Source organism: Solanum dulcamara, chromosome 11 (genome assembly GCF_947179165.1).
Source record: "Solanum dulcamara chromosome 11, daSolDulc1.2, whole genome shotgun sequence".
In the NCBI taxonomy this organism is placed as follows: Eukaryota; Viridiplantae; Streptophyta; class Magnoliopsida; order Solanales; family Solanaceae; genus Solanum; species Solanum dulcamara.
Genome location: NC_077247.1, coordinates 33,927,935 through 34,055,434, shown reverse-complemented (window position 1 = coordinate 34,055,434; position 127,500 = coordinate 33,927,935). Strand labels below are relative to the sequence as shown.

Here is a 127,500-nt window from a genome sequence, read left to right as displayed (position 1 = left end):
GCTTATTGGGATTTTGGAAGTGTGATCTCTTGTTGTACCTTTTTACTATTGTGGATGATTCTCTATGGTTGTTTTGGTAACTCTTGAGGCTTTTCTTTTGATTTCGAGTTGGAATGGCGGTGTCCTTTGGTGGATTTGGAATTTAGTTTCCATTGGAAACTTAAATGTTACTTAGGAGGTTCATTTACAGGATAAGGTCAAAGTAATTTGCGGAGTCTTTAATTTTGCTTGGTTTAGGATACGAGGTTTGCCTTTGTCATATTTGGTAGCTTGCGACATTCATCAGTGGAATTAGTGCCCCTGGACTATTACTAGTTTGTTGACAATGTGTATAATATGCATACCGGCCTGGTTTCCCTTGGAGTAGGTTTAGTTGTCTTAGACTTGCTAGGGAAGAATGATTACACACACATGGTGAGTTTTCAGAAGTTCCTTTGATAGAAGTAGGTCACAGGAGTGGATCTTAGTTAAACCTTATCATTCACAGGTTGATCATCCTTGGTAGTAAAGTGGTTAGTTTCATAAAGTGGTGTTTCAGCTTGAACTATTGGTTTTGGGAGTTGGAGTTGGATTTTGGGATTTGCCCTGAGCTAATTTCCTTGTTTTAGCAGTTGTCGTTCCTTGATGTTCAGATAGATATGTAATCCTTTTGAGGTTGGTGTTGTGGGGTCTTATAGGTTGGATTCAAATGGTGTTGGAGATGTTCGGGATAGCTAGGAACAAGCAAAATGCTTTTGGTGGCTAAAAGAAGTTGGATTTGAAGCATAAGTAGGGTATTTCGATTAAGGAGTTGACTTGCATCTATTGCTATGATATGGTAGCTCTTTTTAGTGGTTTCGGTGTGGTATTAGTTTTATCAAATAGTTTAGGTGCTTTTAGTCAAGTTCGGGTTAGTTGGGCGAGAGTTAGAGCCCAAAACGGAATTGGAGTTTTTTTGGGAGTTTTAAAATGAACTCGAGGATTTTCCAGTAAGCTGAGTTCTATTCTGGCGATGTTTTATTTGTAAGGGTTCCTTAGGGTCTGGCGAAGCATGTAGGCTCGATATCCTCATCTTTTCGAGCCTTCATATTGTAATTTTCCTTCTATTTTCACGGACGAATATCTATTTTAGTAGTGAATGTTGTAATAATCCTCCAAGTCATTTATTCCATTTTTAGACCTTTTCAGTATTTAAAGCTTTTTTATAGTGACTCAGAGTCATTTATGACTTGCATAATCTAACAATTCGGTCGCCTAGTCATTCATTTGGGTTTTATGCCTATTTTTGTGTTTTGGAGCTCTTCAAATTTCAATGATTGACTTCAATTAAAACTTCAAGAAAATGACCTTATATTGGAAATTCGATGGTTCTATCATTTTTGAAAGGGTCATTTTAGGCTAGTGACATGGTCGGCTTAGATACCGAGTTTTTCGATGCAACTTTGTTCCATCAGGCATTTTAGCTTTTAAGCCTTGGCCTAAGTTTGAATTCATTCAACATTCTATAAAACTTGCTTGGTAACATCAATTTTGGTCTAGAATGACTTTTTGTGTGGGTTTCAAACCTTCTGTTCTCATTTCGAGCCCCCTTGTGGAATTTGTCTTAAAGTGACATTTGGCATAGCACTAACTTTTCATTAAGATGACCTTTATTTGAAATTTTGACTTCGCTGTTGATTCCAAAATATTGAATTTAGTGGGGTAGCATTATTCGTTTGCACGCACGAGGTTCCAAACAAATGTCGAACACACCATTGGAAATTTGGGACTTGCCAACCAGCTGATATGCATCAGCCGGTGCAAGAAAGATTTTTCCTTTGCTTTCCTGGCCCTCTTGGCAATGTTCGTGAAGAGGAGGTTTGCAGGCCTTCACATTCGCATGGCTTGGTCAGAGTTCGTGAAGGTCAAGCTTGCTGACCATCTGCGTTCGTGATGGCCCTGCCACATTTGCATAGCTTTGTGGGACTAGTCTCCGCGTTCGATGGTAGTTAGTTGGATAGCATGCTTCAATAACTCGAATTTCCCAAAAATAGAGCCTAAGGCATGGTTTCTAAAAATTTAGCATGATCAACACCCAAATATCCACCAGTTTCACACAAATCATCATACAAATGCTAGAACATGCTCAGTTTAAGGAGGGAAAGTCATAGCCTACCTGTAGGATGACCGTGTGCGCTCCAAATCAAGTAACCAATGTTTTTTCCTTTCGTACAACCTCAAAATACAACCAGCTATCAAAAATAGAATCACAATGTCAATATAGTCATTTTAACACTAAAATTATCAAAATTAAAGACAAATCAATTTTGGAATCAAAATGGGAATATGGGACCCACTCCAGTAGTTGCGGAATTAACTTCGTGAAAAGGTCCTTAATTCCACCCAAATTTGTTTTCTAAAATGGAACACAATTCGAGGCTCGAATCAATGAAAAATGAAAGAAGGCATCAAAACCTCAATTTAAGCTAAAGAATCAATCAAGGACAACAGCTAAATATGCAAATGCACCTCAAACAATCAGTCTCCAACTCTTTTTGATGACACACAGGCGTTCTCCTCGCAATTCCCCACAAACCACCCTTCGAATCACTGAATTTGTAAAAGAATTAAGGAAGATATGAGCCTTTGAGTTTTTGGATTTATGATGGTTCACGTCTGGTTTTTATTTAAGAGACCAGACGCTTTTTCTCTTTGAAATCACGGAGCCTTAGGCTCGTGATTGCGGGCCTTTTAAATCCTCTGCTTCGCAATCACTGAGGGAGTCTTGCGATCGCGAAGAATCAATCAACCTGACCCTCACGATTGCAAAGGACCCCTTCTGAATGCGAAGGCTTTTGGGAAAAAGCTGCGTGAACGAGACTCTTAAGGCTCGTGAACGCGAAGGCCTTTGGTGGCCTACACCAGCAAAGTGTTGCAACAACACTTTTGGCCAAGTCTAAAGCTTAAATAGGGTGCTCGAAATTTTTTCAGAATCCCATGCACGCAAACGAGATATGCTACCTCATCAAATTTGATATTCCAAACTCAATGGCTTATTCAATATTTTAATATGAGGTCATTTTAATAAAAAGTGGGTCATATACCCAAGTGTCATATTTAGCCCATTTCCACAATGGGCCTCGAAATTAGACCAAAGCCTTGAGAAGAGAATGAAGGATCGTTCTAGACCAGACTCGACATTTTAGAACTAACCGATCTGATTAAATTTTCATCCAAGTGCATTTTCTAAGAATGTTGACCAAAGTCAACCTTAGACTAAATTTTAAAGGCTAAAGCATCAAAATGGCCTCAACTAGCATCAAATACCTCGATACTCATGACAACTATGATAATAGCCCAATTTGGCTATTTCAGAGCTGATGGAACCATTAAAATCCTGTTCTGAGGTCCTATACCTGAATTAATGACTGAAATCAATTTTTTAAGTTATCAAGCTTCCAAATAGGAAAACGGGTCTAAAATCTAAATGAACGAATAGGCAATCGAACAATTAGGCGATCGCTACAGAAATACTCTAAACGATGAAATGAATGCAAAAATTCAAAAATAACTTAGAGGGTCACTATAACAGTTGTGACCTAGAGTGGTACATTTGGAGTAAGGCTTCATTCCTAAAGTTATTTCTCCCCCTATTTGACCTTGAGCCATTTCTTGATTCCTTCGATGTATGTTTAGCAGTAGGTTTGTGATGCCTTATTGATTATTTTTATAGTGTTGGGCTCGAGGCCGTATTTTATGGTAGTTGGGTTCCATGTAGTTTCCTCTGCCTTGGTAGCGTTGTAGGATTGATATTGTATTTCTGATTGTGTGACCTTGTTTGGATGTTGGTGATGGCATGCGTTGCATTGGTTGAGCATTTTCAGCCATTTCCCAAGAATTGCAAAGTACGATAATGTCACGACCCAAGCCTAGGGCCTAGACGTGACATGGCAAATGAGGAATCCGAAAGTACCTCAAATAAGCCTCTTAGCATTCTTTTATCCTTTCATAGGTAATGAAAATAAATAAACAACCAAAAATCATAATAGTAAATCTTCAACTTACATATGTCCAATAATACCTCATAAGTTTTAGATTTAACGGGGCTAAGACAAGTCCCTACCTCACCCTTAAATCATAATAGAAAGAAATGTCATAGTAAGTGTCTAACGATCTCAACATATCACAAGCTAGAAAGATAAAGGAGTATTGTTCCCGGAATATGGGAACTCACCAAAAGTAGTCTTCAAAGGAAAATCTCAACTAGCCGCGTGGAGGATAACGAGGAGGAGCACTGGTCCCTACATGATGATATCATATAGGCAAAAGAGTATGCGTTAGTACTTTGAATGTACTAAGTATGTAAGCATGCATAAATATTGAGGAAATATTAAAATATTTATGTAATATGAAACATAATGCAATGCATGCATAATCAATCATATAGATATCCTTTAAAACATTCATTTTGTAGGAAAATGACCATAACCGACATTTAAGACCATGCAAGCTATTAAATGGAATCCAACATAACCCCCTACATTGGCCGGGGAGACTACTTGCAGGGTAGAACTCTGTCAACTTCAATCATTTCTTTAACTTTAACTTTAAGGGATTTCATGGATCTATTAGCCTAAGCCTACAAGGGCTCCTATGTTGGCACATAGTTAATGAGACAAGGGGATGCTACTAGGATTCCCTTACCGAATCTCACCTTAATTCCCCATTCAGTACTAAGTCAATCCCACGGAATAGTTTAACACTTCAAAATAGTCATAGTATATAACTTGAGAATTCAAAACATCACATTCGGTAGAATAGCTCATTAAAATCTTTGGTAATTCAAATATGCAAGAATTGCCCTTATTGCATAAAGAATCCATCATTCATATCATTTTATCATTCTTTCATTTCATAAGACTCCCTTTTGATTATAGATATTGCTTTCATAAACATTCATTTGGAGTCAAAGATTTCATGACAAACTTCATTGAAAACATAATAAAACTAGGTGGGTTCAAATCACGTCAACTTTCAAACATGCATGTAAATGAAATTATACATAAATACTTTGACATCCATCAATTAAAAATCATGTTTTAAACAACCCACCATGAATTTCAAGACCTTTAAAGAACTAAATAGATAAAATGCTTGCAAACTATCAATTCATACATATGAAATCATTTTGCATCAAAATAGACCAATAGTCATTAGTTTAACCATGATTCATGCTATTAAGTAGAAATAAGAATTACCCATAAAAAAATCTTAGTTGAAATCAAGAGATTTAGTTGAAAGAGTTTTGAAATACATGGATGAAAGAATCCATTGATAAACACCCACATAACTTAGAGTAAAGCTGAAGGAAAATAAATATAATTTATCATATAATCAAAATACTTTAGGCATGAGAGTGGAAGGAATACTCTCATTGAAGCGTTACATACCTGGAATTCGAAGCGTTACTTAGAATCGAAGGACTTAATAAAGACTCTTGAATACTACCATTTTCTCCTCGCCGGAGAGTTTTGTGTACTACCCGAAGTATATGGATCATAGGAATAGTATTTCTATACTACTAAGAACTAAAACTATATTTTGAGAATGAGTAAAGGAGTGTATATAGAGAAGAGTTACTTGAGAAATATTGATGAACAAAATGATGAAATAAGGTGGGTATTTATAAGTGTGAATGAGGGACCTAACAATAATTAAAATAATTATAAAGAAAAATCTAAAAATTTAATGGAAGATTGTGATGTGATGGGTGATTTGAAATGGAGGACTATTGATGTCATGGGTGATGTCAAATGGATTTAGATCTTTCCATGGTTGGTGAGATGAACCTTCTTTTCACAGAATACGCTTTTCGGAGCTGGGTTTGAAAAAGATAACCTCCTCATTAGGATGTTGTGTCTTAATATGAATTGTTTCTATAGAAGTCTACTTTCATGTTATTTAAGAATCAACTAATTTGGAGCATCCTACAGTGAGACATAATTTTCATTTTACAAATACTCCATCTCGTCACAACACCATATCTTGAAATAATTAATATATTTGACCTACTTAATCTCCAAAACTTAAAATATGATCTTCACAAAAATTGTAGGTAATGATGTTCGGGTTATTCAAAATTTTTAATCACCTAATTTGGATCATTCTATTAAAAGTTATGCTCAAAAAACAAAAGAGACATCATTTTCATCGAAAATTGGAACATCATCTACAACGTTTTTAGGGGGTGTTACAGATAAGTTGAGCTAGAGAGGTCTAAATTGGGTGATTCATAGGCCGACTTGCAGGGAATTGTCAGGGGAGAATATTGGAGTCTTTGGAAAGTGTCTGAAAATCTTCGTTTGAGGTATATTTTTCTATTTAGATGCTTTCATAGGTTGATTTTCTTAGATTTAATGGTGAAAACTACATGCCATATTTTTGGGCTGTTTCGACCCCGAATTTTGTTTTGTTTTGGAACATAAATTTGGGAACCAATTAGAACCTTTTTACGGAGTCAATTTCAATATTTCTGGCATGGCTTCCACATTTCCATTTTTGACTTTGAAATTGGTGATCCGTCTTTGTTTTATGTGATTTTAGTGTCTAAACGACCATATAAATGTTGTGATACTATTTTTTATTGTGTGGCAGCACTCTAAGGCCATACAAAAAGGAAAAGTTTCAACAACTTGACTTAGAGAACGCGCGATCAGCCTAAAGGTATGTTATGGCTTCCCTCTCCTTAGATTGAGCATGATGTCACGACTCGATTTCTCAGGTCATAATGGCACTTACTATAATCCACCAGCAGGTAAGCCAATCCGGAACAACTAGTAATGAGTTTTAAGGGTAGAGACTAAACAAGAATAAGCAATTCTAACATAAATAGCATCAATAAGCGAAAGACAAACCAAAATACATGTATACAACTGATCCCTCCCAGAGCCATGAAGCCACTAGTACAGAGCTAACTAAACAAAAGAGTACAAGTCCCAAAAGAGTACAAGTCCCAAAAGTGAACCCTGGCTATAAGACCTGCATCAAAAAGCAAAATACTAGTCCATATAAATATGGAGACCAAAATAGTACAAAATCCTAAGTGCTCACCCCCGTCTCCTGATCAGACTACTCCAAGCTCAAATTAGTATTGGTCGTTGGTGCTTGAACCTGTATCACAAAAATAGATGCAGAGTATAGTATGAGTACCAAAACAGTACGTACCTAGTACACATCATAGGACAACTGAGCATAAAAAGTAAAAGAAATATGAAAAGGAGGAATAGGACAAAAAAAGGTCAAGAGTGTAAGTCTAAAGTAAAGTAATGTGATGCACTCGATTATAGAAATATCTAACTAAAGTAATCTGCAGCTAAACTACACCTAATTAGACCCCTATAAGCCCAGAAGGTACACTCGTGCGCAAGTTGAAATAAAAACTCGATTGGACCCCCATAAGCCCAATGAGTACACAAAATAGCTATAATTACTAAGAACTGAAACTGAGAACCCAAGATCGGAGAACATTCTATAGAAACAAAACCTTAACCCAACCTAGTAGAATCTGATAGTACGGAGGCCGGACCTCTAACCGGATGCTCATCAGAAGTATCCAAGTAACCGATCAACTATCAAGTAACTAAAGTCGTACATCTAATCAGATGTTCTTTATAAGGATCCGAATGTTCGAGGCTAGACCTCTAACTGGATGCTTGTCAAAACTGTCAATACGGTCGATGTCAGAGCTTAAATTTAGATGCCCCACAAAAGTGCCTAATATAGCTACTGCAAGTGCTCCAAAAGATCAATAATTGCCAATCTTTGTGGATTCCCCCCCCCACCACCTTCTCAATCAATTAAACCATCTAAGTTGAACCCCCAAACCATTCTTCAATCGGAAAATGAAACTTAGTGTCGCCACCAAAATGCTTAGAGCCACAAAATCAGGAGGTAAGGATAGAATGTCATTGAAGCAAGCATACCACCTAGCTAAGGCAAAGACTATTAGACTTAAGTCTGCTACACTAGTCTACACGTATCTACGCCAGCCAAAATGATGTTGGGGCAAAACTAAGGCCTATCGGGTCCGAATCATGCATTTCTAAGGCAAGCTCTAGTCTAACCCAGTGTAAGGCCAAACATTCTTCAAATAGAAAAAAAAACAAGTACGCAAATACACCACAAGGCATGGATGATCAACAAGACATGTAACATGCTCACAAGTACCCGAAAAAAGACTTAAAATATGATTTCTAAATGTTTAAGCATGATTCAATACTACCCAATCCCAAATTCCAATAATCAACACGTATTTACATTCTCAAGCTCAATCTAAAGAAGGGGAAACTGTAGCCTACCTATAGGCCGATCACGCTCGCTCCAAAATTACTAGAATGGATCATTCCCATTTCGAATGGCCTTCGAATGCTACCACGCTATCAAATATAGATACACAACATTAATACAATCGTTTTGACATTAAAATTACTAAATTTAGAGATGGACTAATTCCAGAGTCAAAAATGACAATGTGGGACCCGTAACAGAAATTCTAATTTTTTAAAAAGGTCCTGAACACTACCCCAAACTTGTGTACCAAAATGGAACACAATTCAGGGCTCGAAACTGTCCTAAATGTGATCATACAAAAATTCACAATTTAAAGCTTTGAACTCAACAATAGCAGTAGAGAGTAAAGCTTTTTCACCTCAAATGATGGGTCTCCTAAAATTCCCAATCACTAAGACATGTAACCTCGACAAATACAAACCTATATAACTTTAAATGACCAAATTTGGACTAGTAGAGATCTCAAAATAGAGTTCCAAAATGTCAAGAAAATGTTGAGTTTGTCCTTGGTCTTTTAATTAATGACCAGGGATTTTAGGCTTCGTGAACATGGACTAAGTGGCTCGTGATCACGGAAGGAAATGTTCTAGACCTCCATGAACATGGAGGGAAAGGACATAAAACCCCACGAATGCGGAAGCTTACCCAGCTGACCTCCGCGAACGCGGAAAGAGTCCTTCGAAAATGGAGACCAGTTTACCTGGCCTCCACAAATGCAACCCTTTTCCCTCGAATACAAAGGGTCAAATACCCTTTCACCAGTAAGGTGCCGCATCAGATATTTTGGCAAAGTCTAATTTTCCGATGGGGTGCTCAGAATTCGTTCGGAATCCCATGCGCGTAAACAACATATGATACCCCACAAAATTCAATATTTTGAATTCAATGGCGCATTTGAAATTTTCATACGAGCTCAGTTTAATGAAAAGTGGGTCCCACATATAAGTTCCATATTTAACCCATTTCCACAACAAGCCTCGAGATTAGACTAGAAGCCTCAGAAAGTAAATGAAGAGTCATTCTAGACCAAATTTGATATTTCAAAATTAATCATGCATTTTTCGAGAATGTTGACCAAAGTAAACCTTAGGCTAAATTTCAAAGGCTAAACCACCAAATGGCCTCAAACTCATATCGATTACCTCGATACTCGTATTGACCATACTACTAGCCTAATTTAGTCATTCCACAGCTGATAGAACCATCAAAATTCTATTATGAAGTCGTTTACCTGATGCTATGATCGAAGTTAACTTTTCAAGTTATAAAAGCTTCAAAATAGGGAAATGGGCTGAAAACTCAAACGAACGACCAGGTGACCGAATAATTAGTGCTAGTAAGTCTTAAATGACTTGGGATCTCAACAGAAATGCTCTAAATGATCTGGAGGTTCATTACACATGATTATGTAAATGTATATTCATTTGTGTGAATTTAGGGGTAAATTCATAGTGGATCATGTTTAGTTCATAAAATCCATGTGTTAGGCTATTCTTAGGTATTTCGAGCAATGAAAGCATGTTAGTTGTGTTAGCTGATCATTTATACCTTGTGGTATGACTTATTTGTGGCTTGTGTGTATTATTGGAAACATGTTTGGCCTTAGTCTAGGCTTAGACTAGTGATTGTCATATACTTGCGTAATTTCACAGCAATTAGACCTTAGAAACTTATCGATGTTGCTTCGGATGACTTAGCTCCCTATAGACATGTATAGAAGTCTTTATTGTGATAGTCTGGGCCTTAGATAGGTAGTAACAAAGCTCTTGAAACCTTATATCCATAATTCCCTTATTTCATCGATCCTAGTCTACTTAGTTCTTGGTTCGGAAGTCGCTCATTAGTTTTGCTTGGATTTTATTCATGGTTGGAGTGATTTATTGATGACACTCGATTTGGGGTACTCCCCATGATGCTCAGTTTGCGGCTAATATAAATCTAACTGATTCGCCTTCATTTGTGGTTCAAGTCACTAATTCATTGCACCGAGTACGGTTCAAGTACATACCTTGGTATTTTAGCCTCTGCTTGAGTCTTGGGTCTTCTTAAGTCATGGTTAGGGTCCACTACTATTTGCACTCGTGGTTAGAGCCCACCACTATCTACAACTTTGGTTCAAGTCAATTGCTATCTTCAGCCTTGGTTCGAGTCCTTGGCGATTCCAATCTCGGTTAAATTACTTGACTTCTTCTTCGCTTCGGTTTAAGTCCTTAGCCCCTATTTAGCTATGAATAAAGCTTTAGGCACTTAGTTGGTTTGGTTCAAGTTTGTGGAAGGTTGTAGTAATCTTGGAAACATTGTCAGGTTCTTTCTATTGATATCAACTCTTCTATGTACCTGTTGAATGTATGGAGGTCTGTTCAGGTTTTACTTTAACTTGCGCATGAGTGTACCTGAAGGGATTATGGCGACCCAATTGGAATCAGTTAGCTATTTTCCCTTAATTTGTGTTTTTAGTTAAGTGGCGTACATCACATTTAGGTAATCTGGTCAAATAGATCATCAATATGAGGTCGTAATGTCCCAATTCTCGAGAAATTACTTTTTAGTGAAAAATACCCATTTTTCCTTTTCCATAGTGTTTTCATACTTTGTTTTTGATATGGGGATGGTTGATACAATTTATGATGTGATCGGGTGGGATTTTAGCGAATTGAAGCCTTGAGTGGGAAATATCATTGATAGAGTTGACTTTGGTCAACATATTGAGCTTCAACTGTTGGATAGGAATATTGTTAGTTTTGTTGCGTTCGAAACATTAAGTTTGGTCTTGTTGAGTATTGACTTTGAGCCCCTCTACCTTAGTTTTCATTTTGAAAAATAGGCTAAAAGTTGAGTTTTAGGCCTAAAAGGGGTTTGTGAGTGTAATTTTGTGTATTTAGATTCAAGCATTTCATATTACTTTTATTGTTCCTGCTCAGTCGGCCTATGATGCTTTCTGGGTACCTGGTATTTTGGAACTCATACTACACTCAACATATGTTTTCATGATGCAGCTCTAAGAACTAGCTATCAGCATTGATATCGAGTCTGCAGTAGTCAGACCCAGAGACGAGGGTGGGACATGGATCCCTAGATTTACCGGTCTCATTCTGTATACATTATGACTAGTCTTTTACTTTTTGAGATAGGTCTTGTTTCTGTGGTCCACTTTTGAGACTTATATTCGTTTAGCTCTTTACTTGTGACTTCTAGGTTCTAGGAGGGATCTTTATTATATATGTGTATATATATATATATATATATGTTTGCTTCCGCTCTTTCAGTTGTAATTTCTGTTATATGTTAAAAAAAATTAGTTTCTACCCTTAATCCCATTACTTACAGTTTCAGAATATGGGACGACTGACATATTGGTGGATTATAATAGGTGTCATCATAACTCGAGAAATTGGGTCGTGACATAATCAAATAAACTTCTTTAATTGCAAAAAAAAATATGATGAAAAAATACATCTTAAAATATTGGTCAAAGTCAATGAAGTTTGACTTTTGAAATAGTAGTCAATTCTCAAGAAACATCTAATAAATAAGAATAGCTTAGTAAACTATACCCTTTATTTATAATTTTTCTTTATGGCCATTAAATAAGCTAAAACATCACTTATTTTAGGACAAAGAGAGATTTAGAGTTCCTTCAAATTATATGCACAATAATTAGCTCCTAGTTGACCATAGATTTTGAAGTTGAATCTTGAAAATTTGAGTTTCTGAGTTGTGATTTTTGGGACTTAAAGTTATGTTTGGTGATACATTTTACTTAGAAAAAAATTAAAACTTTGTGAGAAAATGAAATTTCTGCCAAATGTTTTTTTGAAGTTGAAAATATTTGAATATTAAATTATAAAAATCTGATTCAAAGTTTATGATCAAAAGCTAGCTTAGGATCTTCTCATTCAATTATTTGTTGCACTATGTGTAAATTAGATTATTGACATGATATTCCTCTCCTATCTACTATTATACTACTCCCTCCATTTATTTTACTTGTCTATGTTTGGCTTGAGAAATCTCTTAAAAAATAATAAATAAATACTTTTAACATATCAACCCTATTTATTGTAAGTGATCTAAATATTTTCAAGTTCGTACTAAAAACCTCTTTCATGATTAATCATGTACATTAATTAGTCAATGTAATTATCAATCTGTAATTTCATCTATGAAAAGGCATAGCCACACAAAGTGGAAATCATCAAATCAATAAACTTAGAGAGAGAGAACGTATTAAAAACTTGAAGTAGTTGAAACATGGCCAGTGAGAAGGAAACGATTAAGGTGGTAAGTGATAAATATAGGGGATTCCTACAAGAAGGTCATGTTGCAGCTGCAGGAACTATCCAATGGAGACATGGTGTTCCTCCAATTTATGACAATCTTAATAAACTTTTTGAACAAGGAAGGACCAAGGTTTCTATCTGTACTCCTTCCCTCCTAAATTATGTGATATTTTTTCTATTTCAAAAGTCAAACGAATATTTATTTAATTGCAATATTTAATATCTTATATTTTTTTGAGTTGTCAGTTATTTTGATTTGTACTCCATCTTGTCCGTTTACTTGTGTCAAATAATCCTTATTTATTGATCTCAATTTATTATTATTTTCTTTTTCATCACATTATAATGTCTCTATGCATTTTTTAATTAGGTGTAAATTATGAAAATTAAGAATTAATAATATCTTTATTATCTAAAATGACAAAATTTTGGATCTTCTACTTTTAACAAGCACGGGAACTAAAATGGATTGGAGGGAGTACTACTTTTTGCCTAATTTATAAAATAATTTTTTTTATTTTAAATGATTTTAAAAAATTATTTTCATTCACGGTTAAAATTAAGAAATTTAAATTTTAAAATTTGAACACTATCACATAATTGTAGTAATATTACATCTTTCTTGTCAATACGATTTGTTTTATTTTGTTTCATGGTTAAATTAGGTATTGTCACGACCCAAGCATAGGGCCTAGACGTCACGTGGCGAATGAGGAACCCGAAAGTACCTCAAACAAGCCTCTTAGCATTCTTTTAGCCTTTCATAGGTAATGACAATAAATAAACAACCAGAAATCATAATAGTAAATCTTCAACTTACATATGTCCAACAATACCTCTAACTTTTAGATTTACCGGGGGCTAATACAAATACCTAGCTCACTCTCAATCAAAATAGAATGAATTTCCATAGTAAGTATTTAGAGGTCTCAATATATCATAAGCTAGAAAGCCAAAGGAGTATTGTTCCTGAAACATGGGAACTCACCAAAAGTAGTCTTCAAACGAAATTTCAACTAGCCACGTGGAGGAGAACGAGGCGGAGCACCGATTCCTACATGGTGATATTATGTAGGCAAAAGAGTATGCATTAGTACTTTGAATGTACTAAGTATGTAAGCATGCATGAACATTGAGGAAACATTAAAACATTTATGTAATATGAAACATAATGCAATGTATGCATAATCAATCATATAGATATCCTTTAAAATATTCATTTTGTAGAAAAATGACCATAACCGACATTTAAAACTATGCGATCTATTAAATGGAATTCAACATAACCCCCTACGTTGGCCGGGGAGACTACTTACCGGGTAGAATTCCGTTAACTACATTTATTTCTTTAACTTTAACTTTAAGGGATTTCATGGATCCATTAGCCTAAGCCTACAAGGGCTCCTATGTTGGTACATAGTTAATGAGACAAGGGGATGCTACTAGGATTCCCTTACCGAATGTCACATCAATGACTCATTCGGTGCTAAGTCAATCCCATGGAATAGTTTAATACATCAAAATAGTTATAGCATATAGCTTGAGAATTCAAAAATCATATTTGGTAGAATTAAAACCTTTGGTAATTCAAATATGCAAGAATTGTCCTTATTGCATAAAGAATCCATCATTCATATCATTTTATCATTCTTTCATTTAATAAGACTCCCTTTTGATCATAGATATTGTTTTCATAAACATTCATTTGGAGTCAAAGCTTTCAAGTCAAACTTCATTGAAAACATAGTAAAACTAGGTGGGATCAAATCACTTCAACTTTCAAACATGCATGTAAATGTAATTATACATAAATACTTTGAAATCCATCAATTAAAAATCATGTTTTAAACAACCCACCAGGAATTTCAATAAACTTTAAAGAGCTAAATAGAGAAAATACTTGCAAAATATCAATTCATACATATGAAATCATTTTGCATCAAAATAGACCAATAGTCATTAATTTAATCATGATTCATGCTATTAAGTAGAAATAAGAATTACCCATAAGAAAATCTTACTTTAAATCAAAAGATTTAGTTGAAAGAGTTATGAACTATATGGGTGGAAGAACCCATGGATAAACACCCACATAATTTAGAGTAAAACTTAAAAAAATAAACATAATTTATCATATAATCAAAATACTTTAGGCATGAGAGTGGAAGGAATACTCTCATTGAAACCTTACATACGCATAAGATAGGTAATTAAACTTAAAATACTTAATAATCTATGCATTTGGAATCATAATATGAAAATCCATAAAGTTTTATACTTGAATTAAATAGAAGACTTTGATAATTTATTTGGGCTTCATGGATGAAAAAATCCATTAATCAATACCCACAGACCTTACAGTAAAGTTTAAAGAAAATAAACATAATTTATCATATAATAAAAATACTTTAGACATGAGAGTGGAAGGAATAATCTCATTGAAGCCTTACATACCTGGAATCCAAAGCTTTACTCATAATTGAAGGACTTAATGAACACTCTTGAGTCCTAACCTTTTCTCCTCGTTGGAACATTTTGTGTAGTACCCGAAGTATATGAATTACCAGAATAGTATTTCTATACTACTAAAAACTAAAACTATATTTTGAGAATGAGTAAAGAAGTGTATAGAGAGAATAGTTGCTTGATAAAGCTTGATGAACAAAATGATGAAATAAGGTGGGTATTTATAGGTGTGAAGGAGGGACCTAACAATAATTAAAATAATTATAAAAAAAATCTAAAAATTTAATAGAGGATTGTGATGCCATGGGTGATGTCAAATGGAGGACTATTGATGTCATGAGTGATGTCAAATGGATCTAGATCTTTCCATTGTTGGTGAGATGAACCTTCTTTTAACGAAATACCCTTTTTTGGAGCTGCGTTTAAACAAGATAACTTCCTCATTAGGATTTGGTGTCTCATATGAATTATTGCTCTAGAAGTCTACTTTCATGTTATTCAAGAATAAACTGATTTGGAGCATCCTACGGTGAGATATGATCTTTCTTCTATAAATACTCTATTTCGTCACAACACTATATCTTGCAACAATTAATTTATTTGACCTACTTAACCTCCGAAACTTAAAATATGGTCTTCAAAAAAGTTGTAGGTAATGATGTTAGGGTTATTTAGAAATTTGAATCACCTAATTTGCATTATCCTATATGCCCAAAATACAGAAGCGATATCATTTTCATCGAGAATTGGAACATCATATACAATATTTTTAGGGGGTATTACAGGTATGGTCAGAAGGGTCTCGTGAAGAAACAGTACAAAATTCTATAAAGACATGGGAAATGGAGCTTAAAAACAAGACTCGCGTAAAGGACTTTAGTACAATTAACCCTGAAAAATTCAATCTCATTGTTAATGGTACGGCTTACAAAAAACAAGGTCATTTTTTATATCTTAATTTGAATTATTCCGATTTTTTTTTTAAAAATGTAATATAAATCTCAATTCATCAAGTATATTTTGTTTTAGTAATAAAAATGAAGGACATATGTATAGTGGAAACTGGGGCAAGGCAATACAAGGATAAATAAAATACGGCAGGACTGTTAGAAAACAGAAGAATAAAAAAAGATACGTAAGAGGTGAAGAGAATAATGGCTAGAAAACTGATGCTTTCATTCAAAGGTTTAAGCCTAATATATAGGCATATATGTAACAGAACATACCAAAAAATAGCACCCATATCTGTCCATGATATGCATAAAGCAAAATAAACTCCTAAAAAACAAAACACGTTACTCCACTTATCCCTAAAGATCATAACAACCTGGACTGATTCAAACAAAAAAGACATAATTAATTCCTAAAGACTAGGTCAACTAGTAGAAGAAAAGAAAACAAACTAATATTTCAACAGTCCCCCCTTAAACTGATGTTTGTTAACAGTCAGTTTACATCTTTAATTGTGCAGACACCTAGCAGCCTTCTAAATTTCATGAATGACTCCATATTCAAGGCCTTGGTGAAAATATCTGCAACCTGATCTTCACTCCTGCAATAGATCAATTCAATTGTTTCATTATTGCTAAGATCTCTTAAGAAATAAAATTTCACATTAATGTGCTTGCTTCTTCCATGTAGCAATGGATTCTTGGATAGTTGGATTGCTGAATTGTTGTCACAAAAGATCTTGGTAGATCCTAGTTGCTTGAATTTCAACTCCTCTAGAAGCCCCCTCAAACAAATAGCTTGACAAGCACAAGCAGTCGCAGCAACAAACTCGACTTCCGTACTAGACAACATGAAAATTGGTTGCTTTTTATCTAACCATAAAATAACACTAGACCCAAACATAAAATCATAACTTGTAGTGCTTTTTCTATCATCTTGATCACCAGCATAGTCGTTGTCAGCATAATCGAGCAACTTGAATTTTTCATTCTTCTTATAAAATATCCCAAAGTCTCTCGTTCCTTGCAAGTAACGAAGAATTTTCTTCACTGCCGACAAGTGCATTTCTGTGGGATTCTCCATATACCTATTAATTAAACTCACAGAGTACATTATGTCGAGCCTTGTTGCACTGAGATACATCAAACTGCCCACAACCTGTTTGTAAAGTGTGCTGTCAACTTTCTTCCTAGTAGGATCTTTGTGTGGCTTCAAACCAAGCTCTGTAGGAGTGTTAACAGGATTACAATCCCTCATTTGAAATCTATCTAGAATTTCTCCTATATATTTCTTCTAAGAAATGAAGATCCCATCATCAGATTGCACTACTTCTATGACAAGAAAGTAATGCATTAATATGAGATCGGATATTTCAAACTCATCCATCATTGACCTCTTGAATTCTTCAATCATCACACCACAGTTTCTAGTAAATATAAGATCATCAACATACAAAAAAATAATGAGTATTTTTCCTTGATCCCTAATCTTAACAAAAAGTGTATGCTCATAAGGACATTTCGAAAAACCAACTTTTAGAAAATACCCCTCAATGCGACTATACCAAGCTCGGGGAGCCTGTTTTAGTCCATAAAGGGCCTTTTTCAATTTGTAAACCTTATGCTCATTTCCAATTTTAACATAACATGGGGGTTGTTCAACAAATACCTGTTCGTCTAAGTACCCAAGAATGCCGACTTGACGTTTAACTGGAAAAAAGGCCAAGATTTCTTAGCTGCCAACACAATTACCAATCTAATTGTATCATGCCTCGCAACGGGAGAAAATACTTTTGTATAATCGATCCCGTATTCTTGTTTGTACCCCTTAGCCACTAAACGTGCCTTGTACTTGTCAACTTCACCGTTTTCCTTCAATTTTGTTTTGAAGACCCATTTTACTCTAATACTTTTCTGTCCATTTGGAAGATCAGACAGCTCCCAAGTATCATTTCATTCAATGGAATTAATTTCATCATCCATTGCTTTTCTCCATTTTTCTTCCTTCACAACACTCCCAAAAGATGTAGGATCACAATATAAAAATAAAGCAAAGTGAGTAATTGGATCTTCAATTCCAGTTACCTCATAATCTTTCATCCAAGCAGGCCTACTTCTAGTACGCCCAACATACTGAGTTGTTTCTTCATTTTCTACAGCAACTGTTGTTGAAGTTGCTGAATGTTTCGGTGTGCAAGCTGCTAAATATTTCTCTGGTTCAACGTCACTATCATAGAGTACTTGGGTAAGCTGCTGTCCATTCCAATCCCAAGTATTCTCCTCATCAAAAACAACATCCCTACTGATAACAATCTTCCTTGTTAATGGATTAAACAATTTATATGCTTTGGAAAATTCACTCACACCAAGAAAAACACATTTTTCAGTCTTGTCATCAAGTTTCTTCCTCTTCTGGTCTGCAACATGAGCATATGCAATGCATCCAAAAATTCTAAAATGATCTACTGTTGGTTTTCTCTCATTCCATGCCTCCTCCGATGTCATATTTTGAACATAAAAAGTTGGGCTTTTGTTTAAAATATGAATACTCCAATTTACTACCTCGGGCCAGAAAGTTTTTGGAACGCTTCCTCTTGCCAACAAACTTCTCACCATGTTGAGGATGTAACTATTTTTTCTCTCTGATACACCATTCTGCTGTGGTGTATACACAGCTGTAAGCTCACTCTGAATGCCATGATCTATACAAAAACCTTCAAATTCTTTCAAACAATATTCGCCACCATGATCTGTTCTAAAAGTCTTGATATTTTTTTCTGCTTTATTTTCCACACGAACTTTGAAGCTTTTAAATGTTGAAAAAACTTCAGATGTCTCTTGCAAAAAAAAACCTAAGTTTTCCTTGAAAAATCATCGGTAAAAGTGATTAAATATCTTTTACCTCCATTGGATGTTGGGTTTATTGGACTACAAAGACCTGAATGCACAAGATCCAACACATCCTTTGCTCTCCATGACTTTCCTTTAGTAAATTGAGAGCGAGGTTGTTTGCTAACAACATATTCTTCACAGATTTTGGAACTAGCAGTAATTTGAGGAAGCCCTGTGACCATGTTTTTCTGGTGGAGTGTCTTCAATCCTCCAAAACTCAAATGACCATAACGAAAATGCCAAAACTATGAGGAATCCTTGACTTCAACCATCAAACAAGATTGAATGTCATCAATCTTTAGCGGAAATAATCTGTTGGAGCTCATTTGTACTACTACAATAGCTCCTCTCATAGGATCATAAATTTCATACTCTCTTTCTTAATAGTGATGATATAACCCTTCTCTTGAAACTGACCAGCATAAGTAAGTTGCTTTTCAAGTCGGGAACATACAACACATTAGAGATTGTTTTAACAAAACCATTCTTGGTTTTAATCTTGATATCACCTTTCTCCATCACTTCAATAGTAGAACAATCACCAAATGCCACAGTAGAATGGAAATTTTCATTTAGAGATGAAAAAGAAAATTTACTTCCACACATGTGGTTACTACATTCGGTATTTATATACCAAATATCCGATTCATGTTTTATTCCATCTTAGACAGCCATTAACAAAGTTTCTACTTCCTTATTTTCGACAAAGTTAGCACTTCCTTTTCTTTATCATTAGGCAGTCTAGTATAACAATCTGATGCATAATGACCAAATTTGTGATATCTATAGCATTCTACCTTGGATTTGTCATAGTCTCGACCTCTGCCTTTGCCTTGAAATTGATCAGTGTTGGCTTTGAAATTTCTGCTGAAATATCTGCCTCCACGTTCTACTCTTCCTCTTGCTCGACCTCTACCTCTACCCTTTCCTCTATAATTATTGAAATGATATTAGTAGAAGCCTTCAATGCTTTCTCTTGTACCGTGGAATCTTTGTTCATCTTCTGTTCATGAACCAGTAAAGAACTTTGCAATTCATCAAGAGATAGTGCATCTATATCTTTTGACTATTCAATTGAGCAGACCACATAATTATATTTTGGTGTCAGCGAGCGCAAAATCTTCTCCACAATGGAAACATCGTCTATCTTCTCACCGTAGAAATGCATTTTGTTGGTGATTTCCATTGTTCTAGTACAATAATTGGTGATAGATTCTCCTTCCTTCATCTCTAGTGTTTCAAAATCCTTTCTCAAAGCTTGAAGTTGTGCACGATTCACCCTTGTAGATTCTTGATACTTCTTCTTCATGGAATCCCAAATATCTTTGGAAGTTTCTTTGCCAAGAATTGTTTTCAAGATGGGACGATCAATTGCCTAAAAGAGATAGTTCTTTGCTTTCAGGTCTTTTAGCTTTCTAGCTTCGAGTTCTTCTTTTTGTGAATCTGTCAAAGTTGTGCCAGTTTTTGGCTGCTGAATTCCATTTTTGATGACCTGCCAATACTTCTTGGACCGCATGAAATTATCCATTAACATGCTCCAATGATCATAGTAACCATCAAAGCGTGGAATAACTACTTGCACAAAATTATTTTCTATGGCCATTGGTTAAATGTAAAAGGAGATGAAAGAAACTTTGGCTGCCTCACTTATTTTCCCTCTCAGGATAACCTGGCTCGGATACCAGTGTTAGAAAACAGAAGAATAAAAAAAGATACGTAAGGGCTGCAGAGAATAATGGCTAGAAAACTGATACTTTCATTCAAAGGTTCAAACCTAATATATAGACATATATGTAACAGAACATACCAAAAAAATAGTACCCATATCTGTCCATGATATGCATAAAGCAAACAAACTCCTAAAAAAACAAAACACGTTACTCCACTTATCCCTAAAGATCATAAGAACCTGGATTGATTCAAACAAAAAAAACATAATTAATTCCTAAAGACTAGGTCAACTAGTAGAAGAAAAGAAATCAAACTAATATTTCAACAAGGACAAAAACATACCAGGAGAAGACTCAATTACTCCCCGCCCGCCTGCCCCATTATCCATACCTCCGTTCCATCACCCCTATACAACATATTTACCAATACCCCAACCCATCATAGGCTTCATTTTTGCCACCCACACTCCCACCCATTATCATCATCTTTTATAGTGTTAATTGTGTAGATTATATTGAACTATTTCGAAATAATATATTCTTTCTTATAGATCAAACACATACAAATAATTTATATTACAGAAAATTATTTTTTGTTGAAAGCCTTTTATTTTTAATTTTGTGCCAAATATTTTTCATTATTTTATATCGACAACTGAATGAATGAACAGGAAGAGAGGAATTGTCAGCAGAAAAGACTCTAAAAATAGGGGGTTAAAATGCGCTATTGAATAGTTTAATGCCTGATGAGTTCATATACCATAAAGCAGATAAATAGACCTTCGAATCATCTCACAATGCTTATTGATCATCTTTTCCAAGAAGATTCGCGTGGGAAGTGATCAACGTGTATTCTGGCCCTCCTATTATGACATACAAATTCAGGCATTGGGGTTTCTTTGAAGGACCATTTAAAGGACATGCCCCTACTGGTGAGATGGTGCAGTTCTATGGTATTGGTATTATGAAGGTGTCTTTCTCTCCCTCTTATATACAATATTCATTTTAATTTATGTGACAATTTTTAACTAGGCACAAAGCTAATTAAAACAAGACTTTAAAAATTGTGATTCAAAACAAAACTTAGGTATTAATATGGCTGTAAATTATTTTATTGTGGGTAAAACGAGAACTTTAACGTTGCATTATTTCTAATTATAAAAAGAAAATATGTCACATAAATTAATACAATAGGAGTACATCATTTTCATTTTATTTCATTATTATCTAAAAAAAATAGGAATTAGAGATGAATAAATTATGTAGCTTGAGATTAAATTTGTCATTGTGTCTATTTACTGACTAATTATAAAATCTAAAAAAAATGTTAACTGCGAGCAATTTAACGATGAATTGGTGACGACTTTCAAAGCTAATTTTAATTTAAACAAATTGATGAAAGTGTAAATATTTTTCCTGTAGTATCATTCAATTGTTAGGTAATTATCGTAGTAACTAGAATTTGACTGTGAAAACCGTAGTAGCTAGAATTTGATTGTGAAAATAAGAAAAATAACTTTTTACAACAAGTTAAATTATTGGAGAGGGCTTTCAATAGAGTCTAATTCATTAAAAAAATTATATTATGTAACTAAAATAAAAATATTAAGTTTATTAAGTTTATTATATAATTTGGGTTTCAATTCTTATTGCGGTACTCTTGTATTTTTTTAATTTAATCCTCCTAGACATAATTTCTAGGTCTGGAAAATAAGAAAATAATGTTTAAAACTAAAAAAAATAATATAAAAACGCACTTTTAACATATTGGAAAGACAAGCATGTCATAACAATAAAGCTAAGGTTTTGTTTGATACATGTATTCAATGCTTAATTGGTCAAAAAAATTGAAAGCATTGTCAAACACCAAAGAATAAATAAAAAAACTTACTTATTTTTATAATTTACAAAAGATATTTGTGTCCATACCAAACAATATTTAGTGGCATCCACTTGGTCAGCCATGATATTTAATGTACAGTAGATGATGAGATCTTTGACCAAAAAAGTTATGTATATGGATGGACATGTAAGATAATGACTATGATTTGGGCATTGTATAAAAAGTACAACACTAACCTACTCATCTCGATATATATCTGACTTGTACCAAACATATTTAAATTATGACACCATTAATGCTCTAAATCACGTACCCAACCTTGGATTCAATTAAATTTCAATATTTCCAACTCCGCCGCACCTAAGGCACATGATCTCTCTTACACAAGAATGATAAGTATTTCCTCAATTTTATTTTACGTAATTTACTCTCTTTTTATTTTTTTTAAAAAGAAAATCTCATTTTTATATATAGTATTTTTCAGTTTCATTTTATTTGCTCATGTTGACTTGATACTCCCTTTTAAAAAAGTATTTATTAAGGCTTTATTTTATAATTATCTTTATTAATTATATTTTAGAAACCTAAATCTGACTACTAATACTACTTCAAAAGGGTGCCATTAATTTTTAAGGCAACTTCATGTCATTCAAAGTGTTCACTTAAGTTTAGCCCCTTGAGGTTTTAGTTCAGTCATAAAAAGGTAGAATGTTGTAAATTTTAACTATGTCTATGCCAAAGCCTACAATATTTAAGTTTAGGTAAAAGGTAGAGGGATGTGCCCATACTTCTTAGATTCAAATTTGCAGACCAAATAACCTTGGAAATGGTTGATATTGAAGGTTTGACCCTATGTTACTATCCAATTTCTTAGGTCGTGATGGCATATGCTAACACCCACCAGCAGGTAAGCCTAACCCTTAATCCTTAGCTCATAACCAAAGGAAACGAACTATCAAACGGAAGATGAATAAATAAAGTGGAAAATAAGTGATAATGAGAAGAAGAGAAAAAAACTGAAACAACACAAGAAATCACCCCAAGACCTGGCATCCGTCGGTAATGGAACATCTAAATCAAAACAGGAGTACAAGACTTCTATAAATACATTAGAGTACAGACATTATTCGAAAGAAAGAAAAGACTAGTCTTAATTTAGCATGGACGAAAATTGACAACTCCGAATGCTAGGAGCTCACCAAATCTCCAAATCAGAAGCTGCTCCTCACCAATCCAAATCAACCTCGATAACCCGTATTATGATCTGCAGGGATAGAAATGTAGTATGAGTACTAAATGAATGGTACTCAGTAGGCATAGGCCGACTAAGCTCCACAGATAAAGCAAGTATAATTCACAAGTAATCAGGCAAATATAGAACAAGTAAACAATTAAGATCTAACACAAAGTGAGGTAGGAAATGAGAGTAAAGAGGTAGGATATATATATATATATATATATATATATATATATATAGAAGATAGAGCCAAAGAACGCACCTACACATACAAGACACAACCTATTTACAGAAAGGAGCACTAAAGGAGCCAACTTAACACGGACGGAAACACTGTCTGTCACAGCTAATCACATATAACTTAAGAACCAAACCAACTGAGTCTAACAGGAAAACCCCAACAACAACAACCCAGACTAAGACACCTGTAACCCAACTACAAGTATAAGAAAAGGTCAAATTAGATAATAACCGACCAGATGCCCATACTCCGGAAGGTACAAAAAATAACAAACATACCCCCAGCCCCTATAAAACCGAAGGACCATACCATACAAGTATGTTGGTGATAGGTAATGGTAATGAATACAACTCTGTAGTTAAAATTAGTGACATCATCGGTGGCACTCAGAGATCAACAATAACAAGTGTATAGACCCACCCCGTCCCTCGGCTTGCCAGGTGAAATCCATGCGACTCCCTCATCCAGTTCAGTGGTGCACTAGTCAGAGGGGTCCATAGGGGATACAAAAAGTCTGTATACACTGCCTGGGCCCAAACCAGGTCTTACATAGACATATAGAATCTCTGTAGTGGTATCGAAGAAAAAGCAGCCAAGCCAATGTAGAAAGGGTGATGCCACATTGGATAATTAAGTACAGGTTAAGGTATCCTGGATACAGCCAATATATAAAAAGGCAACGCTATGCCAGACAATCAATAAAATTGAGTGCATCCTCGATGCCTCTAAAACTGTCAGTATAACGGAGCACATCCTCAACGTCTCATAGATCTCAAAACTAGTATCCAATATCCTAGGTGGTATGACTCCCCTTTAAAACCAGTTTAAAAGTAGTAAAAGTGTGAGAAATCCTTCTAAAAAATAGTAGTTAAAAACCAATGAAATACCAGGATTGTACCACAAGATGAGTGAATATGCTCAATCAATGCAAATATGCTATCACCAGCATCCAAACATGAAACACACAATACAAATAGTAACATCGAGCTAAACCACACTATCACAGAAAAAAGGGACTAACCTAGGATCCAATCACTCCTCGAATGCGACCTTGGTGCCCAATCAAAAGATAATAGACAAAGAGGCATCCTAAGCCTACCGCTAAACAGAAGCGAACAATCGAGACATGGCTCAAAATCAACAAGGGGAGAAATATCCCTAGGGCCGACGCCTTATCCCAAAATATGTGACCTCAGCTCCCAACAAGCACAGATAAGCCAAAACTACGGCTACGATGAGCCCAGAGGTATCAGGCACTAGCATAAAAGGTATCCTATCTATAATAAGCCCTGCCAAAAGCTACTCTTAGCTAAGAGGGAAATAAACACCTGATAAAGCACCTAAGGTTAAAACCTAGCCTAAGGCCATTAATATCAACTCTAAAAAAGATAATAATGCTAATTCAATACCACAACGAAGACCTAGTACCTAATCTAAGGATACTATGGGACTATTCTAGCTTAAAGCTCACCTGGGAATAAGAAAATGGAATCGGATGAAGAGAATGCTAATCTCAGAAAATACACACCTAAGTCACATGTAAAATATATGACACAATATCTAATAGAGTTTAGTCAAAAGGAGGAGACCGTAGCCTACCTCAAATCTGAACACGCGTGCTCCAAGTCCATTTTTCGATAGCGTTTTGGTCCAAAAATGACTCCAAATACTTCCACTCTATCAAAATATGAATCATCTTGTTAATACAAATGTTTCGACAGTAAAATTGCATTTTTGGAGACTGACCCAAAATTGGATCAAAAATGAAATTGTGGGACCCATGATAGAAATCCCAAAAACGACTTCTTGAAAAGGTGCATTTGAGCTTAGTAAACTTGTTTTTCAAATTACAACACATTCTGATTCTCAAAATCAAGGAAAAAAGCCCTTGCATAATTTTAACCATTAATGGAAAATTCAAGAAAGAGGGCAGTCTTATAGGTATGGAATTTACCTCGAACGACACTTGAACGGAAAAAACTACTCACACCACAATGTTCCTTGTGAAAAACCCCACAACTTAGCCCTAAGAATCACTGAAAACGAAGTTAAAATGACCACAAAATTGAATTTCTAATTTCATGGGAAATTTGGCTCAAAAATGAGAAGAACGGCGGATAAATTTAAGATTTTACCTTACACAAAACCCTCCCCTCAAGATTCCGAGCTCACCAATGGACTTTTACAAAAATATCTTGAATATAGACTCTTGAATCACCAAATTTGGACATGAAAAACTCAAGAAATCGTGGTTCAAAGTTGAGAGAAAAGTTGGAAAAAAAATCTACACTATGCAACAACTTTTCTGTTTTCTTTGCTATATTTAAAGTCTTTGAACGGACCCTCGAAATTCGTTCAGAAACCAATAAAAATAAATCATATATGCTGCCCCACTAAATTCGATGTTTTGAACTCAATGGTGCATTCAAAATTCCCATACAAGGTCATTTTAATGAAAAGTGGATCCCACACCTAAGTACCATTTTAAGCTAAATTTCTACAACGAGCATCAAGCTTAGATCAAAAGCCTCAGGAAGCAAACCAAAGGTTTTTTAGACCAAACTCGATATTCAAGAACTAACCATGCTATCAGAATTTTCATCCAAGCGCGTTTTCCAAAAATTTTGTTCAAAGTCAATCATAAACTAACTTTTAAAGTCAAAAGGGCCAAATGACCTCAAACTCGTATCGATTGCCTCGATACTCGTGATAACAATGCTACTAGCCTAATTTATCTATTTCAAAACTGATGGAATGATCCAAATTTGAATTTGAGGTCTTCTTAACCCAAAACTCGAAAGGTCGCAACGAAACCAACTTAGGCCTTCAAAATACCAAAATGGGCCCGGGACCTCTAATAATTTAACCAACACTTCTTCTAGACCAAAAAGCATCCCCCAAATCCAACGAAGTCATTAGAATTCAATATCGAGCATCAAAACTCCAAAAGTTGACCAAACTCAAACCTTGGCCTAAAATTTCTCAAATTTCCAACTCAAGACCTCAAATCTTTGTTACAATTCCAAAACTGATTACGTAAACTCTCTAGATCAATTTCCATATTTGGGAGCTGCTAGAATTGGCGGAATTCCATTCTGAGACACGTAGCTTCTGTTGGTCCCAAATAACACTTTGAACACAAAGCCTTTTAAACTCAAAACTTTTCAAAACTCATATTTTTCATAAAATTCCCCAAAACCCACACCCAATACCAATAAAAGCGATACGAGGTAATTATAGAGAGGGGTAAAATGGTTATTTCACAAAAATTATAAAAAATGACTTTTAGGGTCATTACACCATACCTGCCTCTAAACAAACCTTTAGGATCAAAACTCAAATATATTGCCCTTGGGACAAATTTTTAATGAAATTTGATATTTTATCCATGAGACAAGCGGGATCAAAAGTCCAATACCACCTATTTGCTAGGTCATTTTTATAAATCACCCAGGTTAAAATCTAATCGAGTCACTGAGAATTTTTTCAATATCAAGAAGAAGAAAAGATGTTCACATATGTTAATATAAAACTTATAGGTTTAACTAACTAGATGTTTTTGTATATGGGCAGGTAGATAAATCTCTAAGAATAGAGGAATTGGAGTTATACCTTGATCCAGCAGAACTTTTTGGTGGACTACTCATGAGACCAACAATTTTCGAATCTAACATTGAGCATCAGGGCCATGATGATAATACCACCACTTAACATTGCCCATACAGCCACAACTAATTATGTTTAAATTTCAATTCTTCAATAAATTTTTGGTACTTTCCAAATAATCATGTTTTAATAAATTTTATGCAACTTTACTTTCCAAATAGTCATGTTTTAATAAATTTTATGCAATTCTTTATGTTTTTTCAGTCATCAGATATTCTCTATCTACATTTTTTTTTATATGATGATTGTCTTCCAATCTTCTTGTATACATTAAGATATACTTACTCTTCTCAAGCCATAATGATTATCGACAATTAAAAAAGGTGAACTTAAATTGGGTTACCGAGAATATCCGTTTGATTCAGATAAATCGGGTTAACAAGAAAGCCTTACTTGCATCTTTGATATTTCTATCAAACAAATAATTAGATTTCCTCAAACAAAGAGAAAAAAAGAATACAAAATAACTAAATGGACATTTGTAGATGCATAACATTGTATTACCCATTACCCCCATCCTTTCGCAATCCAAATGGTCGTGAGTGGCATCTACACTACCCGTTTGATCAGAGAACTAACTAACCCAAGCCTTAGTGAAATTTATTAACCACTCAAGACAAAGAAAAATTAAATTCAACAAAATTTATAGTATTTTTGAAAACAAAAAATGTGTAGTTTAATGCGAAAAATAATTAATCACCAAATAAAATTTCCATGACCTTAAAGTCATTGCACAAGAAAATCTAAGCGAACCATGTCTAACAAAATTGTGAAAAAACTAAAAAAAAGATAGTGTCTTATTGTCTGAAAGATGGACAAGAACTATTATGATGATGCACGATAGCCTAGAAATAGAGTGCTCACCCTTGATCGGGACTGTACTCACACGCTACAAATAAGGTTTCAAAAGAACCTCAAGAACACATTCTGAACGCAGAAAAAGAAGAGTATAGAGTAATATCAGTAAACGTCACTATGTATTGGTAGACATCATAGGACGACTCAAATTAGAAGCATGGAACAGATAATTCAAACAACATGTAGACCAGACATTCAACACATAACAATAATTCATTATAATAACCCTTTACGTCATTTCTCTATTTTCGATATTATTGGTGTTTAGAGATTTTCATAGAGACCTCAAGTCATTTATGATTTTAGGGACTAACAATTTTGTCACCTGGGTCATTCGCTTGGTTTTTATGCAAGTTTTTGTATTTTTGAGCTTCTGAAGATTAAGTGATTGACTTCAGTCAAAACATAGGTGATTGATCTCAGTTTGCAATTCTGATAGTTTCATTAGCTCAAGAACATTGAGCATGCTCTAGAGGACTCTTTGTTTGGATCTCAAAGCTTCTGAACTCATTTTGAGATACCCTATGGATTTTAGCTAAAACAGAGTCTTGGGTGTGGGACACACTTTTTGTCGAGAAAACCTTCTATGGAATATTTTTGGCATCTTTGTTGAGTCTAGAATATTGAATTTTATGGGATAGCATATTTCATTTGTGTGCACAGGTTTTTGAAACAATTTCGAGCACCCGAGCGGAGTTTGTTGGGACTTTGAAAGTTTGGCTAGAGTCTGTGTTGGTGATGTTATATATATATATATATATATATATATATATATATATATATATATATATATATATATATATATATATATATATATATTATTTGCCTCATATTTAAGTTTTTCATTATCATTTTTAGCATAAATTTTATGAATTATTCTTATATTGTATATTTTATTTGTAGGATTAAAGTGGTGTGAAGATGAAGAAATTTTGGAGGACAAACGAATCTATACTATATTAAAAGCACAAAGGTAATTAAGAATGTTGTGTGAACGTTTTACTCTTCATTAAAAAATTTATCTTTAGATAAAATCGTCTTTTCACAATTTTCCTTAAATAAGATTCAAATAATAAATATTAATTTAAGTTTCAGAATTCTTCTATAATGACCTTTTTTGTGTTATTCTAAATTATTAATGAAAGTTCTAAAGGAGGAGGCTTTAACATGAAACAATAGCTGATAAAAAATTAGCACGACACTTAAACTATCTTTTTATTAACTTAATTTACATTTTTAATATTACTAGTTTAGTTTACGTGCTATGCACGTGTATATTACGTCAATTCATAAAAAAATATATGCAAAATGAATAGATTATTACGTGTGTAATCATATCATTGAGTACAAAACTTTTGAAAATAAAGTAAATATTACTAACTCATATCATCAAGTTTATAAATATGTCATTTTTCAATCCAATCCCTTTGTGCAAAATACTAATTAACTATCACGACCCGATTTCTTAGGTCATGATTCCACCTACTATATCTCACCAGTAGGTAAGCCAACCTATAAACCCGAAACGACAAGTAATGGATTTGAGGGAAGAAACTAATCAAGAATGGAAAATGCCAAAATAACAAAATAAATAAGCGGAAGCAAAACCTAAACCTGACATATATAACTAAAACTCCCTCCCAGAACCTCGAAGTCACAAGTACAAAGCAACTATAAAATAAAATGAGAGTACAAGTCCCAAAAATGGATCGAAAATATACACAACAACTGGATTGTCTCAAAAAGATAAAAGACAAACCATCTATACTGAAGGAGACAGAAATAATCTCAAAATGTCAAGTGCTCACCGTGGTCTCCGAAACTGATCGCAACAAGCTCGATCTATCCACGATGGTAGCTAGTGCTCGGTCCTACATCACGAAAGGAGATGCAGAGTGTAATATGAGTACCAATGTAATAGGTACTCAGTAGGCATTGTAGGCCGATTGAGCAGAAAAGGTAAAAACAATATGAAAAAAAGGAAAACGCCTAAATAGGAGTCAACATAAGTATCTAAAGAGAAAGGAGTACTATCTAAGAGAATCAAAGCTAACTACACCCAACCGAGACCCCAGAAGCTCAGCCAGGAAACTCGTGCGCAAGTTAAATAAAACTCGGATGAACCCCCAAGTACACAAAATAGCTACAACTACCAAGGCTAGGAACCAAGAATTTGTGATTCCAAGAACTGAAGAACCGTGTCATTTTTGAACCCAGAATCTCCAAGAATCGATAAATCATGAATGCCTTAAGGATCGAGGCCAGGACTGGGGATCAGATGCTCGCTCGAATATTCAATATGGACAAGGTCGGGATTGGGTACCCCGATGCTTGCCATAATAAATCGGTACAGTCAAGGCCGGTGCTGGGTACTTGGATGCTCGCCGTAACATATTGGTACGATCGAGGCCAGGGCTGGGTACCTTAAGTCTCTTCATTCTAGCAAGCCGCAGAGGCTGAGGCTGGGTACCCGGATGCTCCTCAATGGAAATTCAGAATGGATATACCACCAAAGCTTGAATCGATATCGAAACAGAATGATCACAAAGTCTAGTATCACCGATGCACCTCTAAAGTCGCAATCATGCCGATTTATGGATAGGGGTGATCCTAAGAGCAAGGTTGTCGCTTAGCTAAGGCCAAAATACTAGGCACTAGCCTGTTGCATCATTTTACAAGAATCTATGTTCATCGGAGTGACACTAGGGCATATAAAGCAAGTGTACAACCTATACTAAGGCCAATATACTCCACCATGACAACATAATAAACATTCAACTCCTCTTACAATACTAGGAACACATGCTTCCAAAACCCTGAAAAACCCAATAAAGCCTAAAACATATTTTCTAACACCTAAAATATAAAAATAAGCTACCCAACCTAAATTCCATTTATTTAAACATGCTTTACACATTCCAACTCAATCTAAAGAAAAGAAATACATAGCCTACCTGTAGGCTAAATATGCGCGCTCCAAATCACTATGATGGAGCTTTTCTCTTTCGAACGACTTTGGAATGCTGCCACACTATCAAAAATAGAATCACAACGTTGTTATGGTCATTTAGACACTAATTTTATAATTTTTGGAGACAGATCAATTTCAGGGTCTATAACAAGAAAAGTGGGACTCACATTCAAAATTTCGGAATTGACCCCAAAAATAGGTTCTAAACAGCACCTTCCAAAATTCCAAAATTGTTCCCAAAATAGGTTTTAAACAGTACCCTCAGCTCAAGGATTGAATTACAACACAATTCGGGGTAGAAAAACAACGCAAGACGATCATGCAACAAGATTCTCATAATTCGAACAAAAGAGGTGAAAATGGCAGCCTCTTTGATCAGAAATTTCTCATAAACGAAACCCCCACAATCCAAAATGAGCATACTAAGATGTTTCTTGCGAAAAATTCCACAACTTAGCCTCAAAAATTACTAAAAACGAAGCTCAAATGATCAAGATACAATCCTCCAAAGTTCAACCGAATTTTAATCCAAAAATGACTAAGATCAATAGCTAGATTCATAAATTTAACTCACACGAAGCCTCCTCGCAAGAATCTGAGCTTAACAACGGATTCCCCACAAATTCTCTTGAGCCTTTTAATGGCCAAATATGAGCTTGTATTGAAAGAGAAATCAAGGTTTGAAATCATGAAGTGAAGCTGAAATTCATTCTTGGTCTTTTAGTTTTGGCCTTCGTGAACACGGCCTAGTAGCTCACGAATGTGTAGGTCAGCAACCTTGGCCTTCGTGATCACGGCTAGAGACCTACGAATGCGGAGGCAAAAGCCTCACACCTTCGCGAATGTGGCCAAGACCCCGCGAATACGCAGGCAAAACACACATACCTCCTCGAACGCGGCCATGGTACAACGAAAGTGGAGACAAGGACCTTAGTCTTCATGAACGTGGCTAGGGACCCGTGATTGAGGAGAAAAAATTCTCCTGCACCAGATATCATCTAAAAAGCTAATTTTTTTCTCAAGTTCAAATATTTCGATGGGGTGCTCGAAATTTGTTCGGAATCCCGTGCATGCAAATGAGATATGCTAACCCTCCAAATTCGATATTATGGACTCAATGATGCAGACTAAATTTGCATACGAGGTCGTTACGAATGAATATGAGCCCACACCCAAGGGCTATTTTGAGTCAAATTCCACAACAAGCCTCGGGATTAGACCGGAAGCCTCGGGAAGAGAACTAAGGATCGTTCTAGAACAAACTCGACATTTCAAAGCTAACCACGCTGTCAGAATTTTTATCCAAGTGCTTTCTCCAAGAATGTTGACCAAAGTCAGCCGTTGACCAAATTTCAAAAGAAAAAGCACCAAATGGCCTTAAACTTATATCAGTTGCCTCGGTACTCATGCCAACCATGCTACTAGCCTAATTTGGCCATTCCAAAGCTGATGGAACTGTCAAAATTTTCGTCTTAGGTCGTTTACTAGAAGTGATGACCGAAGTCAATATTTTAAGTTATAAAAGCTCTAAAATAGGGAAACAGGTCTAAAACCCAAATAAACGAACATGCGACCGAGCTACCGATGCCAACAGGTCATAAATGACTTGAGAATGATATAGGAATGATCTAAATGATGAAACAGAAGCAGTATTAGGAAAATAACCTATTGGGTCACTACAACATACAATACAAAAAGAACTTTCATCCACGAAAGTAAAGACAAGGATATACCTGGAGGCTTAAATAAGCTTGAGAACTGCTCCCGCATCTCCTGCTCGGTCTCCTAGTAGCCTTCTTAATCAGACGGTGGCGCCTCTGGACCTTAACCACAAGGATGGACCTAGAATGAAGCTGGCGAATATCTCTGTCTAAAGTAGCAACCGGCTCCTCAACAAAAGTCAGGCGATCATCCAACTTAACTGAATTATACCAGAGTTCATGGGACTCATCTGGGATGTACTAGCGCAACATAAAAACATGAAAAACAGGGTGTATGGCTGAAAATGTTGGAGGCAAAGACAGCTCATAAGAAACGTCTCCAACTCTTCACAGAATCTCAAAATGACCGATATACATGGGGCTAAGCTTACCCCGCCTGACGAATATCATCACTCCCTTCAAGGGTGACACTCATAAGAACACCCGATCTCCAACCTCAAAGTGCAAGGGTCGGCGCCTGCAATCATCATAACTCTAGTGCCTACTCTGAGTTATCCTTAGCCTATCCTAAATAACCCGAACCCTGACTACAGTATCCTGAAGTAAATAGGTACTGTGCGGCCCAAGCTTTAAAGACTCAAAATAACCAATCGGAGTGCGATAACGCCTACCATATAAGGCCTCAAACAGGGTCATCTGAATACTAGAGTGGTAGCTGTTTTTGTACGCAAACTCTACCAAAGGCAAGTACTGGTCTTAATAACCCTCAAACTCTAATACACAAGCTCATAGCATATCCTATAGAACTTGAATAGTATGCTCTAACTAGCCATCGGTTTGTGGATGAAATGCTAAGCTAAGATAAACCTAGGTACCTAACTCTCTCTAAAAGACTCTACAGAAACTGAAAGTAAATTGAGACCCTCTATCTGATATAATAGACACCGGTACCCCATGAAGGTGGGCCACTTCTTGAATATAGATCTGACCTAGACGTTCTACAGTGAAAGTAGATCGCACTTATAGAAAGTGCGCTGACTTAGTCAATAGATCAATAATAACCCAAATACCATTATTACCTCAGGGTGTGTGAGGCAATCCTATCACGAAGTCCATGGTGATACACTTTCAGGACGCTAATACTCGGTCTTAACTTGCTGGAAACTCAAGCAACACGCTACATACTCATCTATATCTCTCTTCATACCATACCACCAGTAATGTTGCCTCAAATCCTGATACATCTTCGTATTTCTCAAATAAATAGAGTACTTGGAATCGTGGGCCTCTCGAAGGATCAACTGAATAAAGTCTCCAACTCTGAGAACACAAAGGCAACCATCAAACTATAGTACCCCATTTAAATCTATAGAAGCCTAGCCACCCTCACCTCATAATACTAACTCCCAAATCTCTACCAATGCTCCATCCTCAAATTTCAGCCACGAATCTGATCCAACAGAGATGCCCGAGCCCCCATAAAATCCAAAATTGATCCAGAATATGAGATGTCCAACCTGACCATCTTATTAGCCAAATATTGGATATCTAAGTCTAAGGGTCGCTCCATAGCAGGAAAGTAAGCTAGACTAGCCCTACTCCCCATCTTTCGGCTTAAGGCATTCGGTACTACATTCGCCTTGCCCGGATGGTAGAGGATAGAGATGTCATAATCTGGTAATAGCTTAATCCAGTGTTGCTGTCTAGAATTAAGGTCCCTCTAACTCATGATGTACTGTAGACTACAGTGATCCGTATATATCTCATAGTGGACCCTATAAAGGTAGTGTCTTTATATCTTGAGTGCAAAAACTACCATCGTCAACTCTAAGTCATGAGTGGGGTAGTTGCACTCGTGAGCTCTCAATTTTCTAAAAGCATAAGAAATAACTCGGCCTTACTACATCAAAACACACCCAAGACCCACACCCAAAACATCACAATATACTAAAAAATGCTTGCCCTGAACTAGAAGAGTCAAAATGGGGGCAGTGGTAAGAAACTCCTTCATCTTTCAAAAGCTCGACTCACACTCTTCAAACTACACAAAGGGTATATCGTGAAAGGTTAAACAGGACAATGGGGCTACAATGGTGGAGAAATCCTCGATGAAGTACTTGTAATAACCAGCTAATTCGATGAAGCTCTGAATATCTGTAACAGATGTAGGTCTAGCCCAACAAGGAATAGCCTCAATCTTCTCCAGATCTACCATGATACCCTCCTTGGACACCACATGTCCCAGAAATGCCACAGACTCCAACCAAAACTTACACTTTGAGAATTTAGCATAAAACTGTTGATCTCTCAAAGTCTGGAGCACAACCCTCAAATGTTGCGTGTGCTTCTATCTACTTTGCAAGTACACCAATATATCATCGATTAATATAATCATAAAAAAGTCACGATAAGGCCTGAATACTCAAGTTATAAGGTCTATAAAAGTTGTAGGGGGATTAGTAAGCCTAAAAGAAATCACAGGGAACTCATAATGGCCATAACAAGTCCAAAAAGCAGTCTTAGGAATGTCGGTAGCTCTAATCCTCAACTGGTAGTGGTCGGACCTCAATCCAATCTTAGAAAACAAGGCCAAACCCTAAAGCTGGTCAAATATATCATCTATATGAGGCATGGCATATTAATTTTTCACCATCACCTTGTTCAGTTGCCTGTAATCAACACACATCCGCATAGTCTAATCTTTCTTCTTAATAAACAGGATGGGTGTACCCTATGGAGACACACTTAGGTGAATAAAACCCTTACCTAGGAGATCCTCAAGCTGCACACTGAGCTCCTTGAGCTCTCCAAGGGCTATATGGTAAGGTGGTATATAAATGGGCTTAGTGTCAATCTCCAAATCTATAGCAAAGTCAATATCTCTCTCTAGAGGTAGGCCAAGTAGGTTAGTAGGTATGACATCAATAAACTCCCATACCATAGGAACTGAATAGACAGAAGGGGCCTTCTTAGACACGTCATAGACATATTTTAAGTATGCCAAACATTCGGATGAAACTAGCCATTGGGCTCGCATAAAGAATATGATCCCAGTCTATGAGTGACTATAAACACCCTACCACAAGACCGAGGGAATGCCAGGCATGGCTAATGTAATGATCTTGGCATAACAATCCAAAATTGCATGATGAAGGGATAGTCAATCCATGCGCAAAATAACATCAAAGTCCAAGATATCAAGTAAAATAAGATATGCCCGGGTCTTATGCCTCTAAATAGTCACCACACAGGATCTACAAATGTGATCCACTACTAAAGAATCCCTTACTGGGTAGAAACATGCAATGATACCTCAAGTGACTCATAAATAATACCCAAATAGGGAGAAAAATATATAGACACATAGGAATAAGTGGAACCTGGATAGAATAAAGTTGAAATAGTCTGCTGATAAATACTGATTGTACCTATGATGACACCATCTGATGCTCGGCCTCTGGCCTCACTAGAGCAGTATAGAAATGTCTCTATCGGCCTCCCTCTCGACCATCTACCCTGCCATCTGACCTACCTCCTTAGGGACCTCCCCGAACACCTTACTAGCCATCGCTGTGGCCCTGACCATGATCTACACCTCCAGGCGAAGGTGGTATTGTTGATAATGGTCTAGCCCGATCGGGGCACTCTTTAGCCCAATGCTCCAGTGAGCCTCAATCAAAACAAACTGAAGCTGAGCGACCCGTGATAACTCATACGCAATAGGAAAGAAGCGGACCTAATCCCCTTGAGCTATACCCTATGGTGGAACTCCCCAAATGGGGCTGACTACTCTTAACTAATAGTAAGGCGGCTTGAAATGGTCTGTTGGACTGACCCTACTAATACCTATCCTGATAGAATCGTTGGCAGGGCCGGTCATAACTATCATGGCCCCTAGACTGGGACCCACTATAGCTTACCTGATGCCCGCGTCTCTTAGCGCTACCCTCTTAGGCCTGGAGATGAATGATCTCTATGGTGCAGGCATGATCTACTACATCTCGAAAAGAGAGACCTGCATAAACTAAGTTCTCGGTCCCTAACCTCATGTAGGGACTCAACTCATGCATAAAATATCATACATATTCCTCCTCAGTGGGTAAAAGCATAGAAGCATATTGGGATAGCTGGAGGAATCTACCCTCGTACTCGATGATCATCATCTGACCCTACTCCAATCGAGTAAACTGATCCCAAAGTCGGTCCCTGATGCTCCTAGAGATATACCTTATCAAGAAGGCCTTCGAGAACTGAACCCAATCAACAATAGTGATCCAGCTGGCCCAGTTTGCAAGTAATAATGCCACTACTTCCTAGATGACCCTCAGAACTGGTGAGTGATAAAGTCGGCACCTCTGGACTTCACAAGACCTAAGGAGTGGAGATGCTCTTGACAGATAGTCAAAAATTCCATGGCATCCACATCAATGGCTCTAGAAAATATCAAGGGTGAGAGCCTCTGAAAGGCCTCCAACATTTTCTACTCTTATAGTGACATGACACCCTCCAGAACTGTGGGTAGGGGGTGCGACAGCTGGTAGAGGTGGCTGATCCTCAAATACTAGTGGAGCAGTTAGATCCCGCGATATTGGTATGTTTTCCGCTGGAGCTGGGGCCTGTGTTATAACCCCGATATGTTTGAGGAGCTGGGAAATCACTGCTTGTAGTAATGGATTCATAATCGATGCGGCTGGAGGTTGTGCTGCTGGTGGTGGCCCCTCCGATTGAGGAGGGATAAGGGCGTCCTGATGCTCCTCTACATGCTTTGGAACTATCACTAGGTCGGAGGCTAGTGCTTCTCCCCTACCTATGGCACGGGTCTGGCCTCTAGGCCTGCCCATCTCAGGTGGGTCATCACCTCTGGTGGTACCGCGCGTACGAACCATCCCTGCGAAAAAGTGGAATAAATGAGATTTTAGGAAACCAATAAGACACAAAACTGCACGAAATGATATAACATAGAGAACGTTTCTAATGACATCCTGTAGCCTCCCAAAGATAAGTTACAGATGTCTTTGCACCCATCTATGAGACTCTACTAGACGTTAGCTTAGTACAAGTAAGACTAATAAACCTGGGGCTCTAATACCAACTTGTCATGACCTAATTTCTCATGTCATGATTACACCTACTATATACCACAATTAGGTAAGCTAATCTGTACACCCGAAGCGACAAGTAATGGTTTGAGGGAAGAAACTAATTAAGAATGGAAAATACCAAAATAACCATAATAAATAAGCAAAACCAAAACCAAAACCTGATATATACAACTAAATATCCCTCCTAGAACCTATAGGTCACAAGTACAAATCTACAATAAAATAAAATACGAGTACAAGTCCCAAAAGTGGACCAAAATTATATACACCAACTGGCTAGTCTCAAAAAGGAAAAAGATGGGCTATACATACTGAAAGAGATAGAAATAATCCTGAAACATCAAGTGCTCATCCTGGTCTCTGAAGCTGACTGCAACATGCTCGATCTATCCGCGATGGTAGCTAGTGCTTGGTCCTGCATCACGAAAGAAGATGCAGAGTGTAATATGAGTACCAAGACAATAAGTACCCAGTAGGCATTATAGGCTGATTGAGTTGAAAAGGTAAAAATAATATTAAAAAGAGGAATATACCTAAATAGGAGTCATCATAAGTATTTAAAGAGAAATGAGTACTATCTAATAGAATCACAACTAATTACACCCAACTGGGCCCCCATAAGCCCAGGCAAGACACTTATGCGCAAGTTAAATAAAACCCGGATCGACCCCCATAATCCCGTCGAGTATGCAGAATAACTACAACTATCAAGGCTAGGAATCAAGGACCTAGGATGCTATGAATCGAAGAACCATATCATTTCCGAATCTAAAATCTATAAGAATTTATGAACCAGGAATGCTTTAGGGGTCGAGGTTGGGACTGGTACCTAGATGCTCACCCGAATATTCAATGTGGACAAGGGTGGGACTGCATACCTGGATGCTTGTCATAATACATCAGTACGGTCAAGGCTGGGGATGGGTACCCGAATGGTTGCCATAATACATCGGTACGATCGAGACTGGGCTGGGTACCCAAAAGACTCATCATACTAGCAAGCCAGCAAAGGTCGAGGCTAGCTACCCAGATGCTCCCTAATGGAAATTCAGAACAGAGTTCAGGGATGGATACCCCGATGCTCATAGATAATTTATCTCGTGGTGCCAAATATTCTCTTTTCCAACTGGACGCTAATAGTTTCAAGAGTCACCTTTCGAATGAATCAACTGATATACCACTGAGGTGTCGAAATAGAATGATCACAAATTCTAGTATCGCTGGCGCATCTCAAAAGAAATAATCATACTGGATTATGGATGGGGTGATCCTAAGAGTACGATTATCGCCTAGCTAAGGCCAAACTCCTAGGCACTAGCTTACTTTACCATTCTATAAGGATCTAAGCCCACTGGAACAACACCGAGGTGTATAAAGAAATTTTACAACCTACACTAAGGCCAACATACTCCACCATGAAAACATCATAAAAATTTAACTCCTCTAACAATACTAATAAATAACGGAAAGGAATACATGCTTCCAATTACCCAAAAACCCAATAAAAGCCTAAAGTATGTTTTCTACCACTTAAGATATAAAAATAAGCTACCCAACCCAAATTCTGTCTATTTTAACATCCTTTCACACATTCCAGAAAAGGCGTAGCCTACCTGTAGGCTAAACACGCACGCTCCAAATCATTGTGCTGGAGCTTCTCCCTTTCGAATGGCTTCGCAATACTGCCATGCTGTCAAAAATTAAATCATGTCAACAGATTCATCCTTAGTTACTATCCTCAAAGCAACTCAAATACCATTCTTAAGTCTTTCAAATGGTTGCTCCTCTTTCTTGACTTCACCACCAAATCATCAACATAACATTCGACATTTTTGTGGAGCAACTCATCAAATATATTTTGCATAACCCTTTGATATGTGGCACCAGCATTCTTTAAATCAAAAGGCATCACATTGTAGCAATAAATACCTTTAGGCATGCAAAATGTGGTGAGTTCTTCATATTTTTGGTGCCATACGGATTTGGTTGTATCTGGATGAACCATCCATGAAAGACATTGCATCGTAGACAGTTGTAGCATCAATCATCAACTCTGGAATGAGAAGCGGAAACTCATCCCTAGTACATGCATTATTAAGATCTCTAAAATCAACACAAACTCGAATTTGGCAATTGTTCTTCCTTGCAGGAACAATACTTGAAATCCCTGTAGGTTATTTGACTTCACTAATAAAGCCTGCTTCAATGAATTTGTTAACTTTATTCTCTATCAATGGAACCAAGTCTGGCCTAAACCGTCTTTGAGCTTGCTTAACAGGGCGAGCACCATTCTTGACTGCCAATTGATGGACTGCTACTTTAGAATTCAAGCCAGGCATTTCTTTATAAGTCCAAGTGAAGACATCCCTATATTCTCTAAGTATATCCATATAATCAATTTCTTCATCAGCTTCCAAAAAGGCACTCAGGTAAGTTGGCCTCGAATCTTTATCAGTGCCAAGGTTAACTTCCCTTAAGGGAACTACTATGGTCTTCATTTCTTCTTCTAATTCTGGTGGAGCATCTCTAGCATCTTCCTCTTCTTGAGGATTATTTTCATTAACAGATATGTTATAGCACCAGGCAATATCTCCCAACTTTTCATCAATCTTCATTTGAGGTGAGATATCGTGCTCACTCAGGGTTGTCACATGATATGAGGAGCCTACACTTTCTTCATATTCCTCGCACTCCTTGGTGTAAACTACAGTGTGAGTCTTCGCCTTCAGCATTTCTTTACATAAGACAATAAGTCTCATTTGTCTCCTCATTCTAGAAGCAATTAAACTTTTGAAATCCTTTTGGATCATAGGTGAAGCACGCGTTGTCACCCTCAGGTAATATTTTTGGTGCTTGTTATTCTTTTTCTTCAATGGACCTAACCTCTCAAACACATAAGTTCTTGTGGTTGATTTCCCAAGTCGATCAAAGATGGAAGGCCTTTGGTTTGAAGCGACAGACTCATTTTCTATAGTGATATAGTTATTGCTTGCTTTTCTTATGGAGATGTGAACCGGTGGCGATTGGCTATAACCTAAGCCTTCACGTGCTTTCTTGGTTGTATCTTTCGATGGGAGTTTACCTAACCTTGACATCTTATTAGGGTTATATCCGGCCTTTATGAATAACTTGTAAGCATTTGGGTCAAAGCCTTCTCGTGTACGTCTTATAGGAAGTACCACATCTTGTGATGGATTTTGGGCAATTAACTTCCCTGGTAGCTTCAAATATAAGTTTATTGCATCAATCTATTTGATAGGAAGGGTTAGTCATTTAGGTACATTACCTTGGGTACAATATGATTGACCTTCTACTTTCTTTACCTTTAGAACATAGCGGAGTATAGAAGCCGACTTCTTTTTCGAGGACATGCTCTTTCTTTCATTCAGAATGGAACAAGGCTCCTTAATATCACCTTGACTTTCCCAACAGTCACATCAACTCTTTTACCTGTAAGCTTATTACACTTGGTTGATTTGATGTCGTCGAGTTTTGCCTCCTTCATGACGTAACTCTTTAGATAGAATTTTACATTGGCAAAGTGTGATTCGACTTCAGTGAAAGGATTATCATCATCAACTATTTTCCTTTCATTTCCATCATCAAGGTATTTCAAGCATTGATAGTAAGAAAAAGAGATAATTTTGTTCTCATGTATCCAAGGCCTGCCAAGAAATATGTTATATGAAGTCTTTGCATCGATCACATACATTCATACGCTTGATCACAAATCTTCCATGTGGATTTCTAACTTGATTGAGCCTATGGACCTCTTACCTCTCTGATTGAATCCTTGTATCAGCAAATGACCTTCATTAAGTTCTTCGGTTGTGATAACAAGTTCCTTCAAAGTGTGGATGGACAGAATGTTAACTCTAGATCCTTCATCTATCAGGATTTTGTTTATCTTCTTCTCTAGCACATGACCCACCATATACAAAGGATGATTATGTAGTGTTTCACCAAATAAAAGATCGTCATCTCTAAATGTGATTTTTGTATCACATGCATGTACTTCTCGAGAAGAAGGTTCAACAGGATTTTTAGAAGGTGAAGGAGATACCTTTGATAAGATTTCATATGTTGCTTTTTCTTTGATAGAAGAATACGCCTTTGGTGAGGTTTCACTCACTGTCTCTTCTTTATCGATATTGAAACATGACGCCTTGATTCCATCTTAAGTATCCTTTGCATAGAACCAACTTGGTAAGAATTCCTCTAGAATCACAGAACGTCGAGGTTTCTGGTGGTGATGCACTTCAACCTTTGCCCTCTTCAGATGCTTGATTGGTTTATTCTTTTTCAGTATCCTCACCATCTTTCTTTTGATTGGTTGTTCGAACGATTCTTTTTGTAAACTTTTCTTGTTGCGTCTTCGCCTAGTCACAAGAATCCAACCTTCTTCATCATCTACATCAACTTGGGATTTGTCTTGCTCCAATGACTCTTCTTCATACTTTTCAGAGATATATATTTGGACTGGATCAAGTGAGCCGAATATGATAGAGATTTGGTTAGAACTGCTTTCTCATCATCAAAGACAATCGTCTTTTCGTTAGCCAATCACATAACTTCATCCTTGAAGACAAAGCATTTTTTTAAGAGGGTGACTTACAAGTCTATGATACTTGCAATAATTTGGTTCATTAGTTTTTCCAGCTTCATTAGGTCGCTTCATCTATGGCAACTCAATGAGTTTTAGTTCGAGCAACTCATCAAAAATTTCAGAGACGTCAGAATCTAGGAATGGGTATTCCTTTTCTTGCATATCCCTCAAGGTTGACTTTCAATTTGGATGCTCTTGAAAAGTCGTCTTCACACTTTGCCTTTTTCTTTCCTTTGTGGTAAACTTCACATGCGACACATTAATATTCATGGATTCTTTATCTTTCTTGAGCATAAATTTTGTCCACTTTTAGGTTCATGTTTGACCTTTCCTTTATGAGGATCATGAACAAACATCACATCTTTTCCTCCAGAAGACATACTCAACTCCATATCGTGAGCACGAGTAGCTAGATCTTCGAAAGACTTCAACTTTATTCTCTATAAGATGTACAAAATCTCCTAGTGCATTCCTTGGATACACATTTCGTTGGCAGAAGCTTCACTGAGTCTACCTTTGCAATTTAGGCTTGCATTTCTCCACCGATTTAAGAAGTCTATGACTGGTTCATCCTTTCTTTGATGAGTATTTGTGAGTTCTACCATGCTCACAGTGCGCCTTGTGCTTAGAAGCAATTGAGAAACTCATGCTCTAGTTGCTCCCAACTATTAATAGAATTGGGCTCGAGATCAGTGTACCAATCAAAGGCATTTTCTTTTAGAGAGAAGAAGAACTATTTCACAAGATAGTCTCCATAGGTCCCAGTATTATTGCATGTCTCCACAAAGCATGCAATATGTTGCTTTGGGTTTCCTTTTCCCTCAAACTGCTGAAATTCGGGAGGTTGATAACCGACAGACATTTTAAAGCTATCAATTCTTGCAGTGTACAACTTGGCATACATATGGGAAGACTTAGTGGAGACATCATATTTATCTTTGATAGTCTATTCGATGAACTCCTTCAATCGATTGAGTGAGATCATCACTTCAGAAGAGACTGGCATATCCTTGACAAGCGGTGCCTACTTTCTAAGATCTTCAATCTCTTGAACTTCTATACCTTTTCCAGGTGTATGACTGGCATCTCTATCTAAGAGACCCTCCATCCTATCCATCAACTTATCAATTCGAGAATCTTAATGGTATACATGATTCATCAATCCGTCAACTAACTTTGTTAGGTTTGCAAGTTATTCCTCTATGGATGAAGCGTCAATTACCATTGCTTGCATGATCATTCGGGTTGTAGGAGAATATCATGGATTATCGCATAAGTTGATCTTCAATGGAATCACATTACGCAGTGCATGTGAAGAGGATATACTAGTTGCATCATGATTCCCATCTGTGGTAGAGTCTTTTAAGCTAGAGCGCTCGAGTAGAGCTAAAGTCTTCTTGAACTTTTCAGCAACACTGCTTCCTCCTTCTGAAGCATTACTGGAAGACTTTGATCCTTTTAGAGTTGAGGACCCAAAAACAGAAGTTGATGTGGGCGACACTTGACATGTTTGTTGTCCCAACATAGTGTCCTTTCTCCTCGTGACAGCTCCAAAGCTTCCGAAGGTAACACCAAAGATTCCTTATACATCAGCAAAGAACTTGGAGTCAACAATCTTGGAGGGAGTTGATTATGAGTTGATCTTCTTAGAAGTCATTTTAATATTCTCTAATGCTTGAAAAGTTGAGATGAGAGGTAGAGATTGTCCTACTGGGCGTGCCAGAATTTATAGACAATAAAATTTGCATCGAGAAAATAATAATCAAGAATGAAAAATATCTCAACAATCGTAGTATTTGATTTTTGAATATGAGTTTTACAATCTTTATGTATCCTCTGATTCGTCTTTTCGAATATAAATTCAAGGACTCTTGAGCTTGATCTTGAATTTGGTTGAACTTAATGGATTTAATCTTGACTTGTTACTTCTATTCAAGGGCTTTTGGGAGTGATCTTGAATTTTGTGGTCATGATCTTGATTTGTTGATTTGATGATCTGGAACTTCACTTGTTCTCGAACCTGACGATCTTGATCTTCACTTGTTCTTAAACTTGATCTTCACTTGTACTTAAATTCAAGGGCTTTTGGGCTTGTTCTTGAATCTGGTGGTCTTGATCTTGAGTTGTTTTTGAACTTGATGAACTTGATCTTGAATTTTTGAACTTATAGCTTGTAGTGAAATCTGGGGCGTTTGATCCACTAGCTCTCTCTGCCTTCTTGTTAGAATTCTGGTGTCTTTTTTGAGTTATGAGGACCCCTATTTATAGTTGTGGAATAGAGGAGTTGTGATAAGAACAGGCTTCCCTTCGGCCAATCAGATTTGAGTGACATGGCGGAGTAGCAGGCTTTCTTAGGCCCATCAGGTTTAAGTGACATGGCAATATTTGATTGGTCGGAATACATAGCTTGTACATGTGGCACATTTTTATTGGCCTTTGATTTGACTAGGCATGCCACGCCATTTTAACAAATGTCATGATTCTATTGGCTTCTTCGTTTGACTTGGCATGCCACATGGCACCAAACTGGCCTCTAGGATGAGATGACATTGGGCTTAGCAAAGTGGGCTCATCATTTGTAGCCCAAATCAATGGACTATACCAATGGATAGGGCTGTACAGGGCAAACCGATAAATCGTACCAAACCAACAAATCGAACCAAATCGGAAAAAAACCCGACTAGTGATTTGGTTTGACTTGGTTTGGTGTTTGGAAAAAAAATCCGACCATTATAGGGTTGATTTGGTTTTAACTAAAAAAAGTCAAACTGAACTCAAACCGACCCGATTATAGATATACTACTTTTAAATTATGTTATACATAAAAATATTTATTAAAATAGAATTTACAAATATATTTTTAAAATTTTTCATAATTTTTATTTTCTTTCTTACATTTAGATTTGGACTTGAGAAGCCCATCTAAATAATATACAAAAAAAGTCCATCTTATAAAGTTATATTATAAAGTTAAAACTTCAAACAGTGTTCTGCCTCTATCTTATATGTTGATATTTTGTACTATAACTCTTTTTAAGAAGCACTGCTCTGTGCTTTTTATTAGATACTATGAAAAATTTAAGAAACTCAAAAAAACCCGAAAACCCCAAAAAAATCCGGAAAAACCCGAGAAAATTGATATAAAAAACCTGACTTTTATTGGTTTGGTTTGGTTTATAGATTTAATAACCCGACAAAAATGGTTTGGTTTGATTTGTAAAAAATCTGAACCAACCCGGTCCATGTACACCCCTACCAATGGAGCTGAGACTTTAATTAGATCCTTATTTATTGGATTAAATAATTAGTCAAATTATATTAATCCATAATGTTTATTGAACAAATATATTCATGAATTTAATTTAGCAGAATCATTTTATAACTTTATTTTTAATAAATTTTAACTAATTAGAGATACTTCTTCAGACTATATCTTGACACTACCATCGGTGTTTAATCTATTCTTTCCTGCACCACGAGGGAAACCAAGTAATTAATTTGGCTTGTTTGGAATAAGAAACTTGAGTTGAAACAAATTTAACAATTTCCTTAACATAATTGGTAATTATTGCATATAATTAAAGTTGATAAATAAACACTTCTTTTCAATTGTATTTCTATTACACTCTTTTCGTACGTACCACATAATGAAACTTGTAAGTGTGATTCTATATAGGAGATACGAGACAATGTCTATAGTATCATCAAGCCATGCAAATAACATTAATTTCACTCTATGAAATAAAGTTGTTCCATTTTGCCCCTTTAGTCAAAATAGGTTTAGGTTTCAGAATACTTCTCCCAAAGTTTGATGCATTATACTTGGCAAGACAATTTGATAGAGTGTGATCATGAAAGTATTTGGTTTACATCACGTTAATGATCAAAAATCTAAAAGGCCATTAGAGTCCGCTTTCAGTTTGAAATCATATTTTGCGAACATTTTTTGGTAACAACTGTGAACGTATTATTATCAGTAATCAATAACATGTCGTAACTTAAAGTACCTAACCACATGACCACCTCCCAAGAAGGTTGCCACGAGGATTAGGTCTCAGCTAAAGAAAAAAAATTGAACCTGTTAATTCTGCAATCTATACAATACAGATTTTCAGACAATTTTCACTATCTAAATAATTCCCCAATTAACAAAGATATTACTATTTACTCGAGAGGAAATAAGAGCAACACCTAAATACTTATCCAAACCATTAATTTGAGAGACACATACGCAATAACTAATTAGGGTAAGAGCATAATTTATGTACATAAGTAATTTAGATTTGGAGAAGTTAATAAATTGTATTGACGTTGTGTACAACATGCACTATCTCTTATCTAGAGTTCTCATGATTATCATGTTTGATCATCTTTCCATGCATAACAAAAATAATAATTTTAAGTCAAGTATGAATTACTTACATAAATAAGAAAGAGTTGCTCAAATGATAATCATTCTTCATTTTTAACATTAAGATTGTGAGTTCGAGTTACCAAGGGAGCAAAAATGTTAAAGTTCCTGGAGGAGGGGTAAAAAAAGCAGTTGGTAAAAAAAGAATTACCTTACGTAAAATTCTCTACTTGAGGAGAAGTATGTATATGAAACAAAAATCTGATTTTTTCCAAATTTTAAGTGAGAAATTCTTTATAAAAATTTCCCATTGCTTGGAAACCTCAAAAGCCTCTGAGTGAAATGACAAATCGACCCCTAACACCTACTTTTATTCCTATTTTAGCTGAAACATTAAATAAATAATTGTTTTTGAAAAAAAACAATATTACAGGTGAGTCGCGCACTGAGTCAACTCGCCGCGATGCTCGACCACCAACGAAACAGCAAAACCGATCGTTTCCTCCTCGATTACAACGCCTATTAACTCCAAATCGCCGGTGAGTTTCTATCTAATTTGTTCCCCTTTCTCTCCCGGGACTTCTGCAACAGCTGTACGCATACGCTTCCCCGTCGTATCCGATCCCTCGGACGTGGTACTCTCTCTATTTCTATCTTTTAATTTACTTTCTGCATTAATATTTATGGAATTTGCACTTGTTTACTGATAAACACAATGTGCATTCATTTCCCAGCTTTTGGGTTTATCATAATTTTTCTGTTTTTTTTTTACGGCTGTATCCAGCCAACTTGGGCTTGTTACCACCCATAAGCTTGAGTAGATAAGCTTACGCTGAATGCTGTAGTTAGGATTAAACACACTCCTAGTCCAGGACTAGATTTAATTTAGAGCATGTTTGGATCGATTTATTTTAGGCGCATTTAAACCAAAATAGGTTTGGGTGAAATAATAAAATGCTTTTAAGTACTTAAGGTGTGACCTAGTTGTCAATGAAGTGGTTAAGCACCATAAGGTCTTAGGTTCAATTTCCAACAGAGACACCAGGTGACTTCTTTCATATGCTCTAGCCTCGACAAACAGAGTTATCTAGTACCTGAGGTGACGGGTATCCCAGATGCCACGATTATCAAAAAAAAACTATGACTTTTGACTTATAAGCCTAGCTGTCCTAATAAGTATCTTTGTAGCCCTAGAGTTTTTTAGTCAATGGGTGAAGTGGTTCAATATCTTTATAAATTCATCTCAATGTCTTTATATACCAATGTGAGACATGATGATATAGTATACTACACTTCTTTCTTGTAAGGGACATATATTATAATGCTTTCTTGCATGTGTATCCCTCTTTCAATTATGGAACATTAATCTTTATATACTAATGTTCACTATGATCTATATGTAAAAGTCAAAAAAAAGGGGGCAAAAGTTGCTGTGAATGTAAAAGTCAAAAAAAGGGGGCAAGGTTGGCAGCAACTTTGTTTGACAAAGTTGGCAGCAATTTTGTTTGACAAGGTAAGAAAACGCGTATACGCGTTTTCTTTCTCCTATAAATAGAGGGCCTCTTGCCCTCATTTAAATCATCCCAAAAGAGAGAGTAAGAATACAAAGAGAGTTATACACCAAGATAAATATTGTAGTCTTGAGTGTCCTCTTTAGTAGTTGTTCCTTTTACAAGAGAGAAGTGTTAATTGTTGTTTTCTCCTTGTATTTGAGAGCTGTGTACTCCATATTAAAATAGTGAGATCCTTCTATCCCTTGGTTTTTCCCTTCTATCATTTAGAGGGGTTTCCACGTAAAATTCTCGTGTCCAATTTATTTTCATTATTTTCATCATATCAAACTTTAGTTGTGGTGCTTCCTCCCCCCAACAGTGGTATCAGAGCCCTCGGTTATTCTGTCTATTTTATGCGAAGGTACTATCTGTGAATAGTAACTTTTCGTGAATAGTAAAATTCAGTGAATAGTACTATTCACGTGAATAGTAAATTTCGGTGACGGTACAGTTTGTCACGATTGTTCGCAAAAATATTCAGAAACGATCTAGAAGGGTGTGAAGCAAATAACAATGTCGAGTACAACAAAGTTTGATGTTGAGAAATTCAATGGGACTAATTTCTCATTGTGGAAAATGAAAATAAAAGCAATACTGAGAAAAGACAATTGCTTAGCTGCAATTGAAGGCAGGCCCACAGACTTTGTTGATGACAGCAAGTGGAACGATATAGACAGCAACGCAGTTGCTGATCTACACTTGGCACTAGCTGATCAAGTGTTGTCTAGTGTGGCGGAAAAGCGGACGGCGAAGGAAATATGGGATACCCTTACAGGGTTGTATGAGGCCAAGTCTTTGCATAATAAAATCTTCTTAAAAAGAAGATTGTATACTCTTCGAATAGCAGAGTCCATGTCAGTTACTGAACACATCAGTACTTTGAATACTCTATTTTCGCAACTTACAACAATGGATTGCAAAATAGAGGGTACTGAACGTGCGGAGCTTCTACTTCAAAGTCTGCCTGACTCGTATGATCAACTCATCATCAATCTGACGAACAATACAGACAGTCTAGTTTTCGATGAAATTGCAGCCGCTGTCTTGGAAGAAGAAAATAGGCGCAAAAATAAGGAAGACAGACAAGCAAGTTCGCAGCAAGCTGAAGCTTTGATGATGGTGAGAGGAAGACCAACGGAACGTGGCCCCAGTGGGAGTCACAATCATGACAGATCTCAATCAAGAAGTAAGAAGAATATCAAGTGCTACAACTGTGGGAGTCACAATCATGGCAGATCTCAATCAAGAAGTAAGAAGAATATCAAGTGCTACAACTGTGGCAAAAAAGGGCACTTCAAGAAAGATTGTCGGTTCAAGAAGAAGAGTGAAAACCCTGAGCCATCAAATGCTCAAGGGAATGTTGCATGTACCTCGGATGATGACGATATTTTATGTAGTGAGGCAATATCAAATAATAAAGGCAGAAAACGTTTCGCTGATGTCTGGATCATGGACACAGGAGCAACATGGCACATGACTTCCATGAGAGAATGGTTTCATCAATATAATCCTATCTCAGGAGGGTCTGTGTTCATGGGAAACGATCATGCTTTGGATGTTATTGGTATTGGGTCCATCAAAATAAAGATGTATGATGGCACGGTTCGCACCATCCAGGAGGTACGACATGTAAAAGACTTGAAGAAGAATCTATTGTCTTTAGGACAACTAGATGATAATGGATGTTCATATAAGACTCATGGTGGAGTCATGAGAATATCCAAAGGAGCGTTTGTAGTGATGAAAGCGGAAAAACTTGTGGCAAACTTATATGTGCTTAAAGGTGAAACACACCGAGAAGGAGAAGCATCAACCGCGTCAGCAAGTTCATTTGAAGAATCAACGATGATGTGACATCGTAAACTTGGTCATATGTTGGAACGAGGTTTGAAGATTCTTGCCGAGCAAAAACTTCTTACAGGGTTCAAAAAGGTTTCACTACCCTTTTGTGAGCATTGTGTTACCAGTAAGCAAAATAAACTGAAGTTTAGCAGTTTCTCTGCTAAAAGCAAGGAAATACTAGATCTGGTTCACTCTGATGTCTGGCAAGCACCGGTGGAGTCTCTAGGAGGAGCGAAATATTTTGTGTCATTTATCGACAATTACTTCAGGAGAAGTTGGGTGTATCCAATCAAGAGGAAGACAGATGTTTTTTCAGTTTTCAAAGAATTCAAAGCGCGGGTGGAACTTGAATCCGAGAAAAAGATCAAGTGTTTGAGGACAGATAATGGGGGAGAATACACTGGTGATGAATTTAATAACTTCTGTAAACAAGAAGGTATTAAACGACAGTTCACGATGGCATATACTCCACAACAAAATGGAGTAGCAGAGCGGATGAACAGAACCTTGTTGGAACGGACAAGAGCTATGTTGGCAACTGCAGGGTTGGAAAAACCATTCTGGGCAGAAGCAGTCAAAACCGCTTGTTATGTGATCAATCGGTCACCATCAACCGCAATTGATCTGAAAACACCAATGGAGATGTGGACAGGAAAACCAGCTGATTATTCTCGCTTACATATATTCGGAAGTCCTGCTTATGTTATGTACAACACCCAAGAAAAATCGAAGTTGGATCCAAAATCCAGAGAATGCATTTTCTTAGGGTATGCTGATGGAGTCAAGGGGTATCACTTGTGGGATCCCACAGCCCGCAAGGTGGTAATCAGCAGGGATGTTGTATTTGTTGAAAACAAGATACAAGCAAAAGAAGGTAGCACTTCAAAAGAAAAATCAGAGACTACTACAGTTGAAGTTGAAGAAATAGAAGAAGTTCCAGTTTCTTCTGAAGCAGCACCAGAGCACGAAGAACAAGAGCAAGCTGAGATCGAAACTCCATAAGTTCGACGGTCAACTAGGGAGAGAAGAGAACCAGCTTGGCACTCAGATTATTCTATGGAGAGTAATATTGCATACTGTCTATTAACAGAAGATGGAGAGCCTTCAACCTTTCAAGAAGTTATGAAAGGCCAAGAATCATCTCTGTGGGTGACAGCAATGCAAGAAGAAATTGAAGCTCTTCATAAAAATAAAACATGAGATCTTGTTCAATTACCACAAGGAAGAAAGGCCATTGGAAACAAATGGGTCTACAAGATCAAACGCAATGGTAATGATCAAGTGGAGAAGTATCGTGCAAGATTGGTGGTGAAAGGATTCGCTCAGAAAGAAGGCATAGACTTCAATGAGATATTTTCTCCGGTGGTTCGACTCACAACAATTCGAGTGGTCCTGGCGATGTGTGCTACATTTGACTTGTACTTGGAGCAGTTAGATGTCAAAACTGTATTTCTTCATGGAGAACTTGAAGAAGAAATTTATATGCTTCAACCAGAAGGTTTTGAAGAACAGGGAAAAGAGAACTTGGTTTGCAGGTTGAACAAATCTCTATACGGTCTCAAACAGGCGCCGAGATGTTGGTATAAGAGATTTGATTCCTTCATTATAAGCCTTGGATACAACAGACATAGTTCAGATCCTTGTGTTTATTACAAGAGATTTGGTGATGAAGATTTTGTTTATTTTGCTGTTGTATGTTGACGACATGTTGATAGCAGGCCCCAACAAAGATCGTCTCACAAATTTAAAGGCACAGTTGGCTAGGGAGTTTGAAATGAAGGACTTGGGACCAGCAAACAAGATTCTAGGGATGCAAATTCACCGAGATAGAAATAATAGAAAGATTTGGCTTTCTCAAAAGAACTACTTGAAGAAAATCTTGAGACGCTTCAAGATGCAAGACTGTAAGTCAATTTCTACCCCACTTCCTATTAATTTCAAGTTATCCTCAAGTATGTGTCCTAGCAATAAAGCAGAGAGGATGGAGATGTCTCGAGTACCGTATGCATCAGCAGTGGGAAGTTTAATGTTTGCTATGGTATGTACAAGACCTGACATTGCACAAGCAGTGGGAGTGGTTAGTCTATACATGGCTAATCCTGGTAGAGAGCATTGGAATACTGTTAAGAGGATCCTGAGATACATCAAGGGTACCTCAGATGTTACAATGTGCTATAGAGGATCTGACTTTACTGTTAAAGGTTATGTTGATTCAGATTATGCAGGTGATCTTGATAAAAGCAAGTCCACCACAGGTTATGTGTTTACTCTTGATGGAGGAGCTGTAAGCTGGGTTTCAAAACTGCAGTCTATCGTGGCTACATCTACGACGGAAGCAGAATATGTAGCAGCTACACAAGCTAGCAAAGAGGCAATATGGATGCAAATGTTATTGGAGGAGCTCGGGCACAAACAAGAGAAGATTGCTCTATTTTGTGACAGTCAGAGCGCTTTGCATCTTGCAAAGAATCCGGCATTTCATTCAAGGACAAAGCACATACGAGTTCAGTATCACTTTGTCCGTGAGAAGGTGGAAGAAGGCAGTGTGGATATTCAGAAAATTCACATTAATGACAACCTAGCAAATATGTTTACGAAGCCGATCAACAGTGACAAGTTCATATGGTGTCGATCTTCTATTGGCCTAGCAGAAACGTAACATCGCAGTAATTGGGTAGAAAGGATGGTGTGAAGACTTAATTGATTCTCAATTAAATCTTCAAGTGGGAGAATGTAAAAGTCAAAAAAAAGGGGGCAAAAGTTGCTGTGAATGTAAAAGTCAAAAAAAGGGGGCAAGGTTGGCAGCAACTTTGTTTGACAAAGTTGGCAGCAATTTTGTTTGACACGGTAAGAAAACGCGTATACGAGTTTTCTTTCTCCTATAAATAGAGGGCCTCTTGCCCTCATTTAAATCATCCCAAAAGAGAGAGTAAGAATACAAAGAGAGTTATACACCAAGATAAATATTGTAGTCTTGAGTGTCCTCTTTAGTAGTGTTTCCTTTTACAAGAGGGAAGTGTTAATTGTTGTTTTCTCCTTGTATTTGAGAGCTGTGTACTCCATATTAAAATAGTGAGATCCTTCTACCCCGTGGTTTTTCCCTTCTATCATTTAGAGGGGTTTCCACGTAAAATTCTCGTGTCCAATTTATTTTCATTATTTTCATCATATCAAACTTTAGTTGTGGTGCTTCCTCCCCCCAACACTATATGGAAGAACGTGAACATATAATTGAAGAACTTAACCCAACATGTGGAGTAACCTGAGACTTTTTACATACCAATTTGGAAGTCCATGTGGGAAATTATATGACTCAGAATGTTGGTTCAGCATAGTAATACGTATAATTTGTCGGTGAGTTGTGAAAGCTAGAAGTTTCATGGGTGGATAATGATGTGGCGTAGCAAATTGATTTTTATCTACATTCTTATGTTGTGGATTATGATAAAGAAGCAACTATAGATTCAGCGAGTTCTCTGATCAGAGTTTGTTGTTATGACTGCAGAAGCTGTTGGTGATGCAGAACGATTGAAGCAGCTAGAGAATTTCACAGTTTGGACTCCAGAACTTCCTGATTCTAATGGCTGTAACGCAAATCTTGACAATTGTTACAACAATTCACTTAGGAGTTGGCAAGCTTGTGCTGACTTAAAATGGTACTGCAGATACAAACTCATTGGGTAGTTGGAAAGATGGTGCAGATGTGCTAGGGCCTTTTGATGAGGCATTGGCGCCGAGGAACAAATCAGATAGTTGTGTAGGTGGTGCAGATTGCTCACTTGGGAGTTGGGATGATTGTGCCGGCTTAAATGATACTGCAGATACAAACTCATTGGGTAGTTGGAAAGACGGTGCAGATGTGCAAAAGCCTTTTGATGAGGCATTGGCGCCCAGGAAGAAATCAGATAATTATGTAGGGGGTGCAGATTGCTCGCTTGGGAGTTCGAAAGATTATGCCGACTTAAATGATACTGCTGATACAAGCTCATTGGGTAGTTGGAAAGAAAGTGCAGATGTGCAAGAGCCTTTTGATGAGGCATTGGCGCCCAGGAACAAACCAGATAGTTATGTAGGTGGTGCAGATTGCTCACTTGGGAGTTGGAAAGGTTATCCCGACTTAAATGATACTGCAGATACAAACTCATTGGGTAGTTGGATAGACGGTGCAGATGTGCAAGAGACTTTTGATGAGGCATTGGCGCCCAGGAAGAAATCAGATAATTATGTAGGTGGTGCACATCGCTCATCAAGACCTGTTGAAGAGGCATCGATAAGTAAAACTTTCCAATCATCCCGACCTGCAGCAATATGGAGGATGAAAATGCCATGGGCAGATATGTCTCAGGAGGATGAGCTTGATGCTGAAGAGATTAGTGAGTCAAGTAGCCAGTTAGGTAATGGGAATGGTGTGAACAACGAGGGAACTTCTGTACAGCAGATTAACCCAAAAATGGAGTTGTCAAGGGAGCATAAAAAGCACATTCGGTTTTTTAATGTAAAGAGAAAAAAAGATTTCATTTGTTTGGAGAGGGTTAATGGCGAGATTGTGAATATACTCGATGGCTTGGAGCTACATACTGGTGTCTTCAGTGTGGCTGAACAAAATAGGATAGTTAAATTTGTGGAGAAACTGGAGGAGATGGGGAGGATTGGACAATTAAAAGGTTAGTATTTCCTGATTAATTATGCAAATCATTTTTCTTTTTGCTTCATCAAAAAAAATCATTATTCTTTTTGTTCTTTCAGATAAATGTTACTGTCGTATTCATGAACTTTTTGATGAACCAGGAAAACCTTGCTCATGCTTCTTTCAACTTGAGGTAGATATGAATATGACGTAGTCGTTTTTCTTGTCAAACCTTAGAAAGTGTTCCTGATTGAAAAGATACCAGATAAGGTAATCCAGAATGTCGTTGAGCATGAGATATGGGAATCGAAGTCAATAAAATTTGAGGCATAAATTTTAGTTAGACTTCAACTGTGTGGTCACTTTGTGAATGATCGTGAATTTGCATAAATGATTTATGCTATGTCTCAAGTTTCAGTTCTGAGTGTTAATCCACTTGTGGTGGTTTATCATTATGATTTAAGTATTTTTTCCCTCTTCAATTAGTTTGATGAGGTTTTTCTTTTTCCTTGATGGTTGTGGAAAGTAAATTTTCTTTCTACTGCCTCCTTATGTTTCCATACCCATCTGTACTTCATTTATTAACCTTATGCACTAGCATGCTCTAACCTGCCTGTTTTGATTCTTTTAGAGAAAACGTATACAGCGCCACAGAAATGAATGAGGGGCAAGGGATGTGTGACAATCCAATTTGGTTGTTGTTACAACTATGCAACAGTAAGTCTTTGACATTCTTGAAATTATCCTAATCTCTTTCTTCCCAGCCCCAAGTGGGAGGAGGAGATGGAAGAGAAAAAAGGATAGGCTCAGAATCATAGGCTATATGCTTTAGATTTTAGACCATCTCTGGAGAAAACCTTTTTCCCTCTATTTCTGACCTTATCAAATAAGGCTGTGACAGATGAGTGAATCACTTATTATAAAGGGAATGTAGATATGTGACGACAATTGATTTTTTTTTTACGGCAGGATAAAAAAGGCAACCCCCCAGGGATTCTCAGAAGTGAAACTGTTGACCCATTGCCTGATCTTCTTATGAACATGATAAGAAGGCTTGTAAGATGGCATGTCTTGCCTCCTGATTGTGTTCCAGACAGCTGTATTGTCAATATTTATGAAGAGGGAGATTGCATACCACCTCATATCGACAGTCATGTTTTTTTTTGTCCATTTTGTACCATTTCTTTCCTCAGCGAGTGCAATATAGTGTTTGGATCAAACTTGAAAGCCATAGGTCCAGGTGACTTTGCCGGTGCAATTGCAATTCCCTTGCCAATGGGGTAAGTCTTCCGAGTTTAACCTTTGGCTTTGCAAGATTTTGAAGACTATTAATTGTGATAACCTTCCTCCAGGTCTGTACTTGTCTTGAATGGGAATGGAGCTGATGTGGCTAAACACTGTGTGCCAGCTGTTCCTACTAAAAGGTATATACTGAAAGTGTGGAACTTTAATTTCTAATCCTTGGTTAATCTTCTGTCAACTATTTTCTTAAAGTCGCCAACATCTCATTAACCTTTTACAATGCACGGAATATCAATTACATTTAGGAGAATGGATGAATCTAGAAGACCAATTGGATGTGCTCCTGAGCAGGATTAACTAGGTCTTCAGCCTTTATTCCATGAAGCTGATAGATATGAGAAATCAAGCACCTCTAAACCATGGCATTCTACAAGAAAACAGTTAGAAAGAAGAGAAGAGAATAAGGAAATAGTAAAGATATCTATTGAGAGGAATTCAAAGCCCCATTACATGGATCGAAATCGACAAGGACCTGTAAATAGGAGAAGAGTCAGGGTTTATACAGATAATTAGACGCATGTCGTGACTATGCAGGTTTGTCCATCATCTTCTGCAGTTATGGAAGCTGTTGGTATTAGTGTGTTCTCATTTTTTCCTCGAGTTTCTGCTGCCTATTTTCCACCTAGAAAGAAGCTGCTAGAAACCATGTGTTGAGTTTGAATGGATGTCAGATTAAGTTGTGGGTTGCAAAGACTGATTTTTTAAATCTGGAGATGGATGGATGGATGGATCTGATTAAGGCTTGATGTGTTTCTGTGTTAATCTGCAGCTCGGAGAAACATTGCAACTTGTGTGAGAAAAGGTCAATCTTTATTACTTGATTGTGTATTGGTGAGGCATTTCAATTCATATGATGTAATTCTATTAGCAGGAATGAGAGTTATACGCCTATACCAAAGAGAAGGATTCTTAGTGAAATGCACAAATGATAACTTTGAGTTAATATTTCAGTTCTTTGAGATGTCTACTTTTGAGACGGTTTTTCGAATATATCCTGTACCCTCCCTAGATCCCCATTTTATGGAATTCCAGTGGATATGTTGTTTGAATGATGGAAAATCTTGGTGAAGAGACGAAACACATTACTGCTTTTAAAATGAATCACCGCAAAAGCTGGAAGACTAATTGGAATAATTTGTTAAAAATAGAGACTTTGATTTTCTTCAAGTTGTTAGTCATTATAATTATATCTCCCTTTCCTAAAATGAAACGTATTTCAATTTTCAGGTAACATTCCTTGTCATATGCTGATACATTAATGAAGTACCGAATCTTCCTATTGAATTACTCAATAATATTCAAATTTAGTTGCATTTAAGACACTTTGCGCAAAGCATTTTTTTTTTCTTTCTCTAACACTGTAATTTTGTTGAAGCAGTTTCTGGAAGATACGACAAACATGGAATTTGAGAAAGATATTCTGGAAAGATGAATTATTTGACTTGACAACAAATTCTCAATGGTCCAAATGAAATATGAACCAAAACTTACAGAATCAATGAGAACACCTCAGCTCTTGGTGTCTTCACAGAAAGTACAAGAGCAAAAACAAAGAAGTTTTCATTCGCAAGCAGTGCTTTCCTTTAGGATTCAGGCAATCCTTTCTGCAAATTCCTCCTCAACTCCTACAAATTCATCGTCACTATTGTACACAAACTTGGCAGAAAACTTTTGTCCTCCTCCATTAACATTCATATTGTCAATTGCTTCACATAGTTCATCAACTGATGATTCTGACTTGTCACAAAAATCCAGCAGTAGAGATCTTGTAACACTCATCTCAGATTCAACACTCTCTTGCTTCTTCTTCCCCTCATACACAGGCTTGTCTTCCATCAGCAATTCATTGGTAGATAGATCCATAAGAGGTGTATTTGCAGGAGTTGGGACCCCAACATGAAAGAAATTAGTCCTTTCCCCGAATAAAGACGTGATTTCAACTTCTTCTTCTTCTTGAACCATTTTCAATAAATTCTTCACTTGACCTCTCAACAATGCTTCCCCAGAGCCTGGAGTAGTACAACATTTTCTTCCTTCACAACTCGGGGTTTTCAAAATCCCAGTAGCTAGGCCAACAATAGGTGACCCATTTGTGATATCAAAAAGAGCTGATTTCTTAGTCATTTCCTTCTTTTCAGATTCTTTAATTGTTGATGATGGAGTCTCCATTGTTGATTGATTATTGTGGAAAGTTAACTATATTTTTCTATTTTTATAAGAGAAAAGGGGCAAAATATAGGACCGTTACACCAATGCTACAAAACTAGCCGTTGGGACAGGAAGTGGGAATTTCGGTCAGCGTCTACAAGCTCTTTAGGTCCAAGTTGTTATGTGGGCTAATTTACAAAATGGGCTTGTTATGTAACCGTACAAACCCAATAAAATTGTCGTAATTATGATGTACCCAATTATGCATATAGGTTGTTTCTATATATAGTAACAAGTCATCTGAGCTGAATTCTACGTACGTCTAAGATTTCTCTCAGAAAAACTCTCATATACTAGAAAATAGGTCTATGGCAACAATTGCCATAGTTGATCTGTTGCCACGGTCGCATAAGTTTATTCGACCTATTAAGACACTTTATTATCTAAACAGTTGCTGTTTGTTGCTATAGGGTCTCCTATTAGGACGGTTTTGTGTTTCGTCGCAGTAAAGTGACCTATTGGGACGGTTTGAAGTTTTAAAAAAATACACTACTGGGACGGTTTTTCCCTCCTTAATTACCAATAATCCGAAAATAATTATTATATCACAATTAATAATTTTGTCTTTTTTACCTTTTCTTCTTGAAACTTATGTTGCTTGTAGTAGCTTGATGAAAACTTGTGTACTCTTGCATCATGAGGTCAAATAATTTGCTAAACAAGATCATGGATATTACAGTGTCTTCCTAAAATTGCATGAATATATGCTGCAAACAAGTGAAACATTTGTTGGTCAAGTTTAGAAGCGAACCAGTTTCTCAAAGTATTTATGCAAAGTTATACTATATTTTCTAGTAATGTGAATCTTGCTACATATCCTTACTGAAGCTCTTTTCAGTTCTGTTGAATAGGTTTCAGTGATTATTTTAGTAATAATAATTAAAAAACAAACAAACAGTGTGGTTTATTTTTAATTTAAAATTTTACTAAAGATTAAATCGATAAGCAAACAGTTAACGAATAAACAATAATAATAACCAAAATTTTAGTGGTTCTATAACAAGTTTACATATCTACAAATTAAATCGATAACCGATAAGTTGGAATAATGACATTCATAATCAAGTTGAACCACCCAATAAGCACCCCTATGGTGCTGAATTGTATACATTACAGAGGACATGATTGTCACTCTTCGAGTCTAAACTCTAGGCATGGCCGGCCAAAAATCATTATTGATCCCAATTGAACCCTTGGTCTGACTGACTACTTAGCTGAAGACTTAACTTAATAGCAGAAGCTAAATAAGATTGGCATGTAAGGCATAAAATAACACTCTCAATAATAGTCTGGAAAATGTTCTGAATATATAAAAGGGAATCAATATTTAAACATAAATACTGAAATGACTCACTATTCTGTCTATGAAGCCTCGAAATAACTATGAATAGGTGTAGGGACAAGCCCACGACCACCTCAAATGAACTGCTAGAAATGAAACAAATAAATTGTAAATAAGTCCTTCGAAAGCAAGGTCTCACCAAAAGCTGACAAAGTGCGATCTTCAACGAAGCGCCTGTTGATGATATCTAACACCTATATCTACATCTTAAAATGATGCAGCGTCGAAAGACGTCTGTACATGAAATATACGGTATGTAAGATGGTTGAATAGATAAATAACTGAACTGGATACTCACAAAAAGAAATACTGAAAATAACTTGACTGAAGTAATGCATTAAGTATAAGGAGATATCAAGGCTTTACAGTAAAATAATAAGAAAATGAATGCAACTCAAATAAAAGTAGTATTTTTCTCTTTTATAGAATTTCTTTAACCGACAATCATCACTATGAGCCTCATGATGCTACAACATACTGCTCACGTTGCCAGAGCCATCCATTACCTTGTCAGGATAAGGGACGCAAATTCAACTCATGGATCCATATTAAAGTCCTTATCAGGAACTGAATTGAGGAGCCGCCCGAACCAATGATACGATCCTATCCTACGCTGGCTACATAGTTTATGAGGTTTGAGTTGTCTAAACTCTTATCGAAATCAGTGGTCAATACTATTCCCAAAAACTTGCAATAATGCTCATATTTTAATTGAACCTAACTTTGTCTGGCTCAACTCTTTCTCAAATTCATTATACTTCTCTTTTATTATAAACGTACTTTCTCAATCTCTGTAAATGTTTTTTAAAGTCACTCATTTTTCTCAAACTCATTCTCAAAATGAATTAATGCATAACATTTTAGTTTACTCAAATTCTGAAAATCATGCATAATATAAAGCAAAGTAACAACTTTAACTTCTCAACTAGGGAGGGCTCATGTGAGAGATAATCATGAACTATAATCCAAGAAAAATTAGAATTCCATATAAAGAAATATATACTCAATAATAATACTCAAAATTCAATATAACGAATACAATTTCAATTCAATAATTCAAGAGAACTTGTGTTAGAACCCTATATTAATCTTCTACTGACTGAATTTAGATGTAGAGCATGAAGACGAACTTAATCTGAGTAGCCTTACATACCTGGAAGAATAAAGTTCTTGAGAAACCTGAAGAACTTGATGAATTCTCTTGAAATCCTAACTTTTCTCCTCTTGAAACTTCGTTATAAGTCTGAGAAGTAATTATGAGGAGGGAAGGGTTGAATGATACCGATAAGGGGGTTGTTTTGGTCCCCAAACGTGAAGGCTTGGGCTGGAAAAGGCTAAGAAAAGACCAAAATACCCTTCATTAAATCTGACAGTAGCTGTCTACGGATGACATCTACAGTCCGTAGGTAGAACCCATCTCGTAGAAGGTGCATTAAAATCTGAGGGTTTCTAATGTTTGGGTCTACGGTACCTTTTACGATTCGTAGACCCACCTACAAGTCATCTTGCACACTCGTACGAAAAGTATTAAGGGGTTACTTTTTGAAATTGGGTCTACCAAACTTTCTACGGTTTGTATACCCCTCTACGAATCATAGGGTCAATTTGTCCTTCACTCTTAGAGTTTTGGGTCTCATGACTTGGCTACGAGTCAGGTCTATGATCCATAGAAGCTTTTAGGTCCTTAGACTTAGTTCGTATACTTCACCCTCATGAAATAGTAGCCAAGGTTCAATCCACGAGCCCTCCTACTATCCATGGAAGCTTCTACGGGCCATAGGTAGGACCTATAGGAAGTCACCTGGTGCAAAACATAATACTTTCTCTGGGCTTTTGGACTGATTTAAATTAGAATATTTTGGAGGTGTTACAATGATCTTAAATAGAAGAGTGTAGAGGAAACGAATTAGGGTAGTAGGTTAGTAGGTGGTGGTGCAATATCTTATTGTCCATTTATATTAGTAGTCATAGTATTGCTCCTTCAGTTTCATGAGTATAATTCATGATTACTGATATTTTTGTAAAAGAAAAAAGTAAAATGTGTTTTCAAAAACTATGGTGAAACGCATATTTAAAATTCAATTCAAATTTAATTTTAAAATATATTTTAAAATCTATGGTCAAACGATAGCTAAGTGAGAATTATGAGTGACAACTAGGTGGGTTGAATTATATTTGGGCAGATCAAAACGTGTAAAGACAACAAACGGGTCAAGACTCAACCCGGCCAAAATTTATCTGGATCAAATCGGGTTGGGTCAAAATAGGTTAGGTGATGAGGCAAGCCCAATCCATTCGACTTTTACTACGTTTTAATTATTTTATTTGTTCTTTTACAAATTTTTAATACTTAATAGGCATTTAATTTGGATATGAGATTTCATCTTATGATTTGGCATCTCATAATTTTAAATCATGAGATGAAATCACAAATTCTCTAAGTAGATTGATTTGAAAATTTCATATTATGATATCACATTTTTTAAATACAAAATCTACCAACAAGTTTATATTTTATAAAAAAAAGGTCATCATTTTATATCTACATATTATTTTGCGATAATACCAAAGAAGTTATGAAATATTCACGGAATATGAAAATGATGATATAGTTACTAATGATATTGACCATGTTCAATTTTATTAAAGACTAGTACACTACAACTCATATTCGTATTTACTTTTTTATTGAACTCGATCAATAAATATTATATTTGTTTTTAGAATAGCGAAGAAGATAGCGTATGCGAAGCTGATAGAAAGCAAGGATGAGGTGGAGAAGTGGACGAATAGGGAGCTTTATAAGATAGCGAGGAAGGAGTCAAAGTCTGCGGTTTCGACGGCAAAAATGATAGCTTTTGAACGCATTTATGCTGAACTAGAAGAAAAAGGCGGGGATAGGAAATTGTTCAAGCTAGCCAAAATGCGGGAGCGAAGGGCACGTGATGTGGATCAAGTGAAGTGCATTAAGGACGAGCATGGAAAAGTATTGGTAGAAGAGACCCTCATTAAACAGAGATGGCAATCATACTTCCATAAACTCTTGAACGAAGAAGGAGACAGAGAGATTGTGTTGGGAGATTTGGAACATACAGGGAGGCTTCACGTTGGTGAGTGTTGCAGGAGTATTTCGGTCGAAGAGGTTAAGGGTGTTGTGTGTAGGATGCGCTGGGGAAGAGCGACCGGACCTGACGAGATCCCTAGTGAATTTTAGAAGAGCACGAGCTCGATAGGTTTGGAGTGGCTGACTAGGTTATTTAATGTCATCTTTAGGAAAACAACGATGCCCGAAGAATGGAGGTCGAGCGTACTGATCCCTCTATATAAAAACAAGGGTGATATCCAGAGTTGCAACAACTATAGAGGTATCAAGCTTCTAAGTCATACTATGAAAGTGTGGGAAAGAGTGGTGGAGATGAGGGTTAGGAGTGACGTGTCTATTTCAGAGAACCAGTTTGGATTTATGCCGGGACACTCAACTACTGAAGCTATCCATCTTATGAGGAGACTGGTGGAGCAGTATAGGGAGAGAAAGAGGGACTTGCATATGGTATTCATCGATCTAGAAAAGGCTTACGATAAAGTTCCACGAGAAATACTATGGAGATGTTTGGAGGCTAAAGGTGTACTGGTGGCGTACATTAGAGTGATCAAGGACATGTATGAGGGTGCCAAAACTAGGGTAAGGATAGTAGGAGGGGACTCAGAGCACTTTCGAGTTGTGATGGGGTTACATCAAGGATCAGCCCTTAGTCCGTTTTTATTTGCCTTGGTGATGGATGGATTGACGCGACAAATTCAAGGTGAGGTGCCATGGTGTATGCTTTTTGCGGATGACATAGTCCTGATCGATGAGACTCGTAACGGATTTAACGCTAAGCTGGAGGATTGGAGACACACCCTAGAGTCTAAAGGGTTTAAGCTGAGTAGGACCAAGACAGAGTACTTAGAGTGCAAGTTCAGTGAGACACCTCAGGAGGTTGGCGCGAAAGTTATGCTTGGTGACCAGTCCATCCAAAAGAAAGGTAGTTTCAAGTACCTTGGGTCTATCATGCAAGGTAGCGGGGAGATTGACGATGATGTCACACATCGTATTGGGGCAGGGTGGATGAAATAGAGGCTCGCTTCCGGGGTGCTCTGTCACAAGAAGGTGCCACCACAACTTAAGGGCAAGTTCTACAAAATGGTTGTTAGACCGGCTATGTTATATGGGGCGGAGTGTTGGCCAATTAAGGTCTCCCACGTTTAAAAGATGAAAGTAGCCGAGATGAGAATGTTGAGATAGATGTGTGGGCATACTAGGAGCGACAAGATTAGAAATAAGGCTATTCGGGACAAGGTTGGAGTTGCCTCAGTGGAAGACAAGATGCGGGAAATGCGACTTAGGTGGTTTGGGCATGTGAAGAGGAGAGACACAGATGCTCCAGTGAGGAGGTGTGAGAGGTTGGCCATGGATGGTTTTAGAAGAGGTAGGGGTAGGCCGAAGAAATATTGGGGAGAGGTGATTAGACAAGACATGGCGCAGTTACAGCTTACCAAGGACATGACCTTAGATAGGAGTGTGTGGAGGACCTGCATTAGGGTAGAAGGCTAGTACATAGTTGCGTTATCCTACCCTATTAGTAGGCGCATTAGTGCACTATAATTTCCTTTGTGGAGGACTCAGATTAGGATAAAAGGCTAGGTGATTCATCCTTTGCACCATAGTAGGTGTAGTTCTGCCCATTGTTTATTGTCTTTTGATTGCTGCATTGTATTGCTGTTTATAGTTCTGGCGCCGTTGTACTTTAACTGTCTTATCTATCTTATCTTATCTTATTTATTTATAGTAGTTAATGCCTCTTTCTTCCCGTACCACTCTACCACGACTTTCTTTTTTTGCTATTCGTGTTTTCATCTTGTTCTCTATATGCTTGCCCCTATCTGACCTTTTATCTTGTCCTCTCTTAAAGCCGAGGGTCTTTCGGAAATAGTCGCCCTACCTTTCAAGGTGTGGGTTAGGTCTGCGTACACTCTACCCTCCCCAGACCCCACATTGTGGGATTATACTGGGTCTGTTGTTGTTGTTGTTTTTAGAATAGCTTTGGGATAGTGTAGTATAGTTTTGTTATGAACTTTTGCTTATTTGGTAAGATTGTATAAAAGAAAATTTGGGGCAATAATTTTAATAGTTTTCACAATTTATAGGATTTTTATGTTTATTAGCAAAACATACTACATAAAAATTCAATTTGTATGTCCAAGCAAAACTTTAACTTCATCTCATATGATTTTATATCATGATTTCATCTCACACTGCTAAATGGGCCCTTGATAAAATTATTATTTTTCTTTATTATGTTTATATAGAACATATTTTTTTTAAATATATTATATTTTAATAAAATTTATCATGAATCAATTTAAATTATATATCATTTTTATTATTAATAAACTAAAATAAATTAGATTAAAGTAAATTACACTAATAAATAACTAGTTAATAACTCGTTCAAACTTAAAAAAAATTAAACAAAAATATGTGCATAAAGCGTAAGAGAATCATATGTTGTAAATTAAGCGATGATGGGTACCGACACAAGTTCAAAACTCAATCTAAGAGAATGAAAGAAGACAAACAAGTTGGATAAGCATTCCTTACACGCATTTATAAACAAAATATCCAAATGTCCCTCCCCACTCCGACCTCCTTTTCTTAATCCTTTCCTCACCAAAGGTAGGTAGGTCCACTCGGTCCAACTCTTTAATCATTTTTTTTGGGGGGGGGGGGGGTTGGGGGGGGGTTGGGGGTTGGAGGGGGGTTCTTTATCTGGCGTTCAATATTTATATTGAAGTTCGATTGTAATGATTCTGAAGATCTTTTTGGGTAATTTCTGTAAAAATAATGGTTTCACCCCTTTTGATAGTTGTCTCGAGTCATATTTGATCAGTATTCGAATTCGATTTTGTGACATTCTGTGAAAAAATGGGATTTTTGGAAAAGTTGAGTTTTAGAAGCTTAAGTTACTTAAAGTAGTATTTGGGGTCATTTGGAGTTTTGAGTCTTGGAATGGAATTCCATCAATTCCATCAGCTCAAAATGTGTAATTTGGTCTAGGACTGTTGACCAAATCAATTTCGGGGTTATATCGAGGATTTGAAGTCCTAAGTTGGAAATGATTGAGTTTTTGAGTTTAGAGTTAACTTTAGTCAACATTCAGAGTTCGGGTGCTCGGAATTAAATTTCGACGACTTCTTAGATTTGGAGGGTGATTTTAGGTATAGGAGGAGTTCCTCTGTATTTTACGAAAGCTCTAAGGGTTTTTGGTATTTTTGAGGCTTAGAATTAGTTTGGTTGTGACTTATTGGATTTTGGGTCAATGAGATTTCGAATTTGAATTTCGACAATTCCATTGAGCCCGGAACATTGAATTTAGTATGGTAGCATATATGTTTTGTATGCATGAAATTCCGAACGAATCTCGAGGGTCTATTCGAAGTTTGAAAAGCGAGAATTTTAGAGACTGTTGTAATCTGGTGCAGGCATCGCAATCACGATAGAGGGTTCGCTTTAGCAATGGCCATTCCACTTTCGCGAAGCCTGCAATTTTTGTGAGGGTCACTTTCACGACTAGGCTTTGTTTTTGTGAGGGTCGCGATAGCGAGCCTGGGGTCACGATCGCGACTCCTGAAAGGTTTATGGTCGGATTTTAGTCTTTTTCTCCATTTTCAAACTTGGGGAACTCGATTAGGCGATTGGAGTGATGTTTTTTGGCTAATTGATTGGATAAATGTTCTTAACCTAAAATTTACATACCTATTCATTATATCATGATTTTAACTTCGAATTAAGGATTTTGGACCCCAAATTTTGGGAATTTCTTCAAGAACTTTGAACTTCTTAAAATGGTGATTATGGACTGTTTTGTATTCTTTTTTTTTTGAAATGGTTTTCTCTAATTGATTCTTATTACTTTGAGGATCATTTTCATCCACAAATTCCTAAATTTAAACCTTATTTTCAGAATCAAATTTTTGAGCCATTGCGATCCTTTTACCCGAATTTCATGATTTTTGTGTTGTTAGCTTCGTAATTTGATGTGAATAACTATTTGGATAGATTGTGGAATTTCAGATTCGATTCGGAAAGGAAAGGCTCAAGTTAGTGATTGACTGAGTATTGATTAAGGTAAGTGAACTTCTAAAACCCCGTAAATCTTGTAGATTACTTGAACTTGCTTTCGAATATGTGTTGGGATGACATAAGAATAAGGTTTGGGATGATAATCATATGAATTGTACCTAATGAAATATCGGGGTAGTAAAAAGACTACGTGTGCTATGATGTTGATCGGAAACGTGAACTCCTTGACTTAAAATTGACAAGAACTTGATGAAATGCTATTATAGCCTAAATGTGATTATGAATTGATGAAATTGTCAGTTACTCATTATCGATTATGAAAATTGACATGGATATAATTGCTCACGATTAATCCTAAATGTGATAAAGGGTTATTGAAATTGAGACTAGATGACTTATATGATGTAAATGATGTACTTGTTGATGTTGATATCTTATTAATAGTGTGACATGAATTGCATTGATATGAATTGTGTTGTGACTGTGAACACTATTATTCTCTCATTATTTGTGTGAACATGCTTATTTACATTGGTTCTGGAACACTGTAATGAGACTAGATTAATATTTACGTCGATAGAAAATGATTTCGGAGGATTGATACTTATGTTGATGGGAAATGGCTCCGACGGATTCATTTTGAGAGGAAATAGGGATCGAGCCACACGTCCATGGCAAAGTTTCCCGTGAGAGAGATGAGATCGGGCCACACGTCCTGGCAGATACATGGTCCTTGTGAGGCCTCTATGGGTTCCGATCTGTTATACTGTGGATACGTATCATTAAGACAGACAGGGGCGGACTCACATAGGGTCAAGTGGTTTCACATAAACCCACTTCGTTTGAAAATTTTGTTTTTTTATAGGTTAAATTGTAGAGATAGCGTTTATATACCTTTTTGAATCCACTATGAACCAAGAAAATTCTTTAGCTATATGGTTTAGTGGGTTCAAAAGTTTCTAGTTGAAGGTCAAAAGTTCAAATCTTGCTAGCAACAAATGCTTTATATTTTTTTCACTTGGTGCTCTGTGCACCTTTTTTTCTTATTTTATTTTTTTCTTCCTTTTGTTTACAAAAATTACTTTGTTTTTATTTGATTTTATATTTAATCTATTTACTAAAATTTCATTGCATAATTCTACTAGAATTTCACTTCAAAATCTCAAAAGTTTCTAAAAAGAGAAATCTTATATTATATTTAATCTAAAATATGCAAGAGCAGTCATTGAAAACCTTTAATTAATTTGCTAGTTTATCTTAAATTAATTTATATGAAATTATTTATTGAAATTGTTAGTTTACTTTATAAGCCATAAATTATTTATTGAAATTGTTAGTTTACTTTATAAGCTGGCTTCTTTTACAACTTATACTCCTTATTAGTTTAGTTTTAAGTCATATATCTCCTTATTTTTGTTCTTTTATTTGTATCTATATTCTTTAATAATAAGAAAAAAAGATTTTAATTTTTTTCAAATTTGTTGGAGTTTGATAAAAGTTTATTTCGGCATTTTTTTTAAGTTTAACAAATTGTAAAATTCGTTGAAATAGTGTTTCTAAATTACACAATTTTTTAACATTTAGTTAACGCAATAGGTGTTTTTTATTAAATGTTTTAAATTTTTCTTCAATTTTTTGAGGAAAAAAAGAAAAAAGATGTATCTTGATTTTAAAAATTATTGATTTGTTTATAACTCTCACCACCAAACAAAAAAAGTGTCTTGGACAAATTTCACTTATCGGTAGCATTTTTATTATCGATTAAAGTTATTTTTTTGTTGAACCCACTAACGTAAAATCCTAGGTCCGTCACTGAAGACAGACATGCATCATTCTACGTGACATCACATTTCATTGCATTGTATCTTATCTGTCATCGTGAAATTGTATATATGCCCCTTCTGTCTGGGATTGTTCTATTTGAGACTGATATGACTTATTCGGTGATGTTGATGAGATATTGTTGATCTTTGTGCTATATGTATTTTGTAGAGTAGATTGAGATGATTTCTGTGCAGGTTGTAGTTGAGGAGGTTCGGTTGGGAGAAAAGGAGTTTTAGTATCTGTTATATTTACCTGGTTTATCTTAGTTGGTTTGTTGAGTACAGTGTTGTTTGGTATTCACTCCTTGCTATCTACACATGTGTAGGCCCGAGCCCGGACAGTGATTTTGCTTCCATTTCTTTCATACGAGGCATGTTAGAGGAGACTGAGAGGTAGTTGTTCGTCACCGGCGATCTCCTTGGTTCTTTTTATTATACTTTGTTCTATTCGAGTGACAAAGATATTGAGACTTGTATTTATTTTCATTTATGTTATATTTACATGTAAAAACCAGTCCTTTTAGGGTGTTTTAATTGACTAAGACTTCCACTTTTGTTTATTTATCTATATACTCAAACTATTTCCGCTTTATTTTCTGTAAATATTGAGTTTTAGGCTGACTTGTCTAGTGAAAAAACATAAGCTCCATCACACCTGAATTCGAATTGTGCATCGACTAATTTTATAAGTGACATTCTATATTTATTGCATTCTCCTACTGTTATGTGTCGAAAAGACGATTTCAAAATTGATTTAGGAATAAATCAATTTAAAAGAAGTTGCCACTTAATTTTTTAAAGGAAATTAAGAAAACTTTGATTTAAAAGACTTTAATAGAAATAAGTCTTAAAAATTTAGAAAAAAAAGGATACGAGGTTCATATTACTATTTTAAGAAGATTTTAACACTGAAAATAGCCGCTAACATGCGGTTGTCCAACGATATAAATCATTTGACTATTTAGAAAATATTTTAAAAAAAAGACACTTAAGTTTGTTTGACAAAATTTAGTTATTTGAAAATACTTTGAAATATTTTGTAAGGAGGATTTTTGGTCAAAAATGATCAAGAAAAGAAAAATAATATATATATAACGACCGAGCCTGTCGTTACCTAAAAATATCTGTAGTAAAGGTATATGAATCTCATTCATCATAAGGTTCGGATCAATATCCTTGTATATGAGTGCATTACTTGTGAATTAAGGTCGTGCTATGCTCATATCTCAAAGTTGAGCTGAAAGTGCTCTTCTGATTTAGTTTTGAACTTGAGTTTAAGCTAAGGTCTACTTAAAACGACCATATCTCTCCTCCTATAATAAATTAGGTGTCCCATAACCCATCAAATTAAAGTTCTTTGAGTCTTCTTTCTAACGCCACTGAATTTGCCTCATTTGGAGTCCGAAGTAAAAAATTATGCCCATTTTACTGGACACTGTTCGGGTCAGGCCGCTAGAGTGAGATTGAGGCTGCTGTAGCGGGATCCGATGGGCTAGAACTTAAAAGTGGCGTATTGTTATTATCTCCTTTTTTTCCTAAGTGCCAAAATAGATGAGGGTTACCCTAAAAACCCCCCAAGAAGCTATTCTAGTCTTGGAGAGAAGGGGAGAAGAAATTTCTAACACTAGGAAGTCTATAACCCATGGATTCAGGCCTGTTTCCATAGATTCTCCTTCCAAAAGTCAAGGATCATGCTATAATCCTCCTACAATTGCTTGGCGCCTAGGTAGGCTAGGTTTCTCTAATTGATTAGTTATAAATCTATTCCCATGCATTCTATATTGTAGTTGACAGGAGATTTCATACCTAGGCCTTCGGGCACGGAGTTTGGATGGCTAAATGTATTGTTATTGTTGTTTAGGATAGGAATGTACCATGTGGTTATGATTATCCTATGACTAGTGATGATAGTCTAGTTCTTGGTTAATAATTGTATTACTGCTTGTTGATATGATTGATGGTTCTTGTAAAGATTAAGGTGAAGAAAATTGTCGGGTTAGAGTGATATCTTAATGCTTGTGATAATCAAGGAGGGTCCATAGCAATATAGAGGATATATACATATATTTATATGCGTAAGTTCATATTGATGGTTCTATGTGAACTATCTGAGTAATGTAAATTATTAAGTAAGGGGAGGAGGTAATTGATTTAATATTGATAAATCTCTTGAATGAACCTATTAATTATCTGTTGTTATAGGTTATGGTTAGTCTATATCATAGAGAGACTCTCAATAGTAATTGAATAAGGTTATGACGTCTTCTATGTATTTAATTGTTATGTTTGAATGGTTGATATGTTGTTATAATGGGTCTACAATCCCAGGACTGTGAATTGTCAGCGGACCAACTAGAAAGGATGAAAATTAGGCTTGAACAACTCTAATGAGATTAATGAGAATAATAAGAGTTTTGCATAAGGTTTGGCGATGAATCTTTTAAGAGCATGTTTTCTTCTTGTCGATTTCTTTATATTATGCGGTGTGTATCGGGTTGACCGATGATGCCTACCAGTACGTGTTTTTTGCACTGATACTACTCTTGCTATGCCACTTGGCATAGTCTGGTTATAGGGTTAGTGATATTTCATAGGTGAAGACGAAGATGAGTCTCCAACAACTTCTTCTCTTTATTCCTTATGGTGGGACCTGTGTCTTGCTGTTATTTATACTCTGTATCTTTAGAAACTCTTGTACCTGTTTAGACTAGTATCCTTGGGGGTGTGAAAGTGTTTTTCATGTAATCAAACTTGGAGTTTTAAAATTTTCATTTTCGGTGTTTTCACTACTCTTTTTGGCTATTAATGACTTTTTGGTCAACTTTTGCATGTTATTTCTATAGGAGTTGTCCTGTCTAGGTGTTAGAGTAGGTGCCTGCACGGCCTTGTGGATTGAATCGTGACAATATCATTTAGGTAAAATCATTTTAATAGGATAAATTAGTCATAAGAGAAAATTATTTCTCTTTTAGAGAAATTTAAGAAGTTAAACCTAACTACAATCAACATCTAAGCAAATATAAATGACGTAAATAAATAAATAAATTATTACAATTCGAATTAAATATAAATGAATAAAAGTATGAAAACTTGGCCCAACACTTAGTTTCTGTACGCTTGAACTAAGCTGTTGGGTCACCTGTATTTTGGACCTTAGACCTAATTTCCCTGTATATTAGACCGTATATCGCGTGTACACGATCCATTTTAGCCTCTGCAACCTATATTATAGCTTCCATTTCCTCTCCTTGGATCGATAGAGGGATGACTCAAGAAACAATGAGTTTTAAACCAACTTGAAAATGTAGGTGTGGAGTCCAAATGACTCGAACGAGGGGAGGTTCATGCAAATAAAAAAAGAAAAGGATAATGGTTAATAAATAAATCAACGACGGGCTGATTTAAACACAATTATCAATTAGCTTAAGTAAAAAAAAACTCAAACATTTTATTGCACATCAAATAGCAGCCCATGTTCACACTAAGAACTAAAGAAATCATAACCCCAACACATATGTTTGAAGACAAAAGACTACACTAATCCTGGATATATTAGAATTAAATTAAATCTTATATAGAACTAAAGAATCGCCTAGTTTTAAATGCAAATGGAAACTAACCACTACATCCATTATTTAAGTTAACATGTTGCAACTTAAAGTAAAAAACAAGATTAAAGTGCCATGAATGTAACATAAGCAGTAATTGCAAAACAGAATGTTACACTTGACAATGAACTAGATTATTATTATTATTATTTTAAAAAATCAAATCCAAACTTTGATTTCAAACTCATCGCTCAAGTTCTCAATAACTAAGATGTCATTTCACGTATATCAAACCATCAAAAATCCTAAATCACTGACCACCTCAAAGGAACAAAAATTTAAGCATAGCGAAATGTCGGAATTTAGACAGATACAAAAAAAATGAATTTAAACAACACATGATTTTAATAAAATAACAAATGTTATGCCCTATTTTTAGAGAGGTTAGATAAAGAACAACTTACAGACTCTAAAGGGATTAATTATTGTATAGAGTTGCCACCTAATTTATTAAGGAAAATAAGGAAAACCTATTTGATGCATGACCTGTATAAGTCACGTTTCGACCTACAAAAAACCAGTTTAGATTCTAGGTAAGGATTTACATTATTCCAAAGAAAAGGTGTTAGACATCCTTCGAAATCCACAAAATGTGGTACCCAACTAGAATTAATTTATCAAAAAGGAAGGGGATAAAATTATTATTTGCAAGTATAACACACATATATATATATAAACAAATATGTACTAAAATTGTATAAAAATATATGTATAAAGGAGTATGTATCTAGTAAGTAATGTATATTATCGTCAACTATGTGTATGAAAAATATGAGAAAGACGATATAAATGTATATAAAAAAAGTTAGTTTTTATGTAATATTAAAAGAATTGACCTTTATTAATATAAAAAAAGAAACTCTTTTACCATATAAAAAAAATCTTTTGTGATGTGTGAAGAGAAAAATATTTCTTTTATAGAAGAAAAAATATATTCTCAAATAACATTTTTAACTTACAATATCAATCAGAGGATAAATTATCAAAAACTATTTTAAAGAATTTTTTTTATTTAATATTATCTAAAAATGTGAATTAACTGATTAAATAGTTAAATCAATTAAATTTCTTTATGTAACTATTTACGGCCTAAGTTTGCCTAATGTTAATAATATACACAATAATAAATTAAAAATAATATTCGAACTTCATTAAATTTGAATAGCTTCCTCAGAAAGCAACTCTGGTTGGGTTCTTGTAAAAACACTTAGTAAAAGTATTAGTAATAATATTTATTGGAAGACTAAATTTATTGATGGACTTCCACCATTATTTGCAGAAAGAGTTAGGAAACCCCTTAGAGGAACTCATTCAGCTATTCCTTATGATGTTTATACTTATGGTCAATTAATTGGCACATACACTCAAGAAGGGTTAAATCTGTGCAATGAGCTTAAATTAGCTCAACAATTAAAAGCTAATAGCAAAGGGGGGAAATCCCAATTAGGAAATTTTTGTACTCAATTAGCTGTAGAAGGCCCTTCTCATAAAACGGATAAACAATCTAAAAAATATAGTCACTCTAGGGAAGATAGACCCTATCGAAAATATTGTCGCTCTCGTAGGAGTAAAGACAAGCGTGAAGCAAAAAAGGCTCATCGAAATCTACTAGATTTATCAAAAATTATTCAAAAAAAGATCTTAGCAAAATAAAGTGTTATGAATGTGGTCAATATGGGCATATTGCTCTCAATTGTAAATTGCAAAAACTTAAAAGTTTAAAACTTGATAAAGATGTTCATGATAAAGTCTATGATTTATTATACACTTCGGGTTCCGAATCAGATTATTACTCTGAGTTCGAATCTCGATCTGAAAAATCTGAAAGTGAAATTGAACTTATTGATTTTTCCGATAATGAAAATGATATTTCATCTAATTGTGGCATTAACTGCACAGGTAATAACTGTCTATGCAAAATTGATGAATTTTATAAACTTCAGTCTCAATTTCAAGATTTGAATGTCCATATCATTACTTCTGAGAATGTTATTGAACTATTAAAAAAACATTCTGATGAAGAAACTAGGAGCAAAATTATTAATATGGCTTCGGCAACAAGCTCCAATCTAATAAATCTAAATCTTTTAAGAAAAAGATTGATATTGATTCAAAACCTTATTATTTAACGGAAGTCCTTGCTCGTCTTGATACAAAGACTGATACTATAATAAGGGATACTTCTTTAGATAATCTAAAATTGGAAGTAGAAAAACTCAAAAAAGAGATCAAAGCTCTTAGACAAAATCAGATGATTCAAGATCATAGGATCTCTCAATTAGAAACTAGTGATAATGAAGATGATTCTGAATCATCACTCCCCTCTGATAAAGGGAAAGGTAAGATTGACGTTCTAACCCAAGAAGAAGAAATTGGTGAAAATAATGAACCTTGTTCTAAACAAAATTCTTTTTTAGGAATGTTACAAATTTTAACTTCTCATCGTTGGTATATTAAATGTACCATTTTAATTAATAATGAATTTACCACTACTAACACTGTCATGATTGATAGTAGAGCAGATATATATTCTTTATTCCTAATTGCTGTTTTTCGAAAAATACTGGAAAGACCTTTGTCCTATTTGCTTCTTCCTCTTCCCAGGAATGAAGAATTTTTCGGAAAAAAAAAAGATTTCCGTGCCAATTGACATCCCACAGCGTCGGCAGATCGTTTAGCCCCGTTCATCTTCGGCGCAAGAGCGTTCGATCAATGAGCTATTATGCACTCTTTCAAGGGTGGCTGTGGGACTCCTGCAGGTAATAAAAAGCTTTAAAAATGAAGCCCATTTATTCAAGAAGGATTAATTCCTTCAAGATATTTTGAAAAAACTATTCATGCTATTAAATCTGCATCTGGACATACTTTAGATATAAAGTATAAGTTATCTAACACTCATATTTACCAGAATAAAATTTGCATTCCTCATTTCTTTTTATTAGTAAAAGATCAAATGCATCCTCCAATTATACTTGGAACCCCTTTTATTAATACAATATATCCTTCTTCAAAAATAGATGCGAAAGGATTCACTGTCAATTATAAAAATAAAAAATATATATTTTTCGTTTATAACTGAACCAGTCACTAGAGATATAAATGCTTTAATCCTATGAAACAAAAGCATGTAGACTCTTTACAGTTGGAAATATACAGTTTAAATATTTATGATGCATTTAAGTCTGCTAAAGTACAAGAAAAATTTAAATTAATCTCTGAACAACTGACCATTGATATTTGTGCCGATCATCCTAGTGCTTTTTGGATTAGAAAAAAGCATATTGTAACTTTCCATATGAAGATGATTTCTCAGAAGAAAAAATATTCCCACTAAGTCAAGTCCTTGTCAAATGAATACTGAATTAGTGAAATTTTGTAAAAAAAGAGATTGATGATTTTTTACGAAAAAGTTTGATAAAGCCATCAAAATCGTCATAATTTTGTACTGTCTTTTATGTTAATAATGTAGTAGAAAAGGAACATGGTGTACCCAAGGTAGTAATAAATTACAAACCACTAAATAAATTCTTAAATGGATTAGGTATCATATTCCAAACAAAAGAGATCTATTATCAAGATTATATGATGCCAATATATTATCAAAATTTGATTTAAAATCAGGTTATTGGCAAATTCAAATTTTTAAAGAGCATACTTATAGAACTGTTTTTAATGTCCCCTTTGGGCAATACAAATGGAAAGTAATGCCTTTAGAATTAAAAAATGCCCCCTCTGAAGTTCAAAAAATTATGAATGATATCTTTAATCCTTATTTGAATTTTGTCATTGTTTATATTGATGATATATTAGTCTACTCAGACTTTTGAAACTCATATCAAACATCTTGATATTTTTTAAAAAATAGTTATACAAAATGGTTTGGTTATATCTAAACCAAAAATGAGTTTATTCCAAACAAAGGTTAGATTCCTTGGCCATAATATCTGTCAAGGTAAAATTACGTCTATTCAAAGATCAATTGACTTTGCTTCAAAATTTCCTGATATTATAACAGATAGAACTATGCTTCAAAGATTTTTGGAAAGTTTAAATTATATTTCTCTTTTTTATAAAAATCTATCTCGAGATTTATCCCCATTATATGAACGATTGAAAAAGAATCATAAATCTCCTTGGACTGATAGTCTAACTGAATTAGTAAAATTAGTTAAACAACGTGTTAAATCTTTACATTGTTTAACATTTGCTAACCCAGCTTGGCCAAAAATAATTGAAACAGATGCTTCCAATATTGGTTATGGAGAAATACTTAAACAAGTAAATCCTAATGATCAACATGAATATCTTATAGGATTTCTTCAGATAAATGGACAGAGGCCCAACGAAAATATGCAACTGTGGCCCATGAAATGTTATGTATTGTTAAATGTGTTTTGAAATTTCAGGATGACTTATATAATCAACGATTCATAATCAAAACAGATGCCCAATCAGTCAAATATATGGCAGGTGGCAGGCTCAATTGGCCCCATTCGATTTTGATATTCGATTTTGATATTCAATATAAAAAGAGAATTGATAATTCCTTACCTGACTTCCTATCTAGGGAATACTTAACCAGTTAAAATGCATTATTGTACAACCTTCTTTGATGATAAAACCCTTGAAACAATTCTAAAGGCAATTCCTTTAGGCCATGATATTGAGAAAAAAAAATTTGATCAGATAATTGCAGATATTATCAGAGAAGAAATGGAACCATTTTATTTCTCTATTCATTCTTATGAAGATGATGATGATCCCTATTATCTTGATGTAGATGATTTCTTTGAATTCCACTAATACCTTATGTTTGCAGATATGGCATACCCACCGTGGTCTATAATCAGAGGCCGCAATAACAACAGAGCTAGAGGTAGAAAAATATCTGCCCCTTCACAAAGACCATCATATGGTTCTTCATCTAGCAACTTTCCTGTTTTAAGAATGGGAAACAGGAGTTCGATAAATTCCAAAGTAGGTGAAGCATCTTCATCCACTCCCAAGGAAGATATTCCTTCAATTAATCTGGAAGATATTCCAGAAGTTAGTCCATTATATGGACAACTCAAGGCATACTTAGAATCCAAAAAGCAAAAAGATACTTTTGCTGCCATGGTCAAAGAAACAGATGATGACAAAAATTATGAAGAAGCGTCTACAAAAAAAATTATATTTCTTTGAAAAAACTTTGATATTCAGCGACAAGACAAACCATGGAAGATTTTCCAAAGATATTTAGTACGGGGATTATATTTTTCAGGTGAGTCATATAAAACTCGCACATATTATGAAACAATATTAATCAAAACTGAAAGTGCTGACTTTCAACACTTCACCACAAAAGAGAACATTTATAACTTCTCAAAGGTAATTATTAAACAAATTATATCTGTTGAAAAGTGGAGAATCTCCACAATGAATGAACGACAGGTTTGTGTTAATAATATGAACATTAACCTAACATATTGGGATTATATCCAGGCTTTTCACAAAGTCTTTTATTATAACAATGATAAACACAAGCACATTTAGTTTATTAAAATTTGTGCGAAGATATTCGAAGGAACAATTCCTAACTGATTTATTAGATGGTGGACATTCTACAGACCTACGGTAAAGATTTTGCCGTACGAATACCTTAACTTACACAAAGAATGGGCAAAAATTTCTCCATTTCTCACGGAATTATACCTTTCCGATCATGTATGTAACCTTGATAAAATTGATCAAATGTACTTTTTATTGAGTTTTCAATACCATGGATCCATAAATGGCTTCCTGAGGTGAGATATACCCCAGAAGAAAAAAATTCATACTTATACCGGATATTTTATAATAATTTTTGGGATAAATTAACCTGAAAGGATCCTAAAACCAAACAGCCCTATGGCCAAGAACTCGTAGATGGTATACGAGCAAAGATACAGGAATATACCGAGCTACCCTAAAAAAAATTGATAGCTGATAACTCGATTAAACATATTGCACGAAGAATTTCAATACAACAGGGCGACAAACAAGAAATGATTAATGAATATCTGGAAGAATTCAAAAGAAACTTGCTTCATACTTTGACTCAATATGATAAATCTGATACTTCAATGAAAAGTGAAGTCAGCGATGATATTGCTGATGCCCAGTCAGACGGACCCAGGCCTGTATTATCTGAAAGTGAGCTTGAAAAGGTGGAAGAATTCCTAGAGTCCTTACACGACAAGGAAGATTTTCTTAGGATAGTTGTCAAGGGAAAAGGAAAGGCAGAATGAGACGTCCACTAAAAACTCTTAAACAGTTAAAAGAATGGCGGGCCATGCGAGGATATATCCCTAGTAATCTCAAAGTAAAAAGGATCATTTTCATCTCTACAGTAGAAACACTGTATATGTATGGTAGATATACTATTTTAGGGACCCACATAAGGGACCCATTGGACTCATTTTTATTCCTGTTGTTCCCTTAGCCCTTGTATATAAAGGGTGTTTGTTTTCGTTTCTTAGGCAGAAGTTTTAGCTCTCCCTTCTCTCTTCTTTCTCTCTCTAAATATTCTCCTGTAATATAAATATCTGAAGAAATAAAGTTTGAAGTTTGATCATAGCCTTCGGTGGAAGATATCTTTCTGTCTTTACCTATTATTTTTAATTTTTTTTATTTTTTCATAGCTGTGACTATGTCCGGCTAAAAATCTCATATCTATGCTAGATATTTAAGATAAATAATATATATATCATGAAGGAGCCAGACTCAGTTAAAATATAAGATTTTATCATAGTTTTATGACTTGATTCTAAGATGGTGGTACAGTCGATTTTGACACTACTTTATTAATCAAGTCTAGCAATCAGTGGTGGTGTAAGTCCCCGTTAAAAGAAGATAAAAAGGGACAATATTTCCCACTGTTAGAACTGCTATTTGCCGGATTAATAATAGTATGTATCAGAATATGTATCAGAATTTGACAGGCCCTTGCTCAGGTGAAAGAATCCATACAGCCATAAACAAAATAAAATCATTCATATTTGATTTTAGCCTTGTTAACAAGGTTGAGGATATAATTTCTTAAGTAAGATTTGGATGGCCGCGCGGACTACCGCCAACCTTGTAGATCCTAATTGCGATAGTATCAAAGCCTAAGTACTTTCATGATACATATGTTATAGATCTAACATATTTGGCATAGATATGATTTCTCTTCACATGGATCTTGGAGAAACTAGTATTAAAAGTATTAGATTAGAAGAGGTAGATGTATCTCAAAATCTTGATTTATTAAACAAATAGACTATTCAAAAAATTGATACAAAAACCATATATAATTATGGATGTGTAACACCCCTCAATTTTTCCCTAAGATTCAGACCTTTCTTGTACACGTGTAAGGTCGAACTCGAGTATTGTGAAGCAATTGCATGAGTAAGATGAGTCTTTGAGAAATTGAGCAGTGTTAGAGGTGATGTGGGGTCATGAAGGACCCCTAGGACCAAGCTAAGTCCAAAAGATCCGTCGTGGCTAAGCTTTAGGATGAGTTCGTAAAAGGGATTGACTTCTAATGACCCTATCTTTTGAAAGACGACAATCTGGGTGGCCCACGACCTATCAAATTAAAGGTCATCGAGTCTTCTTTCCAACGCCACCAAGAATGTAATTTCTAGAGTTCGGAGTCGAAAGATATGATGATCCTAAGATGAACTAGCACAACAGAGTTTTCAAGCCTGGGTTGCAATTGCTGGAAAACTGGGTTGGCGCCGCAGTGGCGCGATGCGCCACTATTGCGCCAGAAACATGCCTCAGTAGTTTGGGCTCTAGCGCGGTGCGCCACTAAAAGGTGTGTAGGGTTTTTCAAGCCAAATTTCCAAGACCCAGGAACAATGGCCTTGGCGCTGTAAGGGCGCGACGCGCTACTATCGCGCTAGAAACATGCCTCAGTAGTTTGGTCTCTGGCGCGGCGTGCCACTACGAGGTGTGCAAGTTTTTAGGCAAAATTAGCCTGGCGCTGCAATGGCGCGACGCGCCACTATTGCGCCAGGAGCAGTTTAGCCTATTTTTAGAACTTTTGAGGAGGGGCAATTTGGGAACTTACCTAAATTATATATGTATTACCCTTGGTCTTTTGGGAACACATTTTACAGCCTCACTCTCTCTCTAAAAGCCCTAGGAGCTTCTCTCTCTCTCTCTCTTCTTCTTCTTCTTCTCCATTTCCAATAAGAAGAGTTTCAAGAGCTTCAAGAATTCAAGTTTTCCATTGAAAACCTAACATCAAGGTTTCTTCAAAGTCTTCAAACAAGGTATGTAAGGCTAACCTAAAATATGTATTGAGTTCCTCCATATGCCCATAGATATGTTGGTTAGGAGTTGTGAAAGAGTTGCACCTTCTAGGAAGGTCTTCTTGAAAGTTTTCCCTGAACTATGAAATGTTTTTAGATACTATTGGTTGATTGATGATTTTAATGACTTGAGTTACTAAATAGTTAATTTTCATATTATTGACTACAAATGTATCTTTGTAATAGATTTATAGGTATTGACGATATTCTTGAGTTGAGTTTTGTTAAGAGTATGGATTCATGTTTCATTCACATAAACCCAAGATGAGATTTCTTTGTCATAAATGTCTTGAGGTTGAGATGGATAGTTGTGTGTATATATGCATTGATTGGAATGAAAAGAATGAATTGGTTAGTTAAGAATGTCCCTTTGCTTCTATAAAATAAACATAGGACTAAAATAAGGATTTTGGAGTAGATATTTGATGATTGATTTGATGATGATACTTGACAATGATATGATGATAATGTTTAATGATGATGTAAATGATAATATATGATGATGATGTGATGATGATGTTTTGATGACGATGTGAGTGATGACGTGAATGGTGCTTATTTAATATGTGTAGAATGATTGATGAAGAGGTATGTTGATGAGGATGTTATGTGATGAAGCGAATTGGAGTCTAATGTGATTATGTGATATGTGATTTGCATAATCTGAGTTGATTGGAGTCTTATGAGTATTTTGAAAATAAAAGATCTTTTGAGAAGGAGTTTTAAATAAATGATTTATGAGCATTTTTGCATAAACTATTTATACACTATTTTTTAGTTTAAGAAATGATTATTTTCATCTATGATTTAAAAAAAGTTTAAGCATGAGTTGAATATGGGGAGACTTTAAATGAGTTGAGTATTTTTACATTAAAGTATCTATTTTGAGATTGAGTTGAGGTTGCATAAATTTTAAAGGAAGAGTTTGATGATTTGAGATGAGTCGATTTGAAAGAAGGTCCAATGAGGCCAGATTTTAGTTGAGTTTTGAAAAGAGTCCAATGAGACTAAATGAGTATTTTTGAGTATCTTACTCACCTGATAGATATGAGCATATTGAGTCTTGGGAGGAGTATCGAGCACCGAATTGGGTAAGAGTAAAGTCCATACTCGAACCCAATAACTACGTCGCCAAACGTAGGAGGGAATTGAACCGTTAAAGTTGGATGCTTCCCCAAAATGTTTGTCCTGACATTATAGGACTTGGTTGGATTGGATCCATGATTGGTTGATGCGTTCATACCCTGGCAAGGTATGAACGGACGCGGCAACAACGTCGGCTTGTTGTACTATCACTCGCTCCTTTGGTAATGGTTGTCTGTTAGAGAAACTCCCAATTGAATGGATTGTGCTTGATTTGATTGGTTTGATTGTGATTGTAGATGATTGAGTTGAATTGTAAGACATTGCATAACTTAATTTGCATATTTATTGAGTTGAGCCCTTTGAGTTGATTTTGAGTTGATTGCACTGATCGGATTGGATTAGATGAATTGTGATTTGATAGTGTACGATTGGACTTGGATTGGATTAGATGATATATTGATTGGGTTGAATGGGAGGATATACGATTGGATTGGATCGGATCGTATATGACCGGGTTGAATCGATTGTATACGATTGGATACAATCGGATGATATATGATTTGATTGAACTGTATTGTGTATGATTGGATTGGATTATATGATGTGTGATTGGTCTTTGTCTAGAAATGTATCCTTACTTTAGATTTACGATGCCTTATTTGAGTCTCTCTTATCTTTCTGATTTGAGATATGTGGACCGATGTTATTCTTCCTTGAAGTATGTTTCATTCTGCCATATTACATACTCGTACATTCCACGTACTGACGTCCATTTGGACCTGCATCGTTTCATGATGCAGAGACAGGTTTAAGAGATCGTCAATAGGAGCATCATTGGGGATCTAATTCACACTCAGCGTATTGGTGAGTCCTCCCCTACATTCGGAGGACACCGCTCATGTAATCTCGCGTCGAGTTAGCCTTTTCATTTTGAGTTGAGGTAGTCATAAACCTGTTATTGGCACCAATTAGATAGTAATGATAGAGGCTTCATAGACTAGATAGTGATGAGTCGATTGAGTATTTCTATCCTTGAGTTATTCTTGTCAAACTATTTTTAATGACAAATATTTTAGTTGATCTGTTGGCCCATGGCCTTTATTCTTTGAGTTGGATGGGTGATTTGAGTTGCCCGCTAAATTATTCTTTATTTTTAAACTTTTCGCTGAATGAATGAATGAACGGATGTGTGATCAGGCTATGTGGTTCGCTTGGAAGCCAGAAATGGTTTCTGAGTGCCAGTTACGTCTAGGGTACCCTCCCGGGGCGTGACAGGATGGTTTGATAAATTTTCAACCAAAAAATTAATAAAAACAACTGAAGAATCTTTAGCTCTTAATTCTGATGAGCAAACTATTTGTTTATTAAATAAACGAGATATTGAATCTTATAGATCTAAATATAACTTTATGCACATAGGCATGGTTCAAATTGCTTTTAAACCCTTAACTCTTAAAGGGTTATCTGAAACCTTTCTAGCTGCACTTAGAGATGCTATAAATTTAAATTTTAGACAATCATTGATGGCTTCTATCGAATCAACTGTGGCGTATGATCTAGTTTATTTCAATACACAACCTAATCTTCAATTATCCTTGTCTAATGTTAATATTCTTGATGCATTAACATTAAATGTTAAAACACATGGTTATATCTATGTTTCAGGTTCTGAATTAATATGCTTATCTTATAGAATTTATTTTAAATTATTATTTATTTTGAATCCCCGATGTAAATTATATGATACATCTAATTAGACTATATTAGTTGAAACCAATTTTACTAAATCAAAAGTCACTACTAGGAGACCTATTAGGTGGAAAGAAATTAATTTTCCAACTACATGGACTTTAGATTCGGTTATAGCCCAAATCAAATTACCAACAATTTGACTAATAGTGAGTATTCTCATATAACTCAAAATCCCGATGAAAAAATATGTATCCAATTTGCTGACAATAAAACTCCAATTTATAAATCTCCTGTTTATAACAGACGGTCATTTTTTGGATATAGATCTTTGCCTGAGATTCAGCATATTTCTCCTATTTCTTCCGAAGCACCTATATACGGTCCAGCTCGTAATAAAGTTTTATCTTTACATACTCTAAGTGTTACTTTAAGTGAAAAACCGATTGAAAGAGTCAAAATTGACCAGGTCACTATATATTACAACAACAACAACAACAACCCAGTGAAATCCCACATCGTGGGGTATGGGGAGGGTAGAGTGTACGCAGACCTGACTCCTACCAATGTAGGACGGTTGTTTCCGAAAGACCCTCGGCACAATAAAAGCATAGAAAAAGGTCAGACAAGAATATTAGAGTAAATAAGTAGATGACGAAAATGGTTCAAACAATAGTATAATCAAAGCACAAAAACAGTAGATATTATTATTGGATAATAACATAAATACCATAAATAACATACATCAGAGTACAAGAAATCATAGTGCGTTAATACGCCTACGAATAGGAGAGAATAAAACCACTATGTACTAGCCTTCTACCCTAATGTGTGTCCTCCACACCCTCCTATCTAGGGTCATGTCCTCGGTAAGTCGTAAATGCGCCATGTCCTGTCTGATCACCTCTCCCCAATATTTCTTAGGCCTACCCCTACCTCTTCTGAAACCATCCATGGCCAGCCTCTCACATCTCCGCACTGGTGCATCTGGGACTCTCCTCTTCACATGTCCAAACCATCTCAGTCGCGTTTCCCGCATCTTGTCTTCCACCGAGGCTACTCCTACCTTTTCTCGAATAGCCTCATTTCTAATCTTGTCACTCCTGGTATGCCCACACATCCATCTTAACATTCTCATCTCGGCAACCTTCATCTTTTGCACGTGGGAGACCTTAACTGGCCAACACTCCGCCCCATACAACATAGCTGGTCTAACGACCACTTTGTAGAACTTGCCCTTAAGTTGTGGTGGCACCTTCTTGTCACATAACACACCGGAGGCGAGCCTCCATTTCATCCATCCTGTCCCAATACGGTGTGTGACATCCTCGTCGATCTCTCCGCTGTCTTGCATGATAGAACCAAGGTACTTAAAACTACTTCTCTTTTGGATGGCTTGGTCCCCGAGCCTAACTTCCGCGCCAACCTCTTGAGGTGTCTCACTGAACTTGCACTCTAGGTACTCTGTCTTGGTCCTACTCAGCTTAAACCCCTTAGACTCCAAGGTGCTTCTCCAATCTTCCAGCTTAGCGTTAACTCCGCTACGAGTCTCATCGATGAGGACTATGTCGTCCGCAAAAAGCATACACCATGGCACCTCACCTTGAATTTGTCGCGTCAATCCATCCATCACCAAGGCAAATAGGAACGGGCTAAGAGCTGATCCTTGGTGCAAACCCATCATAACTGGGAAGTGTTCTGAGTCCCCTCCTACTGTCCTTACCCTGGTTTTGGCACCCTCGTACATGTCCTTGATCACCCTTATGTACGCTACAGGTACACCTTTAGCCTCCAAACATCTCCATAGTATCTCTCGTGGGACTTTATCCTAAGCCTTTTCCAAGTCGATGAACACCATATGCAAGTCTCTTTTCCTCTCCCTATATTGCTCCATTAGTCTCCTCATAAGGTGGATGGCTTCTGTAGTTGAGCGTCCCGGCATAAATCCGAACTGGTTCTCTGAAATAGACACGCCTCTCCTCACCCTCATCTCTACCACTCTTTCCCACACTTTCATAGTATGGCTTAGAAGCTTAATACCTCTATAGTTGTCACAGCTCTGGCTATCCCCTTTATTTTTGTAAAGCGGGATCATGATGCTCGATCTCCATTCTACGGGCATCGTTGTTGTCTAAAGATGACATTAAATAACCTAGTCAGCCATTCCAAACCTACCGAGCCCGCACTTTTCCAAAATTCTCCAGGGATCTCGTCAGGTCCGGTCGCTCTTCCCCAGCGCATCCTACGAACAACATCCTTAACCTCATTGACCGTAATACTCCTACAACCCCCAAAATCGTGACTCATTCCTGTATGTTCCAAATCTCCCAACATAATTTCTCTGTCCCCTTTGTCATTCAAAAGTTTATGAAAGTATGACTGCCATCTTTGTTTGATAAGGGTCTCCTCTACCAATACTTTTCCGTCTTCGTCTTTAATGCACTTCACTTGATCCACATCGCGTGCCCTTCTCTCCCGGGCCCTGGCTAGCCTGAATAATTTTCTGTCCCCACCTTTCTCTTCCAGTTCAGCATAAAGACGTTCAAAAGCTGCCATTTTTGCCGTTGCAACCGCCGACTTCGCCTCCTTCCTCTCTATCTTATACAGTTCTCCATTCGTCCACTTCTCCACCTCATCCTTTCTCTCCATCAACTTAGCATACGCCACCTTCTTTGCTTCCACTTTCCCTTGCACTTCTCCATTCCACCACCAGTCCCCTCGATGCCGACTACGACTGCCTGTCGAGACTCCTAGCACTTCGTTTGCTACAACCCTAATATAACTAGCTGTCCTATCCCACATATCGTTCGCATCCCCACTACTATCCCAGGCCCCCATATCCTTCAATTTCTCTCCCATCTCAAGGGCACTAACCGTTGTCAAACTCCCCCATCTGATCCTAGGTCGTTCTTCCCCGACCCTCCTCGTCCTTGTCATCTTTATCCCTAAATCCATCACTAAGAGCTTATATCGGGTTGTAAGGTTGTCGATCGGGGTGACCTTACAATCTTTGCACAAACCCTTATCATCCTTCCTGAGGAGTAAAAAATCTATCTGAGTTTTAGCCACTGAGCTACGGAAGGTTACCAAGTGGTCCTCCTTCTTTGGGAAACTCGAGTTGGCTATTACCAATCCGAAAGCTCTTGCGAAATCCAACAGTGCAGTTCCTCCTCTATTTCTGTCCCCGAAACCAAAGCCCCCATGCACATCATCATACCCTCCCGAAATAGATCCGATGTGCCCATTGAAATCCCCTCCCACGACAAGCTTCTCAGTAGGTGGTATGCCTCCCACTAACTCGTCCAACTGCTCCCAAAAGCGCCTCTTATCCTCCTCACATAAGCCCGCTTGCGGCGCATAAGCACTAATAACGTTCAACGTGATCCCTTCAACGACCATTTTAATCGACATCATCCTATCATTGACTCTCCTAACCTCCACCACCTGATCCCTTAAATCACTGTCTATTAAAATGCCTACCCCATTTCTATACTTCGATTTACCAGAAAACCAAAGCTTATACCCGTCTACCTCCTTAGATTTAGAGCCGACCCATTTTGTCTCCTGGACACAAGCTATATTAATCTTCCTCTTCTTTAGAATCTTAACCAGTTCTATGGATTTACCTATTCTCAGGTCACTATATATTAAAAAAACATAAATCTAAAGTTATCAAAAACATAAAATAAAATAATGGAGAACAGATATGGCACAACCCTACGCATTATCAAAAAGGCATAACAATACCAATCCAAATGGAGCAACAACACGACAAAATAAATTCATAAAAATAGAAGAGACTAAATTAACGAGCAGGAATGATCCACTAGTAACAAATATAATAATCAAACAAAATATTAATAAATTATTAGTTAAATTAATATTGACAATAAATATGGCTACCTAAATTAAGAAAAATATTTTAGATAGAGTTTATAGCTTAACAATGTATCCCACGTGATTTTATCAAAGTGCTTTCCATCTTTTAAAATGGCGAGGCCTTAAAAATCGGGCGGAATTTTTTTTCATTGGCCAATTTAACTTATAATATAAGTTCACAAATAAACTAATAATAATAGTAATGCAGTAGTAAAACAAAGTAAGCAAAATTATGAAAATTATATTCCAAGGTAATCAAAAAGTAAACCACACTAACTATCAAGGATGTAAAAACACTCATTAAAAGATTGCTGGAAAGAGCGAAAAGCAATATATAATTAATAAATAAATATGATGCTAAAAAGTTGATTTTAACATAATAAAATAAGAATTGACAGAAACCAAGCAACAATAGCAAAAATGATTAAGAAATGATAAGAATAACAATAACAAAATCAGAACAATAGCAAACATTTTTTAATTGAAAATTTACTTCAGCTAACCAAACGTGTATTCAAAAGAAAAGAAATATGTACACATATATAATATATAATGTAAATTAAAGCTAAAATTTCCGTCTTTTAAAGTGATGAGGCCTCCAAAATCAGGTAATTTTTTTTTTCATTGGCCAATTTTAATAGATAACCCGATAAAGCATAAAGACTAATGAAAGAAAGAGAGAGAGCCCAAGTAATTCAAAGACGGCACAATAACTGTAAAAAATAATATATTATCAGTATCACTGCAAATCACTAAAAATAAGAAATTCCTTTGATCAATTTCAGAAACATCCAAAATCATGTCTACTATATCAAAGAGTAAAAGTATGAACAACACATACAATAATAATTAAAAACAAAGAAATAACCAAAGCTAACAAAATCTAACAGCAAAACTAAAAATCACATTAATGAGGACATTTTTATATGGAAAACTCTAGAACAAATGGAGTAGTAACTAATGTAACAACAAAATGTAACAACAAGTTAACAAAAAAAAATCAATAGCAAAACAAAATAATCCAGCTAAATCATTTTGATGGTCTTTAATAATTAAGAAGTCTGAAGACGTTAAGTTGGAGCACAGAGAGCCAAAATTGAATGTCAACAACAAGCTGATAGGATTTGTATTAAATAAACATGTTCAACAGTGACTTAGACAATATATAACTGACCCTACAAATTCAACGATAAAAGAAAGCATTTAACTATTTAACTTCACACGAAACAAAATATTATTTGAGCTCAAGAAACATACAACTTGTACAACTTATTTGTATTCCACAGGAGAAACGACATGACTATTTAAACGACATCAAATTAAGACAAAGCTACACATGACTAAAACGAGAAACAAGATTGACTACAATAAGCTAATAATCAGTCTCAAACTTTGCTCAAAATAGGGAAAAAAACATTAGCAAGTTCTTCCATCTTTTTGACGAGAGTAACATAGGAATAGAGATGTAACAATCAAATGGCAGAAACTTGAAGCAACACTCGACCAAATGAGACATGAATCAAGGTGAGCAGAAAATAGATGAATCAAAGTTTAGAGGAACCTAAGATTCGAAACAGTTATAAACTTAAGACAAATTATAATCTGGAATTTAGACTTTAACTGCAACGATAACATAATAAACTTAAGACATATCACGATCTAGAATCTAAATAAGGTAAGCACAGAATCATACTATAGCGAGTGAAGATAGAACTAAGCTTGAAAACAACAAAAGAGAATCAAGACATTTAACACTTCTTTATGATAGCAACAGGAACAACATACAAAACTCATATTCTACTAAAACAAAATAATAAGCTACTGAAATGAAAATCACTAAGGAGAAAAACTAAGGATAAATTCAATCTTCAGTCAAAACTCACAACATATTTACAAACAACACAAGAATAGACGTAACTAAAGCGAAACAAGAACAGAAATGAGTTTACCTTTCTCGGAGCAGAAAACCAAACCAGAGACGAGAACGAGCTAGCGTTATCCGAGCTTCCGCCACCACAATTTCGACTCGTCGACTCAAGAAGCAGAGAACAACGAACAAAATTTTCAGTTGTAGCCTCTAGTTTTCTCCAAATAGGTGTTCAAAGAGTTTGTATTTCTTGAGTGAAAACAGTGTCTTTTTTAAGGTCAAAAGTCATCCCGTTTTTAATAACCAATACCATATATTTATATTTAAAATAAAAATTTGAATTATAATAATCATTTGAGCGAAAGATCCGAGATTGATTGGAAAGGCCGAAGGATAAGTCAAATAAAAAAAAACATACCCCAAAAATTCGAATTCGATTAATATCTACTGATCTGAATTAGATTTGGGCAACAAAATATGAATCAAATTCAATAATAAGGACTCTATGAAATGATGGAGAGAAAAGGGGAAGAAATTACCATTTGAGCAGTGAATTTGCCATGTTGTCCGAAAAATTGAGGGAGAAGACGACGCGTATATGCGTGTGTACTAGGGGTGTACATGGACCGGGTTGGTTCGGATTTTTTACAAACCAAACCAAACCATTTGTGTCGGGTTATTAAATCTATAAACCAAACCAAACCAATAAAAGTCGGGTTTTTCTATATCAATTTTTTTTGGGTTTTTCGGGTTTTTTCGGGTTTTTCGGGTTTTTTTGGATTTTTTCGGGTTTCTCATAGTATCTAATAAAAAGCACAGAGCAGTGCTTCTTAAAAAGAGTTCTAGTACAAAATATCAAGATATAAGATGGAAGCACAACACTGTTTGAAGTTTTAACTTTATAATATAACTTTATAAGATAAGTTTTTTTTGTATATTATTTAGATGGGCTACTCAAGTCCAAATCTAAATGTAAGAAAGAAAACAAAAATTATGAAAAAAATTTTAAAAATATTTATAAATTACATTTTAATAAATATTTTTATGTATAACATAATTTAAAAGTAGTATATCTATAATCGGGTCGGTTTGGGTTCGGTTTGACTTTTTTTAGTTAAAACCAAACCAACCCTATAATGGTCGGATTTTTTTTTCAAACACCAAATCAAGTCAAACCAAACCACTAATCGGGTTTTTTTCTTCTGATTTGGTTCGTTTTATCGATTTGGTGCGTTTTATCGGTTTATCCTGTACAGTCCTAATGTGTACACGGGTACAGTGGTATAAATCGTATGGTGTATGTGCATATCTGATAGCATATGCTGAGGTCTTTTGTTGGGAATGAATTAAGTGGGAATTGTGATAATGGGTTAATGTATTGGTGGGCCTTGGAATTGGGGTATGTATATTGTATGTTGACACGTGGGATGGTGTGCTGTAGGTTAGAGGGTAATTGATGTATTAGATTAGGAATTAAGGGCAATTGGGAAATTTGGGAATGTTAGTTAGTGATAGGTGTTGTATTGTGAGGGAATTATACACGTAGGTGTTGGTTAGGGGTAGATTGTATACATGTGTAGGAATTGGAGTTATGGGTAATGGGTTTGGGAATTCAAAAGGAAATGGGTTAAAATTGGGAGGAAACAAAAGAATAAAATGTGGCTAGAATTATAATAAAAAAAATGATCACGTGAGTTCAATTATAGCCAATTATATTACGAATTCATCCACTATGAATTTAGTCAAATTGAATAGTGAATTCGGCTAAAAATTAAATAAAATGAATTAACATTAATTAATTAACGATCTTCTTAATTCTAACAAAGTAAAATAATTACTTAAAATATAAATCTATTAATTAAGCCAAACTAATTAATAAAATATTTAACTAAAAACAAAATCTTTTTGAGACAATTTTCGAATAATGATAAAAGGTAATAGTTATATAAATAATTATATAAAAAAATATATATTGTTCAAGAATTATAAAATGTCAAAATTACTTTAAAATAGCTTTGAAATAACTTTAAAATAGTTTGGATTTTCGCAAGCAAATTATTTTAAAATTGTTTGAAACTTGAAGAAAATCGATAACTAATATACGTTTGTGGATCGTCAAAATTGGGTGTCAACACCTACTCACCCAGCGCTCCAAGTCCCAACCCTCTACCATATGACCATCCCACCTTCCGCAACCCCGAGGCCCCCACCCTCCCTCTCCTTCCCTCCTACCCCCTTTATTTCAAAATAATTTAATTATTAGGCCTTTTTATAGTTCAAAATAAGTGAATTTTTCAAAGTTCAAGAGAACTATTAAAAAATTCTTTTATTTTTTCCACTCATTTATAAAAGGGCAAAAATGAAAAATGGTATTCAATTTATGCCATAAACATTTTTTTTAATGGGTGTGCATGTAACGACATGTCCCCATCGTTATGGATAGGCCAATGGAGAACGAATTTGGGGCAGAAAACTTTAGGTAATAACTTTGAAAAATTCGAGTCTAGGTCAGACTTTGATGAATTTTGAGTCAGGTGAGGTCTAAGGGGTGACCCTATAATAGGTGGGGGATCGAATTATCACGACCCAACCCACTAGGGCCATGCAGACACCTACTCTATGACCTAAGTAGCAGAACCCTTAACCCCTTACATGAAAAGCATTGCGAAATTTATATCAAAACTTGAGTATTTAAGCTAGAAGTTTCTAGTAATCTGTACTAATCTAGTTTATACAAAATAACACATAAAATCCCCACGAATACTAGTCTAAAATAGGTACAAGAGCTTTTAAGATTGGTAGCATGATAAATGAACAATGACACAACTCCCACCATAAGGAAGGAAAATAGAAGCTACTATAGGATCACATTCGTCTTTACCTAAGAGACATAACTGACCCTACAATCAGACTATGCCAAGTGGCATAGTAAGAGTATTATCAGTACAAACAACACGTACTGATAGGCATCATTGATTAATCTGATACTCGCCATATAATATATCAACAGAAAAATAATAGAGATCATAATAATTAAACTTTATAAGCCTCTCCACCCAACCAAATAAGTAAACTCTTTACTCTCACTCTTATAGTATTCACCATTCTATTGACCAGAGTTTCACTACCCACTCTGGTTACAAACTTGAGATTAGTGGGTTATAGGTCCACCATACTACTGCTCACTTCACTCTAACAAATATCACCCAACAACCTTAGCCACTCAATAGTTCCACCCAACTACCATTGGTCTTGATCCAATTGTCTCACAACATAGAGACCTAGCCATTTCATAACCACACCTCATAACTAACCCCAATTTCTAAGTAATAACTATTACTACCACAGTTATTCGTTGAAAAGTCAATGAGAACAACTCTCTGTCAACAAGTAACCTCTACCTCTACACCTATAAATATAAAATAGCTCATATATCACATATGTCACATCGAGGCCCTACACGGTCCACAATCTTACTCACGAATAAGTCTATACAGGCTCATAGTTCTTTATAACTAACATGCCTTAATTCAAGGGTTCCTTTATAAGTCATTTTTCCCCTAGATCATTTGCAACTAACCTCACTATTACATAAAAATACGGATATCATTGGGTCTTCTCATGGAACCATCCACACACACATACTTGGCCCTGTCAGGGGACCCAATCCATCTATATATACGTAGGAATGTGACACGCGATCCTAAAATGTGTCGGAATGTGATACCCAATCCAAGAACGTGTCAGAACATGACACCCAATCAAAATACATGTAGGAACGTAACTCCCGATCCAATTATGTAAATCAATCACAAATTATCAGCAATAGACCATATTATATCACAAGAATGGGTTCATTACAAAACAAGCCATCAAGTGATTATTTTAAATAAATTCTAGCATGTTTCCCTATTCATATACATATATGCATATCCTGAAATAGTTTAACAAGTACTTGAAACAGACTCGGGTAACAAAACCATCACCTATGCTACCAAACCTTAAGGTTTATCACCAATATCTATATATTTTATATCAATGTACAAACACTATGGCAATAATAAATCCACTTGTCTAAATATCATAACATCACAGCCAACTTCTTCCAAAATCACTACATAACTTTCTTACCCAAGTTACCTCAATTTAGACCACTAATGTCACCCAAATTTCTGCCCATGATCCGTGAAACATAACTTAGGTATACGATTTCTCATTAAATTCCTTTCTATACTACACAATGGATATAGATTTAACTATTCAAATAAGAGAAGCCTAACCTACCTGGGTGCCAAGCAACTGTGAACAGATAATGCTGCTGAAATCCTTAGTTCTAGATATCCTATGGGCAAGATAAGACTGAATTCTATCGGTTGAAAACCTACCAGTGCTGAGATTCCTTTCCCTCTTCTTCACAAGTCAGGAGTAGCATTTTAGAGGGATTTTACAGTAATCCTCATCTCTAACCTATCTGTCACGCTCCGAGAGGGTACCCTAGACGTAATCGGCACCCGAAGGCCATTTCTGACCTCTGAGCGAACCACCTAGTCCAGTCACACATTTATTCAATCACATTCTCTTAGCGAAACTCAATTAATGAAATACTATTCACAATATGGGGGCCAAAGGCCAAACATTCATCAACTCAACAAATAAATATAATAAGACTCCTCAAAATAACCGTTCAACCTCCCCACACTCCAGTCTATGAAGCCTCTATCAAACTCTAAAAGGTGCCAATGACAAGTCCATGGCTACAAACAATCAAAATAAGGGGAATGACAACAAAACTTTACAAAAAGGCTCAACATCCTCCGAGAGCTAGGAGAACTCACCAACTAGCGGGAAGTATATGTGGATCTTCAATGGAGCGTCGGTTGATGATCTCTAGTACCTGTCTCTGCATCATGAAATGATGCAGGCCAACTGGCGTCAGTACATGAAATGTACGAGTATGTAAAATGGCCGAATACAACGAACATCAAGGAAGAATCAGTCAACTCGGAATCTCAACTCATATATATACAGGACAACTTACTCAAATGTCCTAAGTCTAAACAAGAATATGATTTAGACGGGACCAATCACATATCATTCAACTCAGTCTGACTCAGAGTACTATCAAGACCTATTTGGGAGTTTCTCTTATCCGACAACCATTACTTATAAGCCAGTGACAGTACAACAAGCCGACGTTGTTGCCACGTCCGTTCATACTTTTCCAGGGCATGAACGAGTTAACCAATCATGGATCCAATCCAACCAAGTCCTATAATGTCAGGATAAACATTTGGGGAAACATCCGGCTTTAACAGTTCAATCCCCTCCTACGTTTGGCGACGTAGTTATTGGGTTCGCATATGGACTTTACTCTTACCCAATTCGGTGCTTGATACTCCTCCCAAGACTCAATGCTCATAAAACTCCATCCAATCGACTCAATCAAATCATATCGACAAGTCTCATTTAAACCTTGTCAACTCATTCACTCTAGCTCAATCAATCATCTATAAATCACATCTTTCAAGAGAAATTTAAAGGCACATTTATAGCAACATGTAAACATAACCAATCATTTCCTCTATCCATTTAATTAATCTTTGAATCTCATCACAATTCCAAGGCTTTAAATCTACAATTCAAGATAAGCATCATTTTTAAGAAAATAGCATCCTTTATCATAATCCACATAGCTAAGAAAATCAATAAAACATATTTAACAACTCATCTTCATCAACTCATACTCACCCAAAGACTCGTTTTGGAAGTTCTTGACTAAACATCATTAACATAGCAAAAATTACCCTAATAGACAACAAAACTCATTTGAACACAACCCTAGCAAGAAACTCCATTTCTATGGGAATTTATCCTCAAAGAAGGTATAGGGCACATGGGTGGACTCAACCCATGTTTTATATAGCCTTACATACCTTAGAATAGACTCTCGAAGAAACCTTGTTGTTGGGTCTTCAATGGAAAGCTTGAAGTCTTGAAACTCTTGGAACAATCTCTTATTGGAAATGGAGAAGAAGAAGAAAATGAAGAGGAGAGAGTTTTCTAGGACTTTTCTAGAGAGAGAGTGGGGGCTGAAAAATGTGTCTCCAAATGCTCAAGGAGGATACATATATAATTTGGGACAATTCCCAAATTGCCCCTTCTCAAAGTTCTGAAAAATAGGCAAAAATGCACCTAGCGTGATAGTGGCGCATCGCGCCATTGAAGCGCCAGGCCGATTACGCCTAAAACCTGCACACCTCGTAGTGGCTCGCCGCGCTAGAGACAAAACTACTGAGGCATATTTCTGGTGCGATAGTGGCGCGTCGCGCCCTTACAGCGCCAAGGCCATTATTCTTGGGTTCTGGAAATTTGGCTTGAAAAACCCTGCACACCTTTTAGTGGCGCGCCGCGCTAGAGCCCAAACTACTGAGGCATGTTTCTGGCGCGATAGTGGCGCATCGCGCCACTGTGGCACCAAGACCAGTTTTCCAGCAATTGCAACCCAGGCCTGAAAACTCTGCTGTGCTAGTTCATCTTAGGATCGTCATATCTTTCGACTCCGAACTCCAAAAATTACATTCTTGATGGCATTGGAAAGAAGACTCGACAACCTTTAATTTGATAGGTTGTGGGCCACCCAAATTATCGTCTTTCAAAAGATAGGGTCGTTAGAAGTCGATCCCCTTTTCGAACTCATCCTAAAGCTTAGTCCCGACAGATCTTTTGGACTTAGCTTGGTCCTAGGGGTCCTTCATGACCCCACATCACCTCTAACGCTGCTCAATTTCTCAAAGACTCATCTTACTCATGCAATTGCTTCACAATACTCGAGTTCGACCTTACACGTGTACAAGAAAGGTCTGAATCTTAGGGAAAATTTTCGAGGGGTGTTACATTATCTCCCCCTTGGTATCATTTGTCCTCGAATGACGAGCAACCAAGAACGGACTCGGGGTACAAATCACAATCAGAATTTAGTCAATCAACAATCAATTTCTCAAACAATTACCAATCAAAACTCAAAATGCACAAATGAATTCAAGTCAAGGAAATGGTCATTACCTTCAACATTCTCCTCGGTAGGCATGAATAGATGTGGATATTTAGATTTCATGGCTTCCTCCGCTTCCCACGTGGCTTCCTCAACAAGTTAGTTTCTCCACAGGACTTTAACTGAGGCGATCTCTTTGTTTCTCAATTTGCGAATTTGGCGATCAAGAATTTGGACCGGAACCTCTTCATAGGATAAGCTATCCTTAAATCCAATACTATTAATGGGGACTACCAACCAAGGATCGCCTAAGCACTTTTTCAATATCGAAACATGGAATACCGGATGAATAGAAGCTAACTCCGAGGGTAACTCCAACTCATAAGCAACACTCCTAATCTGCCTCAAAATTTGTTAAGGACCAATATATCGAGGACTAAGCTTCCCCTTCCTTCCAAACCTCATGACATCCTTCATAGGTGACACTTTCAAATACACCCAATCATCCACCTCGAACTCTAAGTCTCTCCTCCTCACATCAGTGTAAGATTTTTGGCGGCTTTGGGCTGTCTTTAGCCTATCTTGGATAACTCTCACATTCTCCATGGCTTGGTGAACAAAGTCAGGCCCAATCAACTCAATCTTACCAACTTCAAATCACCCAATGGGCGATCTACACCTCCTCCCATACAAAGCTTCATACAGAGCCATTTGGATGCTTGCATGATAGCTATTGTTGTACGCAAACTCTATGAGAGGTAAGTGGTCATCCCAATTTCCCTTAAAGTCAAGCACACATGCCCTCAACATATCTTCTAATGTCTGGATGGTGTGCTCTGCCTGGCCATCTGTTTGGGGATGAAAGGCTGTACTCAAGTTCACCCTTGAACCCAGTCCCTTCTAAAAGGATTTCCAAAATTGGGAAGTGAATTGAGCTCCTCTGTTTGAGATAATAGACAAAGGGACCCCATGCAACCTGACGATCTCCTAAATGTACAACTTTGCATAATCTTCTGTGGTGTTAGTAGTCTTAACCGCCAAGAAGTGAGCTAATTTTGTCATTCTATCCACAATCACCCAAATGGAATCGTGTTGCTTTTGGGACTTCGACAAGCCTGTAATAAAGTCCATGTTGATCATATCCCACTTCCATTCTAGAATTTCTATATTTTGGGCTAAACTACATGGCCTTTGATACTCAACCTTCACTTGTTGGCAATTCGGTCACTTGGAAACAAACTCCGCAATATCCCTCTTTATCCCACTCCACCAATAGATTTCCCTCAAGTCATGGTACATTTTTGTGGAGCCTGGATGAATAGAGTATCTGGAACTATGCGCTTCGTCCATAATCCTCTCTCGAACATAATCGACATCAGGTACACACAATCTACTTTGGTACCTCAACACACCATCTCCCCCTTTGGTGAAAACCATCACCCCTTGCTTGTGAACAACTTCTTTCAACCGGAGGAGGATGGGATCCTGATCTTGTTTCTCCTTTACCTCTGCTACAAGTGAGGACATAGCCCCATCTCGAACGTTTACTCCACCTTCATTGTTCTCTTCGAGTCGAACTCCCAATTGGGCTAATTGATGTACCTCCTTCGCCAATTCCCTCCTTCCCTCCTCCACATGGGCAGTGCTACCCATAGACAACCTGCTAAGAGCATCAGCAACAACATTAGCTTTACCTGGATGGTAGAGGATGCTCATGTCATAGTCTTTGAGTAGCTCGAGCTATCTCCTTTGCCTCAGGTTGAGTTCCTTCTAGCTGAAGATATATTGTAAGCTCTTGTGATTGGGGAATACGTCAACATGCACTCCATACAAGTAGTGGCGCCAGATTTTAAGCGCAAACACCACAGCTGCCAGCTCGAGGTCATGAGTTGGGTAATTTCACTCATGAACCTTAAGCTGTCTCGAAGCATAGGATATCACATTCCCCCTTTGCATCAACACACAACCCAAGCCAATTCTGGATGCATCACAGTAGACCACAAAGCCCTCTGTTCCATCGGGCAATGCTAGAATAGGAGCAATGGTTAGCTTGGCCTTCAATTTCTAGAAACTCTCCTCACAAGCATCGGACCATTGGAACTTAGCCTTCTTTTGAGTCAGCTTAGTCAATGGTGATGATATGGATGAGAATCCCTCTATAAACCTTCGATAATAGCCAGCCAAACCCAAGAAACTTCTTATCTCTATCGGGGATGTGGGTTTGGGCCAATTCTTCACCGCTTCAATCTTCTGAGCATCAACCTGAATACCATCTCCAGATACAATGTGGCCTAAGAAGGCCACTGATGCAAGCCAAAATTCACATTTAGAGAACTTCGCATACAATACCTGGTCTCTCAAGGTTTGTAAAACGACTCTAAGATGATAGGCGTGCTCCTCTTCATTCTTGGAGTAGACCAGAATATCATCTATGAATACAATCACAAACATATCAAGATACGGTTTAAACACCCGATTCATGAGATCCATGAAAGCTGCAGGGGCATTTGTCAACCCAAAGAACATGACCAAAAATTCAAAGTGGCCATAATGAGTTCGAAAAGCAGTCTTCGGAATATCATATTCCCTCACTTTTAACTGATGGTAGCCGGATCTCAAGTCTATCTTTGAGAAATACGTGGCACCCTGAAGTTGATCAAATAAATCATCTATTCTGGGGAGAGGATATTTGTTCTTTACGGTGACCTTATTCAGCTGCCTGTAGTCAATACACATTCTAAGGGACCCATTTTTCTTCCTCACAAATAGGACCGGAGCTCCCCATGGTGAGACACTCGGCCTAATGAACCCCTTATCTAACAAGTCCTTCAACTGCTCCTTCAACTCAGCTGGAGCCATTCTATAGGGAGGAATTAAGATAGGCTGGGTATCAGGAAGAACATCAATCCCAAAGTCGATCTCTCTATCAGGAGGGACTCCAAGCAGATCTTCATGAAAAACATCTGGAAACTCGTTGACAATCGGAACCGACTCAAGGGATTGGGACTCAATACTGTCATCTTTCACTCAGACAATGTGATAAACATACCCTTTTGAGATTAGCTTCCTGGCCCTAAGGTATGAAATAAACTTACCCTTAGGCATAACAAGACTACCCCTCCACTTTATGACAGCTTCGTTCGAGAATTTGAATTTGACAACCTGAGTTCTATAATAAATAGAGGCATAACAGACATAAAGCTAGTCCATGCCAAGAATCACATCAAAATCGACCATGTCCAACTCAATAGGTCGGCCAAGGTGTCCCTGTGATGGATTGACACAGTGCAACCTCTATAAACTCTTTCAGCTAAGATAGAATCACCGATAGGAGTAGCTATGCAAAAGGACTCAAGAAGATATTCAGGAACTTTATTGAATTTACTAGACACATAATGAGTCACAAAGGATAGGGTGGCATCTAGATCCATCAATACATAACAATAAAGAGAAGAGACTCGAATCATACCCGTCACGATGTTTGGAGAGTTCTCTTGATCTTGGCGACTATCCATGGCATATAAATGGTTTGTACCTCCCCTCATGCCTTAAGTAGTGCCCCTCTAATCACCCCTATCCGGTAGTGCAGTAGTAGAGAACTGGCCCTGTCTCCCCATGCTGGACACTCTCTCTGAAAATGGTTCATTTATCCGCATTTATAACAATCAGCCCTCCCCGGTCTGCACTCTCCCAAGTGGAGCTTACCACACTTGATGCATGGTGTCTTTCCTTGTGAACCTTGACCCACACTAGCTTGGGATTGAGAACCCGGGGGTCTAAAATTCTGGCAACTTTGTCCTTGCCGGTCATACCTATTCTGCGGCATAGGTGCACTTGTGGTAGATGCGGCATAATTGGGAGGCCTCTTCTGGAAGAAGGACCTGTTGCCCTTGTTTTGCCTCTGTTCATTCTCATGGCCCGTTGATTTTGCCTTTTTGCTCAGGTGCTCTTCTCTATCTTTTCTTTTCTCCTTCTCTACTTATTGAGCATACCCCATTAATCTAGAAATATCTATATCCGAGATCAGTAATGTTGCTTTGCACTCCTTTTTCACATGCCTCCCTAATCTGGAGACGAACTTCCTCATCTTTTACCTCATAACTGGGATCATTTCTAGAGCATACCTAGAAAAATGGATGAACTTCAGGTCATACTCCTTAACTATCATACCTTTCTGTTTCAAATTTACAAACTCCTCTACCTTTTCTTCCCTCAATTCTCGGGGAAAGAAGTGGTCAAGAAAGTCTCCCTCAAATTCATCCCACCTAGAAGGTTCAGCATCCTCACCCCTACCCTGTTCCCATTGGTTTTACCAAATGTTCTCCACATCTTTGAGTTGATAGGACACCAACTCAACCCCCTCAATTTCCGTAGCATGCATAGCTTTCAGAATTTTCCACATCTCATCAATAAAGTTTTTGGGGTCTTCGTCAACCTTAGAACCCGTGAATGCCGGTGGATTCATCCTCAGAAAGTCTCGGATTCTGGCTGCAGCAGACGGCTCTTGGGAACTAGAGCTGGGAGTTGGCGAACTCTGGCTACCATTTCGGGCAGCCATCAATTGAGTGAGCATTGCAATTGCCCCTCTAAATTCTGCCTCTAACGTGGGTGCAGGTGGAGTAGTAGGCACTTGGGGTGCCTCCGCATACCTTGCAGATCGACCTCTAGCCCTTGCCGGGCATACCTCAGACTGAGGCATCTCTGTATTATCGGCATTCCTTTGGCTAGTAGTACGTTTAGGAGGCATTATCTGTAATGTATAAACGCACGAATTAGAAAGGGGGTTTTATAGAGTCTAACTCTATCGCACAATTTCAGAGTATGAAAGAAGTGAAAAAATTCCTAATACCTCATAGCCTCCTACTTATAAGTGTGGTGCACAACACACCCATAAGCAAGACTCTACTAGACACGACTTCATAGACTCCTAAGGACACTTAAACTCTAGGCTCTGATACCATGTTTGTCACGCCCCGGGAGGGTACCCTAGACGTAACCGGCACCCGAAGGCCATTTCTAACCTTCGAGCGAACCACCTAGTCCAGTCACACATTCATTCAATCACATTCTCTTAGCGGAAACTCAATTAATGAAATACTATTCACAATATGGGGGCTGAAGGCCAAACATTCATCAACTCAATAAACAAATATAATAAGACTCCTCAAAATAACCGTTCAACCTCCCCACACTCCAGTCTATGAAGCCTCTATCAAAGTCTAAAAGGTGTCAATGACAAGTCCATGGCTACCAACAATCAAAATAAGGGAAATGACAACAAAACTGTACAAGAAGGCTCAACATCCTCCAGGAACTAGGAGGACTCACCAACTAGCGGAAAGTGTATGTGGATCTTCAACGGAGCATCGGTTGATAATTTCTAGTACCTGTCTCTGCATCATGAAATGATGCAGGCCAACTGGCGTCAGTACATGGAATGTACGAGTATGTAAAATGGCCGAATACAACGAATATTAAGGAAGAATCAGTCAACTCGAAATCTCAACTCATATATATATATATATATATATATATATATATATAGGACAACTCACTCAAATGTCCTAAGTCTAAACAGGAATATGATTTAGATGGGACCAATCACATATCATTCAACTCAGTCTGACTCAGAGTACTATCAAGACCTATTTGGGAGTTTCTCTTATCCGACAACCATTACTTATAAGCCAGTGACAGTACAACAAGCCGACGTTGTTGCCGCGTCCGTTCATACTTTGCAAGGGCATGAACGAGTTAACCAATCATGGATCCAATCCAACCAAGTCCTATAATGTCAGGACAAACATTTGGGGAAACATCCGGCTTTAACAGTTCAATCCCCTCCTACGTTTGGCGACGTAGTTATTGGGTTCAAGTATGGACTTTACTCTTACCCAATTCGGTGCTCGATACTCCTCCCAAGACTCAATGCTCATAAAACTCCATCCAATTGACTCAATCAAATCATATCGATAAGTCTTATTTAAACCTTGTCAACTCATCCACTCTAGCTCAATCAATCATCTCTAAATCACATCTTTCAAGAGAAATTTAAAGGCACATTTATAGCAACATATAAACATACCAATCATTTCCTCTATCCATTTAATCAATCTTTGAATCTCATCACAATTCCAAGGCTTTAAATCTACAATTCAAGATAAGCATCATTTTTAAGAAAATAGCAACCTTTATCATAATCCACATAGCTAAGAAAATCAATAAAACATATTTAACAACTCATCTTCATCAACTCATACTCACCCAAAGACTCTTTTTGGAAGTTCTTGACTAAACCTCATCAACATAGCAAACATTACCCTAATAGACAACAAAACTCATTTGAACACAACCCTAGCAAGAAACTCCATTTCTATGGGCATTTTTTCTCAAAGAAGGTATAGGGCACATGGGTGGACTCAACCCATGTTTTAGATAGTCTTACATACCTTAGAATAGACTCTTGAAGAAACCTTATTGTTGGGTCTTCAATGGAAAGCTTGAAGTCTTGAAGCTCTTGGAACAATCTCTTGTTGGAAATGGAGAAGAAGAAGAAGATGAAGAGGAGAGAGTTTTCTATGGCTTTTCTAGAGAGAGAGTGGGGGCTGGAAAATGTGTCTCCAAATGCTCAAGGAGGATACATATATAATTTAGGACAATTCCCAAATTGCCCCTTCTCAAAGTTCTGAAAAATAGGCAAAAATGCACTTGGCGCGATAGTGGCGCGTCGCGCCATTGCAACGCCAGGCCGATTATGTCTAAAACCTGCACACCTTGTAGTGGCGCGCTGCACCAGAGACCAAATTACTGAGGCATGTTTTTGGCACGATAGTGGCGCATCGCGCCTTTACAGCGCCAAGGCCATTGTTCATGGGTTCTGGAAATTTGGCTTGAAAAACCCTGCACACCTTTTAGTGGCGCGCCGCACCAGAGCCTAAACTACTGAGGTATGTTTCTGGCATGATAGTGGCACGTCGCGCCACTGCGCGCCAAGCCCAGTTTTCCAGCAATTGCAACCCAGGCCTGAAAACTCTACTAAGCTAGTTCATCTTAGGATCGTCATATCTTTTGACTCTGAACTCCAAAAATTACATTCTTGGTGGTGTTGGAAAGAATACTCGACGACCTTTAATTTAATAGGTCGTGGGCCACCCAAATTGTCGTCTTTCAAAAGATAGGGTCGTTAGAAGTCGATCCCTTTTTTGAACTCATCCTAAAGCTTAGCCCCGACAGATCTTTTGGACTTAGCTTGGTCCTAGGGGTACTTCATGACCCCACATCACCTCTAACGCTACTCAATTTCTCAAAGACTCATCTTACTCATGCAATTCCTTCACAATACTCGAGTTTGACCTTACACGTGTACAAGAAAGGTCCGAATCTTAGGGAAAAATTTTAAGGGGTGTTACACTATCATTGGAAGAAGTTGGGGAAATAAACAAATCGCGACTTAAGTTTTGTCCCACATTCTCCCTCTCTAACGGCCATATTTCCGCTCTGAATGCGCCGCTAAGGCGGGACCATCCCGCTTTAGTGGGATGGTGGAACACAGTTGAGTAAATTTTTCTTGCGATTTCTTCTAATATTAACTAACAACAATTTGGGTCATTATAATAGATATCAATTTATCCTTTGTTCATCCCCGAATAATACATGAGAAGAAGACATGACCTGATTAGGGTACGCCTGAAAGAACGACTACTGTCCATGGTCTAGGGGAAATTCCCATCCTCTGAATTGTGGTGCAAATGAAAATACCTTGAATACATATCTAATAAGGAATACTTAAAGCAGAATTGACCACTTTCCATCCTAACTACCCCGCCTCATCCCACTCTGGTGGGATTCTTTCTGCTGGACCGGTGCCGCTAGAGGGGGGATCTTGCTGATTTGAAGGGATGTCGCAACTAATAAATATGGGGAAAAGAATGGTTTATCCCCATTCTTCATATTTCCTACCTCAAACTCTCATAAAATTCTCTCAAACTCCTTACTCCACTGTCTATTCTATGGTAAGAATCTTGTTCATAACTTTAGATTAATGCTACTATTTACATTCTAATGATAACATGCTAAGAATCAGTAGAATCAAAGGCCCATAGGGTAGTTTTCAACCCTTTTGAAATACATTGCTTGCATTGGTAGATTAACATAGCATGGACCCTCCCCTTACGTCCACAATGTCTTCACGATATCTTGGGTGTAAGGTTAACAACGGATTCCACTCAAATCAGTTTAGAACAAGGGGGTGGAAGTTGAAAGGTTCTTTGTGGGCCAAACCTTGATTATGCCAACTATTTGGAGTTTTGGAACCAATTTCCACTATAAATAATGGTGTTAGGACACTTAGGAGTAAAACTTGAAAAAAGTTTAAAGAAATACGTGATTTGGGGGTGGGGAGGCGCCATGAACGCATCTGGTGTTCTTCCCAGATGAACCCGCTCTGGCGGCCTTCATCCCGCTCTGGCAAGATTCTATCGCTTTAGCTGGATTTCGCCAAGTAGTGGACTAGACTTTGGGGCCTTTTCCTCCCCCTCTTCCCTTAATTTCTGTCTTTACACTTATGTTATGGAGTTCTAAATGAAATTTCATAAAACTTGCAGGTATAGCACTATGGCTCACAATGATGATGCCAATTTCCCCTTCATCTGATTCCTCGATTCCGCTACCTGGGAGAGGTATCAAGACTATCGAAACAATAAGTTTCTACCCGAGTGAGGGTTCTACATGTTGGAAGTGGCAGACAAAATACCTACCTTCCATACTAAGTTGGAGGAGTTCAAGTGGGGGACCTTGATTGAATCCACTCCCTCCACATGCACTAGTTGAATGAGGGAGTTCTATGCCATTCTTTCCATAGTACATTGGGACGATCCCCACCCTACCATCCATATTTGAGGAGTGGACATCCCACTAAGTCCCCACTATATTAATGTTGTACTAGAGGTTCCTAACGCCTCTAATGCTGACTATTAGGCCAAGTTAAGGAAGATGGATCTAGAGTAGCTATGGGACACTTTAGTTTCCCCAGTGCACCAAAACAGGGTTTATTGGCCCAACACAAAGGGCATCTCTAGCACTAACTGTTCAGGCGATGCTAAGAGGTGGCTACACTTGGTGGCCAAGAGGATCCGCCCTTTCAGCATCCACACAGATGTGACTTTTCCACAGGCTCTAGTGGTGGCCTGTGCCATTCAGGGGATAGGCCTGAATGTGGGGGCCTAAACCGTGTCAGAGTGGAAGATGTTATATTGGAGAGACAAGAAGGCATTCTTCCTACCGGATATGATTTCCTCCATGTGTAAGATGGCTAGGGTTCCACTTCTGGACTCTAATGAGGTACTCCCTATGGATCCTCCTTCTCACCCCTTACCTATCAGGCGGGTCCGAGAGTAGCTAGACAGAAATAGTAGAGGATGAGGATGCTGCCCCTCCCACACAGTCATAGCTATCAGTCGGTCCTCGCTTGGAGGAGGCGACTAGGAGGCCTTTTTGCCCAGACCCCTGCTCCCGTGCCACCAACCACTGCTATAGAGGTGGATATGCTCCTTCATCAGCTGCGGTAGGAGAGGAGTAAGAGCATATAAAGGGACTACCTCATGATGAGGATGTGGAAGACTATCAAGATCATCTTCTCTTGCATCACTCCTTAAAAGGAGCTTTCTACCTAGGAGCCCGTGGACTTCTTCCAATTCAACTTTCTGAACGAGGCCTGGGCAGGAGAGTTCCCTCCGGATAAGTTAGATTCAGATGATGACATTCCCTCCTTCCCGTTAGACTAGTTGTTTGTTTGGTTTCCCCAATTTTGGCATGTAACAAATAATTTATTGCTTTCTTTACTTCTTTCCTTTATTTTTGTAACACCCGGATGCTAATATTTCCTAAATATTGCCGTATATAAATACTTATGTCTGTTCACGGTCTTTTCTACCTTGGTTGAGCACTATATTGTCCTCACATATGGTAATTAAAGCTTTGGAGTTCATTGCAAAAGTAGGAGAAAAACATGGAACCTACCTTGGAGTTTGTGTCTCGCAAATTCCAGCTCTGGCTGGATAATTCCCTCTCTAGTAGGATATTCCCACTGGAGCGGGAATCACTGAGACAGAATCTTAGTGAATCTTCTCCTAGTGTATTTTCCTGTCCCATATCCCCCTTAGAACCATCAGCGTTAAAACTTAGCCCATTAGTCTCCTTTTTACAAGAGATTAGCATGGACCATCCCAGAGTCGAACCCAACACTACACCTTAGGAGTTTTCCTCTCCCCTTTACTTAGTTTAACAAGTATGCCCACTACAAGGATCCATCCAACACCCACATTAGACTAAGGACATCAAGATAATAAAAGTACAGTCTAGAGCACTAGTAACATTATGATCTTATTACTTTTTCTCACAATTAAAATCGTTAAAACAGATAACATCAATTGGCAACACATTGTTTCAGCCCAGTTATGAATATATTAAAGGAGTTTTTCATAACTACCTTTATGCTAATGTGCCACAATAATTCTTTTTCTCACAGGGTTCCCAACCATTTCCAATTGTCCCAAAACCAAAGTTCCTCTACGGTCCCATTTTGTTCTTCTCCCTTACCATTTTTACCAACGATAAGTCCATGCACCATTTATAGGTTTTATTTTCTCAAATGAGTATATCATTTAACACGTACGTTCAATAATCCCTTTGTGTCTTATCATTAGACTATTATACATAATCCAGTTATGACTCCTTTCTGACAACAAGTTCATAGAATTACTAGAAAATATATCTCACATAATTTCAACACGCAGGCAAGGGTACTTCACACCTTAAATCAGGAATTTTTATGCACATAATCACAATTTCAATTACAACACTCAAGCAAGTTCAAAATTATCAACTTAGTTCGCTTCACGGATGACCATTAGTTGATCATCTACACATTTACATAGTTCTAAGGCAAAATACCAATTAGAACCTTCTCAGTTCCAATTTTCTTTGCTTGCGACCCTTCAGCCAAGTCAACAGCACACAATTACTTTGTTGAGATACTAATTGAAATCCAGAGATACCAATTAGAATCAACCCATACCATAAGCGATAGACCGCACCAAAAAGAGAGAATAAGTATGATGACTTACTAGAATGCTTTATAGATTCTTAAAAATTAGATGTGGACATCAATACACCAGTCCGTAGGAGTCTATTCCACACTTGATCTTGTATTGGAAGACTGATAACTTGGCTCTAATACCAAATTGTCACGAACCAACCCACCGGGCCATGCGGGCACCCACTCTACGACCTAAGTAGGATAACCCTTAACACCTTACATGAAAAACATTGCAGACTTTATATCAAAACTTGAGTATTTAAGCCAGAAGTTTCTAGTAATCTGCAATAATCCAATTTATACAAAATAGCACATAAAACCCACATGGATACTAGTCTAAAACAGGTACAAGAGATTTTAATAATGGTAGCATGATAAATAAATAATGACACAGCTCCCACCATAAGGAAAGAAGAATACAAGCTGCTGGAGGATCGCCTTCGTCTTCACCTAAGAGACATAACTGACCCTACAATCAGACTATACCAAGTGGCATAGCAAGAGTATTATCAGTACAAACAACACGTACTTGTAGGCATCATCGATCAATTTGATACTCTGTCACGACCCGAATCCGGGTGTGATGGCACTTATATCAACCCACCGAGATAAGTCAGTCTAATAACCAATGAAAAGTAGATGTGGAAGAAAAAGAAAAGAATCAAAATTTAACTTAAGCTAAAATACGTAAAAGAAACTCAACATCCCCCAAGATTGGTTGTCACGTGTACAAACCACTAATTTGTTATCGAAGTACGAAAAGAAATACAGTCACAATGTCTTTGTCTCTAGAATAGGACTAAAACATAAGAAAAGAGCAAGAGGTGTCCGCTAGATGAATGTAACAGCTACCTCGACACTCGGAATGATAACCTCGGATGTAGTAGAAAATGCTAGAAGATCAAGCAGGTCCGGGCTCACAACCTACACAAGTGTGGAAGCAAGGGGTGAGTACCAAACAACACGGTACTCAGCAAGTGGATAACTAAAACTAAGCCAAACTTAATAGATGCAAGTACTCCTTTCCTTCCAACCGAACCTCCTTAACTACAACCTGCATAAAATCAGTCCAACTCTACACTTGTACAATAACAACAGTAATACAGTCCACAAATACTCATCAATAGTCTCGTCAATGAATCATACCAAGTGAAGTTCAACACGCACAGAGCAATATGGGAATAAACACAAATTCACAAATACCAACAAAATGCGATGCAATGCAATGAAATGATGCATGTCTGTCCTATCGGTACACATCCGCTGAATCACAGTCCGGAACCCATGGGGGACATTTCTGTCCATGTAACCTGCCACGGAGCGTGTGGCCCGTCCTCTCAATATATATATTTTGCCACGGAGCGTGTGGCCCGACCCCTTTGTTTCATAATACCTGCCACGGAGCGTGTGGCCCGACCCCTTTATTTCATAATACCTGCCACGGAGTGTGTGGCCCGACCCCTTTTGTTTTGTATCATTTTCAGTCTCACATAATATGTCAGAACCAATGCAATCAATTCATGTTCATATAATTCACGATAATAAAATGACAACAACAATAATTCTTCCTGTCTCACACCAACATAATCATTTCATATGTCCAAAATAAACTCATAATCACAACATATCAATTCCACCAATACATGTCATTCGATCACCATTTTATACCTCTCATCTCCATTTTTTAGGCTAATCATACAATCAATAACCCAGTCCAATTCTCATTACTCCCTAGAATACATGACACAGAAATACAAGCATCTATAAGCTTAAACTGAGGCTTAGAAATTCACTTGCCTCAAATAATCAAGCAATTACTCCGAGACCTGAGCCTTCCCCCTTCGCTGGGTTTCCAAATCAATGTAATCTAATCAAATGAATAATCATTATAAGATTTCGAAATTAACAATATTCATATCACTATATGTCTAGCCTAGACCCAAAAAACCTACCCAAATCTATAATCAAATCCTAAACATCAAGTCTAGGGTTAGGTCTCAATTCCTCCAAACATCCTAAACTTAATAGTATTCATATAATACAATACACTTAATATTTAATTTGATATACCAATATATCAAAACTTGAATAATAATATGATAGCTACAAAAACGAATAAAAAGAATCCACAATCAACCCAAATTGTACGAAACCGTATAACTTAATTTGCATGAACTAAGAGAAAAAAAAATTATTATATTTTAAATAATTCATCCATATCTATCTCTTCTCATCCATTTTATTATTAAAATACTTATAATCTGATCTTCATTACTTCTATTCCTACTGTTACTAGAAGTTAAAACTTACCCACTAAACTAGATGCAACCATGTTGCACAGAAATTAATTTCTAATTTAAAAACTCTTCTCAGCCCAACACTAAAATGAGTGAAGCAATATACTAATATATGTACTAATTTGCAGGACACGAATTAGTCATTACCTGAAGCAGTTTTTGGTTTCTCTTCGCGAGCGCCTCGATAAGTTTTTCTCCTATTCTCTTTTCTTTTATTTTCTAACCAATTATGAATCAAAAGTAAAACCCTAATACTTATTTTAATAAATAAAGTGGTATAAGATATTAATTAAACTAATACTTTAGTCCATCAATTAAATTAGTTATCTAAAGTTACCCCTCAACTAAATAACCGTAGTTATCAAATTGTCCAAATTTATAATTAATTTTTTTTTAAAATTTTTTTTTTCGGAGAGAGTATTTTATGAAAGAGAGATGACTCATTCTCAAAATTACCTAACGGGTCATTACATTATCCACCACTAAAAATCATGTTCGTCCTCGAACATAAAGTAAAGGAATTTACCTGAAGATTCAAAAAGATGGGGATAATTGGCACGCATGTCAGCCTCTGTCTCCTAAGTTGCCTCTCCAACTGAACGGTGCTTCCATTGTACCTTCACTGAAGCTATCTCCTTGGTTCTAAGCTTACGAACTTGCCTATCTAGAATAGTTATCGGCTCCTTCTGAAATGTCAGGTCTGGACCCAACTCCACTGAATCGAGTGACAACACATGAGACTCATCTGGAACATACTTCCGAAGCATGGAAACATGAAACACGTTATGCACAGCCGATAAGCTAGGTGGCAAGGCCAATCTATAAGCCACCTCTCCAACTCGTGCCAAAATCTCAAATGGGCCAATGAATCTAGGGCTGAGCTTGCCCTTTCTCCCGAACCGCATCACGCCTTTCATGGGCGACACTCGAAGCCAAACATGATCGCCCACCATGAACTCCAATGGTCGAACTCTTCGGTCTGCATAACTCTTCTGCCTACTCTGGGCTGTCAAAAGTCTACCTTGAATCCTACGAACCTGCTCCATAGCATCTCTAAGCAATTCTGTGTCTAATGAGTCCATCTCAGCTAAGTCAAACCATCCAATAGGAGATCGACACCGCCTACCATACAGAGCCTCAAATGGAGCCATCTGAATACTGGAGTGATAACTGTTGTTGTAGGCAAACTCCGCTAGGGGTAAGTGTTGATCCCATCTAGCACCAAAATCAATAACACATGCTCGAAGCATGTCCTCCAACACCTGGATCGTCCGCTCAGACTGACCATCGGTCTGTGGGTGAAAAGCTGTACTCATATCAAGTCTAGTGCCCAAACCATGCTGTAATGCCTGCCAAAAGTGCAAAGTAAATACTGAACCTCAATCCGAAATAATAGATACTGGGACACCATGAAGCCGAACGATATGGATAATATACAACTGGGCTAGCTTATCCGCTGTGTACCTCACCTTAACTGGAATAAAATGGGCGAACTTGGTTAGTCTGTCAACCACCACCCATATAGAGTCGTAGCCACCAACGGTGGGAGGTAAACCCGCAACGAAGTCCATGGTGATCATTTCCCACTTCCAAGTGGGAATAGGCATCCTCTGACTCACACCCCCAGGCCGCTGGTGCTCACACTTTACCTGCTGGCAAGTCAAACACTTGGATACGAACTCTGCGATGTCCTTCTTCCTCCCACACCACCAATAGTGCTGGCACAGATCATGATACATCTTGGCCGCTCCTGGATGGATGGAATACCTTGAACAATGAGCCTCTTCCAAAATCAATCTAGTCAGGTCACCCACCTTAGGCACATATGGCTCGAGTTACTGAAGGACTACGACATGACTATTTTGTACCACCCAGGAAAAGCCAATGTGGTGGCGGATGCCTTGAGTAGGAAGTCCTCTAGTATGGGGAGTCTTGCCGCGATCCGAGTTGAGGAGCGACCATTAGCTAGAGATGTTCAGAGGCTAGCTAATAGCCTTGTCCGGTTGCAGATTTCAGAGGATGGTGGTGTTCTTGCCTTTATGGAGGCACATTCTTCCTTGATTGACCATATTCGGGAGAGACAGTTTCAGGATGAGAAGTTATGTATCATTCGAGACAAGGTATTAAGAGGTGAAGCTAAGGAGGCAATACTTGATTCGAAAGGTGTATTGAGGATTGACAGCAGAATTTATGTTCAGATCCCTCTGACTGAATATATACTGAAGACTCTTATGATCGGTGAAGACCTCGCAATGCACACCGTATAGGTAATGACGCCATAACTTAAGCACGAAAACCACAGCCGCTAACTCCAAATCATGAGTAGGATAGTTTTTATCATGGTCCTTCAACTGTCTCGAGGCATAAGCAACCACTTTTCCCTTCTGCATCAACACACCACCTAACCCAATGCCAGAAGCATCGCAGTATACAGTAAATCCCACATCTTCCTCGGGTAGCGTCAAAATAGGAGCCGAAGTGAATAAAGTCTTGAGCTTTTGGAAGCTTGCCTCACATTCGTCGGACCAATGAAAATCCACGGCCTCCTGAGTCAATCTAGTCAGTGGAGCTGCAATAGTGGAGAATCCCTGCACGAACCGTCTATAATAACCAGCTAACCCCACAAAACTACGAATCTCAGTAGGAGAAGTAGGCCTTGTCCAACCTCTAACTGCCTCAATCTTAGTTGGATCCACTCTAATCCCCTCTTTGGACACCACGTGTCCTAAAAATGTAACAGAATCAAGCCAAAATTCACACTTGGAGAACTTTGCATACAACTTTTCTTCCCTCAATTTCTGAAGTACCAACCTCAAATGGCGGACATGATCTGCCTCAGTCTTGGAATATACCAGGATGTCATCAATGAATACTATCACAAAAGAATCTAAGTACGGGCGGAACACTCCATTCATCAACTCCATGAATGCTGCGGGGGCATTCGTCAACCCAAATGACATCACCAAAAACTCGTAGTGACCATAACGAATCCGAAAAGCTGTCTTAGGAATATCTGATGCCCTAATCTTCAACTGATGATAACCGGACCTCAAGTCTATTTTGGAAAACAATACCGCTCCTTGTAGCTGATCAAATAAATCATCAATACGGGGAAGAGGATATTTATTTTTAATAGTTACCTTGTTCAACTGCCTGTAATCGATACACATCCTCATAGTCCCATCCTTCTTCTTTACAAACAGAACTGGTGCACCCCAAGGAGACACACTAGGGCGAATAAACCCCTTACTCAACAAGTCTTGCAACTGATCCTTCAACTCTTTCAATTCAACTGGAGTCATGCGATATGGAGGAATAGAAATGGGTTTAGTGCCAGGCTCTAAGTCAATAGCAAAATCAATATCCCTATCCGGAGGAATACCAGGAAGATCAGTAGGAAATACATCAGAAAACTCCTTAACCACTGGAACAGTATCTATAGGAGGTGACTCAATACTGGTATCCCGAATAAAGGCCAAATAAGACATACACCCTCTATCAATTAACCTCTGAGCACGAATATATGAGATAACCTTACCGGGATAGGAGCCACTAGTACCCTTCCACTCAATCCTCGGGGCACCAGGTATCGCTAAGATAACAGTTTTAGCATAACAATCGAGAATAGCACGATGGGGAGAAAGCCAATTCATACCCAATATCACATCAAAATCTACCATCCCCAAAATAATCATATCTACCCAAGTATCATACCCGGCCAAGGAAATAAGACAGGATCGATATACTCGATCCACCACTAAGGGTTCACCCACGGGTGTAGAAACATGAACGGGCACGGACATACGATCACATGTCAAATCAAAGTTAGATGAAAAATAGACAGACACATAAGAAAATGTAGATCCTGGATCAAATAATACAGATGCAGGTCGATGACAGACTGGGACAATACCTGTGATAACGGCGTTGGAAGCCTCAGCCTCGGGTCTCCCTGGAAAAGCATAACACTGAGCTCCCCTACCACCTCCGACCTGCCCAACACCTCTACCTCCTCCCTGAGGGACTATAGCACCACTAGCACCCCTACCAAGAGTGCGAACACCTCTACTAGTCTGGGCTCTACCTCGACCTCTGACCGGCGGCGCTGGTCCTCTAACTGAAACTGAAGAACTAGGTTGGGTTCCTCCTCGACCCTGAGATGTACACTGCCATGAAATATGATTTGGATCACCACAAGTATAACATACTCTCCCGTGCGAAAACCTCTGCGATGAACCTGCAGAACTTGTATAACTACCCTGGCTCATCGGCCTCTGTTGTGACCCCTGGTAACTCTGACCTGTATTGTAGGACCCACGAGGTGTCTGACCATCCTCAGAAGCTGGCATAAATGCATGAACTGGTCCTCTACGCTGAAAGGAACCACCTCCTCTATAGGACCCTCTACCTCCAGATGAGGTACCCAAAAACTGACCAGAAGCACGGGCCCTCTTGGGGTCCCCGAACTCCTCTCTCTCCATCAACTCCGCCTCCTTGGCAGCACCCACAATGGACTGGAAAGAAGCGCCCTCACGGGCCGGTCGAAAAACTGCTGTACGAATAGTATAGTTCAGTCCTCGCACAAATCTGCGAATCCGCTCTGTCTCATCAGGAAGGACAGCAATGGCATGTCTGGACAACTGGTAGAAACGAGTCTCATATTCAGCAACTGTAAGTCCTTCCTGCCTCAAATTCTCAAACCGTAATCGGCTCTCTTCCTTCACACTCCAGGGGATGAAACGGTCATAAAAGGCACTAGCAAACTCATCCCAAGTCATCTGGGGTGACGCAACTGGTCTGGAACTCGTATACACTCTCTACCACTCTCTGGCTGGTCCACGCAACTGTAGTATAGTATAACGAACCCCATGAGTCTCAGCTAACCCTACTGTCTCCAACAACTCTCGACACATGGTTAAGAACTCGTGTGCATCCTCAGTCTTCCCACCCTGAAATTGTGGAGGGTCCATTTTTTGGAACCTCTCATATCGGCGTTGCTCGTCGTCAGTCAACATGAGCACATGTGCAACCTGGGCTCCTCCTACCTGTACTCCATCCTCATCCGCTCTAGGGCCCGTAGGTGGCTGGTCCACCGGACCCTGAACAATTGGAATCTGATGCTGCCGTGGGGTCTGAGCTCCTGCTCTAGTCTGAGAACCCTCAGGTGTACCATTCACCCTCACACTCTGATTAAATCCTTCGAGCGCATCCAATACTCGTATCAAAGTGGCCTGAAGCAATGGTGCAGTAGCAGACTCTTGAGGGACCGGTTCCTCTCTACCATAAATCTGTGGCTCAAGAGAAACCTCTCTAGCACGACCTCTAGCTGGCGCCTCCCCTCGGGCACGACCTCTGCCTGCCGCCACACCCCGACCACGGCCTCTAGTTCGGCCTCTATCCCTACCCCTAGTTGGGGTCCCAACATCAACCTCAGGAAGTGCCTCCCTTCCTCTACCTCTAATTGTAATTCTGGTCCTGGCCATCTGTCAGAAGGGACATGCAAAAATTCAGTACCAACACAACACGCACGATACAAAGTGAAAGAACAAAGGGAAAATTTCCTAAAAGTCCTCATAGCCTCTCGAAGATAAGTACAGACGTCTCCGTACCGATCTGCAAGACTCTACTTAAACTTAGCTTGTATACACGTGAGACCTATGAACCTGGGGCTCTGATACCATTTTGTCACGACCCGAATCCGGGTGTGATGGCACTTATCTCAACCCACCGAGATAAGTCAGCCTAATAACCAATGAAAAGTAGATGTAGAAGAAAAAGAAAAGAATCAAAATTTAACTTAAGCTAAAATACGTAAAAGAAACTCAACATCCCCCAAGATTGGTTGTCACGTGTACAAACCACTAATTTGTTATCGAAGTACGAAAAGAAATACAGTCACAATGTCTTTGTCTCTAGAATAGGACTAAAACATAAAAAAAGAGCAAGAGGTGTCCGCTAGATGAATGTAACAGCTACCTCGACACTCGGAATGATAACCTCGGATGTAGTAGAAAATGCTAGAAGATCAAGCAGGTCCGGGCTCACAACCTACACAAGTGTGGAAGCAAGGGGTGAGTACCAAACAACACGGTACTCAGCAAGTGGATAACTAAAACTAAGCCAAACTTAATAGATGCAAGTACTCCTTTCCTTCCAACCGAACCTCCTTAACTACAACCTGCATAAAATCAGTCCAACTCTACACTTGTACAATAACAACAGTAATACAGTCCATAAATACTCATCAATAGTCTCGTCAATGAATCATACCAAGTCAAGTTCAACACGCACAGAGAAATATGGGAATAAACACAAATTCACAAATATCAACAAAATGCGATGCAATGCAATGAAATGATGCATGTATGTCCTATCGGTACACATCCGCTGAATCATAGTCCGGAACCCATGGGGGACATTTCTGTCCATGTAACCTGCCACGGAGCGTGTGGCCCGTCTCCTCAATACATATATTTTGCCACGGAGCGTGTGGCCCGACCCCTTTGTTTCATAATACCTGCCACGGAGCGTGTGGCCCGACCCCTTTATTTCATAATACCTGCCACAGAGCGTGTGGCCCGACCCCTTTTGTTTTGTATCATTTTCAGTCTCACATAATATGTCAGAACCAATGCAATCAATTCATGTTCATATAATTCACGATAATAAAATGACAACAACAATAATTCTTCTTGTCTCACACCAACATAATCATTTCATATGTCCAAAATAAAATCATAATCACAACATATCAATTCCACCAATACATGTCATTAGATCACCATTTTATACCTCTCATCTCCATTTTTTAGGCTAATCATACAATCAATAACCCAGTCCAATTCTCATTACTCCCTAGAATACATGACACAGAAATACAAGCATCTATAAGCTTAAACTGAGGCTTAGAAATTCACTTGCCTCAAATAATCAAGCAATTACTCCGAGACCTGAGCCTTCCCCCTTCGCTGGGTTTCCAAATCAATGTAATCTAATCAAATGAATAATCATTATAAGATTTCGAAATTAACAATATTCATATCACTATATGTCTAGCCTAGACCCAAAAAACCTACCCAAATCTATAATCAAATCCTAAACATCAAGTCTAGGGTTAGGTCTCAATTCCTCCAAACATCCTAAACTTAATAGTATTCATATAATACAATACACTTAATATTTAATTTGATATACCAATATATCAAAACTTGAATAATAATATGATAGCTACAAAAACGAATAAAAAGAATCCACAATCAACCCAAATTGTACGAAACCGTATAACTTAATTTGCATGAACTAAGAGAAAAAAAAATTATTATATTTTAAATAATTCATCCATATCTATCTCTTCTCATCCATTTTATTATTAAAATACTTATAATCTGATCTTCATTACTTCTATTCCTACTGTTACTAGAAGTTAAAACTTACCCACTAAACTAGATGCAACCATGTTGCACAGAAATTAATTTCTAATTTAAAAACTCTTCTCAGCCCAACACTAAAATGAGTGAAGCAATATACTAATATATGTACTAATTTGCAGGACACGAATTAGTCATTACCTGAAGCAGTTTTTGGTTTCTCTTCGCGAGCGCCTCGATAAGTTTTTCTCCTATTCTCTTTTCTTTTATTTTCTAACCAATTATGAATCAAAAGTAAAACCCTAATACTTATTTTAATAAATAAAGTGGTATAAGATATTAATTAAACTAATACTTTAGTCCATCAATTAAATTAGTTATCTAAAGTTACCCCTCAACTAAATAACCGTAGTTATCAAATTGTCCAAATTTATAATTAATTTTTTTTTTAATTTTTTTTTTCGGAGAGAGTATTTTATGAAAGAGAGATGACTCATTCTCAAAATGACCTAACGGGTCATTACATACTCGCCACATAATATTTGAACAGAAAAATAATAGAGATTATAATAATTAAACTTTATAAGCCTATTCACCCAACCAAAGAAGTAAACTCCTTACTCTCACTCCTATAGTCTTCACCACTCTACTGACCAGAGTTTCACTACCCACTCTAGTTACAAACTTGAGACCAGTGGGTTATAAACCCACCATACTACTGCTCACTTTACTCTAACAGTTACCACCAAATATGTAGCGCCCCTCCAGGGAGGATGCTACTACTTTTAAAAAAACGTATATAAAATTCGTGACACAAAAAAAAACTTCCCAAAAGGCATACTTATGAAATCTAGCGGTGAAATTTGGCCCATTTAAAAATTTATTAAAGGTGTAAGTTTTTAGCCAATTTAAAATTCTTTGATCTCACTTAAATCAAATAATATTTCCAATTTAGGATGGGGCAACTTTTCAAAATAATTTAAGAAATTAACTTACGAGACATCCATGTATTATTTCTTATCACTACAATTCATGCTATGAACTATTAACAACTTATAAGTACCAAAGGTTAACTAATTCATGCTTCATCCAAATATTTCAACTCCAAAGGTAAATTTAGTACATCGAAAGACTTGGAGATTTACATGCCCCGAAATGACAAAACAAGCAACCAACTTTAAGTTACAACCCATGGTGTAATGAATGGATCAACCCTCACAAATAAATACGTAAATTCCTATACACAAGCACCTCATAGATTATATACATGTCTCAAAATACTATAAAATATAGATGCCTATATGCAAATGTGATCTTCCTTTAAGCTTCCAAAACTTTATCTCGGTTGGCCAACCTCAAGCATCTTATCGGACATTTCCTATGATAGAAACAATTATCGCTAAGCGTAAAGCTTAGTGGTGCAAAACTACAAGTTTGAAGCCTTTAGGTTCTCCATCTTATTTTCTCAAGTCATGAGCAACACAAATGTACACATAATAATTAAATCAAGCCAACAACTATATCACAAATATCAAGTTCTATATGTAAAAGTGTAAGTGTCAATAATTCATAAAAGCACAGTTACAAGATTTAGCACCAAGTTTTGCCCAATATATACATCATGCCGTCACACCAAACCTGACCATGTATCAAGAAGGACCGGAGCCCTGCATCAAGAAGGGTAGAGACTCAATAATCAAGAGAACCAAGAATCATAGTAAAAATGACTTTCTAATTCGTACTTAAAATGGACAACTTCCATACTTAAGACGAACTAAAAATCCATAATCAAGATGGCAAAGGGTCTGAAATAAGAGGCATGCCAATAGTAACAAAGTCACATCCACAAGAAAGACAAAGTCCACAAGAATATCAAGTGATCGAGCAATCCGTACAAGTGGGCGAGTTAAGCAAGTGTCTTGCAAATTTCCAAAGATACCAACATGACAAGACAGATTTCAAGACAATAACAACCATACCAAGATAGGCTTTTAATATATTAGTAGGTAACAAGAGTTTATACACAAACCTCAGCCTTTTAGATTACCACAATCCAATACGACTTCAGGAGTTTAAACCGTAGACCAATCCGTGTCTTAATTTTCTCAATTTGTACACAATATAAAAAACCTTGAAAATATTATTAAATACCCTCTTTAATTTCTATAATCTCCATAATATTGACATAAAATAAGATTTATCATTAAAAATAAGCCTAGAATATTTCCACCCGAACTATGTCACTAAAACAGTAAATTCGGAAAGCCAAGCACTTTAGGTTATATCTAACTTTTAGAACTGAAAACGACAAAATTGCTCTTTATTCCCTTCATGAAACTTTTAGATCTATGTATTAAGTTTGCAACTCAAAAGAAATCAATGTAAAACTAATTGTGTACAAAAATATATCATCAAAATACTAACAGCTACACATGACGGGTTTCAAAAAAAATGAGAATCTAGACAGACACACTTGTCCAGTTGGATCTAAGTTTGGGAATTGAAAGCGGAAAAACTAGACTTCATGAACTCACAAAACTTTTAGATATATGTCTTAAGTTTTCGATCCAATAGAAATCAACGCAAAACTCATTGTGTACAAAAAGATATCATCAAAACACTAACAGCAGTACAAGTAGAGTTTGCATAAACAGAATTCTGGGCAGCACCTGCCCTGTACTTTCACGCCCAGTTTTAAGTAAATAAAAGAAAATTTGAGTTTTGTAACCTGAAAAAAAGTTGTAGGCAGATGAAATACCTTTCTAGAATATCTTAAATTACTTAAAACAGATCTTTATACAAGGAAATATACTAAAAACACTAATAACAGTCAAATTCAAAAATGAGTTTGTAACTTACCTCAATCATGTAGAGTTGTTTGGGGCTCAACTTAGGCAAATCTTGATGATTGATAAAGTGAATGGATATTGTGAGAGAAGAGGGGTTTTGGTGTCTTGTCTTTCTTGAAGAAACAAAAATGGAGGGTTGGTGGTGGAGAGGATAAGAACCAAGGTGTGGATAGGATAAAGATGAGACTAGTCAAATGAAATAAAATGCTCATACAACCAAAAGCTATCCACTTTTGTAAATATCTAGTCCATTTAATATATTAAATAAGATAATCATAATAAGAGTAGTTTATATAACTACACCATAACACTTCAAACAAGTTTTAATATCGTCATGTTCATATTCAGGAAGTGCAAAGTAAAATATACCCTTACTATCGAGATACGATAAATCAAAAATTCAAGTATTTACTAAAAAAAATTGGGGTGTTAAAAACAGCCTTAGCCACTCAATGGTTCCACCCTACTACCACCGATCTTGATCCAGTTATCTCACAACATAAGGACCTAGCCATTTCATAACCACACCTAATAACTAACCCCGATTTCTAGTTAACAACCACTACTACCATAGTTATTCGTTGAAACTTCAATTAGAACAACTCATTATCAAAAAGCAACCTCCACATTTAAACCTATAAATATAGAATAACTTATATGTCACATCGATGCCTTACACAGTCCACCATCTTACTCACGAATAAGTCTATACAGGCTCACAGTTCTTTATAACTAATATGCCCCAACTCAAGGGTTCCTTTATAAGTCTTTTTTTCCTGGCTCATTTGCACTAACCTCACTATTACACAAAAATATAGATATCACCGGTGCCTCTCATGAAACCATCCACACATACATACTTGGCCCTCTCAAGGGACCCAATTTAGTTATATATGTGTCAGAACGTGACACCCAATATAAAAATATGTCAGAACATGACATCCAATACAAAAACATATCAGAATGTGATACCCAATCCAATTATGCATCGGAACGTGACACACGATTCAATTATGTAAATCAATCACAAACTATCAATAATAGACCACATTATATCCCAAGATTGGGTTCATTACAAAACAAGCCAGCAAGTAATTATTTTACATAAAATCTAGCATGTTTCCCTATTCATATACACATATGCATATCAAAAATAGTTCAGCAAGTACATGAAACACACCCAAGAAATAAAACCATCACCTACGCTACTAAACCTTACGGTTTATCACCAATATCTACATATTTCATATCCATGTGCAAAAAACTATGGCATTTATAAATCCACCTGTCTAAATATCATAAGATCACAACCTACTTCTCCCAAAATTATTACATAACTTTCTTGCCCAGGTCACTTCAAGTTAGACCACTAATGTCACCCAAATTTCTGTCTATGACCCGTGATCCATAGCTTATTTAAATGATTTATCATTAAATTCCCTTTTATACTACACAATGGATATAGATTTAACTACTCAGATAATTGAAGCCTAGCCTACTTGGGCGCCAAGAAATTGTGGAAATATAATACTGCTGAAATCTTTGGTTCCAGATGTCCTATGGGCAAGACAGGACTGCATTTCACCGGTTGAAAACCTACCAGTGTTGAGATTCCTTCCCCTCTTATTTCCAAGTCAAGAACAACCTTTTGGAGAGCTTTTGCAGTAACCCTCGCTTCTAATCTATCCTTGGAAGGAGTGGGGGAAATAAAAAAAATCGCGACTTAAGTTTTTTCCCACATTCTCCTACTATGGCAGCCACATTCCTGCACTAGTGGCGCTGTTAAGGCAGGACCATCCCGCTTTGGAGAGATAGTAGGACCCAATAGAGTAAAGTTTTCTTGCAATTTCTTCTAATCTTAACTAACGATGATTCGGGTCATCACACGAATCCATAATATGATTAAGTTAGCTGATAACCAAGATGATACAAAGTCTTTACAGCTTTACAAGATCGCATTGGGTGAGTAAAACTACTCGAATTGAATTTGACGTGAAGGGTATGATTTAAGATGACATGGATTAAAGGTGTATTGTGAAATGGAAGTTTTGAGCTCAAGTTTCTGTGCAACCCGTCAGAGTGGGGACGCTAGAGCAGGTTGGTCCCGCTGTGGTAAGATAGAATGGGACTTAAGTCGGAAAAAACTCTAAAATCATTTATTTCATTCCCACTTTATTCTTAAAAGACTAGAAGCAACATTGGGCGATTTTCTACTTGTTTCCACCCTAATTTCTGCTAAAGGTAAGTAATTTACTCTCTAAACTTATAAATTGATTTATATGACCCATAATCTATGGTGGATCTTTGAGGGAAGGTTTTGGCTTGAAACTAATGGTAGAGAGTAGCCCTATATTGGGGATTAGAATCATGGGTTTGGCCTAGGATGAGAATTGTGTTATAATTCATATTAATCCATTTTGTTGATTCTTTGTATGTATTTACTGTTTTAGACCAAGAACAAACGGAATGAACTCGAAAAGGGAAAGTTCTTACGCTTTAGAGTTGTCTAAGCTCGATTTTGAGGTAGGTGATTATTTTGTTTCCCGTACGTGAATAATGTACTTGCTAAATTATTCCATTGTATGCATATGTGTATATGAATAGGGAAGCATGCTATGAATTATGTGAAATGATCACATACTGACCTGACTTATGATGAAACCGTTCTTGATGATATGATAGTTGACTATTACTTGTAATTATGGATGATTTTATGTTTGAATCGGATGTCATGTTCCGACACATATTTGGATTGGATGTCATGTATTGGCACACATTTGGATCGGGTGTAACATTCCGACACATAAAAAAGTGTTTGCATGTCCCATGAAAGGACCCTTATGTGAAATTACATGATATTGACTATTGATGAACTGTGATCTTATTGAGTTGAGATAAAAATGGTTAGGTTTATTCTGTATATATGTGTTTATTATGTTGGGTTTACTCGTCCATGACTCGCTTACTGGCTAACTGCGTGATCTTACAGTACATTATTGACTTTGTGTACTGATACTGCACTTGCTCTATTTTATTTAGTACACAGTATATTCAACCGGTTGCGGAGAGACCTTGACTAGAAGATCACTAGTTGCCAAGAGTTCAAGGGTGAGTCACTTCTTGCCGGCTACCATGAGTTCTTCCTATCTTGAGTCCTTTTTTCAGGACTTAGACTTTCAGACAATATTTTGTTATGTTTCTTCGAGGCTGCATCCTCATTAAGATTTGTTGGTACAATATTTTGGTACGATAACTTTTAGTTCCTAGGTATTTTTTGCATGTTTTGGATTGTTGACTAGACTTTGCTGAGTTTATGGAGACTCAACCGTATTTATTTAAATTAAGCTGCTTTCGCATCTCTACACTTCTGATATCTCGTGAATGTTGATAGTTGGAATGTATTAATGGTTCTACCACCGGAGGATTAGTGTAGGTGTCAGTCACGTCGAGTCGGGGTCGTGACAATGCATTGCCTCAACAGTTCACTTATTTTGAAATGAAGGAAGTATAATGTTTTACTAGATTACATATAAATACTTTTGAGATAACATTTTTTTTACTTATCAAACATTAAAAAATTAAGTAACCAACTTATTTTTTTAAAAATCATGAAAAATATTCTCCTTCGTACCAAACACACCTTATAAAATAAAAATTGGTTCAACAGATAAAGCTGAAATAATGTGATGAATCCTTGTGTGTATGAGTATGTATTCTAGATTCTTCTACTAAATCTTTTGTCAATCGAAATTTTAAACTCAATTAAAATAAGACTTTTAAACCCCTCCAACCATATGTGTAGCTGACTCTCTCTTACATAACTGACATGTCATATCCACGTCATATATACAAATGCCAAATAATTATTATTTTATAACTATTTTCAAATTATTAAAAAGAATGTTAGTTCATAAAAGACAAAAATAATAAGTTTTCTATTTAAAAAATAAAATAAAATAGTTATTTCTATGACCTTTCCTCCACCTCCCTCAATCCACCACCACCATTAACACCATCTCCATTCTTCTTAATTTTGTTCTTCTTCAGGGCCACCATTGTCTATAGTCTTGACGACACTCTTCTAGTTCTTAAAAATCATAATTTAATTTTTCTCAAAGTTTCCATCATTCACAACTCTTAATCGTATTTTTTTCACCTAATTTTACAAAGACGTCCAACAATCATTTTTCATTCTTCAAAACTATTGAATATTTGTCATCTTATTGGTTGTAAATTATCTTGGAAAATGGAAAGAAAAAACAGATATTCAACAACACATTTTTATTTCTCTAAGAAAAAAGAAAATATGAATTAAAAAAAAGGAGAGAGAAAAAAGAAATTGAAGATGACTGTGAAGGAGAGAAAGAGAGAAATGGGGGTTGGATGGGGAAGAAGGTACAGACTCATTAGAGGGAAAAGAGAAATGGGGTGGGGTGGAAGGTGAAAAGAAGAAAGAAGTGGGAAAAAAATCAATTTTCTTATGTTTGGTCTTTTTTCAAAGAAAAAATATTTTTAGTCTAAATTTTGATGTTCACGCTCCTTTTGATAACGATCCTCGTTGGAAAATTAGAATCTAAATGCGGAAAATTAAAATAAAGAAAAGAATATGTGGAATTATTCAAATCTAATCGAATTTATAGGCAACAAAGGACTTTATGCCTTCACCTCTCAATTGAATTCGATCAAATAACAATAACCTGAACTCAATCAAAAATGAAAAAATCAAATTGAATCCACAAAGAGGGTAACTCGATGATTGATTTAGCTAGAAGAAGTTAACACAAGCAATATCGGGAATCCACCCTAATCACTCAACTACAATTACCAACTAAGAACTATACTAATACTAGGCTTCACCTAGAAACTACAACCTTCAAAGCTTTCAAATATTCAATTCATCATAATCTAAGTCTTCTAAAATGACAAAAGACTACTACATATACTAAGGAAATAAAGAAGACACTTTCTTTATAATTTTACCCTTAATGAGATAAGAGCATTGTTTGGTTGTCTTCTTTTGTGAATTCTTGAATTTGAAGATGACCACTTGCACACATAACCTCTTTCTTCTTTTCCTACACTTTGATGGACCTTCCACACATTGTATGTCTTTATTTGGTGTCCATCAAGCTCCTCTAAAGCTTCCATGTGATCCATGCTATCAATGACGTTATCATCCTCCCCTTCTTGAAAAGGATTCGTCCTCGAATCCAAACCTTGCAAAGCCATGAAAGGAAAAACAACAAATATATCCTCATAGCATGAAGGTTAGCACATGGATTATCAATCATACCAACTCGCCAAGGAGGCACAAATTTGAAATATAACCAACAATTCTTTGTGTTGAAGAAGATCCATTCATCATATAAGGTACAAAGGAAATGGTTATTAGCAACATCATGAGACAAGGAAACCACAAAGGTCTTAATGGCATCAATAATCCCAAAAGATGATATCATGTATGCTTTAGGAGCCATAAGACACAATTGCTTCATCGCCTCACAATAAGACCTTACCAAATGTGGTGCAATCATCCTTAAAGGCTCATTCGGGTCAAAGAAGTGCAAGACCCATATACCTCTACCTCTATAGCAATTAATTTCCATACATTGGGTGTCATCGTAAGCAAAGAGGTAGTAGAGATAGGTGCTAAGCATGTTTCCAAGAGTATCAAACATGCTTCCGAGAGCCCCACTTGAAAATTCAACTTGTCTAACCCTTTGAAGGTGACAAAGAGCCCTTAATATCCATGGACTCTCCCAAAAATACATAAGCAACTTAGAACCCACTAATTATGATTCACACAACTTAAGCACAAGTATGTCAAACAAGGATGCAACTATATAGGAAACTCCCAAAATGGGCAATGACACATTTTCCTTGGGGTTCACAAACATAAAACCACATTTTCCCAAAGGATCATCATATACAAACAAATAATAAAGAAAGGTGCTACATAAATGAACTTCATTCAAGGTGTGCCCACATATAGAATCACCTTTGATCCATAAGCATTAAGGCCTTGATAAAGTATGGGACCACACAAGATGAATGAGTCATTGGAGAACATACACTCTCTTCCTTTCAATCACTAACCCCTCCAATAGACATACTATCATCTTTCAAGAAGAGAGTTCCATCTTTGGAGAGTGTGTCATTATACCATAGTCGATTCTCAATCACTTGGTAGCCTTCAAGAGGGACTACACTTCTATCATGCCAATACACACCGCTATGCATTTCACCTTCATTAGTCATGTCAACATCAAACAAGGAATTATTACACACAAGTTAATCAACACCAATATCACTTGATAATGAACTATCAATCAAGGCACATGTATCAACACTAGGTGGACAAAAATTGATTTTACTAAAAAAATCAATTTAGTCATTAATAGGATCAACCAATGTATCCACATTCTCAACATGCACATTATCAAAACATGGCAAAGAATTACATGATAATGTACTATCATTCAAGCCACAAGTGTCAGCACTACGTGGACACAAATTGATCTCACGAAAAAATCAATTCGGTCATCAATAGGATCAACTAGTGTATGGACACTCTCAATAAATACATTATCACTATGTGGTAAAGAATCATCAAGCTCACATGAAAACAATCTATCATTTATACTCAATTGGCTACTAGCCACACAATGAATCTCCATGTTTAAGGAAGTGCAAGAATTAGCATTGTTACCTTGAAGCTCATAACACAAAGTATCTTCACCTTGGTTGTGCAACTCATTAGGTTCTTCATCACAACAAGTAGCTTCAATAGTCTTTCCAATTCATAGGGTACCATCTCGGTGATTAATTGAATCAACCTTTCAATATTTCTTTGTATTGAAGCACACAACTCATTTGTGCTCAAAGTACGAGGATCCCGATAGTCAAATGATAATGATCCTTCCACCATACCTATAAATCTCAACAAACAAGTTAGTAGCAAAATTCCTCACGTCACTTTTTTATTTGAACTCTCAACTCACCTTCTATCGCTTATTCCCCAAATTGATAGTGTTACTAATTCTTCTCAATCAATTCAAGGTTATCTATCCTTATGGAGGAATAAATCTTTATGAAACTTGAAAGAAGGACGACTCAAATAAAACTAACGGACTTGAATCAAGAAAATCAACAACGAAATAAAATAAGAAAAGCACAAGAAAGAAATTAGCACAAAAAAAAAAATTAAATCGTACTCAAAATTTCAGATTTTTTATACTCCTTTGGACCCACCAACAGTTGACACTTTCTCCTCCTTTCCCTTTGTGATTAAACACCACTTTTTGAAGATTCTTTCTCAACAATATATGAATTTCATGAAAGAACACCAAGAACATTAATGAATTTTAAAATTCATAACTCACTCAATTTAGCTCCAATCTTCACCAAATTTTAAACACGAGCTCTTTTCAACACCATGAACAAACTCCAATAGTTTTTAACCCTCAATTTCAAACGAAAAATAAACTCATCTCCTCCATCTTCAAACTATGAAGAACACCATGAACA

General features: G+C 36.9%; 1 protein-coding gene and 2 pseudogenes across 1 annotated transcript; 2 read left to right on the top strand and 1 right to left on the bottom strand.

Moving 5' to 3' along the window:
* Positions 1 to 12,558: 12,558 nt before the first annotated feature.
* Positions 12,559 to 27,621, top strand: LOC129875128 (pathogen-related protein-like; annotated as a pseudogene).
* Positions 27,622 to 47,522: 19,901 nt separating this feature from the next.
* LOC129874653 (RNA demethylase ALKBH9B-like) lies at positions 47,523 to 57,384 on the top strand (annotated as a pseudogene).
* A 459-nt stretch (positions 57,385 to 57,843) lies between these two features.
* Positions 57,844 to 58,662, bottom strand: LOC129874043 (uncharacterized). Its single transcript, XM_055949266.1, has one exon. The coding sequence runs from the start codon at positions 58,592 to 58,594 to the stop codon at positions 58,016 to 58,018; it is 579 nt and encodes a 192-aa protein (XP_055805241.1). The 5' UTR covers positions 58,595 to 58,662; the 3' UTR covers positions 57,844 to 58,015.
* Between the last annotated feature and the right edge of the window lie 68,838 nt (positions 58,663 to 127,500).

What these genes read in the sequence shown, in the direction of transcription:
- LOC129874043 (XM_055949266.1), bottom strand. Translation starts at nt 58,594, where the DNA reads ATGGAGACTCCATCATCAACAATTAAAGAATCTGAAAAGAAGGAAATG.